This window comes from Hyla sarda, chromosome 7 (genome assembly GCF_029499605.1).
Source record: "Hyla sarda isolate aHylSar1 chromosome 7, aHylSar1.hap1, whole genome shotgun sequence".
NCBI lineage: Eukaryota > Metazoa > Chordata > Amphibia > Anura > Hylidae > Hyla > Hyla sarda.
In genome coordinates this window covers 233,839,816-233,982,315 of record NC_079195.1, presented here as the reverse complement: position 1 = coordinate 233,982,315, position 142,500 = coordinate 233,839,816, and the positions used below count along the sequence as shown (strand labels likewise).

Sequence of the window (142,500 nt, the reverse complement as noted above, 5' to 3'; positions counted from 1 at the left end):
AGAGGAGAGGAGATCTATATATATATATATATATATATATATATATATATATATACAGAGGAGAGGAGATCTATATATATATATACAGAGGAGAGGAGATCTATATATATATATATACAGAGGAGAGGAGATCTATATATATATATATATATACAGAGGAGAGGAGATCTATAAATATATATATACAGAGGAGAGGAGATCTATATATATATATATATATATACAGAGAAGAGGAGATCTATATATATATATACAGAGGAGAGGAGATCTATATATATATATATATATATATATATATATATATACACAAAGGGAATAAACATGTGTATAGCAAAACCTGTGTTACTGCAATATATATATACAGAGGAGAGGAGATCTATATATATATACACAAAGGGAATAAACATGTGTATAGGAAAACCTGTGTTACTGCAATATATATATACAGAGGAGAGGAGATCTATATATATATACAGAGGAGAGGAGATCTATATATATATATATATATATATACAGAGGAGAGGAGATCTATATATATATATACAGAGGAGAGGAGATCTATATATATATATATACAGAGGAGAGGAGATCTATATATATATACAGAGGAGAGGAGATCTATATATATATATATATACAGAGGAGAGGAGATATATATATATATATATATATATACAGAGGAGAGGAGATCTATATATATATATACACAAAGGGAATAAACATGTGTATAGGAAAACCTGTGTTACTGCAATATATATATATACAGAGGAGAGGAGATCTATATATATATATATATATATATATATATATATATATATATACAGAGGAGAGGAGATCTATATATATATATATATATATACAGAGGAGAGGAGATCCATATATATATATATATATATATATATACAGAGGAGAGGAGATCTATATATATATACAGAGGAGAGGAGATCTATATATATATATATATACAGAGGAGAGGAGATATATATATATATATATATATATATATATATATACAGAGGAGAGGAGATCTATATATATATACACAAAGGGAATAAACATGTGTATAGCAAAACCTGTGTTACTGCAATATATATATATATATACAGAGGAGAGGAGATCTATATATATATATATATATATATACAGAGGAGAGGAGATCTATATATATATATACAGAGGAGAGGAGATATATATATATATATATATATATACAGAGGAGAGGAGATCTATATATATATATACACAAAGGGAATAAACATGTGTATAGCAAAACCTGTGTTACTGCAATATATATATATACAGAGGAGAGGAGATCTATATATATACAGAGGAGAGGAGATCTATATATATATATACAGAGGAGAGGAGATCTATATATATATATATATATATACACAGAGGGAATAAACCTGTGTTACTGCAATCCTTTCCTGTGAGGAATACTTCATTTTATAGAAACATTTCAGGGGGGACAACATTTGCCGCCATGACTGTATCTCTCACCCAGTGCGAGGTTCACGGCTGGGGGTCGGATTAGGTTTAGTTGTGCAGCCATATGAGGCGGGATAGGACCCTATACACATATACAGCCCCGTATGCAGCTCCCCACACCCCCTGTAGGGGGGGCTATAACCCCTACTGACATTTCTGTCCATTGACTCCCGATTATTTCAGCTGCTGTCCAGCGCACCCACCCTGCTCCGTGGGGTATACAGACCCCGATAACCTGTTGTCATGGTGATTCATCACAGTTCGGACCATTATAGGCGGAATCTTCTTGTCTGAAACAAATAAAAAATAATTCAGGAACTTCACAGAAACAGAGAACATGAGAAAGTTCAGAACACGTCTTGTTTCCTCCAGATGAATCATAAAAAATGAAATCTCCAGGAACACAGAGTCACCACATGACGGTCCACGAGATCACAATGAGGGGCGTGTCCTCGAAATGATAATCACAGAGGTCAAAGGGCAGAAGATCCGGTATATGATTATAGAATATAATGTGTAAGTGAGACCCCCCCCCCCCCCCCCCCCGACATAAATAAATACATATATACATCCTGTATTATACTCCAGAGCTGTACTCACTATTCTGCTGGTGAGGTCACTGTGTACATACATTACATTACTTATCCTGTACTGATCCTGAGTTATATCCTGTATTATACCCCAGAGCTGCACTCACGATTCTGCTGGTGAGGTCACTGTGTACATACATTACATTACTTATCCTGTACTGATCCTGAGTTATATCCTGTATTATACTCCAGAGCTGTACTCACTATTCTGCTGGTGAGGTCACTGTGTACATACATTACATTACTTATCCTGTACTGATCCTGAGTTATATCCTGTATTATACTCCAGAGCTGTACTCACTATTCTGCTGGTGAGGTCACTGTGTACATACATTACATTACTTATCCTGTACTGATCCTGAGTTATATCCTGTATTATACTCCAGAGCTGTACTCACTATTCTGCTGGTGAGGTCACTGTGTACATACATTACATTACTTATCCTGTACTGATCCTGAGTTATATCCTGTATTATACTCCAGAGCTGTACTCACTATTCTGCTGGTGAGGTCACTGTGTACATACATTACATTACTTATCCTGTACTGATCCTGAGTTATATCCTGTATTATACTCCAGAGCTGTACTCACTATTCTGCTGGTGAGGTCACTGTGTACATACATTACATTACTTATCCTGTACTGATCCTGAGTTATATCCTGTATTATACTCCAGAGCTGTACTCACTATTCTGCTGGTGAGGTCACTCTGTACATACATTACATTACTTATCCTATACTGATCCTGAGTTATATCCTGTATTATACTCCAGAGCTGTACTCACTATTCTGCTGGTGAGGTCACTGTGTACATACATTACATTACTTATCCTGTACTGATCCTGAGTTATATCCTGTATTATACTCCAGAGCTGCACTCACTATTCTGCTGGTGAGGTCACTGTGTACATACATTACATTACTTATCCTGTACTGATCCTGAGTTATATCCTGTATTATACTCCAGAGCTGTACTCACTATTCTGCTGGTGAGATCACTGTGTACATACATTACATTACTTATCCTATACTGATACTGAGTTATATCCTGTATTATACTCCAGAGCTGTACTCACTATTCTGCTGGTGAGGTCACTGTGTATATACATTACATTACTTATCCTGTACTGATCCTGAGTTATATCCTGTATTATACCCCAGAGCTGTACTCACTATTCTGCTGGTGAGATCACTGTGTACATACATCACATTACTTATCCTGTACTGATCCTGAGTTATATCCTGTATTATACCCCAGAGCTGTACTCACTATTCTGCTGGTGAGGTCACTGTGTACATACATTACATTACTTATCCTGTACTGATCCTGAGTTATATCCTGTATTATACTCCAGAGCTGTACTCACTATTCTGCTGGTGAGGTCACTGTGTATATACATTACATTACTTATCCTGTACTGATCCTGAGTTATATCTTGTATTATACTCCAGAGCTGTACTCACTATTCTGCTGGTGAGGTCACTGTGTACATACATTACATTACTTATCCTGTACTGATCCTGAGTTATATCCTGTATTATACTCCAGAGCTGTACTCACTATTCTGCTGGTGAGGTCACTGTGTACATACATTACTTATCCTGTACTGATCCTGAGTTATATCCTGTATTATACCCCAGAGCTGTACTCACTATTCTGCTGGTGAGGTCACTGTGTACATACATTACATTACTTATCCTGTACTGATCCTGAGTTATATCTTGTATTATACTCCAGAGCTGTACTCACTATTCTGCTGGTGAGGTCACTGTGTACATACATTACATTACTTATCCTGTACTGATCCTGAGTTATATCCTGTATTATACCCCAGAGCTGTACTCACTATTCTGCTGGTGAGGTCACTGTGTATATACATTACATTACTGATCCTGCACTGATCCTGAGTTATATCCTGTATTATACTCCAGAGCTGTACTCACTATTCTGCTGGTGAGGTCACTGTGTACATACATTACATTACTTATCCTGTACTGATTCTGCGTTATATCCTGTATTATACTCCAGAGCTGTACTCACTATTCTGCTGGTGAGGTCACTGTGTATATACATTATATTACTGATCCTGAGCTATATCCTATATTATACTCCAGAGCTGTACTCACTATTCTGCTGGAACCAATCCCAGTCCTCCTTCATTGCTCTGGTCTGGTTTAATAGATAAAGCTGAGATGTGATTGGCTGCTTTAAGGAACAAGTAGATTTGATATATGAGCTACAATAAGAGGAGTTACCTTTACCAACCAATCAGATCTCTGCTTTCATTTTCTTCCATAGCAACCAATCAGATCAATGTAGCTGGTCTCTAAGGAACCGAGTTGCCATGGGCAACATCTCCACAATATGTCTTCAGTAATGTTTGAACCTAAGGGTAGGTTCACACTGAGGAATTGGGGCGGAAATCACGCTGAAGATTTCCACCCCAAAATACAGTTTTTTTTCCGCTCAGAATTAGTAGCGATTTCGCGCGGAATTCCGCGCGGAAATGCAGGTTTCATGCGGTGGAGGAGGAGTATCAAGAGTGGGAGGAGTTCCAGCGGCCATTTCCAAAGACTGATTTTCAGGGGCGTTTCCACTCATTTTTGGTGAAAATTTTGCGTTTTTCTCAGAGAGAGATTATTCACAGACTCTGAATACAGTCGCAGAATCAGAAATCAGAATCTCAAAATGGCTGCTGAATAAAAAGTGGGTGGAGAGTCGGCGTAATATATGTATTTTTTTTATTCATAAATTCTCCTTTTTTTTTTTTTTCAATGCGGAAATTCCGCGCGAATTCCTCAGTGCGAACATACCCTAAGGCCTACTGTTTTTTTTTTTCAATTAAAAATAACTTTATTGACGATGATCGGTCAAATCCCTAACACACTGTGATGTGTCACCTAGAGACCCCCATGTAGCTTCATTGACGAGGGTCCTGTCAGCTCAATGTTTTCCCGCCATTACAATGACATAAACATGGCGGCCAGTAGGTTCTGATGATATAAACGACAAAGATAAAATGGTTTGAGCCGAAAATAATGTTTTCCAAACAGCGTGTCTCCAGCTGTTGCAAAACTACAATTCCCAGCATGCCCGGACAGCCAACGGCTGTCCGTGCATGCTGGGAGTTGTAGTTTTGTAACAGCTGGAGACACGCTGTTTGGAAAACACTGGCCTAAAAGAAACAGCAATAAAGGTTCTATCCTATATTTACGCCATTTTTTTTCTCGCCATCATGAGATATTATATATATATATGTACACACATCGCAATAATGTAGCTGCATATTCGAAGGTATACGCCAAAATACCATCAAAATGGCGGATAGGCTGAATGTAGTCTACCTGTGAGGATGGTCGGTCTGTTTTATCTGTTTTATTTAAATTTTTTTTAATTTTTTTTAAGGAACAGAAAAACGTAGACTGCGGCATTTTTCATTCCTCAAATATTATATACGCCGCAGTAAACATTATGTTAAAGGGGTACTCCACTGGAAAACATATCGTTTTTTAAATCAACTGGTGCCAGAAAGTTAAACAGATTTGTAAATTGCTTCTATTAAAAAAAAAAATAAAATCATAACCCTTCCAGTACTTATCAGCTGCTGTATGCTCCACAGGAAGTTCTTTTCTTTTTGAATTTCCTTTCTGTCTGACCACAGTGCTCTCTGCTGACACCTCTGTCCATTTTAGGAACTGTCCAGAGCAGGAGATGTTTGCTATGGAGCTTTGCTCCTACTCTGGGCTGTTCCTAAAATGGACAGAGGTGTCAGCAGAGAGCAGTGTGGTCAAGCAGAAAGGGAATTGAAAAAGAAAAGAACTTCCTGTGGATCATACAGAAGCTGATAAGTACTGGAAGGGTTAAGATTTTTTTAATAGAAGTAATTTACAAATCTGTTTAGCTTTCTGGCACCAGTTGATTTAAAAAAAGAAGAAATGTTTTCCAGTGGAGTACCCCTTTAAGCCGTCATATACCTGCAGCAGAGACAATAAATGGCGCCTGAAGGACGTTACTGATGTTCAATAAGTTGAATTTGAACCAAAAACGACGTCTCCTTGGGGTCACAATAAACATTTCACAGAGGTGACGGGTCGTGGCCGGGCGTCCATGTTTATGTCCATAGCAGGAAATGATTGTGGATATGATGCCGGATGTGATGTGGGGGGATGAATGGCGGCCATTGTCATGCGGGTCACCGGCCTTTGTGACACAAATCTCCAGGACTGTCAGGTCCCAGAATGGAGGCGGCGCAGGATGTTCTTACACGTCCCCCATTTCCATACACAGGTGACAACTTCACCACCTGAATCCTGAAGTCTCTCCAGACGCTTTTCTATTTACCACATTCATCTGCTTCTGGGAAAGCTGGGTGACAATCACAAAAACAACATGGCCACCAAATCTAGAGTTATACAACGATATAGAAGTATTTATCACGATGTGTAGATCAGAAGTCTGAGAAAGTTGGGTAATCATCCATATGGCTGCTGAAACACCCCCCACAGGGTAATCACCAAACTTTCCTAAAGTCCGAAATGGTAAATCTTTCTAATTAAACAAGAAGGCTGTACGAACCATAGTGGAGACCATGCAGCCGATATGGGGCCCTTGGAGAGAGGGGGCCCCTTCCAGGTTGGCCCCTGTTTGCAAGAAACTGTGCAGAACTCCTCTCCCCAGTGAAATGCATTGTCACCATATAAATGGAGGACGGTATAGACCAGTGGTCTTCAACCTGCGGACCTCCAGATGTTGCAAAACTACAACTCCCAGCATGCCCAGACATCCTTAGGCTAGCTTTTCCCAACCAGTGTGCCTCCAGCTGTTGCAAAACTACAACTCCCAGCATGTCCAGACATCCTTGGGCTAGCTTTTCCCAACCAGTGTGCCTCCAGCTGTTGCAAAACTACAACTCCCAGAATGCCCAGACATCCTTAGGCTAGCTTTTCCCAACCAGTGTGCCTCCAGCTGTTGCAAAACTACAACTCTCAGCATGCCCAGACATCCTTAGACTAGCTTTTCCTAACCAGTGTGCCTCCAGCTGTTGCAAAACCACAACTCCCAGCATGCCCAGACATCCTTAGGCTAGCTTTTCCCAACCAGTGTGCCTCCAGCTGTAGCAAAACTACAACTCCCAGCATGCCCGGACATCCTTAGGCTAGCTTTTCCCAACCAGTGTGCCTCCAGCTGTTGAAAAACTACAACTCTCAGCATGCCCGGACATCCTTAGGCTAGCTTTTCCCAACCAGTGTGCCTCCAGCTGTTGCAAAACTACAACTCCCAGCATGCCCGGACAGCCAACGGCTAGCTTTTCCCAACCAGTGTGCCTTCAGCTGTTGCAAAACTACAACTCCCAGCATGCCCGGACAGCCAACGGCAACATCTGGAGGTCCGCAGGTTGAAGACCACTAGTATAGACCAATGGGTCAGGGGAAACATACACAATGCGACATAGTAGACGAGCCACAGGCTGCAGAATATGGCCATGGACTAAACAGTGATCATTTAGATGGCTCCTTTAAAAGCTCACCCAGCTTTCCTAGGATACTGAATGACACGACAAAGGTGACAATGTGGTGTAAATGTCACTATTAACCTCAGTGACCTCACGTCTGGATGGCCATAGGCCCCCGCACCCTCCTCGTCCTCAGGGATCATTTACATGTGAACAAAGCGCCCATTGTGCGGTGACAGACAAGCGCAAACGAGATTATCCCTAAAAAGCGTGATCCCGCTGAGGAGCGCAGAGAAGCCGGTGTCGCCCTCATTTACACACCTGACACCACGGAGAGTAATAATCACCACAGATACGTTATAACGCCCCCGACCGCCCCCAAATCTGCATCCATTCTCCCCGATCTGATCCCAACAATGAGAACAAACACCACATGACCGGCGTCTCTTATCTGTTGGGCCTCATTCACATTGACGGTGCCCAGTGCGGTTATTGTCTTCAGCTGAGATCTAAGTTGTCCTTATGTGACCGGCTGTTCACACGTAAAGCTGGATGACAACCAACATCTTATAACGTATCAGCAACAAGTGCTCAGCCGGCATATGTAACAGGAGATGTCACCAGGTGCTGCGGTGCATTATATGTAACATCTGCTGCTGCGGTGCATTATATGTAACATATGCTGCTGCGGTGCATTATATGTAACATCTGCTGCTGCGGTGCATTATATGTAACATATGCTGCTGCGGTGCATTATATGTAACATATGCTGCTGCGGTGCATTATATGTAACATCTGCTGCTGTGGTGCATTATATGTAACATTTGCTGCTGCGGTGCATTATATGTAACATCTGCTGCTGCGGTGCATTATATGTAACATCTGCTGCTGCGGTGCATTATATGTAACATTTGCTGCTGCGGTGCATTATATGTAACATCTGTTGCTGCGGTGCTTTATATGTAACATCTGCTGCTGCGGTGCTTTATATGTAACATCTGCTGCTGCGGTGCTTTATATGTAACATCTGCTGCTGCGGTGCTTTATATGTAACATCTGCTGCTGCGGTGCTTTATATGTAACATCTGCTGCTGCGGTGCTTTATATATAACATCTGCTGCTGCGGTGCTTTATATGTAACATCTGCTGCTGCGGTGCTTTATATATAACATCTGCTGCTGCGGTGCTTTATATATAACATCTGCTGTGGTGCATTATATGTAACATCTGCTGCTGCAGGTCTTTATATGTTAAATCTGCTGCTGCGGTGCTTTATATGTTACATCTGCTGCTGCGGTGCTTTATATGTAACATCTGCTGCGGTGCATTATATGTAACATCTGTTGCTGCGGTGCTTTATATGTAACATCTGCTGCGGTGCATTATATGTAACATCTGCTGCTGCGGTGCTTTATATGTAACATCTGCTGCTGCGGTGCTTTATATATAACATCTGCTGCTGCAGTGCTTTATATGTAACATCTGCTGCTGCGGTGCTTTATATAGAACATCTGCTGCTGCGGTGCTTTATATATAACATCTGCTGCTGCGGTGCTTTATATGCAACATCTGCTGCTGCGGTGCTTTATATATAACATCTGCTGCTGCGGTGCTTTATATGCAACATCTGCTGCTGCGGTGCTTTATATGTAACATCTGCTGCTGCGGTGCTTTATATGTAACATCTGCTGCTGCGGTGCTTTATATAACATCTGCTTCTGCGGTGCATTATATGTAACATCTGCTGCTGCGGTGCTTTATGTGTAACATCTGCTGCTGCGGTGCTTTATATATAACATCTGCTGCTGCGGTGCTTTATATGTAACATCTTCTGCTGCGGTGCTTTATATATAACATCTGCTGCTGCGGTGCTTTATATATAACATCTGCTGCTGCGGTGCTTTATATGTAACATCTGCTGCTGCGGTGCTTTATATATAACATCTGCTGCTGCGGTGCTTTATATGTAACATCTGCTGCTGCGGTGCTTTATATGTAACATCTGCTGCTGCGGTGCTTTATATGTAACATATGCTGCTGCGGTGCTTTATATATAACATCTGCTGCTGCGGTGCATTCATTTTGGAATGTCTCCAGCTCACCAAAGCAATGCGTGTAATCCTGTCCATGCACAGATTCAGCTCGAGCAGTTAAAAATCCAAGATTTATTGAGATATCATTAAAATATATACTGCCCAAAATGACCAATGCTCTGGCATCTCACACGCCCTTAGTCACGGTCGCAAATGTTATGTACGTGGAGAGTTAAATACACCCCGGCTGTAATTCATTATACATAGACACATCAGGTATTTAACCCTTCAGTGGTGTCTTATGATGGCCGTGTGCGCCCTCTCCAATATAAAAAACCTAAAAATATTTAGACAGTTTTTCCCAACCAGGGCGCCTCCAGCTGTAACAAAACTAAAACTCCCAGCATGCCGGACAGCCACGACTGTCTGGGCATGCTGGGAGTTGTAGTTTTGCAACAGCTGGAGGCACACAGGTTGGGATAACATCAGGTAGAGTTTTGGTAAACATCCATGAGGTCAGCTGACCCCGTGACTGGAATAAAATTTTAAAGAAAATAGTTTTTCTATTTGTTTTTCTGTTTGTATGTTGTAAGGACGCAAACGGTCATCATAGTGCGGCACCACTGAAGGGTTAAATACCTGACGTGTCTATATATAATGAATTACAGCCGGGGTGTATTTAACTCTCCAATTGCATAACATTTGTGACCGTGACTAAGGGCCTGTGAGATGCCAGAAACGTGTCAGTCATTTTGTTGGCACTGCGCAATTTGTATTTTATTAATATCTAAATCAGTTTAGCAGTTTTTAAACTACATAAGCTGGATCTGGCTGCTCTAAAAGAGCTGTAGTGCTATATATAAATATATATCTGCTGCTGCGGTGCCTTATATATAACATCTGCTGCTGCGGTGCCTTATATGTAACATCTGCTGCTGCGGTGCTTTATATATAACATCTGCTGCTGCGGTGCTTTATATGTAACATCTGCTGCTGCGGTGCTTTATATATAACATCTGCTGCTGCGGTGCTTTATATGTAACATCTGCTGCTGCGGTGCTTTATATATAACATCTGCTGCTGCGGTGCTTTATATATAACATCTGCTGCTGCGGTGCTTTATATATAACATCTGCTGCTGCGGTGCTTTATATATAACATCTGCTGCTGCGATGCTTTATATATAACATCTGCTGCTGCGGTGCTTTATATATAACATCTGCTGCTGCGGTGCTTTATATATAACATCTGCTGCTGCGGTGCTTTATATATAACATCTGCTGCTGCGATGCTTTATATATAACATCTGCTGCTGCGGTGCTTTATATGTAACATCTGCTGCTGCGGTGCTTTATATGTAACATCTGCTGCTGCTGTGTTTTATATGTCCCATTTGCTGCTGCGGTGCTTTATAAATAACATCTGCTGCTGCGGTGCTTTATATATAACATCTGCTGCTGCGGTGCTTTATATGTAACATCTGCTGCTGCTGTGTTTTATATGTCCCATTTGCTGCTGCGGTGCTTTATAAATAACATCTGCTGCTGCGGTGCTTTATATATAACATCTGCTGCTGCGGTGCTTTATATGTAACATCTGCTGCTGCGGTGCTTTATATAACATCTGCTGCTGCGGTGCTTTATATAACATCTGCTGCTGCGGTGCTTTATATAACATCTGCTGCTGCGGTGCTTTATATGTAACATCTGCTGCTGCGGTGCTTTATTTGTAACATCTGCTGCTGCGGTGCTTTATATATAACATCTGCTGTTGCGGTGCTTTATATGTAACATCTGCTGCTGCGGTGCTTTATATGTAACATCTGCTGCTGCTGTACTTTATATAGAACATCTGCTGCTGCGGTGCTTTATATATAACATCTGCTACTGCTGTGCTTTATATATAACATCTGCTGCTGCGGTGCTTTATATATAAAATCTGCTGCTGTGGTGCTTTGTATATAACAGCTGCTGCTGCGGTGCTTTGTATATATCATCATCTGCTGCTGCGGTGCTTTATATGTAACATCTGCTGCTGCGGTGCTTTATATATAACATCTGCTGCTGCGGTGCTTTATATGTAACATCTGCTGCTGCGGTGCTTTATATATAACATCTGCTGCTGCGGTGCTTTATATGTAACATCTGCTGCTGCGGTGCTTTATATATAACATCTGCTGCTGCGGTGCTTTATATATAACATCTGCTGCTGCGGTGCTTTATATATAACATCTGCTGCTGCGGTGCTTTATATATAACATCTGCTGCTGCGGTGCTTTATATGTAACATCTGCTGCTGCGGTGCTTTATATGTAACATCTGCTGCTGCTGTATTTTATATGTCCCATTTGCTGCTGCGGTGCTTTATAAATAATATCTGCTGCTGCAGTGCTTTATATATAACATCTGCTGCTGCGGTGCTTTATATGTAACATCTGCTGCTGCGGTGCTTTATATAACATCTGCTGCTGCGGTGCTTTATATAACATCTGCTGCTGCGGTGCTTTATATAACATCTGCTGCTGCGGTGCTTTATATGTAACATCTGCTGCTGCGGTGCTTTATATAACATCTGCTGCTGCGGTGCTTTATATGTAACATCTGCTGCTGCGGTGCTTTATTTGTAACATCTGCTGCTGCGGTGCTTTATATATAACATCTGCTGTTGCGGTGCTTTATATGTAACATCTGCTGCTGCGGTGCTTTATATGTAACATCTGCTGCTGCTGTACTTTATATATAACATCTGCTGCTGCGGTGCTTTATATATAACATCTGCTACTGCGGTGCTTTATATATAACATCTGCTGCTGCGGTGCTTTATATATAAAATCTGCTGCTGCGGTGCTTTGTATATAACAGCTGCTGCTGCGGTGCTTTGTATATATCATCATCTGCTGCTACGGTGCTTTATATATAACATCTGCTGCTGCTGTGCTTTATATATAACATCTGCTGCTGCGGTGCTTTATATGCAACATCTGCTGCTGCGGTGCTTTGTATATAACATCTGCTGCTGCGTTGCTTTATATGTAACATCTGCTGCTGCGGTGCATTATATATAACATCTGCTGCTGCGGTGCTTTGTATATAACATCTGCTGCTGCGGTGCATTATATATAACATCTGCTGCTGCAGTGCTTTGTATATAACATCTGCTGCTGCAGTGCTTTGTATATAACATTTGCTGCTGCGGTGCTTTATATATAACATCTGCTGCTGCGGCACTTTGTATATAACATCTGCTGCTGCGGTGCTTTATATATATCATCTGCTGCTGCGGTGCTTTATATATAACATCTGCTGCTGCGGTGCTTTATATATAACATCTGCTACTGCGGTGCTTTATATATAACATCTGCTGCTGCGGAGCTTTATATATAAAATCTGCTGCTGCGGTGCTTTGTATATAACAGCTGCTGCTGCGGTGCTTTGTATATATCATCATCTGCTGCTACGGTGCTTTATATATAACATCTGCTGCTGCGGTGCTTTATATATATAACATCTGCTGCTGCGGTGCTTTATATGCAACATCTGCTGCTGCGGTGCTTTGTATATAACATCTGCTGCTGCGTTGCTTTATATGTAACATCTGCTGCTGCGGTGCATTATATATAACATCTGCTGCTGCGGTGCTTTGTATATAACATCTGCTGCTGCGGTGCTTTATATGTAACATCTGCTGCTGCGGTGCTTTGTATATAACATCTGCTGCTGCAGTGCTTTGTATATAACATCTGCTGCTGCAGTGCTTTGTATATAACATTTGCTGCTGCGGTGCTTTATATATAACATCTGCTGCTGCGGCACTTTGTATATAACATCTGCTGCTGCGGTGCTTTATATATATCATCTGCTGCTGCGGTGCTTTATATATAACATCTGCTGCTGCGGTGCTTTATATAACATCTGCTGCTGCGGTGCTTTGTATATAACATCTGCTGCTGCGGTGCTTTATATAACATCTGCTGCTGCGGTGCTTTATATATAACATCTGCTGCTGCGGTGCTTTATATGTAACATCTGCTGCTGCTGTGCTTTATATATAACATCTGCTGCTGCGGTGCTTTATATATAACATCTGCTGCTGCTGTGCTTTGTATATAACATCTGCTGCTGCGGTGCTTTATATAACATCTGCTGCTGCGGTGCTTTATATATATCATCTGCTGCTGCGGTGCTTTATATATAACATCTGCTGCTGCGGTGCTTTATATATAACATCTGCTGCTGCGGTGCTTTATATATAACATCTGCTGCTGCGGTGCTTTATATAACATCTGCTGCTGCTGTGCTTTGTATATAACATCTGCTGCCCCATATACATTTCCCAGCTGTCTGTATGCTCTTATTTTTCGCCCACACTTGTACAGTGACACTTCCCGGGCCCCGGTGCACACTGCGGGGGGATCCACCACCGCTCTTATTTCTCTCTTTCACTTCTCTTCCTGTTCTCCCAGACATGACGGATCCGAAATCTCTGCACCAATGTGTCCAGAGGTCACGAAAACTGGAGAATTAACAACTGAGATGTTTCCTGAAATAAGAATCATACAAGATGGTGACGGTCAGAGGCGTAATAGTGATAATAGTGACAATAGTGATTTTACTGACAATAGTGATATTAGTGACAATAGTGATATTAGTGACAATAGTGACAATAGTGATATTAGTGACAATAGTGATATTAGTGACAGTGATATTAGTGACAATAGTGATTTTAGTGACAATAGTGAAATTAGTGACAATAGTGATATTAGTGACAGTGATATTAGTGACAGTGATATTAGTGACAATAGTGATATTAGTGACAATAGTGATATTAGTGACAATAGTGATATTAGTGACAATAGTGACAATAGTGACAAGTGACAATAGTGAAATTAGTGACAATAGTGATATTAGTGACATTAGTGATATTAGTGATAATAGTGATAAAAGTGACAAGTGATATTAGTGACAATAGTGATATTAGTGACAATAGTGATAGTGACAATAGTGACAATAGTGAAATTAGTGACAATAGTGATATTAGTGACAATAGTGATAATAGTGACAATAGTGAAATTAGTGACAATAGTGATAATAGTGATGTTAGTGACAATAGTGATTTTAGTGATGTTAGTGACAATAGTGATATTAGTGACAATAGTGATATTAGTGACAATAGTGATAATAGTGATGTTAGTGACAATAGTGATATTAGTGACAATAGTGATATTAGTGACAATAGTGATATTAGTGATGTTAGTGACAATAGTGATATTAGTGACAATAGTGATATTAGTGACAATAGTGATATTAGTGACAATAGTGATAATAGTGATAATAGTGAAATTAGTGACAATAGGGATATTAGTGACAATAGTGATATTAGTGACAATAGTGATGTTAGTGATAATAGTGAAATTAGTGACAATAGTGATATTAGTGACAATAGTGATAATAGTGATGTTAGTGATAATAGTGAAATTAGTGACAATAGGGATATTAGTGACAATAGTGAAATTACCGACAATAGTGAAATTAGTGACAATAGTGATTTTAGCCTGTATACCAGCACTATGGCTGCCTGTGACTCCAGACTCCTCTGTTCTCCTCCAGGCCCCTCTGTTCTTCCCCAGACTCCTCTGTTCTCCTCCAGATTCCTCTGTTCTTCCCCAGACTCCTCTGTTCTCCTCCAGATTCCTCTGTTCTTCTCCAGATTCCTCTGTTCTTCTCCAGATTCCTCTGTTCTCCTCCAGACCCCTCTGTTCTCCTCCAGACCCCTCTGTTCTCCTCCAGACCCCTCTGTTCTCCTCCAGACCCCTCTGTTCTCCTCCAGACTCCTCTGTTCTCCTCCAGACTCCTCTGTTCTCCTCCAGACTCCTCTGTTCTCCTCCAGATTCCTCTGTTCTCCTCCAGACTCCTCTGTTCTCCTCCAGACTCTTCTGTTCTCCTCCAGATTCCTCTGTTCTCCTCCAGGCTCCTCTGTTCTCCTCCAGACCCTTCTGTTCTCCTCCAGGCTCCTCTGTTCTCCTCCAGATTCCTCTGTTCTCCTCCAGATTCCTCTGTTCTCCTCCAGACTCCTCTGTTCTCCTCCAGGCTCCTCTGTTCTCCTCCAGATTCCTCTGTTCTCCTCCATGCTCCTCTGTTCTCCTCCAGGCTCCTCTGTTCTCCTCCAGGCTCCTCTGTTCTCCTCCAGGCTCCTCTGTTCTCCTCCAGATTCCTCTGTTCTCCTCCAGATTCCTCTGTTCTCCTCCAGGCTCCTCTGTTCTCCTCCAGGCTCCTCTGTTCTCCTCCAGATTCCTCTGTTCTCCCCCAGACTTCTCTGTTCTCCTCCAGGCTCCTCTGTTCTCCTCCAGACTACTCTGTTCTCCTCCAGATTCCTCTGTTCTCCTCCAGATTCCTCTGTTCTCCTCCAGGCTCCTCTGTTCTCCTCCAGGCTCCTCTGTTCTCCTCCAGGCTCCTCTGTTCTCCTCCAGACTCCTCTGTTCTCCTCCAGATTCCTCTGTTCTCCTCCAGACTCCTCTGTTCTCCTCCAGGCTCCTCTGTTCTCCTCCAGGCTCCTCTGTTCTCCTCCAGGCTCCTCTGTTCTCCTCCAGATTCCTCTGTTCTCCTCCAGATTCCTCTGTTCTCCTCCAGGCTCCTCTGTTCTCCTCCAGGCTCCTCTGTTCTCCTCCAGACTCCTCTGTTCTCCTCCAGACTCCTCTGTTCTCCTCCAGGCTCCTGTCATCTCTTCCTCCTGATTTGAAAAAAATGTAAACAACAAAATTCTACAAGATTTCTACAGCAGACGACCCTTATAATGATTTGAATGGTTGACTGAGCAGGCTGGTCTGTGCGCATCTTCTGTGTGTGAACATAGCCTGAGGGTCCTGTCCAGTCTATGATATGATAGGAGGGGCGGCTGGGTCCTGTCCAGTCTATGATATGAGGAGGGGCGGCTCTGATCCTGTCCAGTCTATCATATGAGGAGGGGCGGCTCTGATCCTGTCCAGTCTATGATATGAGGAGGGGTGGCTCTGATCCTGTCCAGTCTATGATATGAGGAGGGGTGTGAGGAGGGGTGGCCGGGTCCTGTCCAGTCTATGATATGAGGAAGGGCGGCTGGGTCCTGTCCAGTCTATGATATGAGGAGGGGTGGCTCTGATCCTGTCCAGTCTATGATATGAGGAGGGGTTGCTCTGATCCTGTCCAGTCTATGATATGAGGAGGGGTGGCCGGGTCCTGTCCAGTCTATGATATGAGGAGGGGTGGCTCTGATCCTGTCCAGTCTATGATATGAGGAGGGGCGGCTCTGATCCTGTCCAGTCTATGATATGAGGAGGGGCGGCTCTGATCCCGCTGTTTCAGCTCTGGCAGAATGTTCTTCTTTCTCATTTTCTCCCGGCGCCCGGCTCTCATCTGACCAGATTTCCCCTTTTTCCGGCGTCCCCGTCCTCACCACAGACCGCGCTTCTTCCATGTTACTTCATGCAGAAACACTGCAGAATATTTCCCTCTGAAAAGTAAACCCCCCCCCCCCCCCCCAAAAAAAGTCCAGGAGTCAGTGTTAGGTTTCATCTGTTTCTGACCAAAATGATGGGAGATGAGTCATAGGGTCCACATAGGAGGTGCCACCCAGCTCTCCGAGGGGCCTGATAAGCCATCGGCCCATTTGGGGTCCTGTCCAGTCTGATATGAAGAGGGGCGGTGGGTCCTGTAGAGTCTATGATATGAGATGGGGCAGCTGGGGTCCTGTCCAGTCTATGATATGAGGAGGGGCGACCGGGGTCCTGTCTAGTCTATGACATGAGGGGTGGCCAGGTCCTGTCCAGTCTATGATATGAGAAGGGGTGGCCAGGTCCTGTCCAGTCTATGATATGAGGAGGGGCGGCTCTGATCCTGTCCAGTCTATGATATGAGGAGGGGCAACCTGGGTCCTGTCCAGTCTATGACATGAGGAGGAGCGGCCGGGTCCTGTCTAGTCTATGATATGAGGAGGGTGGCTCTGATCCTGTCCAGTCTATGATATGAGGAGGGTGGCTCTGATCCTGTCCAGTCTATGATATGAGGAGGGGCGACCTGGGTCCTGTCCAGTCTATGACATGAGGAGGAGCAGCCGGGTCCTGTCTAGTCTATGACATGAGGAGGGGTGGCCAGGTCCTGATCCTGCTGTTTCAGCTCTCGCAGAATTTTCTTCTCTTTTTGCGCATTTATTACTCCACCTTCTCCCGGCGCCCGGCTCTCGTCTGACCAGATTTCCCCTTTTTCCGGCGTCCCCGTCCTCACCACAGACCGCGCTTCCTCCGTATTACTTCATACAGAATATTTCCCTCTGAAAAATAAAATCCCCCCCCCCCCAAAAAAAAAGTCCAGAGTCAGCGTTAGGTTTCATCTTTTTCTGAACAAGATGATGGGAGATGAGTCATAGGGTCCACATAGGAGGCGCCACCCAGCTCTCCGAGGGGCCTGATAAGCCATCAGCCCAGCAATGAACAACATATATGTATTTCAAGGATAAGGGTTTCCTGACCAGTGTGCCTCCAGCTATTGCAAAACCACAACTCTCAGCATGCCCAGATGTTTCGGGCTAAAAAGCTTTGCAAAAAATGTCTATTATTGAAACAACAGGTCTAAAAACCGGATCTGTGAGCAATGAGCGAAGATTTAGAAAAATTGGAGAAAAGGTAAAGTTCCAAAAAGAGCAAAGAAAAAAGCCCCCAGGACCAAAGGACAACTCCCACCGGACCGGTCAGTGACTAATATACCTGAAAAACCACTGAGAGCCACTGACAGCTGATAAAGGATGAGACCACAACCCCCACCATGTACTCAATGGCCTCCTGTGTGTATATATATATATATACAGAGGGGATCAAAAGTTTGGGCGCCCCAGGTAAAAATGTGTATTAATGAGCATAAAGAATCCAAGGAAAGATGGAAAAATCTCCAAAAGGATCAAATTACAGATTAGACATTCTTATATGTCACCAAAAGTTACATTTTATTTCCATCATTTACACTTTCGAAATAATAGAAAACAAAAAAATGGTGTCTGCAAAAGTTTGTGCCCCCTGCAGATTTAATATCTTGTACTGCCCCCTTTGGCAAGTATCACAGCTTGTAAACGCTTTTTGTAGCAGCCAAGAGTCTTTCAATTCTTGTTTGAGGTATCTTTGCCCATTCTTCCTTACAAAAGTCTTCCAGTTCTTTGAGATTTCTGGGCGGTCTGTCACGCACTGCTCTTTTAAGGTCTATCTATAGATTTTCAATTATGTTGAGGTCAGGAGATTGTGAAGGCCATGGCAAAACCTTCAGTTTACGCCTCTTGATGTAATCCCCCGTGGATTTCGAGGTGTTTAGGATCATTATCCATTTGTAGAAGCCATCCTCTCTTTAACTTCAGCTTTTTCACAGATGGCTTCAAGTTAGCATCCAAAATTTGCTGAAATTTTATTGAATCCATTTTTCCTTCTGCTCGTGAGATGTTCCCTGTGCCACTGGCTGCAATACAACCCCAAAGCATGATTGATCCACCCCCATGCTGAACAGTTGGACAGAGGTTCTTTTCATTAAATTCTGTTCCCCTTCTTCTCCAAACTTACCTTTGCTCATTCTGGCAAAAAAGTTAAATTTTATCCTCATCGGTCCACAGAACTTGTTTCCACAATGCATCAGGCTTGTCTATATGTTCATTTGCAAAGTTCAAACGCTGATTTTTGTGGTGAGGAAGTAGAAGAGGTTTTCTTCTGATGACTCTTCCATGAAGACCATATTTGTACAAGTATCTCTTTATAGTGGAATAGTGAACCACAACTCCAGTGTCTGCCAGATCTTTCTGGAGGGATTGTGCAGTCAATGGTTTTGAATTGTTGTTCTCACAATCCTGCGAGCTGTTCTGTCTGATATTTTTCTTGGTCTTCCAGATCTTGCTTTAACTTCCACTGTTCCTGATGACTGCTATTTCTTAATTACATTCCGAACAGAGGATATTGACATCTGAAAACGTTTTGCTATCTTCTTATAGCCTTCTCCAGCTTAGTGAGCGTCAACTATTTTCAGTTTCAGATTTCTAGACAACTGCTTAGAAGAACCCGTGGTGCTGATTGTTGGGGCGAGGTCAGATGAGTCTGGGCATTTAAAACCTTTGAGAGTGACATCACGTGGTCTTCCCAGATGATGATTGAGAACAATCCATGACACTGGCAGGTCTCAGGTCTGTAAAGGGCGCAGTACAAGATATTAATTCGGCAGGGTGCCCAAACTTTTGCAGAAGCCATTTTTTTTGTTTTCTGTTATTTTGAAAGTGTAAATGATGGAAATAAAATGTAACTTTTGGTGACATATTATAAGAATGTCTAATCTGTAATTTGATGCCTTTTGGAGATTTTTTTTCATCTTTCCTTGGCTTCGTTATGCACATTAATACACATTTTTACCTGTGGTGCCCAAACATTTGATCCCCACTGTATATATCATGGGCTGGTTGTTATATAATAGGAATGGTATTTAGCAGTGTTTTCCCAACCAGGGTGCCTACAGCAGTTGCAAAACTACAACTCTCAGCATGCCCAGACAGCTGTTGGCCCCTGCTTCCTAATCAGTGTGCCTCCAGCTGTTGCACAACTACAAAGGCTGTCTGTGCATGCTGGGACTTCTAGTTTTGCAACAGCTGGAGGGCCCCTGGTTGAGAATGCTGTCTCAGACCTTCTGAGGATTTGTTACAATTACATCTGGTCTAGACTGCTACATTTTATCTGCACTGATACATTGTATCAAAAGGATCAATATAGGTAAAAGATTTGTGCTGCTGCCAGTGACTTCATTCAAACTGGAGATAAATGAAGCAAACCCTCTGCTGTGTTAAGTATTAGTTCTGTTTGGGCTGTTCAGGTATGCTGGGAGTTGTAGTTTTGCAACAGCTGGAGGCACCCTTGGTCAGAACACACTGGTATATATCAGTGTATCCCAACCAAGGTGTCTCCGGCTGTTGCAAAACTACAACTCCCAGCATGCCCGGACAGCCAAAGGCTGTCCGGGCATGCTAGGAGTTGTAGTTTTGCAACAGCTGAAGGCACCCTGGTTGGGAAACACTGGTATATACCCTTCCTGCCCAGTATAATACACAAATTACATTTGTTCACGCTGCATCCGGTGGCCATAAGCGGTACTGCAAGTGCTTCCAGGTTTTATTATAACATTATAAATTAATTTTAGGAATAATTTTGTTTTTTTATAAATTAATTTTAGGAATTTTAGACCCTTTTCATCTGAACGCTTGAGACTAAGTCCTGATATCTCAGCTCTTGAGTGTACGGGCGGCGGATGTTTGTAGGATGACGTTATGGGATCTCTCCGCTTTATCAGGCACATTCTTCTGCTGCTTCCTCTGATGGCAACCAGAAGGGATAACACAGCGGATACGACCGAGTACACAGCTCCTGTGCAGAGCTCTCTGTATCCATGGTAACAGACTACAAACAACCCCTGTGTCGTCTGACCCCGCTCTCCAATATTCATATTAATCTTCAATTATTGTAGAACAGTGTTTCCCAAGCAGGGTGACTCCAGCTGTTGCAGCACAGCACCTCCCAGCATGCTAGGAGTTGTAGTTTAGCTACAGCTATAGAACTGTGTCCCTTATTTTCAGCCCCCAGCTGCTGACACCTAGTTATTAATTCATACATTTACCGGAGGAACAACAGAGGAACGGCACAATGCAGAGATCTGGAGGGATTCCTAACAGCGCTGGGATTGTGTCAGCCGTAGAAAACCCAAACCTGTGGCATAAGTACAACTTCCATCATGTTGACCGACCCCTCATACACACTACAACTCCCAGCATGACCTGACAGACCCCCATACACACTACAACTCCCAGCATGACCTGACAGACCCCCATACACACTACAACTCCCAGCATTACCTGACAGACCCCCATACACGCTACAACTCCCAGCATGTCCTGACAGACCCCCAAACACACTACAACTCCCAGCATGACCTGACAGACCCCCCCATACACACTACAACTCCCAGCATTACCTGACAGACCCCCATACACACTACAACTCCCAGGATGACCTGACAGACCCCCATACACGCTACAACTCCCAGCATGACCTGACAGACCCCCCCCCCCACATACACACTACAACTCCCAGCATGATCTGACAGACCCTCATACACACTACAACTCCCAGCATGACCTGACACACCCTCATACACACTACAACTCCCAGCATGACCTGACAGACCCTCATACACACTACAACTCCCAGCATGACCTGACACACCCTCATACACACTACAACTCCCAGCATGCCCTGACAGACCCTCATACACACTACAACTCCCAGCATGACCAGACAGACCCCATACACACTACAACTCCCAGCATGCCCTGACAGACCCTCATACACACTACAACTCCCAGCATGACCTGACAGACCCCATACACACTACAACTCCCAGCATGACCTGACAGACCCTCATACACACTACAACTCCCAGCATGACCTGACAGACCCCCCCATACACACTACAACTCCCAGCATGTCCTGACAGACCCCTCATACACACTACAACTCCCAGCATGTCCTGACAGACCCCTCATACACACTACAACTCCCAGCATGACCTGACAGACCCCTCATACACACTACAACTCCCAGCATGACCTGACAGACCCCATACACACTACAACTCCCAGCATGCCCTGACAGACCCCTCATACACACTACAACTCCCAGCATGACCTGACAGATCCCCCCATACACACTACAACTCCCATCATGTCCTGACAGACCCCTCATATACACTACAACTCCCAGCATGTCCTGACAGACCCCTCATACACACTACAACTCCCAGCATGCCCTGACAGACCCTCATACACACTACAACTCCCAGCATGCCCTGACAGACCCCTCATACACACTACAACTCCCAGCATGACCTGACAGATCCCCCCATACACACTACAACTCCCATCATGTCCTGACAGACCCCTCATACACACTACAACTCCCAGCATGACCTGACAGACCCCTCATACACAGTACAACTCCCAGCATGTCCTGACAGACCCCTCATACACACTACAACTCCCAGCATGCCCTGACAGACCCCTCATACACACTACAACTCCCAGCATGCCCTGACAGACCCCATACACACTACAACTCCCAGCATGCCCTGACAGACCCCATACACACTACAACTCCCAGCATGACCCGACAGACCCCTCATACACACTACAACTCCCAGCATGACCCGACAGACCCCTCATACACACTACAACTCCCAGCATGACCCGACAGACCCCTCATACACACTACAACTCCCAGCATGTCCTGACAGACCCCTCATACACACTACAACTCCCAGCATGCCCTGACAGACCCCTCATACACACTACAACTCCCAGCATGCCCTGACAGACCCTCATACACACTACAACTCCCATCATGTCCTGACAGACCCCATACACACTACAACTTCCAGCATGCCCTGACAGACCCCTCATACACACTACAACTCCCAGCATGACCTGACAGACCCTCATACACACTACAACTCCCAGCATGACCTGCCAGACCCCCCCATACACACTACAACTCCCAGCATGCCCTGACAGACCCCTCATATACACACACTACAACTCCCAGCATGACCTGACAGACCCTCATACACACTACAACTCCCAGCATGACCTGACAGACCCCATACACACTACAACTCCCAGCATGTCCTGACAGACCCCTCATACACACTACAACTCCCAGCATGACCTGACAGACCCCATACACACTACAACTCCCATCATGTCCTGACAGACCCCTCATACACACTACAACTCCCAGCATGTCCTGACAGACCCCTCATACACACTACAACTCCCAGCATGTCCTGACAGACCCCTCATACACACTACAACTCCCAGCATGCCCTGACAGACCCCTCATACACACTACAACTCCCAGCATGACCTGACAGACCCTCATACACACTACAACTCCCAGCATGACCTGCCAGACCCCCCCCCCCCATACACACTACAACTCCCAGCATGCCCTGACAGACCCCTCATACACACTACAACTCCCAGCATGCCCTGACAGACCCCTCATACACACTACAACTCCCAGCATGTCCTGACAGACCCCTCATACACACTACAACTCCCATCATGTCCTGACAGACCCCTCATACACACTACAACTCCCAGCATGCCCTGACAGACCCCTCATACACACTACAACTCCCAGCATGACCTGACAGACCCCTCATACACACTACAACTCCCAGCATGCCCTAACAGACCCCTCATACACACTACAACTCCCAGCATGCCCTGACAGACCCCATACACACTACAACTCCCAGCATGTCCTGACAGACCCCTCATACACACTACAACTCCCAGCATGACCTGACAGACCCCATACACACTACAACTCCCAGCATGTCCTGACAGACCCCTCATACACACTACAACTCCCAGCATGACCTGACAGACCCCTCATATACACACACTACAACTCCCAGCATGACCTGACAGACCCCATACACACTACAACTCCCAGCATGCCCTGACAGACCCCATACACACTACAACTCCCAGCATGACCTGACAGACCCCTCATACACACTACAACTCCCAGCATGACCTGACAGACCCCTCATACACACTACAACTCCCAGCATGACCCGACAGACCCCTCATACACACTACAACTCCCAGCATGCCCTGACAGACCCCTCATACACACAACTCCCAGCATGACCTGACAGACCCCTCATACACACTACAACTCCCAGCATGTCCTGACAGACCCCATACACACTACAACTCCCAGCATGCCCTGACAGACCCCATACACACTACAACTCCCAGCATGACCTGACAGACCCCTCATACACACTACAACTCCCAGCATGACCTGACAGACCCCTCATACACACTACAACTCCCAGCATGACCCGACAGACCCCTCATACACACTACAACTCCCAGCATGTCCTGACAGACCCCTCATACACACTACAACTCCCAGCATGCCCTGACAGACCCCTCATACACACTACAACTCCCAGCATGTCCTGACAGACCCTCATACACACTACAACTCCCATCATGTCCTGACAGACCCCATACACACTACAACTCCCAGCATGCCCTGACAGACCCCTCATACACACTACAACTCCCAGCATGACCTGACAGACCCTCATACACACTACAACTCCCAGCATGACCTGACAGATCCCCCCATACACACTACAACTCCCAGCATGTCCTGACAGACCCCTCATACACACTACAACTCCCAGCATGTCCTGACAGACCCTCATACACACTACAACTCCCAGCATGTCCTGACAGACCCTCATACACACTACAACTCCCAGCATGCCCTGACAGACCCCTCATACACACTACAACTCCCAGCATGACCTGACAGACCCCCCCCCCCACATACACACTACAACTCCCAGCATGACCTGACAGACCCCTCATACACACTACAACTCCCAGCATGCCCTGACAGACCCCATACACACTACAACTCCCAGCATGTCCTGACAGACCCTCATACACACAACTCCCAGCATGACCTGACAGACCCTCATACACACTACAACTCCCAGCATGTCCTGACAGATCCCCCCATACACACTACAACTCCCAGCATGTCCTGACAGATCCCCCCATACACACTACAACTCCCAGCATGTCCTGACAGATCCCCCCATACACACTACAACTCCCAGCATGTCCTGACAGACCCCTCATACACACTACAACTCCCAGCATGTCCTGACAGACCCCTCATACACACTACAACTCCCAGCATGACCTGACAGACCCTCATACACACTACAACTCCCAGCATGTCCTGACAGACCCCTCATACACACTACAACTCCCAGCATGTCCTGACAGACCCCCCATACACACTACAACTCCCAGCATGTCCTGACAGACCCCTCATACACACTACAACTCCCAGCATGTCCTGACAGACCCCCAAACTACAACTCCCAGCATGACCTGACAGACCCTCATACACACTACAACTCCCAGCATGTCCTGACAGACCCCTCATACACACTACAACTCCCAGCATTACCTGACAGACCCCCATACACACTACAACTCCCAGCATGTCCTGACAGACCCCATACACACTACAACTCCCAGCATGACCTGACAGACCCCATACACACTACAACTCCCAGCATGTCCTGACAGACCCTCATACACACTACAACTCCCAGCATGCCCTGACAGACCCCTCATACACACTACAACTCCCAGCATGCCCTGACAGACCCCTCATACACACTACAACTCCCAGCATTACCTGACAGACCCCCATACACACTACAACTCCCAGCATGACCTGACAGACCCCCATACACACTACAACTCCCAGCATGCCCTGACAGACCCCTCATACACACTACAACTCCCAGCATGCCCTGACAGACCCCCATACACACTACAACTCCCAGCATTACCTGACAGACCCCCATACACACTACAACTCCCAGCATTACCTGACAGACCCCCATACACACTACAACTCCCAGCATGACCTGACAGATCCCCATACACACTACAACTCCCAGCATGACCTGACAGACCCCCCCATACACACTACAACTCCCAGCATGTCCTGACAGACCCCTCATACACACTACAACTCCCAGCATGTCCTGACAGACCCCCCATACACACTACAACTCCCAGCATGTCCAGACAGACCCCTCATACACACTACAACTCCCAGCATGACCTGACAGACCCTCATACACACTACAACTCCCAGCATTACCTGACAGACCCCCATACACACTACAACTCCCAGCATTACCTGACAGACCCCCATACACACTACAACTCCCAGCATGCCCTGACAGACCCTCATACACACTACAACTCCCAGCATTACCTGACAGACCCCCATACACACTACAACTCCCAGCATTACCTGACAGACCCCCATACACACTACAACTCCCAGCATGCCCTGACAGACCCCTCATACACACTACAACTCCCAGCATTACCTGACAGACCCCCATACACACTACAACTCCCAGCATTACCTGACAGACCCCCATACACACTACAACTCCCAGCATGACCTGACAGACCCCCATACACACTACAACTCCCAGCATGACCTGACAGACCCCCCCATACACACTACAACTCCCAGCATTACCTGACAGACCCCCATACACACTACAACTCCCAGCATGTCCTGACAGACCCCTCATACACACTACAACTCCCAGCATGTCCTGACAGACCCCTCATACACACTACAACTCCCAGCATTACCTGACAGACCCCCATACACACTACAACTCCCATCATGACCTGACAGACCCCCATACACACTACAACTCCCAGCATTACCTGACAGACCCCCCCATACACACTACAACTCCCAGCATGTCCTGACATCCTGCAGACCGGGGTCCACAGCGGAGCAGTAGGGGGAGGAGACACGTGGCCCCTCCAGTTATCGCGCATGCGCCTGACGTCACGTCGTTCTCATTCATAAAAGCTGCAGCCGGGCGGGCGGGGACAGATGATCTGCGGGCGGCGGAGAGGAGAGAAGCATGGAGGTGGCGTGTTACCTCCCCGGGGCCCCCAAAACAGACTGCACCCGGCCCCCCGAACAACCGGCAACAGCGCCCCCCTGCAAGATCATCACAGACCCCCTGACTGGGCGGAGCTACACGAGGGGCCGCACCCTGGGCAAGGTGAGGGCGCCCCCTAATGTGTGGGTGGGGGACCCCTATATATATGTGAGTGCCCCATAATGTGTGGGTGGGGCACCCCTATATATGTGAGGAGTGCACCCTAATGTGTGGGTGGGGGACCCCTATATATATGTGAGGAGTGCACCCTAATGTGTGAGGGGGGACCCCCTATATATGTGAGTCCCCTATATATGTGAGGGGGGGGGCCCTATGTATGAGAGGGCTGGGACCTCTATATTAGTGAGGGCCCCTAATGTGTGGGTGGGGGACCCCTATGTATGTGAGTGCCCCATAATGTGTGGGTGGGGGACCGCTATATATGTGAGGAGTGCACCCTAATGTGTGGGAGGGGAACCCCTATATATATGTGAGTGCACCCTAATGTGTGGGAGGGGGACCCCTATATATATGTGAGAAGTGCCCCATAATGTGCGGATTGGGGACCCCTATATATATGTGAGGAGTGCCCCATAATGTGCGAATGGGGGACCCCTATATATATGTGAGTGCCCCATAATGTGCGGGAGGGGGACCCCTATATATATGTGAGTGCCCCATAATGTGCGGATGGGGGACCCCTATATATATGTGAGGAGTGCCCCATAATGTGTGGGTGGGGGACCCCTATATATATATGTGAGGGGGGGACCCCTATGTATGAGAGGTCTGGGACCTCTATATAAGTGAGGGCCCCCTAATGTCTGGGTGGTGGACCCCTGTATGTGTACCCCCCCTAATGTGTGGGTGGGGGACCCCTATATATGTGAGTGCCCCCTAATGTATGGGGGGGGGGGTCCTGTGGTCTCCCTCTTTCTCCCAGTACATGTGACCCTTATATTCCCGTAGAGGTTGGGGCGTCACTGTCTGCACCTCTCACTGAACCTGTTTGTTGTGGTACAACAAGTCTCAGCCTGCCCCTCCTCCTGCGCTGCTGTCATGGTGATGTCGGTCGCCTCATCCTGCAGCCGGGACGGATGTGGAATATCAATGTGGATCCTGCGGAGCCCCCCCTGGATGATATTATCGTGTTTATACCCAGGACTGAGGATGGGGCCCGGAGAGGTCGCTATGGATACAGCAGCGTATGGATTATATATACCTGGCGGACGGCGGGGTGCCCTGTGACATATATATATATATATATATATATATATATATATATATATATATATATATATATATATATATATACTACAAATCAATGTCTGGCTATAAACATTATAGCAGGGTTTCCCAACAAGGGTGCCTCCAGCTGTAGCAAAACTACAACTCCCAGCATGCCCAGACAGCCGAAGGCTGTCTGGGCATGCTGGGAGTTGTAGTTTTGCAACAGCTGGAGGCAGCCTGGTTGGGGAAACACTGCAGTATAATGTGGGGGTATATATCCAGTGTCTGCCCCCGGTACTGTTCCGCACCCTGCCCCCCGTTTCCCGCAGGCCGTTGCAGTCAGATTGGTGCGGGTGACTTGTTCAGACTGACTGCGACGTCCTGAGTCATCGCCTCGCCCTGTACACGGAGGATGATGAGGATCCGACCGCCTCACCACCCGGGAATCTTCACACAACCTGCGGCTCTTGTAGAACTACAACTCCCATCATGCCCGGGCAGCATTGGGGGACACTCCTGTATACGATGTTGCAGTCTCTCCCGTTCAATGCAGCGTTCGTTTCGTTGTTCGGTCCTTTTTATACCGTTTGCCGTCTGATTCTTAAAGGAACAGTCGCAGCGATAGACTCCGTGATCGGATATTTCTATTAACCCTTAAACGTTGGCGCTGCCGCCTTCCGCGCTCTGCTGCAGTTCCTAATCCGGGCGCGTTGTCTGCAGCAGACGTCCATTACTGCAGCTGCGGCCTCTGCAGACACGAAACTATCGTTAAAAGAAGAAAGCGTCGCGGCGGGGGGTGATCAGCGTCTGGGGTAGAGGAGGCGCAGATCACACGTTGTTATTTTAAGCTCCGTCATTGATTATCTGTCGGGATGGATGGATCGGGCCGGACACTTCCTGCGCTCCACATCCTTCCTGCGCTGATAGGACACACGAGGTCCTGATAACGTCTTGACGCTGAACTCTGAGGCTGTCCTGTCCCTGTCCTGTCCCTGCTCGTACAGCTGCTGGTTCGTTGCAGTGTATCATTGTACAACAGCGTTTGCCTTCCGGCTGCTGCAAAACTACAACTCCCAGCATGTTCTTACATTTACACACTGTACTTGTGAGGGTCCCATTCACTTATAGGGGTCTTCGCAGCCCCTGACTGGTAACTGTAGTTGTGCGGCGTTCGTGAGAGAGTTGTCTGCGCTGATCCATTGTAACAGATCCCTCCAGAGTATAGTTGACTGTATTGGGGAAGACTTGCTGACAGCAAGCAGAGATAGTAAGTCAATGCCTTGACTATTGCACCTTCCTGCTGCCGATATTTTGCGGCACAATGCATGTTTTTATTTTTATATAGATAGATAGATAGATAGATATAATTTTGCTGTATTAACCCTTTAAATTGCTTCTATTTTTCAGGGAGGTTTCGCCCGATGCTATGAAATGACCGAAGTTTCCACCAATAAGACCTACGCTGTGAAAGTCATTCCGCACAGTCGTGTGGCCAAACCGCATCAGCGCGAAAAGGTGAGTGACCTAGATGGGGACCTCCAGCAGTTACAAAACTACAACTCCCAGCATCCCTGGACAGCAAAATGCCATTGTTTCCCAACCAGTGTGCATAAATCTGTTTCAAAACTACTACTCCCAGCATCCCTGGACAGCCAAATGCCATTGTTTCCCAACCAGTGTGCATCAATCTTTTGCAAAACTACTACTACCTGCATCCCTGGACAGCCAAATGCCATTGTTTCCCAACCAGTGTGCATAAATCTGTTTCAAAACTACAACTCCCAGCATCCCTGGACAGACAAATGCCATTGTTTCCCAACCAGTGTGCATCAATCTTTTGCAAAACTACTACTCCCTGCATCCCTGGAAAGCCAAATGCCAGTGTTTCCAACCAGTGTCCATCAATCTGTTGCAAAACTACAACTCCCAGCATCCCTGGAAAGCCAAATGCCATGGTTTACCAACCCGTAGCCAAATGCCATGGCTTCCCAACCAGTGTGCCTCCAGCTGTTGCAAAACTACAACTCCCAGCATGCCCGGACAGCCGTTGGCTGTCCGGGCATGCTGGGAGTTGTAGTTTTGCAACAGCTGGAGTCGCGTGTTTACCGCAGGTGGTGTCAGGGCATGATGGGGGTTGTAGTTCTTACAACATGTTGGCGAACACTGCACTACATTAAAGCAGCATTGTCCGCCCAGCAGCACAGGGAACGGTAATAAATCTTTATGGGGCAGTCAGCCGGGGGTTAATAGCTGTGATGCGGGGCCGGGCCCCTGCCGGTTTCATAGGTTTGTGAGGAGACGCCGATTCCCAGCTCCGTGCGGCAGCAATTACAGGACAGAAGCCTCCTTGTCTTCCTGGGATGTTCAAAGGAATCGTCGGCGTTCAACGTCGTAATTGGTTTATTGCAGCAGGACACTCCCGCGGATATCGGCTTTAATGCCTTTTTGGCGTAACGCGGATAACCCATTATTTTCTTCTTCTTTATTTATTTATTTTTTTCGATCTCACCTGTTACGTCTCCGTCCGACAATAGAATTCCAGTGATTCCAGGTTATCGGACGCTCATATATTTGCAGCGTTCGCTCTGCCAGAGCTTCGTATTGCGGTTATAGCGCCGGATTATTAATTTCCTTGGTTATCAGATTCCAAATTTAAGGGGATTATCCAGGCTTGGAAACAGCTCCACCTTATAGTTCTCAGGATGCTTGCGGTATTGCAGCTCAGTTCTATTAAAGTGCATTAAGCAGAGTTGTAATACCACACACAACCTGAACACAAGGGTGGCGCTGTTTTTTTTTTTTTATTTATATTTTTTAAATAAAATTTATCCTGCATAAAAAATGTATTTTTATAGTAAAACTTAAACTTTATATTCTGTTCCGCCCTCAGATTGTGAATGAAATCGACCTTCACCGGCAGCTTCACCATAAGCACGTCGTGAAGTTTTCTCACCACTTTGAAGACTCTGAGAACATTTACATCTTCCTGGAGGTCTGCAGCCGCAAGGTAAGTCCTGAGCTTTAAAGGGGGGGGGGGAACCCTGCGTCATTTGTTTCCACCTTCAGCAAACACTCGGCCGCGGCTTTATTCTCCGGTCACGGAAGGTTTATCCGGCGCTGTCATCGTCTCATTCACATGCACTGAGGCAGCTGTCAGCATTGTATAGAGGGCCCCGGCCTAGAATTGGCCCTTTGTGCAGGATACATTGACACGACCCCCCCCCTCCCCCTGTAGAAATATGTAACCTAACCCCGGACTCCGGGCAGCTGTACATCCCCCGCTATACTACAAAGGGCCCTCACAGCAGCTGCTCCGCTCCGAAAATAAATCCCGACTCTTCTGTGGCCCCAGAGCCGCCCCAGACTCCATACAGATGTTACCGAGCGCTGCCGCCGGCTGTAAAGGCCGATTCATGGCGGCGTCTAAAGTCTACAGATAAGACCAAAGGGAAGAATCAATAATCAGTTTATAGTCTTTGTGAAGTTAATATACACTTTATTTTTTTTTATATAATTATGGTTTAAATAAACATTTACTTTTTTTTAAATATATTTAGAATGTGATATATTAAAGTGAAAAAATTTAATATATTAAATGTAAAAGTTTTATATATAAAATTGAAATAAAAAAATATATATATATAAAAGTTTAAACTTTTTTTTGTTTTAATTATATACAATTTTTATGTGTTTAATTAATTATACAAAAAAGAAGGTTGCAGCAGCACTCTTGGTTTAAAAAAAAAATAAAAAAATAATCGGCTCCTAGCGCACTTTTTGATCTAAACCTGTCCCCCATCCACCACGCAGAGGAGGCCCCTTGTCGGATGGGACCCGAACATGCTTAACCCACACCCCTCTACTGGGCATATGGCCTCTGATTGGGTGACATGCTGGATCCACTATCATTTAAAAAAAAAAAAAAAATATATATATATATATATATATATATATATATATATATATATATATATATATATATATATATATATATATATATATATATATATATATATATATATATATATATATATATATATATATATATATATATATATATATATATATATATATATATATATATATATATATATATATATATATATATATATATATATATATATATATATATTTTATCACTTCAATAAACTTTTTTTTTTTTTAATTACACCATTCATCATGTGCGATCATTAATCTTTTATATTTTAGGACACGGTGAGTGATACAAAAACATAATTTACAGGGTCTTTAGAAGGAATTTGTCTTCCATAGCGACCGATTGCCACCATGCTATTGCGTTGCAGGAGTCGCTATTGTAGACTTGACAGGTGCGCTACCCCCATAGATCTGTTTCCAAACCAGGGTGCCCCCAGCTGTTGCAAAACTACCACTCCCAGCATGCCCAGACAGCCAAAGGCTGTCTGGGCATGCTGAGAGTGGTAGTTTTGCAACAGCTGGGGGCACCCTGGTTTGGAAACACTGTAATAGGATGTAAAATACGGCTGATACCTGCCCTGCTCCATATACAGTGACTTCCCACCTGGTCATGAAGGGGTTAACCCTTCGTCGCGGTATAAATGTCACAACCCTGTTCTACGCCTGATAACTTTCCCCGGTGATGCTGAGACTTTCCAGCGCAGCTGCAGGAGCGTTACTGTGTGACGGTTTCCAGGTTCTTGTTCGTCAGTCATTTGTTTCCTCCGGGGTCGTTTGCTCTGCGTTGCGGATTTCGTGCCTCTCGGGCTGGAGACTTTGTTTAGTTGCTACAATAATGTTTCCTCCATTGTATCCGTCAGTCTCTGGCACATATCTGGAAGGCGCGTCACACGCTGCTGGAGCCCGAGGTCAGGTATTACCTGAAGCAGATCATCTCCGGCCTGAAGTATCTGCACCTGCGCGGGATCATTCACCGCGACCTTAAACTGGGTAAGGAACGGCGCCCCACCCCCGCCTCCCCCATGGCGGCCATTCCACAATCCGCTGCGCAACATTTCTGATCGCTGCTTCTGATTCCACAGGAAACTTTTTTATCAATGACAACATGGAGCTGAAAGTCGGTGATTTCGGGCTGGCGGCGCGGCTGGAGCCTCCGGAACTGAGGAAGAAGTGAGTAGTGGGGGGGTTTGGACCAGTGTGCCTCCAGCTGTTGCAAGACTACAATTGCTGGCATGTCCAGACAGCCGAAGCCAGGCTTTCTCAACCAGTCTGCCTCCAGCTGTTGCAATGCTACAACTCCCAGCATGCCCGGAAAGCCTTAGGCTATGGTTTTCCAACCAGTGTGCCTCCAGCTGTTGCAAAACTACTAGTTGTAGTTATGTGACGGCTGGAGGCACGCTAGTCCAAACTTTCTCCATATGTTGAGACTCTAAAGTGGAAAACTTTTTATTTTTTATTTTTTTAAACTGGTGCCAGAAAGTTAAACAGATTTGTAAATTACTTCTATTAAAAAAAAAAAAAATCTTAATCCTTCCAGTACTTATTAGCTGCTGGATACTAGAGGAAATTCTTTTCTTTTTGGAACACAGAACTCTCTGCTGACATCACGAGCACAGTGCTCTCTGCTGACATCTCTGTCCATTTTAGGAACTGTCCAGAGCAGGAGAGGTTTTCTATGGGGATTTTCTCCTACTCTGGACAGTTCCTAAAATGGACAGATGTCAGCAGAGAGCACTGTGCTCGTGATGTCAGCAGAGTTTTGTGTTCCAAAAAGAAAATAATTTCCTCTGTAGTAGTCAGCAGCTAATAAGTCCTGGAAGGATTAAGAATTTTTTTTTTTTTTTTTTTTTTAATTGAAGTAATTTACAAATCTGTTTAACTATCTGGCACCATTTTATTTATTTATATTTTTTTTTAATTTTTTAATTTTTTTTTTCACCGGAGTAACACTTTTTAATGTATGGGGGGAAAAATGAGACTGAGACCTAGTGTGGAATTCCCAACATATGGAGAGGGATTGGACCAGTGTGCCTCCAGCTGTTGCAAAACTACAACTCCCAGCATGCCAGACAGCCAATGGCTGTCGGGCATGCTGGGAGTTGTAGTTTTGCAACAGCTGGAGGCACACTCTGGGAAACTGTTCTAAGGATGTCCATGCATGCTGTGAATTTTAGTTTTTGCAACAGCTGGAGGCACACTGGTTGTAAAATATGTGGGGGTGGGGTAGTGTTGTTGGGGTCACTGCATCCTTGTGAGTGTGTATGCTCTATGGTAACTCTTCCGAATTATTTAATATTTTTTTTTTTTTTTTTTATAGAACAATCTGTGGGACCCCAAACTACTTGGCCCCCGAAGTTCTGCACAGACACGGTCACGGCCCCGAATCAGACGTCTGGTCCCTGGGATGCGTCATGTAAGTTCCGATTTGTTTGTGGGTTTTTTTGTTTGGTTTATTTTTTTTGCTTACGAAAGGGGAAGGAAAATGTCGCCTGGCGATGGCCCCGGTGGAACGTATTTTCGTTTTTTTTTTTTTTCCCTCTTAGTGTCACACAGGAAGCTTGTGGTGTTGCCTCATAACCCATGTGACGCAGCAGCTCCCTGAGACATGGTGTAACGTGACGCTGCCCCCGGGGGTGTCGATCGGCATCACTTCACCTCCCTGACATGGCGCCGGACCCTCAGGGGAGCAGAGTTCCCTCGCTTCTCTCTCGTGGTCCATTGACCCATTTTTATCTGGTTTCTTGGAACTTGTGTTGGTGTCGGGCCCCTGAGCTCCTCGCGCTGCTGCGTCCGTAAACATCACCCAGGGTGACAAATCTTACATCTCTAACACGTGGGGTCTGAATGCCTCACCCCACCCCCACCCGGAGAAAGGGACCCGGAAACCGCAAGATAAGACGACTCCTAGTAGTTTCCTGTCCCTGGGGCCCCTGAGCAGGATTTGGAATCCTGTGTAGTCTTGGGCGGTGTTCACACAGCAGAATTCTGCATGGATAATGCGCTTGGAAATTCCGCAGCAGCAGCGATCCATCGACTTCATTCAATGATTCTGCTGCAACGTGGACACGGAACTCTCACAGCGGATGTTTCCAGCGCAGAAATCCAGATTGCGGTCTATAAGGGCCCATCTGTGCGGTCCTAGTGCCGGCCGGAACAGTCAAATGTGTAGAATCTCCACCTGTGTTTTCTGGGCAGACGTTCCGCCAATCTTCAACCATGTGAACAAGGACTAAGGGGAAGTGTTACCCACCCACTGGGGAATCTGTGGCAGGGGATGCCCTCATTTGGGTCGGTGGTAACCCTGATACCCATGGGCAGCCGAATTCTCCATGGTGGTCGTAGTTCACTTGTTATGGTCAATATAGGATCTGCGGGTCCTGCTGGATTAGAAGGATCTGCTTTCTCGGACCGGTTGCTGCACCCGCAGGTTCAGGGGGGGTCACGTATAGCCGCGCGCGGGAAGATTTGCGTAATGTCTGCCCCGGAAAACGGGAGTGGAAGTTCCGCAAATCTGCATGGACTGCTCAGAAATGCGCCGTCTCTATAGGCGACCATCGTTTCTGCGGATTCCACTCAGAAATACATTAATGGAGTCCTATCTGATCATGTAGATTGTGCAAAACTACAACTCCCAGCATGCCCGGACAGCCGTTGGCTGTCCGGGCATGCTGGGAGTTGTAGTTTTGCACCCTCTTCAGAGCGGCCTTGTCCGCCCAGTCTGCTCTCTCCTCTTGCCGTCCCTCCCTAACGCTTGATCCTCTGCTGGAGCGATGACCAATATTACCGCCCTTTGTTCCTGTCAGGTACACGCTGCTGTGCGGCACTCCGCCCTTCGAGACGTCCGACTTAAAGGAGACCTACCGCTGTATCAAGCAGGTGAAGTACACCCTCCCCGCCTGCCTCTCCTCCTCCGCCAAGCAGCTGATCATGGGGATCCTGAAGCGCACGCCCGGCGAGCGGCTGACCCTCGATCAGATCATTGAACACGAATTCTTCACCAAGGTGCGTTCTGCCCTCTACAGGTCGCCTTCGGGATCTACCCCCCAAATAATTGTCATATATTAACCCTTGCCTTCTCTCTCTCTCAGGGTTACACCCCAGAAAAGTTGCCTCCGAGCAGCTGCGTCATGGTCCCCGATCTGCACCCGCCAAACCCGGCCAAGAGCCTCTTCACCAAAGTGGCCAAGAGCTTGTTTGGAAAAGGAAAGTCCAAAGGTGAGAGGAACCCTGACCCCGTGACCGCGTTTCTTTTACGTCTTCCGGTTGTGTAAACTAATTGTAGCCTTGGCGGCTGAATCTGTTGCGTCATGAGACAAGTTAGGAATGGCAGGCTTGCTGGTTGCAATGTTTTATGGTTTCAGCCGTGATTGGTTAGTAACACTGCTATCTGTCACTGAGTGTGCATTAAACCCCTTCCCTTGTTTGTTCTCTTAACCCCTTCATGACCCAGCTATTTTTATAAAAAAAATAGAAAAATTAATAAATAATATATGTGTATGTGTGTATATGTGTATATACATATATACATATATGCACATACACATATACACATACACATACACATACACACATACATACATATATACATACATACATATTATTTATTAATTTTTCCATTTTTTTTTTTTTTCTTCTGTCTAAAACTCATAACTTTATTTATTTATTTATTTTTTTTGTTTTTTTGTTTACCCCCTGACAAAGTTAATTGTATCAGGGCTTCTTAATTGCAGGACAAGTTGAACTTTTCATGGGGCACTTTATTTTATCATAATGTATTATGGAGCCATAAAAAAAAATATATATACGGTATGCAAGGCAAAAAATTGGAAAATATGGAATTGCGCAATTTTGTGGGGCAAATTTTTTTTCAGGGTTCACAATACAGTAAATCTGACAGGCCATATTTTATTCTATATGTCAGTACTAGAGATGAGCGAACTTACAGTAAATTCGATTCGTCACTAACTTCTCGGCTCGGCAGTTGATGACTTTTCCTGCATAAATTAGTTCAGCTTTCCGGTGCTCCCGTGGGCTGGAAAAGGTGGATACAGTCCTAGGAAAGAGTCTCCTGAAGGCTGAACTAATTTATGCAGGAAAAGTCATCAACTGCCGAGCCGAGAAGTTAGTGACGAATCGAATTTACTGTAAGTTCGCTCATCTCTAGTCAGTACGATTCCAATGATGCCAAACTTGGGTAGGCTTTTGTTTCGCTATTTATCACAGCATTTAACCATTTCAATGTCTGGTGTCCGTCATTACCGCTGGGGATCTGCCGGTTGTGATGTGGACCCGACCCATGATGTACCGGTAAATCGTAGAATGGGTCAATAATCCTGCAGAACTTCTATTATAGGGGTCTATTCTAGCAACATATGCTGCGTCCCCCCCACCCCCCATTAGTCACTGACTAATTCATTGTTCACATTTATGCTGGAAATCATGCAGGTTGTTCTGCAGGAATTCTAGGATTCTAATTGGAATATATTGAGCAGTTTTTCTGATTTTAAAGCTTCTGATTCTTTTTGCAGCAAAGAAAGGTTCCTCCGAGGAGAAGGACGACATATCTAAGCTGGTGACGGGTCTGGTGAAGACGTCCATCTGCCGCCAGCTCAGCTATAAGACGGTGGAGGGGAGCGAGGTAAGAAGCCAATATTAACAGGAAGAATATATTCATTTAATAAAAATATAAAATTAATAGTTATATATTAATTTTAAATAGTAAAAATGTGTTTTTAAGTATATAAGTTTTTAGTTTGCACCTGTTAAGTTTTTTTTTTATATATATTGTATATTTATTTTTTACATGTCATAGACGAGCAAAGTCTTGACCAGTCAATGTCTGTTCAGACCCCAACCAATGACTAGGATGGGCCGTGCACGGACTGAGACAATCCCATTGACCAGTGTCTTCTAACCAGGGTGCCTCCAGCTGTTAAACTACAACTCCCAGCATGCCTTGACAGCCTGTTTGCAACAGCTGGAGGGACTTGTTGGGAAACGCTAGTGTATATACCCTTACTGCCCAGTATAATGAACAAATTACGTTGCAATTGTTTATGCTGTACCTGGTGGTCATAAGTGGAAGAGCTGGCGCTTCTATTACCGGTACACACAATACCGTTGGCTGTCCAGGCATGCTGGGAGTTGTAGTTTTGCAAAAGCTAGAGGCACCCTGGCTGGAAAACACTGCCATAGGTTTACATTGTCTCGTTGGCAGTCTCTTCTTGCTCGTTCTAGCGATCAGAGTCTTGTTTGTTTTTATTCTTCTTCTTCTTAACCTTGGCCCCCTCTTCCCCAGCAGGCCGCCCCCGTCGCTGGTCAGGCCCTAAGTGGCAGCTCCAGCCCGGTGGAAACCTTGACAGAAGAGGCTTCAGGGAAGTCTGTGTCCAGATCGGTGCGCGGGAGCCTGGTCAGCAGTGACGGTAAGACGCCTTGTCTGTTTCCCAACCTGTGTGCCTCCAGATGTCCGGACATGCTGAGTTGTAGTTTTACAACAGCTGGAGGCACACTAACTGAGAAACTGTACTATATCTGATATAGGGCTCATCATGGTTCTTTATGCTGCTGTCTAATCCCTCCTTTTCCCTTCCCAACAGGTTTTGAGGATTGTATCACTGCATCAGGGGTTATGGAGACGGCTCTGGAAGTTCTCAAGGACTGTTTGTCTTCCATGCCAATAGGTAAATACCCCTTTATTCTGTATGGCCGACCCTGCTATAACACGATTCACCGCCCTAATGTTCTGTATGGCCGACCCTGCTATAACACTATTCACCGCCCTAATGTTCTGTATGGCCGACCCTTCTATAATGCTATTCACTGCCCTAATGTTCTGTATGGCCGACCCTGCTCTAATGGTATTCACTGCCCTAATGTTCTATATGGCCGACCCTGCTGTAACGATATTCACTGCCCTAATGTTCTGTATGGCCGACCCTGCTATAATGCTATTCTCCGCCCTAATGTTCTGTATGGCCGACCCTTCTATAACACTATTCACTGCCCTAATGTTCTGTATGGCCGACCCTTCTATAATGCTATTCACTGCCCTAATGTTCTGTATGGCCGACCCTTCTGTAACGATATTCACTGCCCTAATGTTCTGTATGGCCGACCCTGCTGTAATGCTATTCATTGCCCTAATGTTCTGTATGGCCGACCCTTCTATATGCTATTCACTGCCCTAATGTTCTGTATGGCCGACCCTGCTATAACACTATCCACCGCCCTAATGTTCTGTATGGCCGACCCTTCTATAACGCTATTCACTGCCCTAATGTTCTATATGGCCGACCCTTCTATAACGCTATCCACCGCCCTAATGTTCTGTATGGCCGACCCTTCTGTAACGATATTCACCGCCCTAATGTTCTGTATGGCCGACCCTTCTATAGCGCTGCCCACGTACTATGGTTAACACCTTCTTTGTGTCCCTCACAGGTGAAGGGAAGCCGGTCCCCCTCTCCAGACATGAGGACTTCGTGTGGGTTTCCAAGTGGGTGGACTATTCCAACAAGTACGGATTCGGGTACCAGTTGTCTAATCGCAGCATCGGGGTCCTCTTCAATAACGGCACCCACATGGTTCTACCAGCCAGCCGCAGGTGAGGCTCCTGTAGAATATTAATGGGGTCTGTTTGAGCTGGTGGTCACTAAAGGAGGACCCCGTACCGTACAGCTCTATGGGGTCCCTCATTGGTGCAGGGGGGTTTTGTACAGGGTTAGAATAGACCTCCCCCTTTCCTTCTGGACAGGATTTGATAAATCTCCCCCATGGTATTAAGGAAAGTTGCTGAGTTGCTCATAACAACCAATCAGATCGCTGCTTTTACAAAACTGAAAGACTTCCTGATTGGTTGCTATGGGCAACTCGGCAACCATGTATGTGGGAAATGTTTGTTCACTCTTCTTTCTCTAATTCCACAGAAACGTCCATTACAACCTGACGAACAGCCGCCATTTCGTGTTTCTGGTTTCGGCCGTGCCGGAGCAGCTCCAGGGCCAGATGAGCGTCCTGCAGTATTTTGCCTCCTACATGGAGAAAAACCTCATGAAGGTGAGTGAGCGCTCTGGCCTCCTCCTTTGTCCTGTGAGTGAGCGCTCGGCTGTGAGGGCCCCGGCCTCCTCTTCCTCTGTCCTGTGAGTGAGGGCCTCGTCCTCTTCCTCTGTCCTGTGAGTGAGGGCCTCGTCCTCTGTCCTGTGAGTGAGCGCTCGGCTGTGAGTGAGCACTCACAGGACAGGAGCCCTCGTCCTCTGCTCCTACGTGTACTCAGGACAGAGGAAGTGACATTTGCATGGCCGCCATTTGCATCTCAATAATTTTGCATCACAAACTCCAGGACAGATGCAAAGCTCCTCGCCGTGCGTTATCCTTGTGCGTCGCACCAGGTCTGTGGTTGTTTGTCGGCCGCTCTGTTCACACCTGTCATGGTTTCCATTACAAAGGAAACCATGATGACAGCGACAGCGCAGCCTGAAAATGGACGCAAACAGCACCTGGCGGACCCCGGGGATTTATTATGTCAGAATGATGTGCAGCATGTGTGTCTATTCCTCTGGAGCGCGGTTTTCCAAGCAGGGTGCCTCCAGCTGTTGCAAAACTACAACCCCCAGCATGCCCGGACAACCGAAGGCTGTCCGGGCATGCTGCGAGTTTAGTTTTGCAACAGCTGGAGAAACACTCGTTGGAAAGTGCTGCAGAGATGATGGAACCACTGACGCCGACTAAAAACGGATCCTCTGAGCGGCATCCAGGAACGTGTTCACATTAGTCAGTCTGATTCCTCTGTGACCTCTGACCCCGTTGAGCACTAGTGACACCTCAGGGTGCGGCCGCCATTGCGCTTGTCGCGCCTCCGGTTAGCAGTTTCTAGTGTTCATAGGTCGGGAATGTGACAGAACCGGTTGGGGGGATCCTGTGGGACGGGGGGAAGCTCCTCGCCCGTCCTCCTCGCCTCTATAAACACTTGGACGGCCGCCATTCCCTTCCTCAATCTTTTGGCTAGAACTTAAATTCTTCAAGAACTTGACGTGTGATTAACACATTCCTGTCTGCAGGGAGGGGATCTGCCATGTCAGGAGGAGGGCAGCCGACCCCCACCGCCTCTGCTGCTGCTACTACAGTGGGTGAAGACAGAGCACGCCCTGCTGATGCTATTCAACAACGGCACGCTGCAGGTGAGAGCGCCCCCTACTGAACATGGTATATACTGTATACCTGCCCTGCAGGTGAGAGCGCCCCCTACTGAACAGTGTATATACTGTATACCTACCCTGCAGGGGAGGAGAGCGCCCCCTACTGAACAGTGTATATACTGTATACCTACCCTGCAGGGGAGGAGAGCGCCCCCTACTGAACAGTGTATATACTGTATACCTACCCTGCAGGGGAGGAGAGCGCCCCCTACTGAACATAGTGTATACTGTATACCTACCCTGCAGGTGAGAGCGCCCCCTACTGAACATAGTATATACTGTATAACTACCCTGCAGGGGAGGAGAGCGGCCCCTACTGAACATGGTATATACTGTATACCTGCCCTGCAGGGGAGGAGAGCGGCCCCTACTGAACATAGTATATACTGTATACCTGCCCTGCAGGGGAGGAGAGCGCCCCCTACTGAACATAGTATATACTGTATAACTGCCCTGCAGGGGAGGAGAGCGCACCCTACTGAACATAGTATATACTGTATACCTCCAGGGGAGTAGAGCGCCCCCTACTGAACATAGTATATACTGTATACCTGCCCTGCAGGTGAGAGCGCCCCCTACTGAACATAGTATATACTGTATACCTACCCTGCAGGGGAGGAGAGCGCCCCCTACTGAACATAATATATACTGTATACCTGCCCTGCAGGTGAGAGCGCCCCCTACTGAACATAGTATATACTGTATACCTACCCTGCAGGTGAGAGCGCCCCCTACTGAACAGTGTATATACTGTATACCTGCCCTGCAGGGGAGAGTGCCCCCTACTGAACATAATATATACTGTATACCTCCAGGGGAGGAGAGCGCACCCTACTGAACATAGTATATACTGTATACCTACCCTGCAGGGGAGGAGAGCGCCCCCTACTGAACATCGTATATACTGTATACCTGCCCTGCAGGTGAGAGCGCCCCCTACTGAACATAGTATATACTGTATACCTACCCTGCAGGGGAGGAGAGCGCCCCCTACTGAACAGTGTATATACTGTATACCTGCCCTGCAGGTGAGAGCGCCCCCTACTGAACATAGTATATACTGTATACCTACCCTGCAGGGGAGGAGAGCGCCCCCTACTGAACATAGTATATACTGTATACCTACCCTGCAGGGGAGGAGAGCGCCCCCTACTGAACATAGTATATACTGTATACCTGCCCTGCAGGTGAGAGCGCCCCCTACTGAACATAGTATATACTGTATACCTACCCTGCAGGGGAGGAGAGCGCCCCCTACTGAACATAGTATATACTGTATACCTGCAGGGGAGGAGAGCGCCCCCTACTGAACATAGTATATACTGTATAACTACCCTGCAGGGGAGGAGAGCGCCCCCTACTGAACATAGTATATACTGTATAACTACCCTGCAGGGGAGGAGAGCGCCCCCTACTGAACATAGTATATACTGTATAACTGCCCTGCAGGGGAGGAGAGCGCCCCCTACTGAACAGTGTATATACTGTATACCTGCCCTGCAGGTGAGAGCGCCCCCTACTGAACATAGTATATACTGTATACCTACCCTGCAGGGGAGGAGAGCGCCCCCTACTGAACATAGTATATACTGTATAACTGCCCTGCAGGGGAGGAGAGCGCCCCCTACTGAACAGTACAGTCATGGCGGTAAATGTTGTCCCCCCTGAAATGTTTCTATAAAATGAAGTATTTCTCACAGGTTTTGCTATACACATGTTTATTCCCTTTGTGTGTATTAGAACTAAACCAAAAAAGGAGGGAAAAAGCAAAATTATTGGCCCCTTTCAAAATTGTGGAAAAATAAGATTGTATCAAGCATTTGATGTTCCTTTATACTCACCTGGGGCAAGTAACAGGTGTGGGCAATATAAAAATCACACCTGAAAGCAGATAAAAAGGAGAGAAGTTCACTTAGTCTTTGCATTGTGTGTCTGTGTGCGCCACACTAAGCATGGACAACAGAAAGAGAAGAGAACTGTCTGAGGACTTGGGAACCAAAATTATAGAAAAATATCAACAATCTCCAGGTTACAAGTCCATCTCCAGAGATCTAGATTTGTCTTTGTCCATAGTGCGGAACATTATCAAGAAGTTTACACCCCATGGCCCTGTAGATAATCTCCCTGGGTGTGGACGGAAGAGAAAAACTGATGAAAGGTGTCACCGCAGGATAGTCCGGATGGTGGATAAGCAGCCCCAAACAAGTTCCAAAGAGTTTGCACTAACACTGATGCTCCCTGAGCCTGCCGGACAGCTTGAATATCCGTCGCCATTTAAATGAAATATTACGGCAGGAGGACCCCATTGCTGACAGACAGAAAAAAGTTGGGTAACTTGAGTAAGGAAAATCCTTCTGGGAAAACGTCTTGTGGACAGATGAGACCAAGATAGAGCTTTTTGGTAAAGCGCATCATTCTACTGTTTACCGAAAAGGGAATGAGGCCTACAAAGAAAAGAGCACAGTACCTACAGTGACATATGGTGGAGGTCAATTATGTTTTGGGTTGTTTTGCTGCCTCTGGCACTGTGGGCCTTGAATGTGTACAAGACATCATGAAATCTCAGGATTACCAATGGATTTTGGGTCGCACTGTACAGCCCAGTGTCAGAAAGCTGGGTTTGTGTCCAAGATCTTGGGTCTTCCAGCAGGACAATGACCCCAAACATATGTCAAAAAGCCCCAGAAATGGATGGGAACAAAGCGCTGGAGAGTTCTGAAGTGTCAGCAATGAGTCCAGATCTAAATCCCATTGATCACCTGTGGAGAGATCTTATAAATACTGCTGGGAAAAGGCGCCGTCCAATAAGAGACCGGGAGCAGTTTGTAAAGGAAGAGTCGTCCAACATTCCGGCTGAGAGGTGTAAGAAGCTTATTGATGGTTATAGGAAGAGTGGTCCAACATTCCGGCTGAGAGGTGTAAGAAGCTTATTGATGGTTATAGGAAGACACTGATTTCACGTATTTTTTCCAAAGGGTGTGCAACCAAATATTAAGTTAAGGGGCCAATAATTTTGTCCGGACCATTTTTGGAGTTTGGTGACATTATGTCCAATTTGCTTTTTTTTTTTTCCTCCTGTTTTGGTTTAGTTCCAATACATACAAAGGGAATAAACATGTGTATAGCAAAACCTGTGTTACTGCAATCCTTTCCTGTGAGGAATACTTCATTTTATAGAAACATTTCAGGGGGGGCCAACATTTATGGCCTTGACTATATACTGTATACATACAGGTGAGGAGAGCGCGCCCCCCCCCCTACTGAACATAGTATATAGTGCATACCTGCCCTCCAGCGAAGGAGCGTGCCCTCTACTGAACGTAGTATATATAGAGGGCGCCCTCCTCCCCTGCAGGGCAGGTATGCACTATATACTGCATTCCTTTATGGAATTCCTTTATTGAATGCAGTATATACTATATACCTTCAGGCTCCTGCAGCCTCTCTACTTAGTGTTGCCCTGAGGTCTCTGGCAGCGCCTGGCACTCTCCTGCTCCGCCTGGCACTCTCCTGCTCCGCCTGGCACTCTCCTGCTCCGCCTGGCACTCTCCTGCTCCGCCTGGCACTCTCCTGCTCCGCCTGGCACTCTCCTGCTCCGCCTGGCACTCTCCTGCTCCGCCTGGCACTCTCCTGCTCCGCCTGGCACTCTCCTGCTCCTCGCTTTCCACTTCTGACTCCTTTTTTTCCTTCTCAGGTGAACTTCTACAACGACCACACGAAGCTGATCCTCAGTAAACCTCAGGACGCCCCCCTCCTCACCTACATCAACCGTGACCGCAGCTCCCAGACCTTCCTGCTCAGCTCCCTGGTGGAGAGCGGCTGCTCCTCCGACATGTTTCACCGCCTGAAGTACACCCTGAAGCTTCTGGAGCAGAAGGCCGAATCCTAGACGTCCCATTCCTCTCCATTCTTCAAGCCATTCCCCGCTCCTTACGCCGGTCACCTGGCGGCAGCCGGACTCACCTGCCAGGGCTATGGGGGCAGCGTCTGGGGTTTCTGGACCCTGTGACTACGATTCGAGGCTCCTCAGAGCTTTTGGTATTTTTTCTTTTTTGGTGCTTGAAATGCAAAAAGTTTGTTCTCTGTAGCGGAATTCTTGAATTTGCCTTCACTTCACTCTCTCTCCTGCGCACAACACGCAAAGTCTCCGGTGCCACAATAGGTTGCGGGACGGACACTTGTTACCAGATTGCCAAGCGTCTAGGTGGTCATGTGACTGGATTGCCTTGTGGATACGGGTCGCTCCTGCTGTGTTCTTGGCCCCGGTCGCCATCTGATCAGTTTGTTTTGTGAGGATTAATCTGACCTGCGGAGGGTTAAACCGATCACTTGCTGCCTCCAGTTTCTGTGAAGTTTTATTGCGGCACCCTTCCCCCGCCGTCGCCCTATTCATCGGGGTGTTCGGATACAATCAGACCAGCTGCCGGGGGTCACCCTATTCAGACCCTCTGAGGTTTACAGGGGGGGGGGGAATGTCCAGCAGCTGCTCCTGCAGTATACAGCAGCAGTCCTTTCTGTGAATTACAATGTATCATCTGTGAATTGTATCAATCAGCAGGGTTTCTGACTCGGGGTGCCTCCAGCTGTTGAAAAACTACAATTCCCAGCATGCTTGGACAGCCAATGGCAAGTGTTTCCCAACCAGGATGAATCTAGCTGTGGCACAACTACAACTCCCAGCATGCCCGGACAGCCTTCGGCTGTCCGGGCATGCTGGGAGTTGTAGTTTTGCCACAGCTGGAGGCATCCTGGTTGGGAAACCCTATAGTAGGCCAGGACAATGAGTTTAGCTAAACTGCCTTTATAAAGACGTCGTCTATATATCTATGCTGGGAGTTGTAGTTTTGCAGTAGCTGGAAGCATCCTGGCCGAGACGCTGTGTCACCTGACATGAATGGGTTACTTGGACCTACCGGATGTCACTGCTCCGCCATCATGTGCCAGGGGGGGCGCTATTCTGTGAACCTTCAGCTGCTTTAAAAAAAAAAAAAAATTAGTGAATTTGCGGATTTTCTCTGTACACCGCATGGGGCATTTCTGCAGGGTGGAGCGCCGCTTTAATATCCCCACCGGGTCCCCTCCCCACTTACTGCACTACATTACTACCAAAGGCTTATTTTTTTATTTTTTTTTCGTTGACTTTGCTGTTGTAAGCAAAAAAATTATTATACTGCAGAATTTTTTTTTTTCTCACTAAAATGGAACACGACGGGGTGTCGTTATTTTTTTGTGATTTCTTCTACCAAAGACCCTTCAGAGACGATGGGTTAAATCTGTGAGTCCTGAGCTCAGTATAAGGAGCTCGATATAATCACAGCACTTTAATGCCCCACCCCCACACCCCATGGTTCTTATACGCTACATAGGAGTCTGGCTCCGCCCCCCTGCGGCGAGCTCCGCCTCGGACTGCACTGTTCAGGCTGCTACTTGAATCTTTTGTCTTAGTTTCATGGTACGGGCCCCGCGAGAGCAGTGAGGGCCCCATATATAGCTGTTATATTTGTTCTTCCATTACATAATAACGTTTATTTATGTTTTATTTATAAATGTATTTATTTTAAATTTTTTTTTTTCTTAGATTCACCTTAATCTGAGGTAAAATAAAGTTTTATACAAAAAACAAATAAAAACTTTGATCTGAAAACTGATTTGTGTTCTGCTTTATTCTGTTATTAGTGTATATAGTGACCCCCACCAGCAGAATAGTGAGTGCAGCTCTGGAGTATAATGCAGGATAGAACTCAGGATCAGTACAGAATAAGTAATGTAATGTATGTACACAGTGATCTCACCAGCAGAATAGTGAGTACAGCTCTGGAGTATAATACAGGATATAACTCAGGATCAGTACAGAATAAGTAATGTAATGTATGTACACAGTGACCTCACCAGCAGAATAGTGAGTACAGCTCTGGGGTATAATACAGGATATAACTCAGGATCAGTACAGGATAAGTAATGTAATGTATATACACAGTGACCTCACCAGCAGAATAGTGAGTACAGCTCTGGAGTATAATACAGGATATAACTCAGGATCAGTACAGGATAAGTAATGTAATGTATATACACAGTGACCTCACCAGCAGAATAGTGAGTACAGCTCTGGAGTATAATACAGGATATAACTCAGGATCAGTACAGGATAAGTAATGTAATGTATGTACACAGTGACCTCCCCAGCAGAATAGTGAGTACAGCTCTGGAGTATAATACAGGATATAACTCAGGATCAGTAGACTCTGTACTGGATCTCTCATCATGGAGTCCTGAGATAATTAGCCAAGTATAGATTGTAGAGGAGCAGATCGCAATATATGGCATGTTGGGAGTTGTAGTTCCACATGTTGGAGCCTGTGGATTGGGATGAGAAGCTGCAGCTTTCACTTTATAATTGTCACTGAAAATACAGGAATAGAAATCCCAAGATGGTCCCTACCAAACCGTACAGGGTGATTACTCGCCGCAGGGACGCGAAAAACCAGAAGTGTCACATACGACAGAAAAATAGTGCGCCCCTCGCCGTCTGTCACCGGTCTCATCCTTATCACATTGGGGAATCGCCCTATTATCTCCCCCCCCCCCCCCCCCTTGTTTTTTTTTTGGCGCCTTTTAAGTGTCCTTCGGTAAGTTCTGTGGATTTCGGCAGAGTCATTAATTTATCTGCCGTTGCCTCTGATTTATCCAGAAAAAAAACCTCTTTTGCTCAATCCTGATCTAGTCCAGGCCACAACTCACTTAGATCTAAGCGGTTTATGAAAAATGTGCGCCATTACGGATACATACACGTAACATTGGTAAGAAAAACAACCTGACGCAGAATAACTGAGAATGTAAAAAAAAAAAAAGAAATGAACTGATAAATCACAGATTGGGACCTTCACAGATTCTTATCGCCCCTGTTGGGACATTTTAGCACTTTTTTTTTTATATATTTTTTTAAAGTATTTGAAATTTTATTTTACATGTATATCATTCATTTTCATATTTTATTTTACATGTATATATCATTCATTTTCATTTTATTTTCTCACTTTCTTTACTCTGGGTACTAGGTGCCTGGCAGGCCGATGACTGGGCATGCTGGGAGTTGTAGTTTTGCAGCATCTGGAGGTCCACAGTTTGGAGACCACTGTCCTCGCACATGCACCCATCTGGCTCATCTCTATATGTTGGATTCTTTTTGCTTTTATGATCTTTTTAATCTGGAATTGTTTGTTGTTTTTGGCGCAGGACTTATCTGTTATTTATCTCTACTTTTTTTTTCTCTGTAATTTACGACATGTTTGGTGTTTTTCTATCCTCGGAGAAGCAGATCAGGTTCTTGTGCGATGACCTTCACATCCTGCTGCACCCGTGTGTGTGTGTGTGTGTGTGTGTGTGTGTGTGTGTATGTATGTATATATATATAAAATGTGTGAATGTATATATATGTGTGTATGTATATATGTGTGTGAATGTATATATATATATATATATATGTGTGTGTATATATATACACATATATATACACACACACACGTCCTATACCACCAGCAGTAGTAGGTCCCCCCTATTCTGACCATATTGCTCTAACTTTAGCAAAACTACAATTCCCAGCAAGCCCTGATCGCCTACAGCTCTGGTCTCCAAAATGTGCACCTCCACCTGTTGCCAAACTACAACTCCCAGCATGCACAGAAGGCCTACAGTAGCGGTCTCGAAAAGATACACCTCCAGCTGTTTCAAAACTAACAACCCCCCCCCAGCATGCACTAATGGCTTGCAGAACTGGTCTTTAACCTGTGGACCTCCAGATGTTGCAAAACTACAACTCCCAGCATGCACTGTAGGCCTAAAACACTGGTTTTTCATACTGTGCACCTCCAGATGTTGCAAAACTACAACTCTCAGCATGCACTAAAGGCATACATTAGTGGTCTCCAAAATGAGGACCTCCAGCTGTTGTAAAACTACAACTCCCAGCATGCAGTAAAGGCATACATCAGTGGTTTACAAAACTAAGGCCCTCCAGCTGTTGCAAGTCTACAATTCCCAGCATGCACTAAAGGCATAATCAGTGGTTTCCAAAATGAAGGACCTCCGGCTGTTGCAAAACTACAACACCCAGCATGCCCGGACAGCCAACGGCTGTCCGGGCATGCTGGGAGTTGTAGTTTTGCAACAGCTGGATTAACACTGGTTGGAAAATAATGAGCTTTGGTTTTCTGGGTATGCTGGGAGTTGTAGTTTTGCAACAGCTGGAGGTCCTTTACTACATTCCCATCATTCATAGTAAACCCCGTGCACCATGGCTACGGCAAACAAGGTGGCGTTCGAATAGGTGGCGCAGGCGAAGTTATCATTCTGGGGGTCCCACAGGGAGCGGCTGGACACTCGGGCCCCCTGGCGCCCCATCTGGCCCAGGATGACGTTGCAGACCACCTTGTATCGGGCCGGGCTGGACTCCTTCAGTTTGCTGCGGATGAGGTCGGCCAGGGTCTGGGCCAGCTGCCCGCTGCTCAGGGGGTTGTACTTGGTGTCCCCCAGGTAGCTCCTCAGGGCAATCTCCACAACCTTCTGGGCCCTGCAGGGGTTAAACCTCGAGTCCTCCTCGGGGCCCGTCCTGTACGTGTTCTCATACTGAACCTCCTGGATGGGCCGATAAAGGGGAAGGCCCGAAAAACTGACCCGTCCATAGTGCGCCCAGGGCCCCAGGGACAGGCGCTTGTTCAGGCCCATGGCGCACAGCGAGTTCTTACGGGAGAACGGGGCCACGTTGCTGACCACCGAGCTCCGGCGCGACTGCCCGACCGGATGCTCCTCGATGCTTCTCAGACGCGCCAGCTGGCGCGGGGGCAACTCTATGGAGTGAGAGCGGCGGCGGTCGGCGAGGAGGCCGGACCTGCAATGTGCGTTTCCAGCGACCGCCACGACCGCGACATCCTCAGAAGGAGACGGCAGGTGATCGGCCATTGCCCTGTAAAAAGATACAGAAAAAAAATGTAATAAATAAATAAATCCCAATCAGCGCGACCGTCCACCATTTGGTAAATGATCCGTAATCGTCTCCTAATTCTGCAACACCCTAATAGAGTTATATGGGGTTTTCTGACGTATAAAACTTTGGCGCAGGTCACAATTTCATATTAGCATCAAGGCCTAGGCTGAGGGAAAAGTCGACCAGTTGCCCATAGCAACCAATCAGATGGCTTCTTTCACTTTTAAAAGTGAAACCTGAATGGTTGCTATGGGCAACTGGTCCACATTTCGTTTGCACAGGTTTTGATGAATTTCCTCTCCCCAAAATTTTGGAATTTCTGCCAGAAGCGATGAGACAAGTGGGCGGGGTTTAGCAGGAGGGGGCGTGGCCTCTTGTGGAGGAACAAATTTTACCCGTAACCTACGCCAAAATATCGCTAAAAGTATGGATCCCATCGAAGCCTGCTTTATGCATATATATAAATTTGGCGCATTTTATTCTAAACTGTGGCCTAGAAGCTGGTGCAGGACTACAACTCCCAGCATGCCGGACCGGCCAATGGCAGTTTGGAGACTTCTGCAATGTACTCTGTATTTAAGGTCGGCCAATCATGTGGCCTCTTCTGTCAGGACATATGATCAGGGAATACGAGCAGCACCAGGTCAGGTTGGGTTTGCAGCCTTTCAATTCACTGACAGATAGCAGAGATCTTAAAAAAAAAAAAAAAAATCAACAACCTATGAGAATACGGTTTTAATACATTTGATTATATAGAAAACTCAGATTTCTCCCTTGTTTTCCAGACAGTATGTCTCCAGCTGGTGCAAAACTACAACTCCCAGCATGCCCGGACAGCCGTTGGCTGTCCGGGCATGCTGGGAGTTGTAGTTTTGAACCAGCTGGAGACACACTGTTTTTGCAGTATTTGCAGGTAACAAAACACGAGGCCGGAGACAATAAAGATAAGCGTCACACATAAAATACCGACACCGCTTATCTCAAAGGAAGTTTACTGTGTGCAGATAGATGGAAACACTTACCAGGGGAGGGGATCTGCTACAATGTAACAGCGGGAATCCTGTAGATCTCTATGGAAACAAAATCTCAGTCATTGTTCTCATTGTGTTTACAGCCAAAAAAAAAAAAGCTCAGTGCCTGGGTGTGGGTACAGTGGGGATCAAAAGTTTGGGCACCCCAGGTAAAAATGTGTATAAATGTGCATAAAGAAGCCAAGGAAAGATGGAAAAATCTCCAAAAGGCATCAAATTACAGATTAGACATTCTTATAATATGTCACCAAAAGTTACATTTTATTTCCATCATTTACACTTTCAAAATAACAGAAAACAAAAAAATGGCGTCTACAAAAGTTTGTGCCCCCTGCAGAGTTTATAGCATGCACTGCCCCCTTTATACAGCTGAGACCTGCAAGTGTCATGGATTGTTCTCAATCATCATCTGGGAAGACCAAGTGATGTCAATCTCAAAGGTTATAAATGCCCAGACTCATCTGACCTTGCCCCAACAATCAGCACCACGGGTTCTTCTAAGCAGTTGTCTAGAAATCTGAAACTGAAAATAGTTGACGCTCACAAAGCTGGAGAAGGCTATAAGAAGATAGCAAAACGTTTTCAGATGTCAATATCCTCTGTTCGGAATGTAATTAAGAAATGGCAGTCATCAGGAACAGTGGAAGTTAAAGCAAGATCTGGAAGACCAAGAAAAATATCAGACAGAACAGCTCGCAGGATTGTGAGAAAAACAATTCAAAACCCACGTTTGACTGCACAATCCCTCCAGAAAGATCTGGCAGACACTGGAGTTGTGGTACACTATTCCATTATAAAGAGATACTTATATGGTCTTCATGGAAGAGTCATCAGAAGAAAACCTCTTCTACGTCCTCACCACAAAAATCAGCGTTTGAACTTCGCAAATGAACATATAGACAAGCCTGATGCATTTTGGAAACAAGTTCTGTGGACCGATGAGGTTAAAATTGAGCTTTTTGGCAGGAATGAGCAAAGGTACGTTCGGAGAAGAACCGGAACAGAATTTAATGAAAAGAACCTCTGTCCAACTGTTCAGCATGGGGGTGGATCAATCATGCTTTGGGGTTGTATTGCAGCCAGTGGCACAGGGAACATCTCACGAGTAGAAGGAAAAATAGATTCAATAAAATTTCAGCAAATTTTGGATGCTAACTTGATGCCATCTGTGAAAAAGCTGAAGTTAAAGAGAGGATGGCTTCTACAAATGGATAATGATCCTAAACACACCTCGAAATCCAAGGGGGATTAAATCAAGAGGCGTAAACTGAAGGTTTTGTCATGGCCTTCACAATCTCCTGACCTCAACATAATTGAAAATCTATGGATAGACCTTAAAAGAGCAGTGCGTGACAGACAGCCCAGAAATCTCAAAGAACTGGAAGACTTTTGTAAGGAAGAATGGGCAAACATTCCTCAAACAAGAACTGAAAGACTCTTGGCTGCTACAATAAGCGTTTACAAGCTGTGATACTTGCCAAAGGGGGCAGTACAAGATATTAAATCTGCAGGGGGCACAAACTTTTGCAGACGCCATTTTTTTGTTTTCTGTTATTATGAAAGTGTAAATGATGGAAATAAAATGTAACTTTTGGTGACATATTATAAGAATGTCTAATCTGTAATTTGATGCCTTTTGGAGATTTTTCATCTTTCCTTGGCTTCTTTATGCACATTAATACTCATTTTTACCTGGGGGGCCCACATTTTTGATCCCCACTGTATATATCAGTAGGTATAGGACAGGAGCGGGTATATAGTAGTAATATAGGACAGGATCAGCTATATAGCAGCAGGTATACGGCAGGAGCAGGTATATACAGTAGTAGTAATATAGGACAGGATCAGCTATATAGCAGCAGGTATACGGCAGGAGCAGGTATATACAGTAGTAGTAATATAGGACAGGATCAGCTATATAGCAGCAGGTATACGGCAGGAGCAGGTATATACAGTAGTAGTAATATAGGACAGGATCAGCTATATAGCAGCAGGTATATACAGTAGTAGTAATATAGGACAGGAGCGGGTATATAGCAGGAGGTATACGGCAGGAGCAGGTATATACAGTAGTAGTAATATAGGACAGGAGCGGGTATATACAGTAGTAGTAATATAGGACAGGATCAGGTATATAGCAGGAGGTATACGGCAGGAGCAGGCATATACAGTAGTAGTAATATAGGACAGGAGCAGGTATATAGCAGGAGGTATAAGACAGGATCAGGTATATAAGGTATAGAGCAGCAGATGCAGGTATATAGCAGGTATATAGCGGCAGGTACTCACAGAGGCAGATGGGATCATTCATAGTATCCTATGATGTCTCCACTTATGTGACTATGGCTGCAGCTCCCCTGTATCTAAGCCAATGATACATGTACCTGCCCCTATGATAACCAGAGATAAGAGGCAGCAGGTTACAACATGTCCGGTATTTGTACAGACGATCGGATACTTATAGGATTAAAGCGAAGGAGTCACATTGATCTGCCCCAAGGTCTGTCACCAAAATGTCCATATACATTGTGATACTGTCAGCTGAGCTACTGTATCCAATCCTATTGTGTGTGATACTGTCCCGAGCTACTGTATCTAATCCTATTGTGTGGGATACTGTCAGCTGAGCTTATGTATCTAATCCTATTGTGTGTGATACTGTCCTGAGCTACTGTATCTAATCCTATTGTGTGTGATACTGTCCTGAGCTACTGTATCTAATCCTATTGTGTGTGATACTGTCCTGAGCTACTGTATCTAATCCTATTGTGTGTGATACTGTCCTGAGCTACTGTATCTAATCCTATTGTGTGTGATACTGTCCTGAGCTACTGTATCTAATCCTATTGTGTGTGATTCTGTCCTGAACTACTGTATCTAATCCTATCATGTGTGATACTGTCCTGAGCTACTGTATCTAATCCTATCATGTGTGATACTGTCCTGAGCTACTGTATCTAATCCTATCATGTGTAATACTGTCCTGAGCTACTGTATCTAATCCTATCATGTGTGATACTGTCCTGAGCTACTGTATCTAATCCTATCATGTGTGATACCCCCTCAGAGTACAGCACTACACCCCATCATGTAATGTGACCTGATACATTAGGACATAACTTCTGGTTTTCCTGACAATCAGAGATTCCGGGAATGTGCAGGGTAATGGCGCAGACCACCCACCTCCCGGGTCACGTATATACTATATATACTGCAGGGTAATGGCGCAGACCACCCACCTCCCGGGTCACGTATATACTATATATACTGCAGGGTAATGGCGCAGACCACCCACCTCCCGGGTCACGTATATACTATATATACTGCAGGGTAATGGCGCAGACCACCCACCTCCCGGGTCATGTATATACTATATATACTGCAGGGTAATGGCGCAGACCACCCACCTCCCGGGTCACGTATATACTATATATACTGCAGGTCACATGTCAGACCACCCACCTCCCGGGTCACGTATATACTATATATACTGCAGGGTAATGGCGCAGACCACCCACCTCCCGGGTCACGTATATACTATATATACTGCAGGGTAATGGCGCAGACCACCCACCTCCCGGGTCACGTATATACTATATATACTGCAGGGTAATGGCGCAGACCACCCACCTCCCGGGTCACGTATATACTATATATACTGCAGGGTAATGGCGCAGACCACCCACCTCCCGGGTCACGTATATACTATATATACTGCAGGCTAATGGCGCAGACCACCCACCTCCCGGGTCACGTATATACTATATATACTGCAGGGTAATGGCGCAGACCACCCACCTCCCGGGTCACGTATATACTATATATACTGCAGGGTAATGGCGCAGACCACCCACCTCCCGGGTCACGTATATACTATATATACTGCAGGTCACATGTCAGACCACCCACCTCCCGGGTCACGTATATACTATATATACTGCAGGGTAATGGCGCAGACCACCCACCTCCCGGGTCACCTACAGAAGTCACGTATATACTATATATACTGCAGGTCACATGTCAGACCACCCACCTCCAGGGTCACCTACAGAAGTCACGTATATACTATATATACTGCAGGGTAATGGCGCAGACCACCCACCTCCCGGGTCACGTATATACTATATATACTGCAGGGTAATGGCGCAGACCACCCACCTCCCGGGTCACGTATATACTATATATACTGCAGGGTAATGGCGCAGACCACCCACCTCCCGGGTCACGTATATACTATATATACTGCAGGGTAATGGCGCAGACCACCCACCTCCCGGGTCACGTATATACTATATATACTGCAGGGTAATGGCGCAGACCACCCACCTCCCGGGTCACGTATATACTATATATACTGCAGGGTAATGGCGCAGACCACCCACCTCCCGGGTCACGTATATACTATATATACTGCAGGGTAATGGCGCAGACCACCCACCTCCCGGGTCACGTATATACTATATATACTGCAGGGTAATGGCGCAGACCACCCACCTCCCGGGTCACGTATATACTATATATACTGCAGGGTAATGGCGCAGACCACCCACCTCCCGGGTCACGTATATACTATATATACTGCAGGTCACATGTCAGACCACCCACCTCCCGGGTCACCTACAGAAGTCACATATATACTATATATACTGCAGGGTAATGGCGCAGACCACCCACCTCCCGGGTCACCTACAGAAGTCACGTATATACTATATATACTGCAGGGTAATGGCGCAGACCACCCACCTCCCGGGTCACCTACAGAAGTCACGTATATACTATATATACGGCAGGGTAATGGCGCAGACCACCCACCTCCCGGGTCACCTACAGAAGTCACGTATATACTATATATACTGCAGGGTAATGGTGCAGACCACCCACCTCCCGGGTCACCTACAGAAGTCACGTATATACTATATATACTGCAGGGTAATGGCGCAGACCACCCACCTCCCGGGTCACCTACAGAAGTCACGTATATACTATATATACTGCAGGGTAATGGCGCAGACCACCCACCTCCCGGGTCACCTACAGAAGTCACGTATATACTATATATACTGCAGGGTAATGGCGCAGACCACCCACCTCCCGGGTCACCTACAGAAGTCACGTATATACTATATATACTGCAGGGTAATGGCGCAGACCACCCACCTCCCGGGTCACCTACAGAAGTCACGTATATACACTGCAGGGTAATGGCGCAGACCACCCACCTCCCGGGTCACCTACAGAAGTCACGTATATACTATATATACTGCAGGGTAATGGCGCAGACCACCCACCTCCCGGGTCACCTACAGAAGTCACGTATATACTATATATACGGCAGGGTAATGGCGCAGACCACCCACCTCCCGGGTCACCTACAGAAGTCACGTATATACTATATATACTGCAGGGTAATGGCGCAGACCACCCACCTCCCGGGTCACCTACAGAAGTCACGTATATACTATATATACTGCAGGGTAATGGCGCAGACCACCCACCTCCCGGGTCACCTACAGAAGTCACGTATATACTATATATACTGCAGGGTAATGGCGCAGACCACCCACCTCCCGGGTCACCTACAGAAGTCACGTATATACTATATATACTGCAGGGTAATGGCGCAGACCACCCACCTCCCGGGTCACCTACAGAAGTCACGTATATACTATATATACTGCAGGGTAATGGCGCAGACCACCCACCTCCCGGGTCACCTACAGAAGTCACGTATATACTATATATACTGCAGGGTAATGGCGCAGACCACCCACCTCCCGGGTCACGTATATACTATATATACTGCAGGTCACATGCAGAAGTCACGTATATACTATATATACTGCAGGGTAATGGCGCAGACCACCCACCTCCCGGGTCACCTACAGAAGTCACGTATATACTTTATATACTGCAGGTCACATGTCAGACCACCCACCTCCCGGGTCACCTACAGAAGTCACATATATACTTTATATACTGCAGGTCATATGTCAGACCACCCACCTCCCGGTTCACCAACAGAAGTCACATATATACTATATATACTGCAGGTCACATGTTACAGCTGAATACACAATAAGAGGTGTCATGGCTGCTAGTACAGATGGTGTTACCTATAGTACGGGTGGTGTTACCTATAGTACGGATGGTGTTACCTATAGAAGGGATGGTGTTACCTATAGTAAGGATGGTGTTACCTATAGTACGGATGGGTTTACCTATAGTACGGATGGTGTTACCTATAGTACGGATGGGTTTACCTATAGTACGGATGGTGTTACCTATAGTACGGATGGTGTTACCTATAGTAAGGATGGTGTTACCTATAGTACGGGTGGTGTTACCTATAGTACGGGTGGTGTTACCTATAGTACGGGTGGTGTTACCTATAGTACGGGTGGTGTTACCTATAGTACGGATGGGTTTACCTATAGTACGGATGGGTTTACCTATAGTACGGATGGTGTTACCTATAGTAAGGGTGGTGTTACCTATAGTAAGGGTGGTGTTACCTATAGTAAGGGTGGTGTTACCTATAGTACGGGTGGTGTTACCTATAGTACGGATGGGTTTACCTATAGTACGGATGGTGTTACCTATAGTAAGGATGGTGTTACCTATAGTAAGGATGGTGTTACCTATAGTACGGGTGGTGTTACCTATAGTACGGGTGGTGTTACCTATAGTACGGATGGTGTTACCTATAGTACGGGTGGTGTTACCTATAGTAAGGGTGGTGTTACCTATAGTAGGGATGGTGTTACCTATAGTACGGATGGGTTGCCTATAGTACGGATGGGTTGCCTATAGTAAGGATGGTGTTAACTATAGTACAGATGGTGTTACCTATAGTAAGGATTGTGTTACCTATAGTAAGGATGGTGTTACCTATAATAGGGATGGTGTTCCCTATGGTACAGATGGTGTTCCCTATGGTACAGATGGTGTTACCTATAGTACGGATGGTGTTACCTATAGTACGGATGGTGTTACCTATAGTACGGATGGTGTTACCTATAGTACGGGTGGTGTTACCTATAGTACGGGTGGTGTTACCTATAGTACGGGTGGTGTTACCTATAGTACAGATGGTGTTACCTATAGTACAGATGGTGTTACCTAGAGTAAGGATGGTGTTACCTATAGGACGGATGGTGTTACCTATAGGACGGATGGTGTTACCTATAGTACGGGTGGTGTTACCTATAGTACGGGTGGTGTTACCTATAGTACGGATGGTGTTACCTATAGTACGGATGGTGTTACCTATAGTAAGGATGGTGTTACCTATAGTACGGATGGTGTTACCTATAGTACGGATGGTGTTACCTATAGTACGGGTGGTGTTACCTATAGTACGGGTGGTGTTACCTATAGTACAGATGGTGTTACCTATAGGACGGATGGTGTTACCTATAGGACGGATGGTGTTACCTATAGTACGGATGGTGTTACCTAGAGTAAGGACGGTGTTACCTATAGTAAGGACGGTGTTACCTATAGTACGGACGGTGTTACCTATAGTAAGGACGGGTTTACCTATAGTACGGATGGTGTTACCTATAGTAAGGATGGTGTTACCTATAGTAAGGATGGTGTTACCTATAGTACGGGTGGTGTTACCTATAGTACGGGTGGTGTTACCTATGTTAAGGAGGGGTTTACCTATAGTACGGATGGTGTTACCTATAGTAAGGATGGTGTTACCTATAGTACGGGTGGTGTTACCTATAGTAAGGATGGGTTTACCTATGGTACGGATGGTGTTACCTATAGTAAGGATGGTGTTACCTATAGTACGGATGGGTTTACCTATAGTACGGATGGTGTTACCTATAGTACGGATGGTGTTACCAAGAGTACGGGTGGTGTTACCAATAGTACGGGTGGTGTTACCTATAGTACGGATGGTGTCACCTATAGTAAGGATTGTGTTACCTAGAGTACGGACGGTGTTACCTATAGTAAGGATGGTGTTACCTATAGTACGGGTGGTGTTACCTATAGTGCGGGTGGTGTCACCTATAGTAAGGATGGTGTTACCTATAGTACGGATGGTCTTCCCAAGAGTCAGGATGGTGTTACCTATAGTACAGGTGGTGTTACCTATAGTACGGGTGGTGTTACCTATAGTACGGATGGGGTTACCTAGAGTAAGGATGGTGTTACCAAGAGTAAGGATGGTCTTACCTAGAGTACGGATGGTGTTACCTAGAGTACGGATGGTGTTACCTATAGTACGGATGGTGTTACCTATAGTACGGATGGTGTTACCTATAGTACGGATGGTGTTACCTATAGTACGGATGGTCTTACCAAGAGTAAGGATGGTCTTACCTATAGTACAGGTGGTGTTACCTATAGTACGGATGGTGTTACCTATACGGTGTTACCTAGAGTACGAATGGTGTTACCTAGAGTACAAATGGTGTTACCTATAGTAAGGATGGTTTTACCTATGGTACGGGTGGTGTTACCTATAGTACGGATGATCTTACCTATAGTACAGATGGAGTTACCTATAGTAGGGATGGTCTTACCTATAGTACAGATGGAGTTACCTATAGTAGGGATGGTCTTACCTATAGTACAGATGGAGTTACCTATAGTACAGATGGTGTTACCTATAGTACGGATGGTGTTACCTATAGTACGGATGATCTTACCTATAGTACAGATGGAGTTACCTATAGTAGGGATGGTCTTACCTATAGTACAGATGGAGTTACCTATAGTAGGGATGGTCTTACCTATAGTACAGATGGAGTTACCTATAGTATGGATGATCTTACCTATAGTACGGATGGGGTTACCTAGAGTAAGGATGTGTTACCTATAGTACGGATGGTGTTACCTATAGATAGTAAGGATGTGTTACCTATAGTATGGATGATCTTACCTATAGTACAGATGGAGTTACCTATAGTACGGATGGTGTTACCTATAGTACAGATGGTCTTACCTGTCAGTCGGGCAGCTGGATGGTACTTGTGTCCAGGCTCTTTGCGGCTCCTACACTGCCCGTCCTGCCACATCTTATAGGGCCCCGGGGCCGCAGCATGCCCGGGCTCGTCCCTGGATTCCACACTACACTGCCCAGCATAATCATCCTGCCCGTCACTGTAAATCATTGGCAGGGTTAGGAGACAGCTCGATGCCAGCCGACCGTGCACAGCCTGGGCCGGGGCCAGCACAAATACAGGGTCACCATGGAGACAGCGCGTCGCCTTTTCCTACCGGGCTCAGTCTCCATTATTATTGGGGAACTGGTGACATTTCATTAGTGTCTTTTGTTTAGGATGAAATATGGATCCAGCACTGATCACCAGATGATCAGTGACCCTGTGACCCCCCCCCCTCACCTGAAATACTCGAAATACTATGTACTGCTGGGACCCTGCTCCTTCCTCTATGTAACTATCAGTCTGTGACCCCCCCCACGAGATCAGCGAGCTTCTCTCCTAAAATACTCTGTGCTGCTGGGGAACCTGGTTCTTCTAGTATGGGTCATACAGTTACAGCTGCACAGTCCTCTCTATCCCCTCCCTGCACTCATCTCTATGATCATAGAGAGAACTATGTGGTCATACAGTTACAGCTGCACAGTCCTCTCTATCCCCTCCCTGCACTCATCTCTATGATCATAGAGAGAACTGTGTGGTCATACAGTTACAGCTGCACAGTCCTCTCTATCCCCTCCCTGCACTCATTTCTATGATCATAGAGAGAACTGTGTGGTCATACAGTTACAGCTGCACAGTCTTCTCTATCCCCTCCCTGCACTCATCTCTATGATCATAGAGAGAACTGTGTGGTCATACAGTTACAGCTGCACAGTCTTCTCTATCCCCTCCCTGCACTCATCTCTATGATCAGAAAGAGAAGTGTGTGGTCATACAGTTACAGCTGCACAGTCTTCTCTATCCCCTCCCTGCACTCATCTCTATGATCATAGAGAGAACTGTGTGGTCATACAGTTACAGCTGCACAGTCTTCTCTATCCCCTCCCTGCACTCATCTCTATGATCAGAAAGAGAAGTGTGTGGTCATACAGTTACAGCTGCACAGTCTTCTCTATCCCCTCCCTGCACTCATCTCTATGATCATAAAGAGAAGTGTGTGGTCATACAGATACAGCTGCACAGTCCTCTCTATCCCCTCTCTGCACTCATATCTATGATCATAGAGAGAACTGTGTGGTCATACAGTTACAGCTGCACAGTCCTCTCTATCCCCTCCCTGCACTCATCTCTATGATCATAGAGAGAACTGTGTGGTTATACAGATATAGCTGCACAGTCCTCTCTATCCCCTCCCTGCACTCATCTCTATGATCATAGAGAGAACTATGTGGTCATACAGTTACAGCTGCACAGTCCTCTCTATCCCCTCCCTGCACTCATCTCTATGATCATAGAGAGAACTATGTGGTCATACAGTTACACCTGCACAGTCTTCTCTATCCCCTCCCTGCACTCATCTCTATGATCATAGAGAGAACTGTGTGGTCATACAGTTACATCTGCACAGTCCTCTCTATCCCCTCCCTGCACTCATCTCTATGATCCTTAAGAGAACTGTGTGGTCATACAGTTACAGCTGCACAGTCCTCTCTATCCCCTCCCTGCACTCATCTCTATGATCCTTAAGAGAACTATGTGGTCATACAGTTACAGCTGCACAGTCCTCTCTATCCCCTCCCTGCACTCATCTCTATGATCATAGAGAGAACTGTGTGGTCATATAGTTACAGCTGCACAGTCTTCTCTATCCCCTCCCTGCACTCATCTCTATGATCATAGGGAGAACTGTGTGGTTATACAGATATAGCTGCACAGTCCTCTCTATCCCCTCCCTCAGGGACGGCCCAAGACATTGTGCTGCCTGGGTCCAAGAATGAAATGCTGCCCCCCCCCCCCCCCCTCCCAAACAAAAAAGAAAAAAAAAACATAGCCGTGATCTGTAGTTTTTATTGGTACCATTTTTGTTTTGATGGGACCTTTTGATTGCTTCTTATACATTTTTTTTAGAGTACTCAAAAGTGACCAAAAATACACAAATTTTGGATTTTTTTTTTCGTATACGCCATTGACCATGTGGTTAAATCAACATTATATTTTTATAGTTCGGACATTTGCGCATGTGATAATACCACCTATGTTTATGTTTTTTTTTTGTTTTTTTTATAGGAAAAGGGGGAGATTCAAACTTTTATTAGGGAGGGGTTAATTTACTTTTATTAACTTTTTTAACGCGTCTCCTTGGCAGAACGTCAGGGAGTCCCTCGTCAGTGCGTCCCCCGCCGTATCTCACTGAATTAAAGTGGCCGCGGCACTGGAGCCACAGCCACTTTACAACAGTGAGTGACCGGCGGCGGGCAGGTGGCAGCGCAGCGGCGGATGGCACACGTGGGGAGAAAAAAATCTGTCCCAACAAAGTGCCGCCCCTGAAAAGTGCCACCTGGGACCATGGTAGGACCGGCCCTGCCCTCATCTCTATGATCAGTCACTGTAAACAGTCAGGACAATACTGGAGCCTGGAGAGGTTATAACCACTGCACATCAGATATATAGCATTAAAGGGGTACTCCGGCGCTTAGACCATCTTAAGATAAGATGCCTGATCGCAGGGGTCCCGCCGCTGGGGACCCCCGTGATCTTGCACGCCGCACCCCGTTTAAAATCAGTCCCCGGAGCATGTTTGCTCCAGGTCTGATTACTGTCGATCACGTGGCCGGAGCGTTGTGACGTCAAGGCTCCCCCCCATGTGACGTCCCGCTCCACCCCCCTCAATGCAAGCCTATGGGAGGGGGCGTGACAGCTGTCACGCCCCCTCCCATAGGCTTGCATTGAGGGGGCGGAGCGGGACGTCACATGGGGAGTACCCCTTTAACCCTTCCACTGGGGATCCTTACATTATTAAAGGACCCAGGGAAGTTCTCTCTGACTTTGCAGACAGGCTGGCGCCGATCTGACCATAGGACCCCAAGAGATCAGTGATTTACAGAAAGGTCCTTGTTCAGCTCTACCCTTTCTGGAGAATTCTCTCATTTTGGACATTAAGACAATGTATAAAGCTGAAACCTCACACTGGGACTGAAATGAGAGTGACAGCAACGCTTGGGTACATGTGACTGGTTCATGTCACTAGGAGGAGGGTCACTGAAATATAATGCGTGTGAAAAATATTAACCCTCTGTCCCAGCTTTTTCCTGCGTTTTGTCCGTTTTTCTTGCGTTTTTGCTGGTGTGTGGAAACAAAAAAATTTACAAAACTCTGTTGTTTTCTTTTTTTCTTCGAAATTTTTATACATGAATATGGAGGACTATGTCAGATTTGGTGGAATGCGAAGATGAACAGTTTTTTTTTTTTTTTTAAATGTCAATAAAAGGGTTAACGAGGGCTGTGGGGGAGTGTTTTTTTTAAATAAAACATTTTCAATTTGTTTTGTTTTTTATAATTGAATTTTCAGACTAAGTAGTGGAAGGCGTCCTGTAGACAGTGCCCATTACTAGGCCGGGGCTTAGCGTTAGCCCCCAAAACAGCTAGCGCCCCCAAAACAGTAACAATGGTCCTCACCCACCATGGTAACATCAGGCTGTTGCTGCTTGGTTGGTATCTGGCTGATACTGAAAAAATTTGGGAACTACACCCTTTATTTATTTATTTACAAAAAAAACAAAAAAAAAACGCATAGGGTTCCCCCTATTTTCAGTATCAGCCAGATACCAATCAAGCAGCAACAGCCTGACGTTACCAGGGTGGGTGAGGACCATTGTTACTGGCCCTCCCCAGCCTAAATAATACCAGCCTGTTACCGCCTAGGCCATTTTTGGACGCTCCGGGCCTGTTGGTACTGGCTCTTCCCGGCACCCCTGTGGCGGTGGGTACCGGGGTAATAATTTGAGGTTAGCGTTAGCTGATTTTGGGGCTAACGCTAAGCCCTGGCTTAGTAATGGATTCCGTCTATAAGACAGCTTCCACTACTAACCCTTAAAATTAAATTATAAAAAAACGACACATTGAAAAAAATATTTTATTTAAAGAAAAAAAAAAAACACTCCCCCACAGCCCTCGTTAACCATTTTACAGAGACCCGCTGCGATACGCATTTAAGTTAACAAGCCAGCGGAACATGCGGCTATATTGCGCTGCCGCCGGCTCCTGTATACAATCAATAATAATAATAATTCATAATCCCCGCCGCTGGGAGACGGGAGCTCTGATTGGTCAATAGCTATTCACCAATCAGAGCTCCCGTGTTCCGGTGTCGGGGATTATGAATTATGACAGTGTATACAGGAGCCGGCATGCAGCGTAGTGTAGCCGCACGTGCCGCCGGCTTTTACAGTTAATAAATGCGGATCTGCATAATGGTCTCTGGATAATGACCCGGTGCGATCTGCACCTCAGCCCCTGGATTACAACTCCCATCATGGGCAGAGTCTGTCCATGATGGGAGTAGCAGCCCTTACTGTCCCAAAATAGACACTGTGGTACGTGTCCTCCGAGGTGGTGTATATTTGTGCAAGAAAAGTGCTTTTGCGCATTTTTTTTTTTGCGTAAAAAAAACAAAACAAACATTTAATAAATTCGATTCTACAGCAGAAAGTGTTCTATGGTAAACTTAACCGTAGACATGGCTATGAAAAATTCTAGCAGATTTTGCGCAAAAGAAGTGCGCAAAAAACCTTTTGCGCAAATGTTTGCGTTAAAAAAATACAACAAAAAAAAGCTCTATATACAATGATAAATTCCCCTCATTATGTACTCAGTAAATCCTCTAATAGTCCCAATACTTAGCCACCTGACTACTCTATTAGGTAACAACTGGAAATGCTGTACTGGGGCACCACATACTATGTGGGGGAGAAAGGGTTAATGATGCAAAGTGCTTTGTGAGCAGAGAGGAAAGGAACAGCAGCAGGATCATAGTAAGGAAAGGGGTAGATCACTAAAGAAGCCCAGGTCTAAGCAGTGAACCACAGCTGACGGTTATGACAGTGCACACAAGGGATAGCTGCTTAGTACATTCTGGGCGGCCAAAGATATGAGGGAAGTCTTATTTGCCTTTCGGGAACAGTGTGCACCCTCTGGAGGAGGCAGACTGGCTCAGATTGCAGATACATAGGTACAAAGCCCTGGTTTACTCGTCTGCTGTCCTGCACATTACAGTAGCTAAATTTTGCCTCCATTTTCTATGTTCTATCTCTGCACTAGCTAAGCCCCACCCCTAATTATTGTGTTTTGGCTCTGCACTAGCTAAGCCCCACCCCTAATTCTTGTGTTCTGTCTCTGCACTAGCTAAGCCCCACCCCTAATTCTTGTCTTCTGTCTCTGCACTAGCTAAGCCCCACCCCTAATTCTTGTGTTCTGTCTCTGCACTAGCTAAGCCCCACCTCTAATTCTTGTGTTCTGTCTCTGCACTAGCTAAGCCCCACCCCTAATTCTTGTGTTTTGTCTCTGCACTAGCTAAGCTCCACCCCTAATTCTTGTCTTCTGTCTCTGCACTAGCTAAGCCCCACTCCCAATTCTTGTCTTCTGTCTCTGCACTAGCTTAGCCCCACCCCTAATTCTTGTCTTCTGTCTCTGCACTAGCTAAACCCCACCCCTAATTCTTGTCTTCTGTCTCTGCACTAGCTAAACCCCACCCCTAATTCTTGTGTTCTGTCTCTGCACTAGCTAAGCCCCACCTCTAATTCTTGTGTTCTGTCTCTGCACTAGCTAAGCCCCACCCCTAATTATTGTGTTTTGTCTCTGCACTAGCTAAGCCCCACCCCTAATTCTTGTCTTCTGTCTCTGCACTAGCTAAGCCCCACTCCTAATTCTTGTCTTCTGTCTCTGCACTAGCTTAGCCCCACCCCTAATTCTTGTGTTCTGTCTCTGCACTAGCTAAGCCCCACCCCTAATTCTTGTGTTCTGTCTCTGCACTAGCTAAGCCCCACCCCTAATTCTTGTGTTCTGTCTCTGCACTAGCTAAGCCCCACCCCTAATTCTTGTGTTCTGTCTCTGCACTAGCTAAGCCCCACCCCTAATTCTTGTGTTCTGTCTCTGCACTAGCTAAGCCCCACCCCTAATTCTTGTGTTCTGTCTCTGCACTAGCTAAGCCCCACCCCTAATTCTTGTGTTCTGTCTCTGCACTAGCTAAGCCCCACCTCTAATTCTTGTGTTCTGTCTCTGCACTAGCTAAGCCCCACCTCTAATTCTTGTGTTCTGTCTCTGCACTAGCTAAGCCCCACCCCTAATTCTTGTGTTCTGTCTCTGCACTAGCTAAGCCCCACCCCTAATTCTTGTGTTCTGTCTCTGCACTAGCTAAGCCCCACCCCTAATTCTTGTGTTCTGTCTCTGCACTAGCTAAGCCCCACCTCTAATTCTTGTGTTCTGTCTCTGCACTAGCTAAGCCCCACCCCTAATTCTTGTCTTCTGTCTCTGCACTAGCTAAGCCCCACCCCTAATTCTTGTGTTCTGTCTCTGCACTAGCTAAGCCCCACCTCTAATTCTTGTGTTCTGTCTCTGCACTAGCTAAGCCCCACCTCTAATTCTTGTGTTCTGTCTCTGCACTAGCTAAGCCCCACCTCTAATTCTTGTGTTCTGTCTCTGCACTAGCTAAGCCCTGCCCCCACTACTTCTGTTCTGTCTGGGTGTATCACCTGCTAGAGATGGAATTCCCCTAATAACAGGCGGCAGATTACAGGGAAGACTTTTAAGCTGTTTTGTCATTTCTGGTACATGAAGTGGCAGAGACCAGGACCTGACCCCAGAGCGGGAGTGGCCCCTGACTAATCACCCTGCCCGGGCCCCGCACTCAGCTGCTGATTCTGCCCTACAATAGTCAAGGAGCAAGAGTCTCACCAGGATACTGAAAATATAGTGTATCACCGAGCTTAGATATCATCTTGCAGAGTCATTCCCAGATAGTATCACACATGATAGGCTTAGGTACAGCGGCTCAGCAGACAGTATCACACATAATAGTATTAGATGCACAGCTCAACAGATGGTATCTCACGATAGGATTAGATACACAGTTTATCAGACTGCATCACACACACCAGGCTTAGATACAGCATTTTAGGAGGCAGTATCACACATGACAGGATTAAATACAGTGGTTAATTAGACAGTATCACACATAAAAGGATTAGATACAGCTGCTCAGCAGACAGTATCACACATGATAGGATTAGACACAGCAGACAGTATCACACAGGCCAGGCTTAGATACACAGAAGACAGTATCACACGTGATAGGATTAGATGCACAGCTCAGCAGACAGTATCACACATGATAGGATTAGATACACAGCAGGCAGTATCACACATGACAGGATTAGATACACAGCTCAGCAGACAGTATCACACATGATAGGATTAGATACACAGCAGGCAGTATCACACATGACAGGATTAGATACACAGAAGACAGTATCACACATGATAGGATTAGATACACAGCAGACAGTATCACACATGATAGGATTAGACAGCAGACAGTATCACACAGGCCAGGCTTAGATACACAGAAGACAGTATCACACAGGCCAGGCTTAGATACACAGAAGACAGTATCACACATGATAGGATTAGATACACAGCACAGCAGACAGTATCACACGATAGGATTAGATACACAGCTCAGCAGACAGTATCACACATGATAGGATTAGATACACAGCAGGCAGTATCACACATGACAGGATTAGATACACAGAAGACAGTATCACACATGATAGGATTAGATACACAGCAGACAGTATCACACATGATAGGATTAGACAGCAGACAGTATCACACAGGCCAGGCTTAGATACACAGAAGACAGTATCACACAGGCCAGGCTTAGATACACAGAAGACAGTATCACACATGATAGGATTAGATACACAGCACAGCAGACAGTATCACACGATAGGATTAGATACACAGCTCAGCAGACAGTATCACACATGATAGGATTAGATACACAGCTCAGCAGACAGTATCACACATGATAGGATTAGATACACAGCACAGCAGACAGTATCACACATGATAGGATTAGATACACAGCTCAGCAGACAGTATCACACATGACAGGATTAGATACACAGAAGACAGTATCACACATGATAGGATTAGATACACAGAAGACAGTATCACACATGATAGGATTAGATACACAGCAGGCAGTGTCACACATGACAGGATTAGACACAGCAGACAGTATCACACAGGCCAGGCTTAGATACCCTGAGCAGAGTCTCCGGCCCGTCCTGTGGAGCTCAGAGTCCGCCCGGTTCCCTCCTCATTTCCTGTCTCTCTCCCGGGGTCTCCGCCATGTCGCAGCCTCCTGTGAAGTCCGGGGTCTCCGCTTCTCTGCAGGGGGACCCCGCTGCCCTCCCCGCCGCCCTGAGGGGCCTCATTAATAACCCGCAGTCCAGGTGAGTGTGGGGCCCGGGGCCCTGTGTGGGCAGCGCAGGCCGCAGTCACTGACATGGAGCCCGGACTCATTGGCCCCTACAGATGAATGGAAATGGAACACATGAGGGGGACGTTGCCCATAGCAACCAATCAGATCGCTGCTTTCATTTTTAACAAGGCCTCTGCAAAGTGAAAGCAGCGATCTGATTGGTTGCTATGGGCAACTGGACAACTTTTCCTTTGCACAGGTTTTGATAAATCTCCCCCTATAAACTTTTGCGCGCTCGCCATTCCAGGACGCAGAAATTATCCAGGACCTGAAGGGTCATGTTTGGCGCTGCAGCCGCGACCACCGGACGTCGCTACGTCCAAGAGCGGGATCCTTCCTCGTGATCCTGGATAATTTGTTCTAGTGAACCCGTTTCCGCAGGCCGCCATGTTGTGGGCCGAACATTTCACTGGTAACCAGGAAAGGGTTAACTGCCTCTTGTTTGCCTCCTGCGCTCGCTGCGGTTTCGGCGCTGTTTCAGCTGTACGGCAGATTTGCATGAGGGGTGGAAAGATTTCTATGAGTCACCCGACCGGGGCGAAAGTGCGGTACCGCAGGGGTTACACGTCTACACGGGAAAGTTATCCGTCCGCCCATGACAACCCAACTTTCCTAAATTCCTGAACAGCCAGATCTGTGATCCTGTGTATGTTGCAAAACTACAACTCCCAGCATGCCCGGACAGCCGTTGGCTGTCCGGGCATGCTGGGAATTATAGTTTTGCAACAGCTGGAGGCATTTTGGTTGGGAAACATTATTCTAAGGCTATCTGGGCATGCTGGGAATTGTAGTTTCGCAATAGCTGGAGGTCCACAATTTGGAGATCACGGATATAGTGGAATGTTTCTATGGTGGCCATGTTGGTTGTCACCCAGCTTTCCCAGAGTACCATCACATGGCAGCCTCGGCGTGATTATTGTTATGGGGGATGGGCAGCGCTCCTCGTCTTCCTTCTCAAGTGAAATTCTGCAGCTTCTTGTAAGAGTTCTGCAAGTCGGGGAGGGGGCGGTGGGGATGCGGGCGAGAAGACAAACATGTGGGTCTGTGTGTCATGTGACGCAAATGTGCTCTCTCTCTCATTATGGTGGAGCTCTAGATTAGAGATGGGCGAACTTATAGTAAATTCGATTCGTCACAAACTTCTCGGCTCGGCAGTTGATGACTTATCCTGCATAAATGAGTTCAGCTTTCAGGTGCTCCGGTGGCTGGAGACTCTCCTAGGACTGTATCCATCTTTTCCAGCCCACCGGAGCACCGGAAAGCTGAACTCATTTATGCAGGATAAGTTATCAACTGCCGAGCCGAGAAGTTCGTGACGAATCGAATTTACTGTAAGTTCGCCCATCTCTACTCTAGATATTATGGCGGAGATGTAAATATTATGGCGGAGATGTATTGTCACTGTAATAACCTTATAATGATCTGAGGCAGGTGATGGTGTCATGAATTGTGGCCGGATCCATCGCTGCCGTCCCCGATACGTTCTGTTAATATTTAATAATCAGTTGATGATATCCGCAGGGTGACCTGTTATAAGAATTATTAACTACAGGCCTGTCCACCCCACAGTGTGTGAAAGGTGCAGGGTCACCCCTCGCTGTATTATAGATGCAGGGTCACCCCTCGCTGTATTATAGATGCAGGGTCACCCCTCGCTGTATTATAGATGCAGGGTCACCCCTCGCTGTATTATAGATGCAGGGTCACCCCTCGCTGTATTATAGATGCAGGGTCACCCCTCGCTGTATTATAGATGCAGGGTCACCCCTCGCTGTATTATAGATGCAGGGTCACCCCTCGCTGTATTATAGATGCAGGGTCACCCCTCGCTGTATTATAGATGCAGGGTCACCCCTCGCTGTATTATAGATGCAGGGTCACCCCTCGCTGTATTATAGATGCAGGGTCACCCCTCGCTGTATTATAGATGCAGGGTCACCCCTCGCTGTATTATAGATGCAGGGTCACCCCTCGCTGTATTATAGATGCAGGGTCACCCCTCGCTGTATTATAGATGCAGGGTCACCCCTCGCTGTATTATAGATGCAGGGTCACCCCTCGCTGTATTATAGATGCAGGGTCACCCCTCGCTGTATTATAGATGCAGGGTCACCCCTCGCTGTATTATAGATGCAGGGTCACCCCTCGCTGTATTATAGATGCAGGGTCACCCCCTCGCTGTATTATAGATGCAGGGTCACCCCTCGCTGTATTATAGATGCAGGGTCACCCCTCGCTGTATTATAGATGCAGGGTCACCCCTCGCTGTATTATAGATGCAGGGTCTCCTTCTAGTGTATTATAGATGCAGGGTCACCCCTCGCTGTATTATAGATGCAGGGTCACCCCTCGCTGTATTATAGATGCAGGGTCACCCCTCGCTGTATTATAGATGCAGGGTCACCCCTCGCTGTATTATAGATGCAGGGTCACCCCTCGCTGTATTATAGATGCAGGGTCACCCCTCGCTGTATTATAGATGCAGGGTCACCCCTCGCTGTATTATGGATGCAGGGTCACCCCTCGCTGTATTATGGATGCAGGGTCACCCCTCGCTGTATTATGGATGCAGGGTCACCCCTCGCTGTATTATGGATGCAGGGTCACCCCTCGCTGTATTATGGATGCAGGGTCACCCCTCGCTGTATTATGGATGCAGGGTCACCCCTCGCTGTATTATGGATGCAGGGTCACCCCTCGCTGTATTATGGATGCAGGGTCACCCCTCGCTGTATTATGGATGCAGGGTCACCCCTCGCTGTATTATGGATGCAGGGTCACCCCTCGCTGTATTATGGATGCAGGGTCACCCCTCGCTGTATTATGGATGCAGGGTCACCCCTCGCTGTATTATGGATGCAGGGTCACCCCTCGCTGTATTATGGATGCAGGGTCACCCCTCGCTGTATTATGGATGCAGGGTCACCCCTCGCTGTATTATGGATGCAGGGTCACCCCTCGCTGTATTATGGATGCAGGGTCACCCCTCGCTGTATTATGGATGCAGGGTCACCCCTCGCTGTATTATGGATGCAGGGTCACCCCTCGCTGTATTATGGATGCAGGGTCACCCCTCGCTGTATTATGGATGCAGGGTCACCCCTCGCTGTATTATGGATGCAGGGTCACCCCTCGCTGTATTATGGATGCAGGGTCACCCCTCGCTGTATTATGGATGCAGGGTCACCCCTCGCTGTATTATGGATGCAGGGTCACCCCTCGCTGTATTATGGATGCAGGGTCACCCCTCGCTGTATTATGGATGCAGGGTCACCCCTCGCTGTATTATGGATGCAGGGTCACCCCTCGCTGTATTATAGATGCAGGGTCACCCCTCGCTGTATTATAGATGCAGGGTCACCCCTCGCTGTATTATAGATGCACGGTCACCCCTCGCTGTATTATAGATGCACGGTCACCCCTCGCTGTATTATAGATGCAGGGTCACCCCTCTCTGTATTATGGATGCAGGGTCACCCCTCTCTGTATTATGGATGCAGGGTCACCCCTCGCTGTATTATGGATGCAGGGTCACCCCTCGCTGTATTATGGATGCAGGGTCACCCCTCGCTGTATTATAGATGCAGGGTCACCCCTCGCTGTATTATAGATGCAGGGTCACCCCTCGCTGTATTATAGATGCAGGGTCACCCCTCGCTGTATTATAGATGCACGGTCACCCCTCGCTGTATTATAGATGCACGGTCACCCCTCGCTGTATTACGGATGCAGGGTCACCCCTCGCTGTATTATGGATGCAGGGTCACCCCTCGCTGTATTACAGATGCAGGGTCACCCCTCACTGTATTTATGGGTTCACCCCGGGGTGATTAGATACTGTAGTTTAACAGACAGTATCACATGATATTCCTAGATACAGAAGCCCAGCAGACATAAGAGGCTTAGATACACTGTATCCGAGCAGTGTGATGACATTTGTCTTATACGCCGCTCTTGTATTTTCTTTTCTAGCGATGTGTCGTTTGTGGTGGGGCGGCAGCGGCAGGTGGTCCGCGCTCATCGCTGTATCCTGATGTGTCGCTGTAAGGTCTTCCACACCATGTTCAGCCGTCAGTCCCCGCAGGAGATGTCCGTCCCCTTCGTCATAGAGCAATTGCAGCCTGAGGTCTTCATGGCGGTCATGGAATTCATCTACACAAACAGCGTGACGCTGGACGGTCATATCGTGAGTATCCCCGTGATGTTTCCATTCACTGACAGCAAGCAGAGGTCATGAAAATGGTGGAATCTCTCCCCCTCCTCCATGGTGTCAGCTGGGGCCCTAAGAGCAGCTGTGGTGTCTTGGCTGCGCCGCACGATGACCTTTGACTCTTCGATCCCAGACGTCATAATCCAATGAAACTTGTCCTGATCGTTGTGTATACTTGGGGGTCAGTGTGGGGGCCGGTGACCTCCGAGGGCCACACACTGCGCCATCACACATTATAGGGCCTGGTCCCTGCACTACAAGTCCCAGCATGGTCCAGAAATCATCATCTACACAGGAATCCTATAGCAACAAAAAAACACAATAAAACTGGCCTCGTTGCCCGTAGCAACCAATCAGAACGCAGCTTTCATTTTCTAAATTGCTCTGTAAAATGAAAGCTGCACTGTGATTGGTTGCTACGGGCAACAAGGGCCATTTTACTCTAAACTGATTTTCGTAACTGCTACTGGTCATGTGATCTGCTCACGATACTACTATTGGGCGCCTCCAGCTGTTGCAAAACTACAACTCCCAGCATGCCCGGACAGCCGTTGGCTGTCCGGGCATGCTGGGAGTTGTAGTTTTGCAACAGCTGGAGGCACACAGGTTGGGAAAAACTGTTATATATAAATCAGTAAGTGGCACCCGCCATATACTGCAAGGGATTATGGGAGATTTATCGACAGTGGCGCAGTTGCCCATAGCAACCAATCCCTTGCCTTCTTTCATTTTTCAAAGGCCTTTTTTATTTTAATTATTTTTTATTTATTGAAAGGAGCGATGTGATTGGTTGCTACGGGCAACAGCGCCACATATTCCCCCCTCATCGAGTCTGGCGAACGGTTCTAGTCATGGCGTGGAGATCCCCCTGACCCCTGTGTGTCCTCTCTCTGTGGTAATAGTGCAGGAAGTGGCGCAATATCTCACGCTGTGAATGGCGCAAGATTAGTGCGTCTGATCATGCTTCCACCATTCGGGCTGAAATCAGGGAACAGGCACAGAGAAGGGGTTAATTCCCGCCCTGTAACCACGGTCTGCGGCCCACGACCGGCTGCCCTTGTGTACACGTAAGATGGGCGATAAACAATATGGCCGCGATGACCCCATTTGGGAGACTAGAAAAGCTGGGTGATGAGCAATATGGCCACCATTATGCTAACCCCATTGAGGAGACTAAGAAAGCTGGATGATAAGCAATATGGCCGCAATACAATAACACTACCTAGGAGACTAGGAAAGCTGGGTGATCAACAATATTGCCGCCTTTGCAATAACACTACCAAGGAGACTAGGAAAGCTGGGTGATAAGCAATTTGGTCGCAATACAATAGCACTACCTAGGAGACTAGGAAAGCTGGATGATAAGCAATATGGCCGCAATACAATAACACTACCTAGGAGACTAGGAAAGCTGGATGATAAGCAATATGGCCGCAATACAATAACACTACCTAGGAGACTAGGAAAGCTGGGTGATAAACAATATGGCCGCAATACAATAACACTACCTAGGAGACTAGGAAAGCTGGGTGATAAGCAATATGGCCGCAATACAATAACACTACCTAGGAGACTAGGAAAGCTGGATGATAAGCAATATGGCCGCAATACAATAACACTACCTAGGAGACTAGGAAAGCTGGGTGATCAACAATATGGCTGCCATTGCAATAACACTACCTAGGAGACGAGGAAAGCTGGGTGATAAAAAATTAGGCCGCAATACAATAACACTACCTAGGAGACTAGGAAAGCTGGGTGATAAACAATATGGCCGCAATACAATAACACTACCTAGGAGACTAGGAAAGCTGGGTGATAAGCAATATGGCCGCAATACAATAACACTACCTAGGAGACTAGGAAAGCTGGATGATAAGCAATATGGCCGCAATACAATAACACTACCTAGGAGACTAGGAAAGCTGGGTGATCAACAATATGGCTGCCATTGCAATAACACTACCTAGGAGACGAGGAAAGCTGGGTGATAAAAAATTAGGCCGCAATACAATAACACTACCTAGGAGACTAGGAAAGCTGGGTGATAAACAATATGGCCGCAATACAATAACACTACCTAGGAGACTAGGAAAGCTGGGTGATAAGCAATATGGCCGCAATACAATAACACTACCTAGGAGACTAGGAAAGCTGGATGATAAGCAATATGGCCGCAATACAATAACACTACCTAGGAGACTAGGAAAGCTGGGTGATCAACAATATGGCTGCCATTACAATAACACTACCTAGGAGACGAGGAAAGCTGGGTGATAAAAAATTAGGCCGCAATACAATAACACTACCTAGGAGACTAGGAAAGCTGGGTGATAAACAATATGGCCGCAATACAATAACACTACCTAGGAGACTAGGAAAGCTGGGTGATAAGCAATATGGCCGCAATACAATAACACTACCTAGGAGACTAGGAAAGCTGGATGATAAGCAATATGGCCGCAATACAATAACACTACCTAGGAGACTAGGGAAGCTGGGTGATCAACAATATGGCTGCCATTGCAATAACAATACCTAGGAGAGGAGGAAAGCTGGGTGATAAAAAATTAGGCTGCAATACAATAACACTACCTAGAAGACTAGGAAAGCCGGGTGATAAACAATTTGGTCGCAATACAATAACACTGCCTAGGAGACTAGGAAAGCTGGGTGATAAACAATATGGCCGCAATACAATAACACTACCTAGGAGACTAGGAAAGCTGGGTGATAAGCAATTTGGTCGCAATACAATAACACTACCTAGGAGACTAGGAAAGCTGGGTGATAAGCAATTTGGGCGCAATACAATAACACTGCCTAGGAGACTAGGAAAGCTGGGTGATAAACAATATGGCCGCAATACAATAACACTACCTAGGAGACTAGGAAAGCTGGGTGACCAACAATATGGCTGCCATTGCAATAAAACTATGTAGGAGACTAGAAAAAACAAGTGATAAGTAATATGGCCGCCATCCTGATAACACCATTTATGAGTCTAGGAAAGCTGAGTGATAAGCAAAATGGACGCCATTATGATAAGGAGATAAAGAAAGCTGGATGACAATATGGCCACCAATACAATAACACTGCTTAGGAGACTTGGAAAGCTGGGTGATAGACAATATGGCCACCAATACAATAACACTGCTTAGGAGACTTGGAAAGCTGGGTGATAGACAATATGGCCACCATTGCCATAGCACTGTTTATGGGACTTAGAATGCTGGGTGATGAGCAATTTGGCTGCCCTTGGGATAACACAATTTAGGAGTCTGGGAAAGCTGGGTGAATCCTTTGCTGGGGCTGAAATAATATTGATAGAAACAATAAGTAATTTTGCACCGGACGACCCTGGACCTGGTGTTTATTGGGAATGACGTGAATTTAGGGGGGCGGTGCCCTTTAAGGTTCCTGATGATCCCATAAACACGTAACACAACGCGCCGCACACGCCGGGGTCAGACTGCGGACACTGCGGCGACTGCAGGTTATTGCACAATATCCTCGGGATTGTGGCTCTTGTCACGTGACCAGCGGAGGAAACATTTACGTAACGCCCAACGCTATATGTAGAAGGATCGTCCGCTGTATGAACCGTCTTCGAAGGTCACATGGGGGTTATGGGGGCGCAATCCCAGAGACTGAGGGGGACGAAACTCATAGTCACACATTATATCGCAATAATCGTAAACGCGTATTATGGGGCCGCGCACAGATCCGCAGGTTCATTCGTAATCGTTGGTATTCAGTCACTTCTGTCATACTAATTAACTCTTTGTCCTCCACAGGCGCTGGAAGTTCTCACTGCCGCCTTACTGTACGGGCTCACGGATCTGAGGAAGGTAACGCGGGAGATTGTGGGAGGGGGAAATATACGGAAAGGAATCGTCAGAAAAACAAACATATCTGCCCCCGTAATGCCACAAAAACGCCTAAATTGTCTTTTTCGTATGTTCTGCGCTTTTCTGTTCTACAGCTGGGACAGTCCCAGGAATTATAGGGTTAAAGTGCTCAGACATCTGTATAGTCATGTGACTCATCTGGAACATTCATGGAATTACCATAAATGCAATATACTAAACTACAGATTATAATATATATATAACTCAGGATAAGTAATGTATATACACAGTGACCTCACCAGCAGAATAGTGAGTACACCTCTGGAGTATAATACAGGATATAACTCAGGATCAGTACAGGATAAGTAATGTAATGTATATACACAGTGACCTCACCAGCAGAATAGGGAGCGCAGCTCTGGAGTATAATACAGGATATCACTCAGGATCAGTACAGGATAAGTAATGTAATGTATGTACACAGTGATCTCACCAGCAGAATAGTGAGTACAGCTCTGGAGTATAATACAGGATATAACTCAGGATCAGTACAGGATAAGTAATGTAATGTATATACACAGTGACCTCACCAGCAGAATAGGGAGCGCAGCTCTGGAGTATAATACAGGATATAACTCAGGATCAGTACAGGATAAGTAATGTAATGTATGTACACAGTGATCTCACCAGCAGAATAGTGAGTGCAGCTCTGGAGTATAATACAGGATATAACTGTAATGTATTCTGACATATACTGCAGTGTACACACAATAATGTATTCTGACATATACTGCGGTGTACACACAATAATGTATTCTGACATATACTGCGGTGTACACACAATAATATATTCTGACATATACCGCGGTGTACACACAATAATGTATTCTGACATATACTGCGGTGTACACACAATAATGTATTCTGACATATACTGCAGTGTACACACAATAATGTATTCTGACATATACTGCAGTGTACTCACAATAATGTATTCTGACATGTGGGAAGCCTATCAGGCTGAATTTGTGGGAGGGGCTTTGGCTATTTAACATCCATCGGCCCCTCCCTCTGGGCGTATGCTGGGTTGGCGAAATTGCGGGGGTTCTTTCGTTGCGTACGCTGGGTCAGGTGTGTGGTGGTGCAGGTAAGTGCCGGGTGACCGGCAGGTTTCTTTACTGGGGCCCTGGTCTGTTGCTATTGCTCCCCTCGTTTGGCGGGCAGGCTCCGGCACCCAGCGTGTTATGTTAGGCGGCGGTCCGTCGGTGCAGCGCATGCCCGGGCTGGCCGCAGCGTATACGGTCTCTGGGTCCAGCAGCAGCTGGCGGCATGGCAAGCGCGGGGAGACGCGACCCACGTGGGTCTCCCTGTGCCGGCGTCTCACGTGCAACACGGGGCTCTGAACGGGCGGAGTCACAGCATGCCAGTGAGCCGACGGTATAGCTCCACGGATGGCCAGCAGGTGGCGCTGAAAAAAAAAAAAAAAAAAAAGGTGTGTGTGTGAGGAAATGTTAGGCTTACAGAGAGTATTGGTACCATACAGTAATAGGGGCTGGCTCATGGTGCACCGGTGTCAGGCCACGGTTCCTGACACATGCACTATCACAGACAAGGGGCAGCTTGTAAAGTTTATAATACGATAATTCATATCACTGTGGCTCGGTTTAGGGGGGGGGGGTGGTCATGCATATCGGGGTAACGGGTCAGAAGCGTGGGGTTGGGGTAGTTTCAGGCATAGGGGGGGGGGGGTAAGGGGGGGTCAGCAGGTATGGGGTCAGAGGTAGTAGGTGGCGCGTAAACCATATGGTTAGTACACTGTTAGTTTCTCTTGCAGTTTAGGTGGGCTGTATCCAGTTAGGTGGTCGTTACGTTCCTGGTCATTGCAAATTCGGCTACGGTCAGTACCAACCGTACGGCGGTTGTTCATGTTATTTATTCACGTTTCACGGTGGTCATCACTTTCGCTAGCAGACGCTAGTTCACGTCATTTCAGTCAAATGCTTGATACTCCTGTTACATTAGTTAAGGTTACGCACTACTGCTGTTACACATAGGCCCTGAATTACTGTATATCTGACTCGACATGTCAGATAGGGTTCAAGGCGTCATTGCTACTGTCACGCATACAGTGCATTTCGTTTACACAGGTAGTGGTCACTGCGATCTTGACTCTTCTTCAAGGGTGACCACTCGCCTGCGGTGGTTGCTGACACGTCTTCAGAGCCATCGCTAGTTAGTTAGAAACGGTGCACACTGTAATCTTGACTCGCAGTCAGGATGTGTTCACGGTTTAATTATTCATGACTATACGCGTCATGCACACATTCTCGGTCAGACACACGGTCAGGCCTCGTTTCAAACTATTCAGGTGGTACTCTGGGGTCGCACTGGCACTACGGTCAGCACTCTTGGGTTCGGCCACATTTCACGGGCAGTCTGCAGCTGTAAGCTAACATTAAGTATGTATTCGGTTGTTTGCAGGGTTACAGTCGATTTGCTGTTCGTTCAGACGTCTTACTGTTGTGTTACAGTGGTGGTAAGGTCAGTCAGTACTCAGCGAGGGGGGTACACGTTTCTCATATCTGGTGACTCACGATTACCGTTTTGTTTCCCCGGCACCCGTTACGGCCCGGACAGGTCATGTCTCACGTGTCAGACATAGAGGACCCGATGTCCATCCCTGATACACCAGCTAGAAGCTCCGTGCGAGGGACGCCCTCCTCTGCAGCTTACAGGGCTTGGACGATCCCTAAATTGATGGAGGAGTTGCGCAAGAGAGCAATTCCATTTCCAGCAACCGCCCGAAAAGCAGAGTTGTACAAACTCCTCATGGCGGATCAGGGGGCTGGCGACAGTCAGGAGGGGACCTCGAGCCAGTCCACCCTCTCTGAACTGCATGCAATGATGACTTCCATGTTGGGCAGGCTGGATTCTCTGGAGAGAAGGGGCATTCAGGGGCCTCCAGCTCCAGCAGTATTGCAGGCGCCAACGCCTACACAGATGTCTGCCCCTGTTCCGGTAGGCAACCCAGGTAGGCGCTCTGGGCCACCAAGGGTGTCACCAGTCCATTTTGTCCCAGCGGCCCTGAGGAAAGACATACTGGAAGGGAAGGACATCAATTTGGCGGCCCTGTTGCTATCTGCCTTTGACGTTGAGGACACTAGAACGGTAGCATGCGCTGACTTATCTGTTGTCCTTAAGAGTAAGGACACCAGGCTGAAACGGAAGCTAAATATCCACGAGTTTGTCATTGCCTTCAGCAAATACAGGGAGGTGATATGCTCAGCCAGGCCGGAGCGCAGAGAGGAGCTCGACCTGTATTTGCTGAGGGTTACGGAATACGCTTACAAATACGGTGGTACCCATTTCTACGATTATCATAGAAGTTTCTCAGCCATGGCAGCGGCGGCCTTCAGCCAAGATGGGTATCTCACAGACTGGAGCATCGAAGATTCACAGATGTTCTGCAGCCACTTCGCAAATCTCAAATTCCCCGCATGTGCCGCCTGTCAATCAATCACGCATACTACGGCGTGGTGTGTAGGGCTGGCTCAACAGGGCGAGCAGGGCACTATCAGACCGTCCACTTCCACGGACAGTTTCAGCAGGTCCGCACCTGCCGTGGATAAGTTGGGCCGTCCAGTACACTACCTCGGAGGCTCACAAATTTGTAACAACTATAACATGTCTTCGTGCAACTTCAGCAATTGCAGGTTATTACACGTCTGCTTCTACTGCTTCAGGGCACATCCGGGCTCTGCTTGTAGGCAGAAAGGGCCAGCATGACTAGGCGGGGTACGTACCCCAGTCCTGGCCGCTCTGCTCGCGGATCACCCGGACCCAGATTGGGTCCAATGGTTGATTAATAGTTTTGTTAGAGGCTTCCACGCCGGCATGGTCACACTGCCGCAGGCCACATTTGAATGCGACAATCTGTTGTCTGCCGTAAACGATCCCGCTGTTGTCACTGAATTAATAAATGCTGAGCTAATGAAAGGTTATATGATTGGCCCCTTGTTAGTTTCTCCATTCAGGTCTTGGAGGGTCAGTCCGGTAGGGGTGGTAACAGGCAAGTTCAATGGGAAAAAGAGACTGATATTTGACTTGTCGGCTCCTCATGGGTCACGTATTCCCAGTATCAACTCTCTCATTCCATCCGAGGAGTTTAGCATGCATTATTCTTCCATAGACCAGGCTATTCAGGTCATCTTGGCGCTCGGCCCAGGGACTTGGATGGCGAAGGCGGATATCACTGACGCCTTCAAGTTGCTGCCATTGCACAGGGACCAGTGGCAATGGTTTGGGCTCAAATGGCAAGGGGCATATTACTTTGCTTCCAAGTTGACGTTCGGATGCAAGAGCAGCCCGTGGCTGTTTGACCAACTGGCCCAGGCATTGCACTGGCTGCTGGTTAATGTCTCTGGATGCAGCCAGGTCATCCATTACTTGGATGACTTTCTTCTGCTCAGTCGCCCGAGGGAAGAGCCGGACCAGTTGGTCAGATTGCTAAAACTGTTCACTGATATTGGGGTGCCAGTGTCTCCCAAGAAAATGGTCGGTCCAACTAAGTGTCTCACCTTTCTGGGAGTAATCCTAGATTCAGTCGCAATGCAAGTCAGCTTGCCCACTGACAAACTCAACCGTATCAGAGACACTATTCATAAGTACACGGTCTCACAGGTCACGACCAAGGGCGAGTTGCAGAGCTTGCTGGGAATGCTGGCATTTGCTATGCGAGCAATCCCGCAGGGTAGAGCGTTTGTATCCAGAATATTGTCTTTGCTGCATGGTGTCCCTCATCAACACAGTAGGGTTTGGTTAGATTGTCAAGCCCTGGCTGACCTGAACATGTGGGATAGGTTCATGGCACAATGGAATGGGACGGCCATGTTTGTCCCGCCAGCCTCCGAGTTGTCCCCCAAGATCTGCACTGACGCGTCATCTTCCATCGGTTATGGTGCAGTGTGGGGCAGCAGGTGGATGGCGGGCCAATGGTCCAAGCAGGTAATGGCTCTGGCAGGCTTCAGCAGCACCTCGGCACTCTTTGAGGTTTTCCCCATTGTAGCAGCTGCAGTGACATGGGGCGACAAATGGTCAGGGCAGACGGTGGAGTTTCAGTGTGACAATCAGGCGACAGTTGCCATAGTCAACAAGGGCAGTTCCGGGCATGCTACTGTTATGTCATTCATGCGCAGACTAGTCTGGGTGTCCTTACAACACAATTTCAATTTTGTAGCCAGACACATACCGGGGGTAGACAACACGGCCGCAGATGCTCTGTCCAGAGCTAATTTCAATCTCTTTTCACAGGTGGCTCCGCAAGCAGACGCAGTAGGAACACAACCCCCTTGCCTGGCACAATTAATCTTGGACTGAATCATTACACACAGGTGGCCCGGGAGTTAATGTCGGACGCCTTAGCCCCCAATACCAGAAAGGCCTATCATGCAGCACACGACACCTTCAAGGCATATCTGTCGCAGCATAGTATCCCCTTTTCTTACGACACCACTATCATTCTATCTTTCATCGGTTTCTGCCACTCTTCTCTGCACCTGTCTCATAGCACTATCAAATCTTACCTTTCGGGCATTCAGCATTTCATTTCTTTATACCACCCAGACAGGCTATCTATCTTATCATCTCAGGCTGTCAAGGCTGCGCTCAGAGGGGTGGTGGCTCGTAGCGCCACAGCGCCAACTCTCAGGAAACCGATCAGCGGCGAGCTGTTCCGAGCCATGTCTGACGCATTAGCCAATAACCCGTTTGGCTTCGAGCGCAGTCTGATAATCAAATCTGCCATTTATCTAGCCTTCTATGGCTTCCTCCGGCCGGGTGAATTTTCATGTGTCAGGCGGGGAGCGACACATCCACAGAAGGCTCATTTAAGGTGGCAGGGTTCTTGGTTCGAAGTTTCACTGTCTGTCACAAAAACTTGTAGGTGGGGGGCGGTGGTTAAGTATTTTCCTTCAGGTAATAACTGGTGCCCGGTGGCAGTGTTGGCACAACTGGTTGAGTTCCTCCATGATAAGCCTCCGGAGTCGCCACTGTTGCCTTTCGGTGGAGGTGCTCTTACCACTTCTCTTTTCACATCGCATGTCCGCACGCTGCTTGGTAATTTAGGACACAACCCCAGAGAGTTCTCAGGGCACTCATTCCGCATAGGAGCAGCATCGGCGGCCTCCAGGCACAAAGTGCCTGTACATGTCATCCAGAAGTTGGGGAGGTGGCGGTCTGATGCATATACCACTTATGTCCCAGATCCCTCAAGGGAAATGGCAGAGGCATTTCAATTTTTGGCACTATAAATAAATGATACTTAATTACCCTAACTGGTGGTGTATTTTTGCCCTCTATAGGCTGACCCTCGACGCGGTTTTCAGGCACACCTCAACCGCTGTTCTATGTTATAAGCAGAGTTTTGGGTTTAGGTCTTGGTAAATCTAGTTTCTTGCAGGTGGCCTTGGCAGGAGATAACAGGTAAGCCCATGCACGGTTCAAAGTCCTGACCACAAGTGGGAAGCCTATCAGGCTGAATTTGTGGGAGGGGCTTTGGCTATTTAACATCCATCGGCCCCTCCCTCTGGGCGTATGCTGGGTTGGCGAAACCCACCCTCCTCACCCTTTTCTTCATCACCATACATAAGGGAATGCCCTCTATAGGCTGACCCTCGACGCGGTTTTCAGGCACACCTCAACCGCTGTTCTATGTTATAAGCAGAGTTTTGGGTTTAGGTCTTGGTAAATCTAGTTTCTTGCAGGTGGCCTTGGCAGGAGATAACAGGTAAGCCCATGCACGGTTCAAAGTCCTGACCACAAATACTGCGGTGTACTCACAATAATGTATTCTGACATATACTGCGGTGTACTCACAATAATGTATTCTGACATATACTGCAGTGTACACACAATAATGTATTCTGACATATACTGCAGTGTACTCACAATAATGTATTCTGACATATACTGCGGTGTACACACAATAATGTATTCTGACATATACTGCGGTGTACACACAATAATGTATTCTGACATATACCGCGGTGTACTCACAATAATGTATTCTGACATATACCGCGGTGTACACACAATAATGTATTCTGACATATACTGCAGTGTACACACAATAATGTATTCTGACATATACTGCGGTGTACACACAATAATGTATTCTGATATATACTGCAGTGTACACACAATAATGTATTCTGACATATACCGCGGTGTACACACAATAATGTATTCTGACATATACTGCGGTGTACACACAATAATGTATTCTGACATATACTACAGTGTACACACAATAATGTATTCTGACATATACCGCGGTGTACACACAATAATGTATTCTGACATATACCGCGGTGTACACACAATAATGTATTCTGACATATACTGCGGTGTACACACAATAATGTATTCTGACATATACCGCGGTGTACACACAATAATGTATTCTGACATATACCGCGGTGTACACACAATAATGTATTCTGACATATACTGCGGTGTACTCACAATAATGTATTCTGACATATACTGCAGTGTACACACAATAATGTATTCTGACATATACTACAGTGTACACACAATAATATATTCTGACATATACCGCGGTGTACACACAATAATGTATTCTGATATATACTGCAGTGTACACACAATAATGTATTCTGACATATACTGCGGTGTACTCACAATAATGTATTCTGATATATACTGCAGTGTACACACAATAATGTATTCTGACATATACTGCAGTGTACTCACAATAATGTATTCTGACATATACTGCGGTGTACTCACAATAATGTATTCTGACATATACTGCAGTGTACACACAATAATGTATTCTGACATATACTGCGGTGTACACACAATAATGTATTCTGATATATACTGCAGTGTACACACAATAATGTATTCTGACATATACTGCGGTGTACTCACAATAATGTATTCTGATATATACTGCAGTGTACACACAATAATGTATTCTGACATATACTGCGGTGTACTCACAATAATGTATTCTGACATATACTGCAGTGTACACACAATAATGTATTCTGACATATACTGCAGTGTACACACAATAATGTATTCTGACATATACTGCGGTGTACTCACAATAATGTATTCTGACATATACTGCAGTGTACACACAATAATGTATTCTGACATATACTGCAGTGTACACACAATAATGTATTCTGACATATACTGCAGTGTACACACAATAATGTATTCTGACATATACTGCGGTGTACTCACAATAATGTATTCTGACATATACTGCGGTGTACACACAATAATGTATTCTGACATATACTGCGGTGTACTCACAATAATGTATTCTGATATATACTGCAGTGTACACACAATAATGTATTCTGACATATACTGCGGTGTACTCACAATAATGTATTCTGATATATACTGCAGTGTACACACAATAATGTATTCTGACATATACTGCAGTGTACACACAATAATGTATTCTGATATATACTGCGGTGTACACACAATAATATATTCTGACATATACTGCAGTGTACTCACAATAATGTATTCTGACATATACTGCGGTGTACACACAATAATGTATTCTGACATATACTGCGGTGTACTCACAATAATGTATTCTGATATATACTGCAGTGTACACACAATAATGTATTCTGACATATACTGCAGTGTACACACAATAATGTATTCTGATATATACTGCGGTGTACACACAATAATATATTCTGACATATACTGCAGTGTACTCACAATAATGTATTCTGACATATACCGCGGTGTACTCACAATAATGTATTCTGACATATACTGCGGTGTACACACAATAATGTATTCTGACATATACTGCGGTGTACTCACAATAATGTATTCTGATATATACTGCAGTGTACACACAATAATGTATTCTGACATATACTGCGGTGTACTCACAATAATGTATTCTGACATATACTGCGGTGTACAGGTTTTTTTCCTGCAAACACCGGTTTGTAAAACAGAGGGTGAATGGTCCGTGGCCTCGCTGTGCGTACAGTGCGGTATATGTCACAATACCGCAAATACAACAAACACCACAGTGGTAGAAATCAGTAATAATTTCATGTTTGATATGGTGTTGTACGTCTGTCCTGTAGTGGAGGCCGGTTTGTAATAGTCGTAGATAAGACCCTGACAGAGAGAATATATATTCGTACACCGCGCATCCTGCCCTCAGGATACTATAATAAACCCACAGGAAATAACAGACGTCTGGGACGGAAGCCGCGCCAAACTGTATACACAGCTGCTGCCCCCTATACTGTCACCTCTGTTCAGTGTATCACTGATATATCACATGCAATATATGATATGTATTATATCCTGTATGTGGTGTATATTATACTGTATATGATATGTATTATATCCTGTGTGGTGTATATTATACTGTATATGATATGTATTATATCCTGTGTGTGGTATATATTATACTGTATATGATATGTATTATATCCTGTGTGGTGTATATTATACTGTATATGATATGTATTATATCCTGTATGTGGTGTATATTATACTGTATATGATATGTATTATATCCTGTATGTGGTGTATATTATACTGTATATGATATGTATTATATCCTGTATGTGGTGTATATTATACTGTATATGATATGTATTATATCCTGTATGTGGTGTATATTATACTGTATATGATATGTATTATATCCTGTATGTGGTGTATATTATACTGTATATGATGTGTATTATATCCTGTATGTGGTGTATATTATACTGCATATGATATGTATTATATCCTGTGTGGTGTATATTATACTGTATATGATATGTATTATATCCTGTGTGTGGTATATATTATACTGTATATATGTATTATATCCTGTATGTGGTGTATATTATACTGTATATGATATGTATTATATCCTGTATGTGGTGTATATTATGCTGTATATGATATGTATTATATCCTGTATGTGGTGTGTATTATACTGTATATGATATGTATTATATCCTGTATGTGGTGTATATTATGCTGTATATGATATGTATTATATCCTGTATGTGGTGTATATTATACTGTATATGATATGTATTATATCCTGTATGTGGTGTATATTATGCTGTATATGATATGTATTATATCCTGAATGTGGTGTATATTATACTGTATATGATATGTATTATATCCTGTATGTGGTGTATATTATACTGTATATGATATGTATTATATCCTGTATGTGGTGTATATTATACTGTATATGATATGTATTATATCCTGTATGTGGTGTATATTATACTGTATATATGTATTATATCCTGTATGTGGTGTATATTATACTGTATATGATATGTATTATATCCTGTATGTGGTGTATATTATACTGTATATGATATGTATTATATCCTGTATGTGGTGTATATTATACTGTATATGATATGTATTATATCCTGTATGTGGTGTCTATGATATGTATTATATCCTGTATGTGGTGTATATTATACTGTATATGATATGTATTATATCCTGTATGTGATTTATATTATACTGCATATGATATGTATTATATCCTGTATGTGGTGTATATTATACTGCATATGATATGTATTATATCCTGTATGTGGTGTATATTATACTGCATATGATATGTATTATATCCTGTATGTGGTGTATATTATACTGTATATGATATGTATTATATCCTGTATGTGGTGTATATTATACTGCATATGATATGTATTATATCCTGTATGTGGTGTATATTATACTGTATATGATATGTATTATATCCTGTATGTGGTGTATATTATACTGCATATGATATGTATTATATCCTGAATGTGGTGTATATTATGCGATTTATACTGCATATGATATGAATTATATCCTGTATGTGGTGTCTATGATATGTATTATATCCTGTATGTGGTGTCTATGATATGTATTATATCCTGTATGTGGTGTATATTATACTGTATATGATATGTATTATATCCTGTATGTGATTTATATTATACTGCATATGATATGTATTATATCCTGTATGTGGTGTATATTATACTGCATATGATATGTATTATATCCTGTATGTGGTGTATATTATACTGTATATGATATGTATTATATCCTGTATGTGGTGTATATTATACTGCATATGATATGTATTATATCCTGTATGTGGTGTATATTATATTGTATATGATATGTATTATATCCTGTATGTGGTGTATATTATACTGTATATGATATGTATTATATCCTGTATGCGATTTATACTGCATATGATATGAATTATATCCTGTATGTGGTGTATATTATACTGCATATGATATGTATTATATCCTATATGTGTTGTATATTATACTGTATATGATATGTATTATATCCTGTATGTGGTGTATATTATACTGTATATGATATGTATTATATCCTGTATGTGGTGTATATTATACTGTATATGATATGTATTATATCCTGTATGTGATTTATATTATACTGTATATGATATGTATTATATCCTGTATGTGGTGTATATTATACTGTATATGATATGTATTATATCCTGTATGTGGTGTATATTAGACTGTATATGATGTGTATTATATCCTGTATGTGGTGTATATTATACAGTATATGATATGTATTATATCCTGTATGTGGTGTATATTATACTGTATATGATATGTATTATATCCTGTATGTGGTGTATATTATACTGTATATGATATGTATTATATCCTGTATGTGGTGTATATTATACTGTATATGATATATATTATATCCTGTATGTGGTGTATATTATACTGTATATGATATATATTATATCCTGTATGTGGTGTATATTATACTGTATATGATATGTATTATATCATGTATGTGGTGTATATTATACTGTATATGATATGTATTATATCCTGTATGTGGTGTATATTATACTGTATATGATATGTATTATATCCTATATGTGGTGTATATTATACTGTATATGATATGTATTATATCCTGTATGTGGTGTATATTATACTGTATATATAGTTAGTTACATAGTTAGTACGGTCGAAAAAAGACATATGTCCATCAAGTTCAACCAGGGAATTAAGGGGTAGGGGTGTGGCGCAATATTGGGGAAGGGATGGGATTTTATATTTCTTCATAAGCATTAATGTTATTTTGTTCCATGAATGTATCTAATCCTGTTTTAAAGCTGTTAATTGTTCCTGCTGTGACCAGTTCCTGAGGTAGACCGTTCCATAAATTCACAGTCCTCACGGTAAAGAAGGCGTGTCGCCCCTTGAAACTAAACCTTTTCTTCTCCAGACGGAGGGAGTGCCCCCTCGTCCTTTGGGGGAGTTTAACCTGGAATAGTTTTTCTCCATATTTTTTGTATGGGCCATTAATATACTTATATACGTTTATCATATCCCCCCTTAAACGTCTCTTCTCAAGACTAAACAATTGTAACTCCTTTAATCGCTCCTCATAGCTAAGATGTTCCATTCCCCATATTAGTTTAGTCGCGCATCTCTGCACCCTTTCCAACTCCGCAGTGTCCCTTTTATGGACAGGTGCCCAAAACTGAACAGCATATTCCAGGTGAGGCCGTACCAATGCTTTATAAAGGGGGAGTATTATACACTATAGACTGTACCAATGCTTTATAAAGGGGGAGTATTATGTCCCTGTCCCTGGAGTCCAGGCCTCTTTTGATACATGACAATATCCTGCCGGCTTTGGAAGCAGCAGCCTGACATTGTGCTATTCTGTAGTCTGTGATCTACAAGTCACCCAGATCCTTCTCTACCAGTGACTCTGCCAGTTTAATCCCCCCTAAGACATACGATGCTGCAGGTTATTAGTACCCAGATGCATAACTATGTATATGATGTATTATATCCTGTATGTGGTGTATATTATACTGTATATTATGTGTATTATATCCTGTATGTGGTGTATATTATACTGTATATGATGTGTATTATATCCTGTATGTGGTGTATATTATACTGTATATGATATGTATTATATCCTGTATGTGGTGTATATGATATGTATTATATCCTGTATGTGGTGTATATTATACTGCATATGATATGAATTATATCCTGTATGTGGTGTATATGATATGTATTATATCCTGTATGTGGTGTATATTATACTGTATATGATATGTATTATATCCTGTATGTGGTGTATATTATACTGTATATGATATGTATTATATCCTGTATGTGGTGTATATTATACTGTATATGATATGTATTATATCCTGTATGTGGTGTATATTATACTGTATATGATATGTATTATATCCTGCATGTGGTGTATATTATACTGTATATGATATGTATTATATCCTGTATGTGGTGTATATTATACTGTATATGATATGTATTATATCCTGTATGTGGTGTATATTATACTGTATATGATATGTATTATATCCTGTATGTGGTGTATATTATACTGTATATGATATGTATTATATCCTGTATGTGGTGTATATTATACTGTATATGATATATATTATATCCTGTATGTGGTGTATATTATACTGTATATGATATATATTATATCCTGTATGTGGTGTATATTATACTGTATATGATATATATTATATCCTGTATGTGGTGTATATTATACTGTATATGATATGTATTATATCCTGTATGTGGTGTATATTATACTGTATATGATATGTATTATATCCTATATGTGGTGTATATTATACTGTATATGATATGTATTATATCCTGTATGTGGTGTATATTATACTGTATATATAGTTAGTTACATAGTTAGTACGGTCGAAAAAAGACATATGTCCATCAAGTTCAACCAGGGAATTAAGGGGTAGGGGTGTGGCGCGATATTGGGGAAGGGATGGGATTTTATATTTCTTCATAAGCATTAATCTTATTTTGTTCCATGAATGTATCTAATCCTGTTTTAAAGCTGTTAATTGTTCCTGCTGTGACCAGTTCCTGAGGTAGACCGTTCCATAAATTCACAGTCCTCACGGTAAAGAAGGCGTGTCGCCCCTTTAGACTAAACCTTTTCTTCTCCAGACGGAGGGAGTGCCCCCTCGTCCTTTGGGGGAGTTTAACCTGGAATAGTTTTTCTCCATATTTTTTGTATGGGCCATTAATATACTTATATACATTTATCATATCCCCCCTTATACGTCTCTTCTCAAGACTAAACAATTGTAACTCCTTTAATCGCTCCTCATAGCTAAGATGTTCCATGCCCCATATTAGTTTAGTCGCGCGTCTCTGCACCCTTTCCAACTCCGCAGTGTCCCTTTTATGGACAGGTGCCCAAAACTGAACAGCATATTCCAGGTGAGGCCGTACCAATGCTTTATAAAGGGGGAGTATTATGTCCCTGTCCCTGGAGTCCAGGCCTCTTTTGATACATGACAATATCCTGCCGGCTTTGGAAGCAGCAGCCTGACATTGTGCTATTCTGTAGTCTGTGATCTACAAGTCACCCAGATCCTTCTCTACCAGTGACTCTGCCAGTTTAATCCCCCCTAAGACATACGACGCTGCAGGTTATTAGTACCCAGATGCATAACTATGTATATGATGTATTATATCCTGTATGTGGTGTATATTATACTGTATATGATGTGTATTATATCCTGTATGTGGTGTATATTATACTGTATATGATGTGTATTATATCCTGTATGTGGTGTATATTATACTGTATATGATGTGTATTATATCCTGTATGTGGTGTATATTATACTGTATATGATATGTATTATATCCTGTATGTGATTTATATTATACTGCATATGATATGTATTATATCCTGTATGTGGTGTATATTATACTGTATATGATATGTATTATATCCTGCATGTGGTGTATATTATACTGTATATGATATGTATTATATCCTGTATGTGGTGTATATTATACTGTATATGATATGTATTATATCCTGTATGTGATTTATATTATACTGCATATGATATGTATTATATCCTGTATGTGGTGGATATTATACTGTATATGATATGTATTATATCCTGTATGTGGTGTATATTATACTGTATATGATATGTATTATATCCTGTATGTGGTGTATATTATACTGTATATGATATGTATTATATCCTGTATGTGGTGTATATTATACTGTATATGATATATATTATATCCTGTATGTGGTGTATATTATACTGTATATGATATATATTATATCCTGTATGTGGTGTATATTATACTGTATATGATATATATTATATCCTGTATGTGGTGTATATTATACTGTATATGATATGTATTATATCCTGTATGTGGTGTATATTATACTGTATATGATATGTATTATATCCTATATGTGGTGTATATTATACTGTATATGATATGTATTATATCCTGTATGTGGTGTATATTATACTGTATATATAGTTAGTTACATAGTTAGTACGGTCGAAAAAAGACATATGTCCATCAAGTTCAACCAGGGAATTAAGGGGTAGGGGTGTGGCGCGATATTGGGGAAGGGATGGGATTTTATATTTCTTCATAAGCATTAATCTTATTTTGTTCCATGAATGTATCTAATCCTGTTTTAAAGCTGTTAATTGTTCCTGCTGTGACCAGTTCCTGAGGTAGACCGTTCCATAAATTCACAGTCCTCACGGTAAAGAAGGCGTGTCGCCCCTTTAGACTAAACCTTTTCTTCTCCAGACGGAGGGAGTGCCCCCTCGTCCTTTGGGGGAGTTTAACCTGGAATAGTTTTTCTCCATATTTTTTGTATGGGCCATTAATATACTTATATACATTTATCATATCCCCCCTTATACGTCTCTTCTCAAGACTAAACAATTGTAACTCCTTTAATCGCTCCTCATAGCTAAGATGTTCCATGCCCCATATTAGTTTAGTCGCGCGTCTCTGCACCCTTTCCAACTCCGCAGTGTCCCTTTTATGGACAGGTGCCCAAAACTGAACAGCATATTCCAGGTGAGGCCGTACCAATGCTTTATAAAGGGGGAGTATTATGTCCCTGTCCCTGGAGTCCAGGCCTCTTTTGATACATGACAATATCCTGCCGGCTTTGGAAGCAGCAGCCTGACATTGTGCTATTCTGTAGTCTGTGATCTACAAGTCACCCAGATCCTTCTCTACCAGTGACTCTGCCAGTTTAATCCCCCCTAAGACATACGACGCTGCAGGTTATTAGTACCCAGATGCATAACTATGTATATGATGTATTATATCCTGTATGTGGTGTATATTATACTGTATATGATGTGTATTATATCCTGTATGTGGTGTATATTATACTGTATATGATGTGTATTATATCCTGTATGTGGTGTATATTATACTGTATATGATGTGTATTATATCCTGTATGTGGTGTATATTATACTGTATATGATATGTATTATATCCTGTATGTGATTTATATTATACTGCATATGATATGTATTATATCCTGTATGTGGTGTATATTATACTGTATATGATATGTATTATATCCTGCATGTGGTGTATATTATACTGTATATGATATGTATTATATCCTGTATGTGGTGTATATTATACTGTATATGATATGTATTATATCCTGTATGTGATTTATATTATACTGCATATGATATGTATTATATCCTGTATGTGGTGTATATTATACTGTATATGATATGTATTATATCCTGCATGTGGTGTATATTATACTGTATATGATATGTATTATATCCTGTATGTGGTGTATATTATACTGTATATGATATGTATTATATCCTGTATGTGATTTATATTATACTGCATATGATATGTATTATATCCTGTATGTGGTGGATATTATACTGTATATGATATGTATTATATCCTGTATGTGGTGTATATTATACTGTATATGATATGTATTATATCCTGCATGTGGTGTATATTATACTGTATATGATATGTATTATATCCTGTATGTGGTGTATATTATACTGTATATGATATGTATTATATCCTGTATGTGGTGTATATTATACTGTATATGATATGTATTATATCCTGTATGTGGTGTATATTATACTGTATATGATATGTATTATATCCTGTATGTGATTTATATTATACTGCATATGATATGTATTATATCCTGTATGTGGTGTATATTATACTGTATATGATATGTATTATATCCTGTATGTGGTGTATATTATACTGTATATAATGTGTATTATATCCTGTATGTGGTGTATATTATACTGTATATGATATGTATTATATCCTGTATGTGATTTATATTATACTGCATATGATATGTATTATATCCTGTATGTGGTGTATATTATACTGTATATGATATGTATTATATCCTGTATGTGGTGTATATTATACTGTATATGATATGTATTATATCCTGTATGTGGTGTATATTATACTGTATATGATGTGTATTATATCCTGTATGTGGTGTATATAATACTGTATATGATGTGTATTATATCCTGTATGTGGTGTATATTATACTGTATATGATATGTATTATATCCTGTATGTGGTGTATATTATACTGTATATGATATGTATTATATCATGTATGTGGTGTATATTATACTGTATATGATATGTATTATATCCTATATGTGGTGTATATTATACTGTATATGATATGTATTATATCCTGTATGTGGTGTATATTATACTGTATATGATATGTATTATATCATGTATGTGGTGTATATTATACTGCATATGATATGTATTATATCCTGTATGTGGTGTATATTATACTGTATATTATGTGCACTGTGAACTGTATATGATATGTATACTGTATGTGTTGTGAGTACCTTTAGGCGGAGGGGGAGGACCGGCAGGAGGAGGGAGGAGGGCGAGGGACCGGCGGGAGGAGGGCGAGGGACCTGCGGGAGGAGGGCGAGGGATCTGCGGGAGGAGGGCGAGGGACCTGCGGGAGGAGGGCGAGGGACCTGCGGGAGGAGGGCGAGGGACCTGCGGGAGGAGGGCGAGGGACCTGCGGGAGGAGGGCGAGGGACCTGCGGGAGGAGAGCGAGTACCTGCAGGACGCCCCATTACACTGACCAGAGATGAATAGGATTATACTTCTGCTGCACCCAGCGCTCTACATGAAGGTGAGAATCTGCCGAGCGCCAGTAAATGCCCCACGAGTCTGATCCGACATCATGTGACGTGCGGCGAGAGGGCGAACATGTCTGAGGGTCTCCTCATATCCACAGATAATACAGGAAGATACAAGATGTCTGCAAGTGAGGAGGGGCCACAGCAAAAGAAGGGGCTCAGCACATGATCCCCCCCCCAGTCTGGCTGTGCCAGTGTCTCCCAACCAGGGGGCCTTCGGCTGTCCGGGCATGCTGGGAGTTGTAGTTTTGCAACTGCTGGAGGCACACTGGTTGGAAAACACTTCCTTATCACCCGCCATCAATCATCCATGCATGCGATACATGAGATCATCAGATATGGAGAATCTGGCGGGACAGACGGGGTCACATGATCCTGCGTGGGAATAATGCGAAGTTCTCCAGATGAGAAACAGATTTCTCCTTCAGCAAGAAACTGAGGCGGAAATGTCCCAGTCACCTCTGTGCGCCAAATCCCTGACAGTACAGAGAGCGATGGCGGCCATCACCGGGGTCCGTGACATCATGGGAGAAGCTATTCCCAGCTCCGGATGTGTCCCAGAGGTCAGGAAGACTTTGATGTCAAATTACATGGAGAGAGGAAGAGGGTCCGGGGGTCTCCCCCCCATGAGATCATCGCTTCCGACTGCTCCCAGCTGCTCATGGCTACACAGGATGAGCCATTGTCCTGTCATCCACCACAGCGCCCAGTATAACTTCCCTGCTTAGTATGACTTCCTTATTAGAAGCCATGGCACTAACCCTAAAGTGTACAGTCTATAGTACATGGCTGATAACAGAGAACAATAGATATATTGACCTGTCCTACAGTCACCTCTTCTCTCCTGACATGGCTGATAACAGAGAACAATAGATGTATTTACCTGTCCTACAGTCACCTCTCCTGACATGGCTGATAACAGAGAACAATAAATTGCATTCACCTGTCCTACAGTCACCTCTCCTCTCCTGACATGGCTGATAACAGAGAACAATAGATGTATTCACCTGTCCTACAGTCACCTCTCTCCTCTCCTGACATGGCTGATAACAGAGAACAATAGATGTATTCACCTGTCCTACAGTCACCTCTCCTCTCCTGACATGGCTGATAACAGAGAACAATGGATATATTCACCTGTCCTACAGTCACCTCTCCTCTCCTGACATGGCTGATAACAGAGAACAATAGATATATTCACCTGTCCTACAGTCAACTCTCCTCTCCTGACATGGCTGATAACAGAGAACAATAGATATATTCACCTGTCCTACAGTCACCTCTCCCCTCCTGACATGGCTGATAACAGAGAACAATAGATATATTCACCTGTCCTACAGTCACCTCTCCTCTCCTGACATGGCTGATAACAGAGAACAATAGATTATATTCACCTGTCCTACAGTCACCTCTCCTCTCCTGACATGGCTGATAACAGAGAACAATAAATTGCATTCACCTGTCCTACAGTCACCTCTTCTCTCCTGACATGGCTGATAACAGAGAACAATAGATTATATTCACCTGTCCTACAGTCACCTCTTCTCTCCTGACATGGCTGATAACAGAGAACAATAGATATATTCACCTGTCCTACAGTCACCTCTCCCTCCTGACATGGCTGATAACAGAAAACAATAGATATATTCACCTGTCCTACAGTCACCTCTCCCCTCCTGACATGGCTGATAACAGAGAACAATAGATATATTCACCTGTCCTACAGTCACCTCTCCTCTCCTGACATGGCTGATAACAGAGAACAATAGATATATTCACCTGTCCTACAGTCACCTCTCCCTCCTGACATGGCTGATAACAGAAAACAATATATATATTCACCTGTCCTACAGTCACCTCTCCCCTCCTGACATGGCTGATAACAGAGAACAATAGATTGTATTCACCTGTCCTACAGTCACCTCTCCTCTCCTGACATGGCTGATAACAGAGAACAATAGATGTATTCACCTGTCCTACAGTCACCTCTCCCCTCCTGACATGGCTGATAACAGAGAACAATAGACATATTCACCTGTCCTACAGTCACCTCTCCCCTCCTGACATGGCTGATAACAGAGAACAATAGATATATTCACCTGTCCTACAGTCACCTCTCCCCTCCTGACATGGCTGATAACAGAGAACAATAGATAATATGATAATATATATCGGGGGAGGGGTGGAGTGTCATGTGCCCATCATGCGGGGTCTCCCCTGAGGGTCCGATCAGGAGGTCGTGGTGTCAGTATCTCTACTTCTGGGATTTACCTCAGGGGAACCCCCGACTCTGCCTTCAGCCCCCACTTCCCTCCCCGCCCCTGCTCCCCGCTGCGTCATCTTCTCTGATACTTTATGTTTATTATATTTCCGGTAACTTCTGTGCTGAGTGATGACGATTCTGATTAATCGTCTTCTATCCGGTCACATTGTGACAACTTTAAAAAATAATATTGAGGCCTCCAGGACACTGCCCAGTCACGCTGAGAGTTTGTTACAGTGTATCAGTCTAAATATAAAAAATTCATTTTCAACATCCCTGATTGCTGTCAGTGAACGGTCACTTTCATTGCTCATATCCAGAAGCTGAAAACCTCTACAGATCTATTTAATTGGTCACCAATTCTTTATCAATATCAATAGTAAAAGTGAATATAAGAAACGTTTAAATAAATCTTATCAGAGAATAATGCTTCATTCTCCACTTATCATGATCCTTTCCTTTATCCTCATATACTCACCATCGACTTTAAAGAACAGCCCAAGTCCTTTACTGTGTATTATTACAAGAGGTACTGCCAGCTCACTGAGGGATTAGATTATGTGCCGCCCATACAAGTCTATGGAGAGAAAATAGAAGGCAAATGTGAGAAAAAGAGACGGCAAAAGAGCAATCCGGACTGTGAGGGTTACTGTTTCTATTACACAGGCTCCAATGGGCTCTCCAGCTGTTGCAAAACTACAACTCCCAGCATGTTTGGACAGCCAACGGCTGTCCGGGCATGCTGGGAGTTGTAGTTTTGCAACAACTGGAGGCACACCAATTGGAAAATACTGTGTTAGGGCATCAAAGCATGCTGGGAGTTGTAGCTTTGCAACAGATGGAGAGCCCCAGGTTGGAAAACACTGCTGTAACCCTCCTGCCTCTAGCAGTTTTGCAGATGATGGGAGTTATAGTATCTTGTAGCTCCAATTTTATAATTTGTTCTCTCACTTTTGTCTTCTTGTCGATTTTACAGCTTTGTGAGGATTTCATCAGTCGAACGCTGACGGTGGACATGGCCTGCGAAGCGTTACAGGTAGGCTACTGCGGCAGAGGTTGCACAATGATGTCATAGGTAGGTTCTCTGTCTGCATCCACTGAGCCTGAAATAAGTGTAAGGGGTTAAAAATCTCTACCCAGAAGCTTTATCTTCACTGTAAAAGGGAAAAGGCAAAGCCAATTGGCCCTAGTGCAAAGTAAAGTCTAGGTGTGACTAGTAGTACATCCCGGGCAGCCGCAGAGGGGACACCTAGTAGTACATCCAGGGCAGCCACAGAGGGGACACCTAGTAGTACATCCAGGGCAGCCACAGAGGGGACACCTAGTAGTACATCCAGGGCAGCCACAGAGGGGACACCTAGTAGTACATCCAGGGCAGCCACAGAGGGGACACCTAGTAGTACATCCAGGGCAGCCACAGAGGGGACACCTAGTAGAACATCCAGGGCAGCCACCGGGGGGACACCTAGTAGTACATCCAGGGCAGCCACAGAGGGGACACCTAGTAGTACATCCAGGGCAGCCACAGAGGGGACACCTAGTAGTACATCCAGGGCAGTCACAGAGGGGACACCTAGTAGTACATCCAGGGCAGCCACAGAGGGGACACCTAGTAGTAAGTACATCCAGGGAAGCCACTGGGGTGACACCTAGTAGTACATCCAAGGCAGCCATAGAGGGGACACCTAGTAGTACATCCAGGGCAGCCACAGAGGGGACACCTAGTAGTACATCCCGGGCAGTCACAGAGGGGACACCTAGTAGTACATCCCGGGCAGCCACAGATGGGATACCTAGTAGTACATCCAGGGCAGCCACAGAGGGGCACCTAGTAGTACATCCAGGGCAGCCACCGGGGGGACACCTAGTAGTACATCCAGGGCAGCCACAGAGAGGACACCTAGTAGTACATCCAGGGCAGCCACAGAGGGGACACCTAGTAGTACATCCAGGGCAGCCACAGGGGTTACATCTAGTAGTACATCCATGGAAGCCACAGAGGGGGATACCTAGTAGTACATCCCGGGCAGCCACAAAGGGGACACCTAGTAGTACATCCAGGGCAGTCAAAGGGGTGACACCTAGTAGTACATCCAGGGCAGCCACAGGGGTGACACCTAGTAGTACATCCAGGGCAGCCACAGGGGTTACACCTAGTAGTACATACAGGGCAGCCACAGAGGGGACACCTGGTAGTATATCCAGGGCAGCCACAGAGGGGACACCTGGTAGTACATCCAGGGCAGCCACAGAGGGGACACCTGGTAGTACATCCAGGGCAGCCACAGAGGGGACACCTGGTAGTACATCCCGGGCAGCCACAGAGGGGACCCCTGGTAGTACATTCATGGAAGCCACAGAGGGGACACCTAGTAGTATATCCAGGGCAGCCACAGAGGAAACACCTAGTAGTACATCCAGGGCAGTCACAGGGGTGACACCTAGTAGTACATCCAGGGCAGCCACAGGGGTGACACCTAGTAGTACATCCCGGGCAGTCACAGAGGGGACATCTAGTAGTACATCCAGGGCGGCCACAGGGGTGACACCTAGTAGTACATCCCGGGCAGTCACAGTGGGGACACCTAGTAGTACATCCAGAACAGGCACAGGGGGGACATCTAGTAGTACATCCAGGGCAGCCACAGAGAGGACACCTAGTAGTACATCCTGGGCAGCCACAGAGGGGCACCTATTAGTACATCCAGGGCAGCCACAGAGGGGACACCTGGTAGTACATCCAGGGAAGCCACAGAGGGGACACCTGGTAGTACATCCAGGGCAGCCACAGAGGGGACACCTGATAGTACATCCAGGGCAGCCACAGAGGGGACACCTGGTAGTACATCCAGGACAGCCACAGAGGGGACACCTGGTAGTACATCCAGGGCAGCCACAGAGGGGACACCTGGTAGTACATCCCGGGCAGCCACAGAGGGGACACCTGGTAGTACATTCATGGAAGCCACAGAGGGGACACCTAGTAGTACATCCAGGGCAGCCACAGAGGAAACACATAGTAGTACATCCAGGGCAGTCACAGGGGTGACACCTAGTAGTACATCCAGGGCAGCCACAGGGGTGACACCTATTAGTACATCCCGGGCAGTCACAGAGGGGACATCTAGTAGTACATCCAGGGCGGCCACAGGGGTGACACCTAGTAGTACATCCCGGGCAGTCACAGTGGGGACACCTAGTAGTACATCCAGAACAGGCACAGGGGGTACATCTAGTAGTACATCCAGGGCAGCCACAGAGAGGACACCTAGTAGTACATCCTGGGCAGCCACAGAGGGGCACCTATTAGTACATCCAGGGCAGCCACAGAGGGGACACCTGGTAGTACATCCAGGGAAGCCACAGAGGGGACACCTGGTAGTACATCCAGGGCAGCCACAGAGGGGACACCTGGTAGTACATCCAGGGCAGCCACAGAGGGGACACCTGATAGTACATCCAGGGCAGCCACAGAGGGGACACCTGGTAGTACATCCAGGGCAGCCACAGAGGGGACACCTGGTAGTACATCCAGGGCAGCCACAGAGGGGACACCTGGTAGTACATCCAGGGCAGCCACAGAGGGGACACCTGGTAGTACATCCAGGGCAGCCACAGAGGGGACACCTGGTAGTACATCCAGGGCAGCCACAGAGGGGACACCTGGTAGTACATCCAGGGCAGCCACAGAGGGGACACCTGGTAGTACATCCAGGGCAGCCACAGAGGGGACACCTGGTAGTACATCCAGGGCAGCCACAGAGGGGACACCTGGTAGTACATCCCGGGCAGCCACAGAGGGGACACCTGGTAGTACATCCCGGGCAGCCACAGAGGGGACACCTGGTAGTACATCCTGGGCAGCCACAGAGGGGACACCTGGTAGTACATCCATGGAAGCCACAGAGGTGCCCCATCATAAGGTGCAGTGAGGAACAAGATAGGTAGTGTTGAGCGGCATAGGCCATATTCGAATTCGCGAATATTCGCGAATATATGGACGAATATTCGTCATATATTCGCGAATATTTGCATATTCTCGTTTTATTTTCGCATATGCGAAAATTAACATATGCGGAAATTATTATACACAAAATTAACATAAACGAAAATTCGCATATGCGAAAATTAGCATATGTTAATTTTTGCATATTCCAAAATTAGCACACCAGTCTCACACAGTAGTATTAGAGCCTTCTTTACATCACACAAGCTGGAAGCAGAGAGGGATGATCACTGTGATGTGTACTGTGGAAAAAAAACAAACAAAAAAACAATATTCATAATTACGAATATATAGTGCTTTATTCGCGAATATTCCCGAATTCGCGAATATGCGATATTCGCGAATAAAATTCGCATTGCGAATATTCGCGAGCAACATTAAAGATAGGCTCCATCACAGAGGTAACACATAGGATGCCCAGGTTACATAGTTTCATAGTATGGTTGATAAACAACATACGTCCATACATCCACCAGGTTAACCGAAAGCCTCGGAGTCTCACACGTACCATGTAGGGAGGGGTTAAAGGACTACAAGTTTCAAAATAACCGGGGCCTTGTGTACGAATGACAGATTTAGAAGTATTGTGTCCTGGGGCCCTGTGTACGGATTACAGCTTTAGAGGTATTGTGTCCTGGGGCCCTGTGTACGGATTACAGCTCCATTAAAGTAGTGGTTTGTGGGACTATACATCTAATTATAAGGTTGCACCACTCCTGCCATCTAACACTATAATCCTCAACATCCATTATTTACTACAAACAACCCTACTTCTTGACATCTGCCAAGTAAGTATCCACCCGGCCCCCCACAACCGGCCTCACAAAAAATGTGCAAAAATGTAAATCCTGGAGACAGTGAAGAACTTATTTCCAGTCCGCACCAGTAATACTGGACGGACCTGTATATAATGGGGGGGGCAGAGCCTATACTTGTGCGTTCTGGAGAGTAAATGTCAGTAATTGCCCCAGGCACAATCATTGGCTGTCTGGGCATACTAACAGCTGTTTATGTGCAACATCTGGAGGTCCACAGTTTGGGGACCACAGATCTACTGTATATTCTCTATGTCCTCCCATAATTCCCTGCTCCCCATCACTGCCCTCTCTGGACCTATTGTTGGACTGACACCTACAGAGACCATTAAGGCAGGGGCGGCCATTGTCCTCATCTGTACACAGCAGGGGCGGCCATTGTCCTCATCTGTACACAGCAGGGGCGGCCATTGTCCCCATCATCTGTACACAGCAGGGGCGGCCATTGTCCTCATCTGTACACAGCAGGGGCGGCCATTGTCCTCATCTGTACACAGCAGGGGCGGCCATTGTCCCCATCATCTGTACACAGCAGAGGCGGCCATTGTCCTCATCTGTACACAGCAGGGGCGGCCATTGTCCCCATCATCTGTACACAGCAGAGGCGGCCATTGTCCTCATCTGTACACAGCAGGGGCGGCCATTGTCCCCATCATCTGTACACAGCAGAGGCGGCCATTGTCCTCATCTGTACACAGCAGGGGCGGCCATTGTCCTCATCATCTGTACACAGCAGGGGCGGCCATTGTCCCCATCATCTGTACACAGCAGGGGCGGCCATTGTCCCCATCATCTGTACACAGCAGGGGCGGCCATTGTCCTCATCTGTACACAGCAGGGGCGGCCATTGTCCTCATCTGTACACAGCAGGGGCGGCCATTGTCCTCATCATCTGTACACAGCAGGGGCGGCCATTTTCCCCATCATCTGTACACAGCAGGGGCGGCCATTGTCCCCATCATCTGTACACAGCAGGGGCGGCCATTGTCCCCATCATCTGTACACAGCAGGGGCGGCCATTGTCCCCATCATCTGTACACAGCAGGGGCGGCCATTGTCCCCATCATCTGTACACAGCAGGGGCGGCCATTGCCCTCATCATCTGTACACAGCAGGGGCGGCCATTGTCCTCATCATCTGTACACAGCAGGGGTGGCCATTGTCCTCATCATCTGTACACAGCAGGGGCGGCCATTGTCCCCATCATCTGTACACAGCAGGGGCGGCCATTGTCCTCATCATCTGTACACAGCAGGGGCGGCCATTGTCCCCATCATCTGTACACAGCAGGGGCGGCCATTGTCCTCATCATCTGTACACAGTAGGGGCGGCCATTGTCCTCATCATCTGTACACAGCAGGGGCGGCCATTGTCCCCATCATCTGTACACAGCAGGGGCGGCCATTGTCCCCATCATCTGTACACAGCAGGGGCGGCCATTGTCCCCATCATCTGTACACAGCAGGGGCGGTCATTGTCCTCATCATCTGTACACAGTAGGGGTGGCCATTGTCCCCATCATCTGTACACAGCAGGGGCGGCCATTGTCCTCATCTGTACACAGCAGGGGCGGCCATTTTCCCCATCATCTGTACACAGCAGGGGCGGCCATTGTCCCCATCATCTGTACACAGCAGGGGCGGCCATTGTCCCCATCATCTGTACACAGCAGGGGCGGCCATTGTCCCCATCATCTGTACACAGCAGGGGCGGCCATTGTCCCCATCATCTGTACACAGCAGGGGCGGCCATTGTCCCCATCATCTGTACACAGCAGGGGCGGCCATTGTCCTCATCATCTGTACACAGCAGGGGCAGCCATTGTCCTCATCATCTGTACACAGCAGGGGCGGCCATTGTCCTCATCATCTGTACACAGCAGGGGCGGCCATTGTCCTCATCATCTGTACACAGCAGGGGCGGCCATTGTCCTCATCATCTGTACACAGAAGGGGCGGCCATTTTCCCCATCATCTGTACACAGCAGGGGCGGCCATTGTCCTCATCATCTGTACACAGCAGGGGCGGCCATTGTCCTCATCATCTGTACACAGTAGGGGCGGCCATTGTCCTAATCTGTACACAGCAGGGGCGGCCATTGTCCCCATCATCTTTATACAGCAGGGGCGGCCATTGTCCTCATCTGTACACAGCAGGGGCGGCCATTGTCCTCATCTGTACACAGCAGGGGCGGCCATTGTCCCCATCATCTGTACACAGCAGGGGCGGCCATTGTCCTAATCTGTACACAGCAGGGGCGGCCATTGTCCCCATCTGTACACAGCAGGGGCGGCCATTGTCCCCATCATCTGTACACAGCAGGGCGGCCATTGTCCCCATCATCTGTACACAGCAGGGGCGGCCATTGTCCTCATCATCTGTACACAGCAGGGGCGGCCATTGTCCTCATCTGTACACAGTAGGGGCGGCCATTGTCCCCATCATCTGTACACAGCAGGGGCGGCCATTGTCCCCATCATCTGTACACAGCAGGGGCGGCCATTGTCCCCATCATCTGTACACAGCAGGGGCGGCCATTGTCCTCATCTGTACACAGCAGGGGCGGCCATTTTCCCCATCATCTGTACACAGCAGGGGCGGCCATTGTCCCCATCATCTGTACACAGCAGGGGCGGCCATTGTCCCCATCATCTGTACACAGCAGGGGCGGCCATTGTCCCCATCATCTGTACACAGCAGGGGCGGCCATTGTCCCCATCATCTGTACACAGCAGGGGCGGCCATTGTCCCCATCATCTGTACACAGCAGGGGCGGCCATTGCCCTCATCATCTGTACACAGCAGGGGCGGCCATTGCCCTCATCATCTGTACACAGCAGGGGCGGCCATTGTCCTCATCATCTGTACACAGCAGGGGCGGCCATTGTCCTCATCATCTGTACACAGCAGGGGCGGCCATTGTCCTCATCATCTGTACACAGCAGGGGCGGCCATTTTCCCCATCATCTGTACACAGCAGGGGCGGCCATTGTCCTCATCATCTGTACACAGCAGGGGCGGCCATTGTCCTCATCATCTGTACACAGTAGGGGCGGCCATTGTCCTCATCATCTGTACACAGCAGGGGCGGCCATTGTCCCCATCATTTGTACACAGCAGGGGCGGCCATTGTCCTCATCTGTACACAGCAGGGGCGGCCATTGTCCCCATCATCTGTACACAGCAGGGGCGGCCATTGTCCTCATCTGTACACAGCAGGGGCGGCCATTGTCCCCATCTGTACACAGCAGGGGCGGCCATTGTCCCCATCATCTGTACACAGCAGGGGCGGCCATTGTCCCCATCATCTGTACACAGCAGGGGCGGCCATTGTCCTCATCTTCTGTACACAGCAGGGGCGGCCATTGTCCTCATCTGTACACAGTAGGGGCGGCCATTGTCCCCATCATCTGTACACAGCAGGGGCGGCCATTGTCCCCATCATCTGTACACAGCAGGGGCGGCCATTGTCCCCATCATCTGTACACAGCAGGGGCGGCCATTGTCCTCATCTGTACACAGCAGGGGCGGCCATTGTCCTCATCTGTACACAGCAGGGGCGGCCATTTTCCCCATCATCTGTACATAGCAGGGGCGGCCATTGTCCCCATCATCTGTACACAGCAGGGGCGGCCATTGTCCCCATCATCTGTACACAGCAGGGGCGGCCATTGTCCTCATCATCTGTACACAGCAGGGGCGGCCATTGTCCTCATCATCTGTACACAGCAGGGGCGGCCATTGTCCCCATCATCTGTGCACAGCAGGGGCGGCCATTGTCCGCATCATCTGTACACAGCAGGGGCGGCCATTGTCCTCATCATCTGTACACAGCAGGGGCGGCCATTGTCCTCATCATCTGTACACAGCAGGGGCGGCCATTGTCCTCATCATCTGTACACAGCAGGGGCGGCCATTGTCCTCATCATCTGTACACAGTAGGGGCGGCCATTGTCCTCATCATCTGTACACGGCAGGGGCGGCCATTGTCCTCATCATCTGTACACAGCAGGGGCGGCCATTGTCCTCATCATCTGTACACAGTAGGGGCGGCCATTGTCCCCATCATCTGTACACAGCAGGGGCGGCCATTGTCCCCATCATCTTTATACAGCAGGGGCGGCCATTGTCCTCATCATCTGTACACAGCAGGGGCGGCCATTGTCCTCATCATCTGTACACAGCAGGGGCGGCCATTGTCCCCATCATCTGTACACAGCAGGGGCGGCCATTGTCCTCATCTGTACACAGCAGGGGCGGCCATTGTCCCCATCATCTTTATACAGCAGGGGCGGCCATTGTCCTCATCATCTGTACACAGCAGGGGCGGCCATTGTCCTCATCATCTGTACACAGCAGGGGCGGCCATTGTCCTCATCATCTGTACACAGCAGGGGCGGCCATTGTCCCCATCATCTGTACACAGCAGGTGCGGCCATTGTCCCCATCATCTGTACACAGCAGGGGCGGCCATTGTCCCCATCATCTGTACACAGCAGGTGCGGCCATTGTCCTCATCATCTGTACACAGCAGGGGGGCCATTGTCCCCATCATCTGTATACAGCAGGGGCGGCCATTGTCCCCATCATCTGTACACAGCAGTGGCGGCCATTGTCCCCATCATCTGTACACAGCAGGGGCGGCCATTGTCCCCATCATCTTTATACAGCAGGGGCGGCCATTTTCCCCATCATCTGTACACAGCAGGGGCGGCCATTGTCCTCATCATCTGTACACAGCAGGGGCGGCCATTTTCCCCATCATCTGTACACAGCAGGGGCGGCCATTGTCCCCATCATCTGTACACAGCAGGGGCGGCCATTGTCCTCATCTGTACACAGCAGGGGCGGCCATTGTCCCCATCATCTTTATACAGCAGGGGCGGCCATTGTCCTCATCATCTGTACACAGCAGGTGCGGCCATTGTCCCCATCATCTGTACACAGCAGGTGCGGCCATTGTCCTCATCATCTGTACACAGCAGGGGGGCCATTGTCCCCATCATCTGTATACAGCAGGGGCGGCCATTGTCCTCATCATCTGTACACAGCAGGGGGGCCATTGTCCCCATCATCTGTACACAGCAGGGGCGGCCATTGTCCCCATCATCTGTACACAGCAGGGGCGGCCATTGTCCTCATCATCTGTACACAGCAGGGGCGGCCATTGTCCTCATCATCTGTACACAGCAGGGGCGGCCATTGTCCTCATCATCTGTACACAGCAGGGGCGGCCATTGTCCTCATCATCTGTACACAGCAGGGGCGGCCATTGTCCTCATCATCTGTACACAGCAGGGGCGGCCATTGTCCTCATCATCTGTACACAGCAGGGGCGGCCATTGTCCTCATCATCTGTACACAGCAGGGGCGGCCATTGTCCTCATCATCTGTACACAGCAGGGGCGGCCATTGTCCCCATCATCTGTACACAGCAGGGGCGGCCATTGTCCTCATCATCTGTACACAGTAGGGGCGGCCATTGTCCTCATCATCTGTACACAGCAGGGGCGGCCATTGTCCTCATCATCTGTACACAGCAGGGGCGGCCATTGTCCTCCTCTGTACACAGCAGGGGTGGCCATTGTCCCCATCATCTGTACACAGCAGGGGCGGCCATTGTCCCCATCATCTGTACACACAGGGGCGGCCATTGTCCTCATCATCTGTACACAGCAGGGGCGGCCATTGTCCCCATCATCTGTACACACAGGGGCGGCCATTGTCCTCATCATCTGTACACAGCAGGGGCGGCCATTGTCCCCATCATCTGTACACAGCAGGGGCGGCCATTGTCCCCATCATCTGTACACACAGGGGCGGCCATTGTCCCCATCATCTGTACACACAGGGGCGGCCATTGTCCTCATCATCTGTACACAGCAGGGGCGGCCATTGTCCTCATCATCTGTACACAGCAGGGGCGGCCATTGTCCCCATCATCTGTACACAGTAGGGGCGGCCATTGTCCTCATCATCTGTACACAGCAGGGGCGGCCATTGTCCTCATCATCTGTACACAGCAGGGGCGGCCATTGTCCTCCTCTGTACACAGCAGGGGCGGCCATTGTCCCCATCATCTGTACACAGCAGGGGCGGCCATTGTCCCCATCATCTGTACACACAGGGGCAGCCATTGTCCTCATCATCTGTACACAGCAGGGGCGGCCATTGTCCCCATCATCTGTACACACAGGGGCGGCCATTGTCCCCATCATCTGTACACAGCAGGGGCGGCCATTGTCCCCATCATCTGTACACAGCAGGGGCGGCCATTGTCCCCATCATCTGTACACACAGGGGCGGCCATTGTCCCCATCATCTGTACACACAGGGGCGGCCATTGTCCGCATCATCTGTACACAGCAGGGGCGGCCATTTTCCCCATCATCTGTACACAGCAGGGGCGGCCATTGTCCCCATCATCTGTACACAGCAGGGGCGGCCATTGTCCTCATCATCTGTACACAGCAGGGGCGGCCATTGTCCCCATCATCTGTACACAGCAGGGGCGGCCATTGTCCGCATCATCTGTACACAGCAGGGGCGGCCATTGTCCGCATCATCTGTACACAGCAGGGGCGGCCATTGTCCTCATCATCTGTACACAGCAGGGGCGGCCATTGTCCTCATCATCTGTACACAGCAGGGGCGGCCATTGTCCTCATCATCCGTACACAGCAGGGGCGGCCATTGTCCTCATCATCTGTACACACAGGGGCGGCCATTGTCCCCATCATCTGTACACAGCAGGGGCGGCCATTGTCCCCATCATCTGTACACACAGGGGCGGCCATTGTCCCCATCATCTGTACACACAGGGGCGGCCATTGTCCTCATCATCTGTACACAGCAGGGGCGGCCATTGTCCTCATCATCTGTACACAGCAGGGGCGGCCATTGTCCTCATCATCTGTACACAGCAGGGGCGGCCATTGTCCTCCTCTGTACACAGCAGGGGCGGCCATTGTCCCCATCATCTGCACACAGCAGGGGCGGCCATTGTCCCCATCATCTGTACACACAGGGGCAGCCATTGTCCTCATCATCTGTACACAGCAGGGGCGGCCATTGTCCCCATCATCTGTACACAGCAGGGGCGGCCATTGTCCCCATCATCTGTACACACAGGGGCGGCCATTGTCCCCATCATCTGTACACACAGGGGCGGCCATTGTCCGCATCATCTGTACACAGCAGGGGCGGCCATTTTCCCCATCATCTGTACACAGCAGGGGCGGCCATTGTCCCCATCATCTGTACACAGCAGGGGCGGCCATTGTCCTCATCATCTGTACACAGCAGGGGCGGCCATTGTCCCCATCATCTGTACACAGCAGGGGCGGCCATTGTCCGCATCATCTGTACACAGCAGGGGCGGCCATTGTCCGCATCATCTGTACACAGCAGGGGCGGCCATTGTCCTCATCATCTGTACACAGCAGGGGCGGCCATTGTCCTCATCATCTGTACACAGCAGGGGCGGCCATTGTCCTCATCATCTGTACACAGCAGGGGCGGCCATTGTCCTCATCATCTGTACACACAGGGGCGGCCATTGTCCCCATCATCTGTACACAGCAGGGGCGGCCATTGTCCCCATCATCTGTACACACAGGGGCGGCCATTGTCCCCATCATCTGTACACACAGGGGCGGCCATTGTCCTCATCATCTGTACACAGCAGGGGCGGCCATTGTCCTCATCATCTGTACACAGCAGGGGCGGCCATTGTCCCCATCATCTGTACACAGTAGGGGCGGCCATTGTCCTCATCATCTGTACACAGCAGGGGCGGCCATTGTCCTCATCATCTGTACACAGCAGGGGCGGCCATTGTCCTCCTCTGTACACAGCAGGGGCGGCCATTGTCCCCATCATCTGTACACAGCAGGGGCGGCCATTGTCCCCATCATCTGTACACACAGGGGCAGCCATTGTCCTCATCATCTGTACACAGCAGGGGCGGCCATTGTCCCCATCATCTGTACACACAGGGGCGGCCATTGTCCTCATCATCTGTACACAGCAGGGGCGGCCATTGTCCCCATCATCTGTACACACAGGGGCGGCCATTGTCCTCATCATCTGTACACAGCAGGGGCGGCCATTGTCCCCATCATCTGTACACAGCAGGGGCGGCCATTGTCCTCATCTGTACACAGCAGGGGCGGCCATTGTCCTCATCATCTGTACACACAGGGGCGGCCATTGTCCCCATCATCTGTACACACAGGGGCGGCCATTGTCCGCATCATCTGTACACAGCAGGGGCGGCCATTTTCCCCATCATCTGTACACAGCAGGGGCGGCCATTGTCCCCATCATCTGTACACAGCAGGGGCGGCCATTGTCCTCATCATCTGTACACAGCAGGGGCGGCCATTGTCCCCATCATCTGTACACAGCAGGGGCGGCCATTGTCCCCATCATCTGTACACAGCAGGGGCGGCCATTGTCCTCATCATCTGTACACAGCAGGGGCGGCCATTGTCCGCATCATCTGTACACAGCAGGGGCGGCCATTGTCCGCATCATCTGTACACAGCAGGGGCGGCCATTGTCCTCATCATCTGTACACAGCAGGGGCGGCCATTGTCCTCATCATCTGTACACAGCAGGGGCGGCCATTGTCCTCATCATCTGTACACACAGGGGCGGCCATTGTCCTCATCATCTGTACACAGCAGGGGCGGCCATTGTCCCCCATCATCTGTACACAGCAGGGGCGGCCATTGTCCTCATCATCTGTACACACAGGGGCGGCCATTGTCCTCATCATCTGTACACAGCAGGGGCGGCCATTGTCCTCATCATCTGTACACAGCAGGGGCGGCCATTGTCCCCATCATCTGTACACAGCAGGGGCGGCCATTGTCCCCATCATCTGTACACAGCAGGGGCGGCCATTGTCCTCATCATCTGTACACAGCAGGGGCGGCCATTGTCCTCATCATCTGTACACAGCAGGGGCGGCCATTGTCCTCATCATCTGTACACACAGGGGCGGCCATTGTCCCCATCATCTGTGGGGCCGGACGTGATGTTTCTTTGTATGTTGTGGATTTTTCTCACGTTTGTTCCCGTTTTTTTTCCAGGTGGCGGTCACTTTTTTTCAGAAAGATCTGCATCAGAGATGTCTGGCGTTCATAGAGCAGCATACTCAGGTGAGAGACCCCGAGATCTCTAGGAGACCGTCAGAGATGCTCCTGCATGTGGCGGTGGTAGAGCCATGACATGTAGCGGTGGTAGAGCCCTGACATGTAGCGGTGGTAGAGCCATGACATGTAGCAGTGGTAGAGCCCTGACATGTAGCGGTGGTAGTGCCATGACATGTAGCGGTGGTAGAGCCCTGACATGTAGCGGTGGTAGAGCCCTGACATGTAGCGGTGGTAGAGCCATGACATGAAGCGGTGGTAGAGCCATGACATGTAGCGGTGGTAGAGCCCTGACATGTAGCGGTGGTAGAGCCCTGACATGTAGCGGTGGTAGAGCCCTGACATGTAGCGGTGGTAGAGCCCTGACATGTAGCGGTGGTAGAGCCCTGACATGTAGCGGTGGTAGAGCCCTGACATGTAGCGGTGGTAGAGCCCTGACATGTAGCGGTGGTAGAGCCCTGACATGTAGCGGTGGTAGAGCCATGACAGCAGGATATGGGGGTAGGTGTATGTGATAGTTAAGTGACTCCTTAATATAATAGAGGGGTCCTAGACAGCTGCTTTGGGGTCCTTCCCCACCATTTCCAGGAGAACCCAGAGGAGGGGATGGGGGCTCGTGTGTCATCCAGCAGGGGTCAGGGGTCTCCTGATCCTGGCACTTTAGCTCAGGCTGTGCGGGGTCTGCTAGGCCTCCTCCTCCCCCCATATTGTCTCTTTGTCGCACCCCATTGTGTCTTCGGGTCGGTGCGGCGTCTCACATCTGCCGGGGAACGTTATTTAACGCCACGAGTCAGAAACATAAAGGAGAAAGACAAAAAACTGTGGTGTCTGTCACAGAGAGAAGAGAGCAGCAGGTGGCGGCCATTTTATTCTTGTGCAGATCCTCCAGCCAGAGGTTCATTGTGTCAGATCATTCAAAGATGGAGGCATCAGGAAACATAGACGGAGGCGGCTGTGATCACATGTCATTATATTATATCAGTGATGTCATACAGGGGGCGGGGCTGTGATCACACGTCATTATATTATATCAGTGATGTCTACAGGGGGCGGGGCTGTGATCACACGTCATTATATTATATCAGTGATGTCTACAGGGGGCGGGGCTGTGATCACATGTCATTATATTATATCAGTGATGTCATACAGGGGGCGGGGCTGTGATCACACGTCATTATATTATATCAGTGATGTCTACAGGGGGCGGGGCTGTGATCACACGTTATTATATTATATCAGTGATGTCTACAGGGGGCGGGGCTGTGATCACATGTCATTATATTACTATTATATTATATCAGTGATGTCATACAGGGGGCGGGGCTGTGATCACATGTCATTAAATTACTATTATATATCAGTGAAGTCATACAGGGGGCGGGGCTGTGATCACATGTCATTATATTACTATTATATTATATCAGTGATGTCATACAGGGGGCGGGGCTGTGATCACATGTCATTATATTACTATTATATTATATCAGTGATGTCATACAGGGGGCGGGGCTGTGATCACATGTCATTATATTACTATTATATTATATCAGTGATGTCATACAGGGGGCGGGGCTGTGATCACACGTCATTATATTATATCAGTGATGTCTACAGGGGGCGGGGCTGTGATCACATGTCATTATATTACTATTATATTATATCAGTGATGTCATACAGGGGGCGGGGCTGTGATCACATTTCATTATATTACTATTATATTATATCAGTGATGTCATACAGGGGGCGGGGCTGTGATCACATCATTATATTACTATTATATTATATCAGTGATGTCATACAGGGGGCGGGGCTGTGATCACACGTCATTATATTATATCAGTGATGTCATACAGGGGGCGGGGCTGTGATCACATGTCATTATATTACTATTATATTATATCAGTGATGTCATACAGGGGGCGGGGCTGTGATCACATGTCATTAAATTACTATTATATATCAGTGAAGTCATACAGGGGGCGGGGCTGTGATCACGTCATTATATTACTATTATATTATATCAGTGATGTCATACAGGGGGCGGGGCTGTGATCCCATGTCATTATATTACTATTATATTATATCAGTGATGTCATACAGGGGGCGGGGCTGTGATCACATGTCATTATATTACTATTATATTATATCAGTGATGTCATACAGGGGGCGGGGCTGTGATCACATCATTATATTACTATTATATTATATCAGTGATGTCATACAGGGGGCGGGGCTGTGATCACATATCATTATATTACTATTATATCAGTGATATTATAAAGGGGGCGGGGCTGTGACCACATGTCATTATATTACTATTATATTATATCAGTGATGTCATACAGGGGGCGGGGCTGTAATCACATGTCATTATATTATTATTATATTATATCAGTGATGTCATACAGGGGGCGGGGCTGTGATCACATGTCATTATTTTACTATTATATTATATCAGTGATGTCATACAGGGGGCGGGGCTGTGATCCCATGTCATTATATTTGTATTATATTATATCAGTGATGTCATACAGGGGGCGGGGCTGTGATCACATGACATTATATTATATCAGTGATGTCATACAGGGGGCGGGGCTGTGATCACATGACATTATATTACTATTATATTATATCAGTGATGTCATACAGGGGGCGGGGCTGTGATCCCATGTCACTATATTATATCAGTGATGTCATACAGGGGGCGGGGCTGTGATCACATGTCATTATATTACTATTATATTATATCAGTGATGTCATACAGGGGGCGGGGCTGTGATCACATCATTATATTACTATTATATTATATCAGTGATGTCATACAGGGGGCGGGGCTGTGATCCCATGTCACTATATTATATCAGTGATGTCATACAGGGGGCGGGGCTGTGATCACATGACATTATATTATATCAGTGATGTCATACAGGGGGCGGGGCTGTGACTTCTCAGACATGATATACCGTCTGGCTGTCAGTAGGAATAGTTGTTCTTCCTGTAGTAGATGTTGTGTGGATCTCAGGCATGCTGGGTGCAGTAGTCCCTCTCGTATTTGTTAGAACAGGATGTGGACTGAGAACAAACCTCTTGTGATGTCATCTCTGCGCTGACCTCTGACCTCTCCTCACATTTTCTCCTTCTCACAGGAAATCATTAGGACGGAGAGTTTCCAGGAGCTTTCTGATCTGGGGATTGTCAGCGTCCTGCAGAGCGACCATCTGGCGATAGATGAGGTCCCGCTGATCCAGGCGGTGAGGGAGTGGGCGCACGTCAGCTCGGTGAGGGTCCGGGATACGTATGACATCACATGATGACGTCATATTAGAACATGTTTATATTCTCCCCCTGAGGTGATCCGGGGACACGTATGACATCACATGATGACATCATAACATGTTTATATTCTCTCTCTAATGTGATCCGGAGACACGTATGACATCACATGATGACATCATATTATAACGTTTATATTCTCTCTGAGGTGATCCGGGGACACGTATGACATCACATGATAACGCCATATTATAACATGTTTATATTCTCCCTGAGGTGATCAGGAGACACGTATGACATCACATGATGACATCATATTATAACATGTTTATATTCTCCCCCTGAGGTGATCAGGAGACACGTATGACATCACATGATGACATCATATTATAACATGTTTATATTCTCCCTGAGGTGATCATGAGACACGTATGACATCACATGATGACATCATATTATAACATGTTTATATTCTCTCTGAGGTGATCCAGGGACACGTATGACATCACATGATGACATCATATTATAACATGTTTATGTTCTCCCTGAGGTGATCCGGGGACACGTATGACATTACATGATGACATCATATTATAACATGTTTATATTCTCTCTGAGGTGATCCGGGGACACGTATGACATCACATGATGACATCATATTATAACATGTTTATATTCTCCCCCTGAGGTGATCCGGGGACACGTATGACATCACATGATGACATCATATTATAACATGTTTATATTCTCCCTCTGAGTTGATCTGGGGACACGTATGACATCACATGATGACATCATATTATAACATGTTTATGTTCTCCCTGAGTTGATCTGGGGACACGTATGACATCACATGATGACATCATATTATAACATGTTTATGTTCTCCCTGAGGTGATCCGGGGACTCGTATGACATCACATGATGACATCATATTATAACATGTTTATATTCTCCCTCTGAGTTGATCTGGGGACTCGTATGACATCACATGATGACATCATATTATAACACGTCTCCGTCTTCTCTCCCCCTCAGGTGGTCCTGGATGTCCCGATTCCTGTGGTCGCTCAGGACGCCGTGCGGGAGCTGCGCCTTGTCCTCTTGTCCCCAGATGAGCTCACAGCACTAGAGCGGGAAAACGCCAAAGACGACCTGATCCCGGTGAGGCGCGGCGCAGCGATTCTATCACCGTACATTATAACTCGCCCTGCTGACTGTTTCCTCTCATCATTAGGAGATCCAGATCGCTCAGGCCTGGAAGTTCCACTCCCTAAAGAAAGTCAGCGACTCCAACCCCCATCATTTCCAGCGGAGGAAAGGGACGCTGCCGAGAGAGCATCACCGCTACCTGGACCCCCCCTCCAAGTGAGCGTCCGCTCTTGGGACCAGGTGGGACAGAAGATACGGGTCCTGGTGGGAGACACGGGGACAACCTCTCCCAGTCCTGACCCTATGACATGAGGAGTGTTCTCCTGCACTGTATATAATCCGCACGTTACTGTGGTGGCCCAGTACAGAAGGTGTTCCTTTGTATGCCCATTGGTCCTATCAGGTGAACTCAGTGATTATTTGCCCCGCACCTGGCACAGGAATCATTGGCTATACCTCGGGTGGTGATTCAGGTAAACAATGCCCTGGCGTCACGAACAACAAAGAGTTAATTCCATCTGCCCTTCCATACCTCACACATTACCATATAATGGCGCCTGCGGGGGTCTTTACCATCTACAGGATCTGGATTGTAGTAGCTGAACATCCGGTCCTGTAACTAAGGGATTTACCATTCAGCTGGGTGACAACCAATATGGCCGCCATCACTGTTCCCAACAGGTATATAAACAGAGGACAAAGGCCAGTAATGGCGGCCATTACAGTGGTAGGAGTTGGAGATGTTGCTTTGGCAGAGCTTGTGGTGGGACGGCACGCGAAATTCCTGTATACCGGGCGGTGGGCGCCGTCAGAATACATATGAGGAGCCTGTCTCCTCTTTAGGATCCACTAACCCCCACTACAGTGTTTATCCGACCGGAGGACACCAAGGAGACTTGTCTGTTGCAGAGGAACCCTTGTTTAGCCTTCTTCTCTCTGACGAAAACATAATACATCTTCTCGGTGCAGGGTTAGACGACTAACAAAGTGGTCTCCAAACTGTGGACCTCCAGCTGTTGCAAAACTACAACTCCCAGCATGCCCAGACAGCCGTTGGCTGTCCAGCCATGCTGGGAGTTGTAGTTTTGCAACAGCTGGAGGCATTCTGGTTGGAAAATACTGCCCTAACAGGTCAAAGACCCCCAATAGGGCAATTATTTTTAATTCTTGGATAATGCAAAGTTCCATAACAAAGGACAGAGACCTGTAACGGCGGCCATATTTGTTGTTACCCCACACTTTACGTTTTCACGCTGTATCGTTGGGCACGCTGTATTCTCCTCTTGCTGTCATGGTTGTTATTTTAGGCGCGGTGGGAATTCCTCCCCGGAGAGGTGGGTGAGCCCCAGAGGAAATGGCCCCTGCTAATAATAGAGCAGACGCTGCCAGAAATAGACGCCTCAGGGTTTATTTACTAACAGGCGGCAATTATAGTAACTCCCTGCGACCAATCGGTAATATAGTTTATCTCTACGATATAACTGCGCCCAACCGCCTGACAATCCGCTTCAGGGCCCCCTGGGGGAAGATTGGCGCAAACCAACCCTGTAGAAGTAGAAAATGAAAGCAGCGATCTGATTGGTCCCTACAAACAAACCCCCCCCCCTCACCTATCCACAGGTCTACAACACGGGTGTATTCACTGAGGATACAGGACACTTGTTTTTATGATGACTCCGCCCCCGGCGACCACCGTAGCTAAACTACGTGAAGTCACGAAAATTCTAATCTTTCGGTTTCACTTTCAGTTCGGTCCTTTGTAGAGAAGCTCATTCTTCCCCTGTCGTTTCCATTACAGGTCGTATAATTGCTCTCGCGGAGGTCTCGTAGGCGGAGCTTGTGGTGGGACGGCCCTGTTATTGGTGCGGTGGGCGCCGCCAGACTATATATATGAGGCTTTTGTCTCCTCTTTATGATCCACTAACGCCTAATACAGTTTATCTGACTTAAGGCTAACAAGGAGACTTGTTTGTTGCAGAAGGACCCTTGTTTAGCCTTCTTCTCTCTGCCAAAAACAAAATACTTCCTCTCGGTTCAGGGTTAGGAGATGTTGCTTTGGCAAAAGCCAGGCCTAGATGACTAACAAAGCGGTCTCCAGACTGTGGACCTTCAGATGTTGCAAAACTACAACTCCCAGCATGCCCGGACAGCCAACGGCTGTCTGGGCATGCTGAGAGTTGTAGTTTTGCAACAGCTGGAGGCACCCTGGTAGGGAAACACTGCCCTAACAAGTGAAAAACCCATAATGGTGCAGTTATTTTTAATTCTTGTATAATGCAAAGTTCCGTAACTCTCCAACTAATATACTTTTCCTGGAAATTATGCGTCTCTATTCACTAACAGCAAGCAGAGATCTGGAAAATGATAAGAAAGACGAACAATACTGTATTAAATATTAGCTAAAGTCTGCCGGTTGTTATATCTCCATATATCCACCATGACCCTTCACCTAGAGGCGCCAATCCCCCCCCCCCCCATCATTCCAACGCTTTATTGGTGTAATATAACCAAATGGCGATAGTTTACGACACGGTTCAGACTGGCTACGTGCAGATTTTTCATCCGTAACCGAGGTATGAGGTGCAAAGTTGAAGGGTGAAGTTTTTATAGATTGATTTATTTTATTTTATTTTTTAATAAAGTAAAAACATTTAGTGAATAGCTCCGCCCGCAGGTCACAGTCAGAACTGCAAATACAAAATATTAAATTTATAGAAAGATTAAATTCGCCAATTTTCTATTTATAAAAAAAAAACAATGTCCGCTGGGTCGGGATCCTCCCCTCTGTGCTATTAGGGGCCCCGTGCTACAGGACAGGGGTTAAATAGGTTAATGAGCGCAGACTTATTGTGTAAGTGGAGGCCATCTGCCAGTCTGTGGGTCCAAAGGTGTGTGGGTGAGGGGCCGCCCTGACACCATGAGTAATGTTATGGGGGGCGGAGGACGGGGAATCCCTGCTCAGATCTCCCCCTCCATGTGTGGAATGTAATGACTCAGCCCCAGCTGTGTCTGTGCCAAGGAACAGACCATGAACTGTACTGGGGGGGGGGATCTCTTGTGAGCCATAAAGACTGCGCTGGGATTACGGTGACACCTGCTGGTTGTAATGGGAAGTGCGGCTCAGAGCAGAAATCGCGAAGCTGCCCCCCCCCCAAAAAAAAAAAATCTGATTCCCGTCCATCGCTGTTGATTCCTGGTAAAATAACGGATTAGACGCCGCGTTCGCATTGGTTACTATGGAACAAGAGAAACGCACATAATCGCCAAGAGACATTTGTTACCTGTTCTTATTTTGTCATATAAAGATTTTTTTTACTGATTAAAACCAAATACGCTACATGACCTTTATGTCTTATCTATTAGTTTAGATGTTTTTTGTTTTTGTTTTTATTGTCTGAACACAATTACGGGGGCGGCCATCTTGCCTTGAGCCAAATAAACAAAGTAACCGTCCTGCAGAAGGAAGGGAACAGGGTCTCTGGTGCCACCTACTGGAGGAAGTGATCCTGCGCACGCAACATTTATTAGAAAAATGCAGCAATTTTTGTGACCGTTTTTTCTGCCTTTTATTTTTTATCGAAAGTCAGAAATAATAAGGATCGATCCTTTTATATTTCTTATTCCTGTTCCATCCACTTCTGGCTTTAGCTCAGAAAAACTGTGAAAAAGTGCAACATGGACCATAGAAGCCTGTAGTCGACTCATTGACTTGTATGGGAGATTGTAGTGGCCATGCTCTGTAACCTGTGCAGAGGTCAGTGTACAGTCAATACGACAATCACCTATAGTGAATGGCGGATCCTGTGTTATCTATATATAGGTGTTACCTGCAAGTGTAATCCTGTGGTGATGATGATGAGGAGACTGCTGAGAAGTGATCTCTACAGAACAGGAGGGGTCGGTCTATAGTGAATGGTGGATCCTGTGTTACAGTGGGGATCAAAAGTTTGGGCACCCCAGGTAAAAATTTGTATTAATGTGCATAAAGAATCCAAGGAAAGATGGAAAAATCTCCAAAAGGCATCAAATTACAGATTAGACATTCTTATAATATGTCACCAAAAGTTACATTTTATTTCCATCATTTACACTTTCAAAATAGCAGAAAACAAAAAAAATGGTGTCTGCAAAAGTTTGTGCCCCCTGCAGAGTTAATATCTTCTTCTGACTCCTTTGGCAAGTATCACAGCTTGTAAACACTTTTTGTAGCAGCCAAGAGTCTTTCAATTCTTGTTTGAGGTATCTTTGCCCATTCTTCCTTACAAAAGTCTTCCAGTTCTTTGAGATTTCTGGGCTGTCTGTCACGCACTGCTCTTTTAACCCCTTAAGGACGCAGGACGTAAATGTACGTCCTGGTGAGGTGGTACTTAACGCACCAGGACGTACATTTACGTCCTAAGCATAACCGCGGGCATCGGAGCGATGCCCGTGTCATGCGCGGCTGATCCCAGCCAGGGACCCGCCGGCAATGGCCGACGCCCGCGATCTCGCGGGCGTCCGCCATTAACCCCTCAGGTGCCGGGATCAATACAGATCCCGGCATCTGCGGCAGTTCGCGATTAAAATGAACGATCGGATCGCCCGCAGCGCTGCTGCGGGGATCCGATCATTCATAACGCCGCACGGAGGTCCCCTCTCCTTCCTCCGTCCGGCTCCCGGCGTCTCCTGCTCTGGTCTGTGATCAAGCAGACCAGAGCAGGAGATGACCGATAATACTGATCTGTTCTATGTCCTATACATAGAACAGATCAGTATTAGCAATCATGGTATTGCTATGAATAGTCCCCTATGGGGACTATTCAAGTGTAAAAAAAAATGTAAAAGTAAAAGTAAAAAAAAAGTGAAAAATCCCCTCCCCCAATAAAAAAGTAAAACGTCTGTTTTTTCCTATTTTACCCCCAAAAAGCGTAAAAAACATTTTTTATAGACATATTTGGTATCGCCGCGTGCGTAAATGTCCAAACTATTAAAATAAAATGTTAATGATCCCGTACGGTGAACGGCGTGAACGAAAAAAAATTTAAAAAGTCCAAAATTCCTACTTTTTTAATACATTTTATTAAAAAAAAAATTATAAAAAATGTATTAAAAGTTTTTTATATACAAATGTGGTATCAAAAAAAAGTACAGATCATGGCGCAAAAAATGAGCCCCCATACCGCCGCTTATACGGAAAAATAAAAAAGTTATAGGTCATCAAAATAAAGGGATTATAAACGTACTAATTTGGTTAAAAAGTTTGTGATTTTTTTTAAGTGCAACAATAATATAAAAGTATATAATAATGGGTATCATTTTAATCGTATTGACCCTCAGAATAAAGAACATACGTCATTTTTACCAGAAATTGTACGGCGTGAAAACAAAACCTTCCAAAATTAGCAAAATTGCGTTTTTCGTTTTAATTTCCCCACAAAAATAGTGTTTTTTGGTTGCGCCATACATTTTATGATATAATGAGTGATGTCATTACAAAGGACAACTGGTCGCGCAAAAAACAAGCCCTCATACTAGTCTGTGGATGAAAATATAAAAGAGTTATGATTTTTAGAAGTCGAGGAGGAAAAAATGAAAACGTAAAAATTAAATTGTCTGAGTCCTTAAGGCCAAAATGGGCTGAGTCCTTAAGGGGTTAAGGTCTATCCATAGATTTTCAATGATGTTGAGGTCAGGAGATGGTGAAGGCCATGGCAAAACCTTCAGTTTACGCCTCTTGATGTAATCCCCCGTGGATTTCGGGGTGTGTTTAGGATCATTATCCATTTGTAGAAGCCATCCTCTCTTTAACTTCAGCTTTTTCACAGATGGCATCAAGTTAGCATCCAAAATTTGATGAAATTTTATTGAATTCATTTTTCCTTCACCCCCATGCTTAACAGGTGGACAGAGGTTCTTTTCGTTAAATTCTGTTCCCTCTTCTTCTCCAAACGTACCTTTGCTCATTCCGGCCAAAAAGTAAAATTTTATCCTCATCGGTCCACAGAACTTGTTTCCACAATGCATCAGGCTTGTCTATATGTTCATTTGCAAAGTTCAAACGCTGATTTTTGTGGTGAGGACGTAGAAGAGGTTTTCTTCTGATGACTCTTCCATGAAGACCATATTTGTACAAGTATCTCTTTATAGTGGAATAGTGTACCACAACTCCAGTGTCTGCCAGATCTTTCTGGAGGGATTGTGCAGTCAAACGTGGGTTTTGAATTGTTTTTCTCACAATCCTGCAAGCTGTTCTGTCTGATATTTTTCTTGGTCTTCCAGATCTTGCTTTAACTTCCACTGTTCCTGATGACTGCCATTTCTTAATTACATTCCGAACAGAGGATATTGACATCTGAAAACGTTTTGCTATCTTCTTATAGCCTTCTCCAGCTTTGTGAGCGTCAACTATTTTCAGTTTCAGATTTCTAGACAACTGCTTAGAAGAACCCGTGGTGCTGATTGTTGGGGCAAGGTCAGATGAGTCTGGGCATTTAAAACCTTTGAGATTGACATCACCTGGTCTTCCCAGATGATGATTGAGAACAATCCATGACACTGGCAGGTCTTAGCTTTGCAAAGGGGGCAGTGCATGCTATAAATTCTGCAGGGGGCACAAACTTTTGCAGACGCCATTTTTTTTGTTTTCTATTATTTTGAAAGTGTAAATGATGGAAATAAAATGTAACGTTTGGTGACATATTATAAGAATGTCTAATCTGTAATTTGATCCTTTTGGAGATTTTTCCATCTTTCCTTGGCTTCTTTATGCACATTATTATAAATTTTTACCTGGGGTGCCTAAACTTTTGATCCCCACTGTATCTATATATATAGGTGTTACCTGTCAGTGTAATCCTGTCTGTGATCCTGGAAGTATCAGAAGAATGGTCCACTGTGGTCATAAAGGGATGGACATGGTCAGTAACAATACTCAGGTAGGCTGCGGTGTTTACAACAGGCTCAATTGTTACTAAGGGGCCCAGAAAATGTCCCCCCACCATTACACCATCAGCCTGAACCTGATAAAAAAAAAAAACAACAACTTTTAGGTGGTGTCACGATCACACCCTATCGGTCCAGCTAAGACGCTAGAGAGAGTGTGATGGTGCAAGGGTTAAGGCCACCAGACCTCTGGGTATCCACTATTAGTCCCAGCAAGTCACCAAATTAACCCTTAGATAAACGTGTTTCCACCAGAGCTGCCTTCAGAAAGGTGAGCTCATATATTTAGAGATCAAAGACCAGAGCTGATTAATTAAACATTTAATCTGATAAAAGGTATCACAGTGCTATATATATAACAATACAGAAACAAATGACATACAGGTATAACAATATATAAAAGAGTTTAGCAAGACAAGTTCAGAAAACAAAAGATGAAGTTTTTACAGCATGATGATATCAGTCCATGAGTGAGTGAGAGTGCTCTTCTTAGGATGGTCTTGTCAGCTTGTTGCACAGCATTGAACACCCTACTTTGAGTCTAGCATTGTTTTAAATATCATATCTGCTTTCATGGGAGGGAGACTCCATTTCCCCCTCCCCTCTGATCCCACCAGGGGGTCTTCTCTCTTCCTGGCCCCTTATCTGTTTGATTATATGATGGGACCAGAGTGCATGACTTCAAAAAAGCCTTTGACTTCAAAGGAGATGTAAACAAACAGCCAGACCCCCAATAAAATGCAATACACAAACCCACAGTCTGAATGACCTCCACCCCCAGGTCTTGGATAATACCTCACACACAGTTATAATTTATAATACACATATAGGATTTTAATAATCAGGCCTGACAGGTGGTAACCCCACAAGGGGCAAACCCTAAACTAGAAACCTCTCTTTACAAGTGGGGCTCTGTACACTGAGGACAAGCGGGGCTCTGTACACCGAGGACAAGTGGGGCCCTGTACACCGAGGACAAGCAGGGCTCTGTAGACCAAGGACAAGCGGGGCCCTGTACACCGAGGACAAGCAGGGCTCTGTACACCGAGGACAAGCGGGCCCCGTACACCGAGGACAAGCGGGGCTCTGTGCAGGCTCGTGGTTGTCAGTCATCCTGCTGTGTGAGCCAGGGCTGTGTCATAGATCCTCAGTGTACAGAGCCCCGCCGCCTGTATGACATCACTGATATGATATCATAGTAATATAATGACGTGATCACAGCCCTGCCCCCTGTATGACATCACTGATATAATAGTAATATAATGACATGTGATCACAGCCACGCCCCCTGTATGACATCACTGATATAATATACTAGTAATATAATATGTGATCACAGCCCCACCCCCTATATGACATCACCGATATAATAGTAATATAATGACAAGTGATCCCAGCCCCGCCCCCGTATAACATCACTGATATAATAGTAATATAATGACATGTGATCACAGCCCCGCCTCCTGTATGACATCACTAATATAATACAATAGTAATATAATGACGTGATCAAAGCCCCGCCCCCTGTATGATATCACTGATATAATATAACAGTATTATAATGACATGATCACAGCCCGCCCCCTGTCTGTATGACATCACTGATATAATATAACAGTAATATAATGATGTGTGATCACAGCTCCGCCCCCTGTATGACATTAATGATATAATATAACGGTAATATAATGACATGTGGTCACAGCCCCGCCCCCTGTATGACATCACTCATATAATATAACGGTAATATAACATTTGATCACAGCCCCACCCCCTGTATGACATCACTGATATAATAGTAATATTATGACGTGATCACAGCTCCGCCCCTGTATGACATCACTGATATTATATAATGACATGTGATCACAGCCCCGCCCCTGTATGACATCACTGATATAATAGTAATATTATGACGTGATCACAGCTCCGCCCCCTGTATGACATCACTGATCTAATATAATGACGTGATCACAGCTCTGCCCCTGTATGACATCACTGATATAATATAATGACATGTGATCACAGCCCCGCCCCTGTATGACATCACTGATATAATAATATAATGAAGTGATCACAGCCTCGCCCCCTGTATGACATCACTGATATAATATGATAGTAATATAATGACATGTGACCACAGCCCGCCCCCTGTATGACATCACTGATATAATAGTAATATAATGACGTGATCACAGCTCCGCCCCCTGTATGACATCACTGATATAATATAATAGTAATATAATGACATGTGATCACAGCCACGCCCCCTGTATGACATCACTGATATAATATAATAGTAATATAATGACATGTGATCACAGCCCCGCCCCCATATAACATCACTGATATAATATAATAGTAATATAATGACATGTGATCACAGCTCCGCCCCCTGTATGACATTAATGATATAATATAATGTCATGTCAACACAGCCCCGCCCCCTGTATGACATCACTGATATAATATAATAGTAATATTATGACATGTGATCACAGCCCCACCCCCTGTATGACATTAATGATATAATATAACGACATGTGGTCACAGCCCCGCCCCCTGTATGACATCACTCAATATAACGGTAATATGACATTTGATCACAGCCACGCCCCCTGTATGACATCACTCATATAATATATTGGTAATATAATGACAAGTGATCCCAGCCCCGCCCCCGTATAACATCACTGATATAATAGTAATATAATGACATGTGATCACAGCCCCGCCTCCTGTATGACATCACTAATATAATACAATAGTAATATAATGACGTGATCAAAGCCCCGCCCCCTGTATGATATCACTGATATAATATAACAGTAATATAATGACATGTGATCACAGCTCCGCCCCCTGTATGACATTAATGATATAATATAATGTCATGTCAACACAGCCCCGCCCCCTGTATGACATCACTGATATAATATAATAGTAATATTATGACATGTGATCACAGCCCCACCCCCTGTATGACATTAATGATATAATATAACGACATGTGGTCACAGCCCCGCCCCCTGTATGACATCACTCAATATAACGGTAATATGACATTTGATCACAGCCACGCCCCCTGTATGACATCACTCATATAATATATTGGTAATATAATGACATGTGATCACAGCCCTGCTCACTGTATGACATGTGATCACAGCCCCGCCCCCTATATGACATCACTGATATAATATAACAGTAATATAATGATGTGTGATCACAGCTCCGACCCCTGTATGACATCACTGATATAATATAATAATATAATGACATGTGATCACAGCCCCGCCCCCTGTATGACATCACTGATATAATATAATAGTAATATAATGACATGTGATCACAGCCCCACCCCCTGTATGACATCACTGATATAATATAATAGTAATATAATGACATGTGATCACAGCCCCGCCCCCTGTATGACATTACTGATATAATATGATAGTAATATAATGACGTGATCACAGCCCCGCCCCCTGTATGACATCACTGATATAATATAATAGTAATATGACATGTGATCACAGCCCCGCCCCCTGTATGACATCACTGATATAATACAATAGTAATATAATGACGTGTGATCACAGCCCCGCCCCTGTATGACATCCCTGATATAATATAATAGTAATATAATGACATGTGACCACAGCCCCGCCCCCTGTGTGACATCACTGATATAATATAATAGTAATATGATATGTGATCACAGCCCCGCCCCCTGTATGACATCACTGATATAATATAATAGTAATATAATGACATGTGATCACAGCCCCGCCCCTGTATGACATCCCTGATATAATATAATAGTAATATAATGACATGTGACCACAGCCCCGCCCCCTGTGTGACATCACTGATATAATATAATAGTAATATAATGACATGTGATCACAGCCCCGCCCCCTGTATGACATCACTGATATAATATAATAGTAATATAATGACATGTGATCACAGCCCAGCGCTCTGTATGACATCACTGATATAATATAATAGTAATATAATGACATGTGATCACAGCCCCGCCCCCTGTATGACATCACTGATATAATAACAATATAATGACATGTGATCACAGCCCCGCCTCCTGTATGACATCATTGATATAATATAATAGTAATATAATGACATGTGATCACAGCCCCGCCTCCTGTATGATGTAACTGATATAATATAATAGTAATATAATGACATGTGATCAGAGCTCCGCCCCCTGTATGACATCACTGATATAAAATAATGGTACTTAATGACATGTGGTCACAGCCCCGCCTCCTGTATGACATCACTGATATAATAATAATATAATGACATGAGATCAGAGCCCCGCCCCCTGTAGGACATCAATGATATAATATAATAGTAATATAATGACATGTGATCACAGCCCCGCCTCCTGTATGACATCACTGATATAATAGTAATATAATGACGTGTGATCACAGCCCCGCCCCTTGTATGACATCACTGATATAATAATAATATAATGACTTGTGATCACAGCCCCGCCCCCTGTATGACATCACTGATATAGTAATATAATGACATGTGATCACAGCCCCGCCCCCTCTATGACATCACTGATATAATATAATAGTAATATAATGACATGTGATCACAGCCCAGCCCCCTGTATGACATCACTGATATAATATAATAGTAATATAATGACAAGTGATCACAGCCCCGCCTCCTATATGACATCACTGATATAATATAATAGTAATATAATGACGTGTGATCACAGCCCCGCCCCCTGTATGACATCACTGATATAGTAATATAATGACATGTGATCACAGCCCCGTCCCCTGTATGACATCACTGATATAATAGTAAAATAATGACATGTGATCACAGCCCCGCCCCCTGTATGACATCACTGATATAATATAATAGTAATATAATGACATGTGATCACAGCCCCGCCCCCTGCATGACATCACTGATATAATATAATAGTAATATAATGACATGTGATCACAGCCTCGCCCCCTGTATGACATCACTGATATAATATATAGTAATATAATGATCCTCAGCATTTTACCAGCAGGTGGCAGCAGAGATTATGAGTCAATAGAAAATTCTGGATTCTTACTACGCTCGGCCTCAGGTTATTGGGGTCACAGTTGGGGTCACGGTCGGGGTCACAGTCGGGGTCATCTGGTAGTTGTTGACAAATCTTCAGAATATCGATCACAATAAACATTGTCCTGACATCAAAAATGACATCAGAAAAAAACCCATCAAAATCATAGAATCAATAGAAACAATATAACCGATCAATATATTCAATACGAGCGACACCCGCCCCCTCCCCCATGTGATCACATTACAGCTTCTCGTTGGTCCTTATATCAATGTACATTATGTAACCAAGCAGAAGGAGTGCAGTACCACAAATGTCCACCAGGTGTTATTCATATATCAGGATGTCTAAGGAACAAGATTCTCTATACAGGATAAGTAATGTAATGTATATACACAGTGACCTCACCAGCAGAATAGTGAGTACAGCTCTGGAGTACAATACAGGATATAACTCAGGATCAGTACAGGATAAGTAATGTAATGTATGTACACAGTGACCTCACCAGCAGAATAGTGAGTACAGCTCTTGGGTATAATACAGGATATAACTCAGGATCAGTACAGGATAAGTAATGTAATGTAATGTATGTACACAGTGACCTCACCAGCAGAATAGTGAGTACAGCTCTGGGGTATAATACAGGATATAACTCAGGATCAGTACAGGATCAGTAATGTAATGTATGTACACAGTGACCTCACCAGCAGAATAGTGAGTACAACTCTGGGGTATAATACAGGATATAACTCAGGATCAGTACAGGATAAGTAATGTATGTACACAGTGACCTCACCAGCAGAATAGTGAGTACAGCTCTGGAGTATAATACAGGATATAACTCAGGATCAGTACAGGATAAGTAATGTAATGTATGTACACAGTGACCTCACCAGCAGAATAGTGAGTACAGCTCTGGAGTATAATACAGGATATAACTCAGGATCAGTACAGGATAAGTAATGTAATGTATGTACACAGTGACCTCACCAGCAGAATAGTGAGTACAGCTCTGGAGTATAATACAGGATATAACTCAGGATCAGTACAGGATAAGTAAAATAATGTATGTACACAGTGACCTCACCAGCAGAATAGTGAGTACAGCTCTGGAGTATAATACAGGATATAACTCAGGATCAGTACAGGATCAGTAATGTAATGTATGTACACAGTGACCTCACCAGCAGAATAGTGAGTACAGCTCTGGGGTATAATACAGGATATAACTCAGGATCAGTACAGGATAAGTAATGTAATGTATGTACACAGTGATCTCACCAGCAGAATAGTGAGTACAGCTCTGGAGTATAATACAGGATATAACTCAGGATCAGTACAGGATAAGTAATGTAATGTATGTACACAGTGATCTCACCAGCAGAATAGTGAGTACAGCTCTGGAGTATAATACAGGATATAAATCTAGATTTTCCTAGCTTGTGACGGAAAATATTAGTTATATGAAGACAGGAGGCGAGTATCTTATGCATTATTCTTCCTTTATTAATGCCCATAGCAGAAATTCAAAACTCTTTTAATGAATTTTTACTAAAAACTTTAAAGAACCACTTAAAACTACAACTCCCAGCAGTCCATAGGGTGTATTGACCAATCCCTGGCCAGGATGCTTGGTATATAAAGGACTGCTTCCATTGTCTCCTCCTCTTTCTTGATGCGAAAGTTGTAGCCGTAACTTGAACCTGGAATCACGATAGAACCCAAACCGATTCCATAAGACCTTGAATCACCGGCCGAAACCATGTCCCAACGGGGACACCATAACGAGTAGGAAAAAATTCCGGAACACCTCAGCCTCCGACATGTAGGGCGCCGTCTTCAGTATCCTGGGAAGAAAAGGAATACCATGACAGGGTGGGTTGGGTGGGAAGATACTCGCCTCCTGTCTTCATATAACTAATATTTTCCGTCACAAGCTAGGAAAATCTAGATTTATATATCAGACAGGAGGCTCATATCTTATGCAAGTTCAAAGCTAGACATAAGAATGATACAAGAATGATATAAATACATGACAGACAAATTACAAAATTGACATAGATATGTGTTCCTCCGGTCTAAAATAAAAGTGACGGAAGGTGTCCTCTGAAGACCAATCCGCTGCCATCAATAGATCTGCCAGGGAACCTCCCGCGGTGACCACTTTAGTAGCCATCGCACCTCTGGTCGAGTGGGCCCCGAACAGGGAAACGTCAATCCCTGCCATATCCATGGCAGAGCGTACCCACCGTGCTAGAGTGGCTGAAGCCACCGGTTGGTGAGGACGCACGTAAGAGATGAGGAGTTGGGAGGATTCCGAGGAACGTAGCAAAGCAGTCTGAGACTCATATGACTGAAGACAGCGGACCACACACAAGCGTGGATGTGCGGGAAAAGAAGGATAGAAAACAGAATGAAGTCCGGTTTTTGTCCTACGCACGACAGAGAATTTAACTCCTAATGGCGAGAATTGTCGCCTGGAGATGTCTAAAGCCCGAACGTCCGATACGCGCTTGATGGAGATCAAGCAGAGAAGCACCGTAAGCTTGAAGGACAGCAATTTCAGAGAAAGTGCGTCATTGTCCACCCATGCCGAGAACATGGATAGGACTTTAGATACATCCCAGGTGGCTTGATACTTGGGGCGAGGAGGACGTTTAAATTTAACGCCTCTCAGGAGGCGACATACCAAGGGGTGTTTGCCTACTGGTAGAGAATCCACTGGAGTGTGATAAGCAGAGATTGCAGATCGGTACACATTGATAGAACTATAAGATTTCCCGGATTCAAAAGAATCCGCCAAATAGTTGGCCACTACAGACACAGGTGCCTGAACGGGATTAACTTGCCGTTGATCACACCAACGTACCCAGAGTCTCCAGGCTGATCGATATGCCGATCTAGTCCCGGGGGCCCAGGCCAAGGCAAGGAGGTCCCTAGCTGATCTTGAAAGGTCTTTATCCGTGTCTGGCACCCCGAAACCAACCATGCGAGGAGATGCAGGGTGTGGTCTGTGATCAGAGGGTGAAGATCCCCTGTCGGATTGGACAGGAGATGAGGGAGCTGAGGGAGCAATCTGGGAAAATCCACAGTCATCCCCAGAAGAAGGGGAAACCATGGCTGTGTCGGCCACCAGGGAGTGATCACCACCACCAACGCCCTCAGGTTCGTTATCTGTAAAAGCACCCTGAGGATCATTGAGAACGGTGGGAATGCATAGTGCGTCCCCCGGGGCCATATGTGGCGGAAGGCGTCTACCGCGTAGGCTTCTGGATCCGGCCTCCAGCTGTAAAAGCGGGGTAGTTGATGATTGAGTCGGGAGGCGAACAGGTCCATAGAGAGAGGACCCCACAGGCGGCAAATGGACTGAAAGACTAATCGGTCCAGCCGCCAATCGCTGGAATCTGTCAGGTAGCGTGAGTTCCAGTCCGCCACCATGTTGGAAACCCCCGGAATGTATTCCGCTATCGGGACAATGTTGCGGGCAAGGCAAAAATGCCAAAGCTCTCTCGCGAGGTCTGCAAGTACTCTGGACCTGGGACCTCCCAATCGATTGACATATTGGACCGCAGACATATTGTCCATGCGCAACAATACACAGCAATTGGATGCTCGAGGTAGAAGGCTCCTGATGGCAAAAAATGCTGCCAGAAGCTCCAGCGCATTGATGTGCAGCAGAGACTCCTCTGCGGACCATGTCCCTCCTGTTGAAGAGAGACCGCATCGAGCACCCCAACCGTGACGGCTCGCATCCGACTCCAAATGAAGTCTGGAGTGGGATTGAAGATGGTCTTGCCGTTCCATTCGACGGCATGACGTAACCACCACCGAAGTTCCACTACGGTTTCCGGACATAGGGGAACTTCGTCCGCGTAACGAAGCCCTTGTCGCAAATGTAGTGACTTGAGCCTCTGAAGGGCCCGATAATGGAGAGGGGCGGGAAATATGGCCTGTATGGAGGCTGATAAAAGTCCGACCAGGCGTGCTAGCACACGTAACGACACTCGTCGTTTGTGTAACACGGCCCTGATTTCCTTGCGGATGGTGGTCAGCTTGGCTTTGGGTAATTTGAGGACAGCATGATCGGTGTCCACCAAGAATCCCAAAAATTCCATCTCCCGAGCTGGGACGAGAGCTGACTTCTCGTGATTGATGATGAATCCTAAGTGTTGTAACAATTGAACCGTCCAGCCGGCATGTTCCTCCGCTTGAGGTTTGGAACGAGCCATGATGAGCAGGTCGTCTAGATATATAATCAATCTCACTCCCCTGCTCCTTAGGGCTGCCACCACCGGTTTCAGAAGTTTGGTGAAACACCATGGGGCGGACGAGAGACCGAAGGGTAGGCAAGTAAATTGCCACATTCTGGTCCTCCACAGGAAACGTAGGAAGTGTTGGGAGGCCTGATGTATGGGAACCGTGAGATATGCGTCTTTCAGATCTACCTTTACCAACCAGTCTCCTGGTTGTAGAAGGTCCCGTAGAAGGTGGATGCCTTCCATCTTGAAATGTCGATAAACGACATGTTGGTTGAGATTTCGCAAGTTTATGACAGGGCGATAACCTCCCCCTTTCTTTTTGACCAGGAAGAGGTTGCTGAGGAACCCCGGGGAAAGGGGGTCCACCTCCATCACCGCTTGTTTGGACAGAAGGTCCTGTAATTCGTTGTCTATAAGAGCAACGTTTAGTTCGGAGAACCGGATGGGGTGTGGAATTGAAGTTAAGTCTGGTAGGGAACAGAATTCTATTTGATACCCTGCCACTGTCCGGAGTATCCATGCGTCTGCAGTAATTGCTGACCATGCGTGGATAAAATGTTGCAGTCTGCCCCCTACGGGAATGGGAAAAGAACTCAGGTGTGTTGTACTCACCGGTAGTATGTCTGGAGCGGGGGTAACCTCTTCCTCCACGTCCTCTCCAAGGACGTCCACGGGGTGGGAAGAAGGGTGAAGATTGTGCGACTGGCACAGGGTAGGGTTGTGGAGCCTGGTTGTACTGAGGAGCTGGAGCTCTGTTGTACGGCCTAGTATTGTAGTTGCGGCCGGCAGATCGGCTCCTGCTTCTGCCGGCCGTTGTGAAAACCTTAGCCGAACTCGATTTCTTAAGGGATGTTTGGGCTTTGTCAAGGCTGGTATACAGCCCGACCATCTTGTTGATGTCCTTGATAAGGGTATCTCCGAAGAGAAGGCCCTCGGCAGCGGGTCCGGGTTCAGTCTCCGCTAAGTGAGAGAGTTGTGGATCAAGTCTCATCAAGATTGATCGTCGACGTTCAGTCGCACAAGTGGTGTTTGCACACCCGAGCAAACATACCGCTCTTTGGGCCCAACCTCTAAGTTGCAGCAGATCGATTGGTTGATCGGTTGCCGCCGCCTGTTCCGATAGATTGAGAATCATGGTGACAGGGCCGAAGAGGTCCAAGATTCGATCCTGGATGGTCCTGAAGGACCTCTCGATACCCTTCTTGGAATATTTTCCATGTTTAGTGAGGTATCGTAAGAGTATGGGGTCAATTTCGGGCGTAAGCACCACCTTCTTGGGGATGCATGGTCGGGGGCATTCCGCCTTTAACTTGTTGCGGTTAGCCTTATCCACCGACCTGCGAGCCCAATGTTCTATATATTGGGACACTTCAGGGGTGGGAGCCCAGTCTCCAGAGCGTGGATGGGTTATAGCCTCTGGGTCAAAGAAAGGCTCTCCACGAGAGTCTAATACGATGTCACCCTGGGGTACAGGGTTAGCGTCCTCAGGGATCGCCATATGCCCACTATCCTCTATTGCACCGTCAGACTCATTGGCATCAGCCACTTCGGATTCTGCGGAGGATTCTTCATCTGTAGAATCTACAAATGAATCCGGTTTGGTCCGTCTAGCGGATCGTTGCCCCTGCTTACGCAACTCCCCGGGGCCCAGGGGTCTATTAGAGTCTGTGAATAGAATGTAAATAGAAAATAGAATGAAATAGAATGAAAACACAGGGCAACAGGGAGGACTGTATTATAGAATACAGACCTATACCTGAAATGCCCAGACAGTCAAACAACAGTGATAATACTTATCTGAAGTTCTGCTATGAGCAGAAAGAAAGAGGAGGAGACAATGGAAGCAGTCCCTTATATACCAAGCATCCTGGCCAGGGATTGGTCAATACACCCTATGGACTGCTGGGAGTTGTAGTTTTAAGTGGTTCTTTAAAGTTTTTAGTAAAAATTCATTAAAAGAGTTTTGAATTTCTGCTATGGGCATTAATAAAGGAAGATTAATGCATAAGATATGAGCCTCCTGTCTGATATATAACTCAGGATCAGTATAGGATAAGTAATATAATGTATGTACACAGTGACCTCACCAGCAGAATAGTGAGTACAGCTCTGGGGTATAATACAGGATATAACTCAGGATCAGTATAGGATAAGTAATATAATGTATGTACACAGTGATCTCACCAGCAGAATAGTGAGTACAGCTCTGGAGTATAATACAGGATATAACTCAGGATCAGTACAGGATAAGTAATGTAATGTATGTACACAGTGACCTCACCAGCAGAATAGTGAGTACAGCTCTGGGGTATAATACAGGATATAACTCAGGATCAGTACAGGATAAGTAATGTAATGTATGTACACAGTGACCTCACCAGCAGAATAGTGAGTACAGCTCTGGAGTATAATACAGGATATAACTCAGGATCAGTACAGGATAAGTAATGTATGTACACAGTGACCTCACCAGCAGAATAGTGAGTACAGCTCTGGGGTATAATACAGGATATAACTCAGGATCAGTACAGGATAAGTAATGTAATGTATGTACACAGTGACCTCACCAGCAGAATAGTGAGTACAGTTCTGGGGTATAATACAGGATATAACTCAGGATCAGTACAGGATAAGTAATGTAATGTATGTACACAGTGACCTCACCAGCAGAATAGTGAGTACAGCTCTGGGGTATAATACAGGATATAACTCAGGATCAGTACAGGCTAAGTAATGTAATGTATGTACACAGTGATCCCACCAGCAGAATAGTGAGTACAGCTCTGGGGTATAATACAGGATATAACTCAGGATCAGCACAGGATAAGTAATGTAATGTATGTACACAGTGATCTCACCAGCAGAATAGTGAGTGCAGCTCTGGAGTATAATACAGGATATAACTCAGGATCAGTACAGGATATGTAATATAATGTATGTACACAGTGACCTCACCAGCAGAATAGTGAGTGCAGCTCTGGAGTATAATACAGGATATAACTCAGGATCAGTATAGGATAAGTAATGTAATGTATGTACACAGTGATCTCACCAGCAGAATAGTGAGTACAGCTCTGGAGTATAATACAGGATATAAGTCAGGATCAGTACAGGATAAGTAATGTAATGTATGTACACAGTGATCTCACCAGCAGAATAGTGAGTGCAGCTCTGGAGTATAATACAGGATATAACTCAGGATCAGTACAGGATATAACTCAGGATCAGTACAGGATAAGTAATGTAATGTATGTACACAGTGATCTCACCAGCAGAATAGTGAGTACAGCTCTGGAGTATAATACAGGATATAACTCAGGATCAGTACAGGATATAACTCAGGATCAGTACAGGATAAGTAATGTAATGTATGTACACAGTGATCTCACCAGCAGAATAGTGAGTACAGCTCTGGAGGGTGTGGTCACTAGGTGTGTCTGTCTGTTGCTGAGCTCCTGAGACTCCAGACTTCCAGAGGAGAGAGGCTGATTTTTTCCACCTGCTTTCCCAGGAAGGTGGCAGATTCCTGGGGAAGAGCCTCCTGCAATGGAGCCTCATGGCTCCACTTCCCGTTCCAGGCTGGCGGGGAGTGGAGTGAAAACTTCAACAGCCATTGTTCCGGCCGGGAGAAGATCTGGCAGAGTCTGCAGAAATGCAGGCTCTGCTTCCCAGGCTACGGGTGCCAGCCAGAGATCCACAGGTGGAAGAGGGGCACGGAAAAGCAGTGTGGAGATGTGGTCGGAGAGTGGGCCCGGAGAGTCCAGTTCCACGTACTGCTCCCGCATGGCCGCAAGGTTTGCGGAGTATGAGCAGCGCGGCAAAGAGCTGAGGATGGCCAGAGAGGATCTGTGTGTGGCCCAGAGTCTGATGAGCACCGGATCCAGAAAGAGCAAGCCAGAACTGAAGAAGAGGATAACATCGCTGAAAGGCGAGATTGTGAAGCTGGAGGCGAGGAGAGCGGAGATACTGGAGGGGAGCGGTCTCTTCAAGGAGAAGCTGATCAACAGCGATCGGTTTGCCGCCATGAAATCCCCAGGTAAGGTGGAGGTGGATGATGGGGAGAGTAGTGGCGGTGAAGATAGTGAGGATAGTGGTGAAGATGTGATGGAGGAAAGTGCACAATGTGCGGAAATTGTAGCTACTCCAGGTGACACCCAGACCCAGGACAGCTACATTGAGGCTGGACAGGTGGCACTACCACCAAGTGAGAGTGAGGAGGATGACGTGGAGGGTGAGGCTGGGGGTCTATTGAGAGCTATTATGATGCAAGAGTCCCCAGCCCACCTCCAGAATTTCACCTTTGGCGATGAAGCGTGTGAAGATGTGGTGGTAAAGCAGAAGGCCAAGAAGCGCAAGACAAAGGAGATGGTACAATATGTATTTGTCCCTTTCCAGCAGTCTGGGCCAGCTGCAAAGCTGGTTCAGGCTGCGGGCTCCCCCAAACTGCCAGACCCCGTTCCTGTGGTGGAGCGGGGCCAGCATGGGGGGTACAGCATGGCGTCAGGAAAGGCTAAGGGCGCAATAGTTGTGAAGCCCACCTATCCTGTCGGTAGGGAAGGGCAGGATGGGCTCATGCCGGGCAGCTCTGGCACTGCAGGACCGCCCCAGGGTGGCAGGGGGCGTGTCCAAGTGCCAGAGGCAAGTTATGCTGCCGTGTGCTCGGGGGGCGGTTCCCCGAGTACTGTGGGCACTACTGGCGCCGCGGGACACTCCCCTGTGAGGGGGGGGGGGGGAGTGTCCGGGCGCCAGAGAGCGTTGAGTCCGTGTGCTCGGGGGGCGGTCCCCCGAGTACGGTTTGTTCTGTGGGCACTGCGAGGCACTCCCCTGTGAGGGGGGGGGGGGGGGAGTGTCCCGGTGCCGGGATCAGTGTCCGGCAATGGCGCCGTGGGAGGAGCTGGGGTGCGCTCGGGGGGGCAGCCCCAGACTCAGGTGACTTCATTGCCCAGTCAGGAGGAGGAGCCATCGTCAGCAGCAGCAGCAGCAGCCAAGCTGGAAAAAAAGAACTTAGTAAAGCCAGCAGTACTACAATTCCCAGCCAGCCCAGAATCAGTTAGGCAGGGTATGAGTGAGAATGCTGAGTGTAGTAGTGTTGTGGATGAGAGGAGTGTCAGTGGAGTGAATGTTGGTAGGAGTAGTGGTATGCATGGAAAAAAGGATGATGTGAGTGGTGATGTGAGTGGTGGTGTGAATGGTGGTTCTGGGTCTGGGTCTGGCCCGGCTGCCCCCCCGGCAGTGACTGCTCCTAGGAGCTATGCTAATGTCACTGCCGGGGGTCCAGGGGGGTCCCCGTCTCAGTCCGTCCCCGGGGGTTACTTGCAACAGCGCCTCCTGGAGGCTCTGCGTAGGGGCGACAGGTCGATCCAGGTAGAGGGAAGGGGTGAGGTCGACCTGTCTTTCTGGATAGAGAGGCACGGTTTGGGGGCTTTCCGAGAGCAGAATGGGGAGAGGTCTGGTCCCTCCCGACAACTGGGCAGGACAATAACCGCAGGAATGTGGTACGTCTGATTTGGAGGGGTGAGGATGCGTGCCCACCTCGCGCTAAAGTGGTTGAGCTCCTCCTCCAGATGGAATTCAGGGCGAGTGACATCTTTGCCCTGATCCACCCCTACGGTACGTCCGAATTTGACGTCAGTTTCGTTCGGCCAGAGGGTCTCGAACTCTTCTGGTCAAACTACGAGGTGGCGAAGAACGAGCCCGGCTGGCGGGATTTTGCCGTAAAGGCAATTTCCCGTCAGAACTCAGTCAAGAAGGTGACCGTTTTGACCCGTAACGAGTCACTTTCTTGTTACGACATCATGACCTGGCTCGGTCGGTATGGGGATGTGACGGACATGCCCAAGAAAAACTTTGATGAGCACGGGATCTGGTCCGGGGCCTGGACGTTTTCCGTCAAACTCAGGCGTTCAGGGAGTACGGTTGCCCACATTCCGTCAGCCGCCTTCCTTGGACGTGACAGGATCCAGGTCTTCTACCAGGGGCAGCCTAAGGTCTGTCACAGGTGCGGTAGCCCCACCCATTTTAGCGCAGCCTGTACTGTACAGGTCTGTGCTTTGTGTGGTGGGGTGGGTCATCTGGCCGCATCCTGTAGGCAGATCCGCTGCCATCTGTGTGGTGTCCTCGGGCACTCTTTTAGCCGTTGTCCTAGCGCCTTCGCCCGTGCGGCGGCCGCTCTGGCTGGGGAGAGCTGTGAAGTTGCCTCGGCTGGAGAGGGTACGAGCAGGGATGGTGGCTCACCAGGGCTAGTGAGGAGGAAGGGCCCCGCCAAACTAAGGCGGGAGGAAAATCGGAGGAGGAGTAGGGAGCTGGAGAGTGCCCAAGTGACGGGGGTAGCTCCGGCCCCTGCTCCTGAAGCTGGCCCTGAAATTACTGAAGCCCTGGAGGAGGACGTGCTGGATGAGGAGATCAGGAGACTGGGCGAAGAGGAAGGCAATATGGCCGACTCTTCCGATTCCTCCCACTATGAAAGTGTGGATGAGGAGAGTATAGAGAAGGCCAAAAAGAAAGACAAGGGCAAAAGGAAAGGGATAAAGAAGAGGTGCAAGCCCTCTCTCCCTCGTACTGCGGGCCGGGTCCCAAGCGGAAGCCTGACTGCCCCCCCTCTGGTTGACCTGTCAAACCGGTACCTCGTCCTTGATAACATCTCCTCCCCCTCCTTGGAGGGGGAAGGTGAGGGCGAGGTGCCCAGGGAGAAAGAGCCTCTGGGGGGAACTGGGCCCTGTCCTGTTGAGGCACCTTCCTCGGAGGGCAGGGCTAGACCGGGGTCAGACGGAGACGGGGACCATATGGACCAGAGTGAGTCCAAAAAAGAGGCAAAAGCGGTCCTGCCCTTTCTTCTTCTTCTGGGGATGAGGGGATGAAGAAGAAGGGGAAGAAAAAATAAAGGTGAGGCCGTCTAACTCAATCACCCATGATGGGGGCACTCACCCCATTGACGCTGGCATCCATTAACTGTGCCAGTATAAAGTCGGATACGGCTAGATTCGCAGCCTTTGATTTTCTCGGCCGTGTTGAAGCCGACATTTTCTTTTTACAGGAGACCAGGTTGTCAGATCTAGCCTCTCTGGTTAAAGCCAGAAGAGGGTGGAGGCGCGGGCCCTTCCCACTGGTCTCTTGCAGCTGAGTCGTATATTGGGGTGGCGGTCCTTTTTACCGCTCCGGTTGAATGCCGGCGGGTTATTGAGTTAGAAATGGGGAGGTGCCTGATCTTAGATGTCCTCATGAAGGGGCAAGAGCTCCGGCTCATTAACATCTACGCTCCACAAACCAAGTGGGGCCGCAAAGATCTCTTTATGAGGATTAAGCCCTTCCTTTTTACTAGCCGGCAAGTGATTTTTGGAGGGGACTTCAATAATGTCACGAGGTCCCAAGATAGGAGAGGTTCCAATGGTCCGCTGGCTTACGATAGCGTGGCCCTCAATAATATAGTTAGGGAAGCTCGCCTAGAGGACGCCCACATTCGGAGCCCCTCAGGCCACGTGGGTTTCACCTATCATCGAGGTAGCTGCAGGTCTAGGATAGACAGGTTTTATTTAAAGGAGGAAGCCGTCTCTTCCGCAGTGTCCGTGGTTGAGGTGGAATTCTCCGATCACTGTATGATTTTGTTTTCCTTGAATGTTTCAGAGACCCCTCGGATGGGTAAAGGTTATTGGAAGCTGAATTCGTCCCTCCTGGAGGAAGCGGAGATAAGACAGTCCTTTGAGGATTTTCTTCAGAGTCAGGTACCTTTACTGGACCTTTGTAGTAGTAAGTCAAAGTGGTTGGAGATATTCAAGAAGCGGGTTGCGGGGTTCTTCCGCCAGCTCTCGAGCCTCAGGTCCCTGAATAGGTATCGCCTGTATCAGGGTCTGAGGAGGAAACTCGAGCTTCTCGTCTCGACTGGAGGTAGCCGGGAGGATATCTCCAGAGTAAAGTCCTTGCTGATGAGGTGTCAATACGATAGGCACGCATCTTTGGTTTTTGAGAGGGATTTCGGGAAGTACCGCTCGCCCGACCCTTACAGAAACTGTAAGATGTCAGTGAGTAGTAAAGTCATTTCAGGACTGATCGAAAGTACGGGATCTCTGAATCGGTCCAGATCAGGGATCCTGGAGGTTGTCAGATCCTTCTACTCACACCTCTTGGGGAGGAAGGATCTAGATCGGGACAAGATGTCGGCTTTCCTGGCTGAAACCATTCCTGAGCCAGGGGTAGACCCCTCTCTTGATGTTTTGGCAGAAGAAATCAGGGAAGAGGAAGTGAGACTGGCGATCGAGGGGCTTGCCCCTAAGAAGTCTCCAGGTCCGGATGGCTTAACATCCGAGTGATACAGGACCTTTAAGGAGTCTTTAGCTCCCCTCTTGACTGAGGTATTCAATGAGTGTCTCTCCTCGGGCACTCTGCCAAAGTCAATGAGGAGGTCAGCCCTGATTCTTCTCTCAAAGGGTAAAGATCCCAGCCGAATTGAGAATTGGAGGCCCATAGCTCTTCTCAATACGGACAGGAAGCTTCTGGCCAAGATACTGTTTAATCGGTTGGTGAAGTTTGCACCCCGGCTCCTTTCGGGGGCCCAGCACTGCTCTGTTCCGGGCCGAAGCACCTTAAGTGCTGTCCTCAGTGTCAGGGAGGCAGTGGAGCGGAGTAGTGCGGGTCTCTGGAAGGGGTACTTGTTGTCCCTGGATCAGGCCAAAGCATTTGATCGGGTGAACCACGAGTACCTCTGGTCCGTCCTCCTGAGATATGGCTTACCGAGTACTTTTGTGAATTGGCTTGTCACCTTATATGCAGGGGCAGAGAGTTTCCCACTGGTGAACGGTTGGTCTGGCCACTCTTTTGAGGTGGGGTCCGGAGTCCGTCAGGGTTGTCCTTTGAGCCCGCTGTTATACGTGTTCGCAATCGATCCCTTCGTCCGGAGGGTAGATTGTGGGCCGTTAGCGGGGGTCGGGATGAGTCTGGCGGAGCTGGATGTCGCCCAGAGAGTGGTGGCGTACGCTGATGATGTCACCATTTTCGTCTCCTCGAGGGTGGAGGTCGAGGTGGTGATGTCGGAGGTGGATCGTTACTCGGAGGCATCCGGGTCCAAGATCAATCGGGATAAGTGTGAAAGTCTCTGGCTGGGAGGGGGGGATCCCATGTTTGATCTCCCGGACACCCTTCCAGGGCCCCAAGAATCAGCAAAAGTTTTGGGCATCACATTCGGCCAGGATGATTATCCCACCAAAAACTGGGATGGTAAGCTCCAGGATGCCACTCAGAAGGTGGACCAGTGGAAGGGTTGGTCTATGACCCTCAGGGAAAGGGTACACCTGATCAAATCGTACCTGTTCCCCTTGTTTATCTATCTGGGCAGTGTATGTATCTTGCCAGAGGCTTACTATACTAGGATCTACAGCCTGTTTTTCCAACTGTTATGGGGGAACAGGATGAACCTAGTCAAGAGGGAGGTTACGTACCGCACGAGGAGACTAGGGGGTTTATCTATGGTAAACCCTGTGGTGTTCTTAACGAACACCTTCTTGAAAGCCAACATCGCAAACCTCTGGTCAGAGAGGGCTCCTCCGTGGGTACTCTCCTGCAGGGAGTGGTTTCGGCCTTTCTTCCAGGAATGGGAGACAGGAGGGCAAGTGAAGGACCTCCGTACGCCCCATGGATATCTTCCGGCTTACGCTACCCCGACTCTGAAGGCGATACGTCGGTGGGGTCTGGGAGTGTGGGAGATCAGGACCCAGTCAAGGCGTTCCCTTGACAAACGGGTTCTGTTGACCCACTTCCAGAAGCCTCTGGCGGTCAGGGACTGCCCAGGTCGGGATCTGAGGGTTGGTTTAAGTCTTTTGAACTCGAAACGGATCCCCCAGAAGTTTTGGGACTTGGCCTGGCGCTGCTTTCAGGGGAAGCTATGTGTAAGGGACAACCTGAAGTGTAGGAGATCTGATGACCGGGACTGTCCCCGAGAAGAGTGCGGGAACACGCTGGAAAGCATGGACCACTTCCTGCTTCATTGTCCCTTTAATATAGGGGTCTACAACTGGGTGGGCGCTTCCATCGGCTGGAGTCAACTTGCCGGCCTTGCCTATCCGGAGTGGGCTTATGGGGCATTCAAGATCCTGGGTGGCCGAGATCGGTGCACATTATTTTTAGTTAGCTTAGTGGTTAGGTACTACACGTGGAATGCACGGTGTTTAGTATCTACACAGCGAAAAGTCCTCTCCGAGGTGGAGGTCTGTAGGAATATCACTGGTGACCTCGGGAAGATCAGGTCTTTAGAGTATGGCAGATTGGGTACAAGTAGGGCTTCTCTCCTATGGAGAGGGTTTTCATTTGATGTGCCCTAGATGCTGAAC

The 142,500-nt window shown here is 46.4% G+C and overlaps 4 protein-coding genes across 16 annotated transcripts in view; 2 read left to right on the top strand and 2 right to left on the bottom strand.

The window, feature by feature from the left end:
* The window catches only part of LOC130283515 (uncharacterized), a 59,267-nt gene extending 54,989 nt beyond the window's left edge, over positions 1 to 4,278 (bottom strand). The window contains exons 1-2 of one of the 4 annotated variants that reach the window (XM_056533135.1): positions 4,210 to 4,278; positions 1,718 to 1,781 (exon numbers count right to left, since the gene is read on the bottom strand). The gene's annotated coding sequence lies outside the window, so the exon portion shown is untranslated. Of the gene's footprint in view, positions 1 to 1,643; positions 1,782 to 4,209 lie in introns of those variants that run through there. The other 3 variants (XM_056533133.1, XM_056533134.1, XM_056533131.1) reach the window with 3 other exon arrangements.
* Positions 4,279 to 27,123: 22,845 nt separating this feature from the next.
* PLK3 (polo like kinase 3) lies at positions 27,124 to 46,894 on the top strand. Of its 3 annotated transcripts, none has more exons than XM_056533127.1 (15): positions 27,124 to 27,318; positions 29,833 to 29,940; positions 31,316 to 31,432; positions 33,222 to 33,351; positions 33,444 to 33,531; positions 34,679 to 34,774; positions 36,165 to 36,363; positions 36,450 to 36,576; positions 37,890 to 37,999; positions 38,663 to 38,783; positions 38,958 to 39,041; positions 39,802 to 39,964; positions 40,287 to 40,416; positions 41,418 to 41,537; positions 45,250 to 46,894. In XM_056533127.1, exons 1-15 carry the CDS (start codon positions 27,175 to 27,177, stop codon positions 45,442 to 45,444), a joined length of 1,932 nt encoding a protein of 643 aa, XP_056389102.1. In that variant the 5' UTR covers positions 27,124 to 27,174; the 3' UTR covers positions 45,445 to 46,894. The 3 variants fall into 3 exon arrangements, with proteins under 3 accessions (XP_056389102.1, XP_056389101.1, XP_056389103.1); XM_056533126.1 differs by having other exon boundaries at positions 38,660 to 38,783; XM_056533128.1 differs by lacking the exon at positions 27,124 to 27,318 and adding an exon at positions 28,740 to 29,692 and having other exon boundaries at positions 38,660 to 38,783.
* Positions 46,895 to 49,054: 2,160 nt separating this feature from the next.
* On the bottom strand, positions 49,055 to 69,090 carry DYNLT4 (dynein light chain Tctex-type 4). Of its 5 annotated transcripts, none has more exons than XM_056533121.1 (5): positions 68,794 to 69,090; positions 60,529 to 60,686; positions 53,856 to 53,956; positions 51,558 to 51,605; positions 49,055 to 50,514 (listed from the first exon to the last, which is right to left on the bottom strand). In XM_056533121.1, exon 5 carries the CDS (start codon positions 50,508 to 50,510, stop codon positions 49,821 to 49,823), a length of 690 nt encoding a protein of 229 aa, XP_056389096.1. In that variant the 5' UTR covers positions 50,511 to 50,514; positions 51,558 to 51,605; positions 53,856 to 53,956; positions 60,529 to 60,686; positions 68,794 to 69,090; the 3' UTR covers positions 49,055 to 49,820. The 5 variants fall into 5 exon arrangements, with proteins under 5 accessions (XP_056389096.1, XP_056389097.1, XP_056389098.1 ...); XM_056533122.1 differs by lacking the exon at positions 68,794 to 69,090 and adding an exon at positions 67,216 to 67,879; XM_056533123.1 differs by lacking the exon at positions 60,529 to 60,686.
* BTBD19 (BTB domain containing 19) lies at positions 68,799 to 119,224 on the top strand. 4 transcript variants are annotated; one of them, XM_056533117.1, is made up of 8 exons: positions 68,799 to 68,985; positions 72,987 to 73,200; positions 77,022 to 77,075; positions 98,467 to 98,526; positions 111,410 to 111,478; positions 114,616 to 114,747; positions 115,781 to 115,906; positions 115,980 to 119,224. In XM_056533117.1, exons 1-8 carry the CDS (start codon positions 68,882 to 68,884, stop codon positions 116,112 to 116,114), a joined length of 894 nt encoding a protein of 297 aa, XP_056389092.1. In that variant the 5' UTR covers positions 68,799 to 68,881; the 3' UTR covers positions 116,115 to 119,224. The 4 variants fall into 4 exon arrangements, with proteins under 4 accessions (XP_056389092.1, XP_056389093.1, XP_056389094.1 ...); XM_056533119.1 differs by lacking the exon at positions 68,799 to 68,985 and adding an exon at positions 69,293 to 69,426; XM_056533120.1 differs by lacking the exon at positions 68,799 to 68,985 and adding an exon at positions 69,293 to 69,440.
* Positions 119,225 to 142,500: the final 23,276 nt, after the last annotated feature.

Excerpts from the sequence above, each read along its gene's own strand:
- BTBD19 (XM_056533117.1), top strand. The coding sequence starts at position 68,882 with ATGTCGCAGCCTCCTGTGAAGTCCGGGGTCTCCGCTTCTCTGCAGGGG. Across the intron at positions 77,076-98,466 it reads GGCTCACGGATCTGAGGAAG|CTTTGTGAGGATTTCATCAG; the intron begins GTAACGCGGGAG and ends TCGATTTTACAG. Across the intron at positions 98,527-111,409 it reads TGGCCTGCGAAGCGTTACAG|GTGGCGGTCACTTTTTTTCA; the intron begins GTAGGCTACTGC and ends TTTTTTTTCCAG.
- PLK3 (XM_056533126.1), top strand. The coding sequence starts at position 27,175 with ATGGAGGTGGCGTGTTACCTCCCCGGGGCCCCCAAAACAGACTGCACC. Across the intron at positions 34,775-36,164 it reads TGGTCCCTGGGATGCGTCAT|GTACACGCTGCTGTGCGGCA; the intron begins GTAAGTTCCGAT and ends TGTTCCTGTCAG. Across the intron at positions 36,577-37,889 it reads TGGAAAAGGAAAGTCCAAAG|CAAAGAAAGGTTCCTCCGAG; the intron begins GTGAGAGGAACC and ends TTCTTTTTGCAG.
- DYNLT4 (XM_056533121.1), bottom strand. The coding sequence starts at position 50,510 with ATGGCCGATCACCTGCCGTCTCCTTCTGAGGATGTCGCGGTCGTGGCG.